Consider the following 121,896-nt stretch of genomic DNA (forward strand, 5'->3'; position numbering starts at 1 on the left):
ATCCTCTTCAGAGTCGGTCTCATCAGGACTGAGGGGTCCTGACACTGTGACTGGTAGCTCAAGGGAAGTGTCTGATGGATATGGGGATGGAGCTAATAAAACCTTGAACTCAGAAAATAATATGCCAACAGGGCTGGTATATTTATTTGCAAATTTGAGGCAGAAAACCCTACAAGTGCCTCCTCTGGCAGTAAAAATACAATAATACATTAATTAACTAATAATTTGCTGACCTTTCATGACAGCAGTCTCACTCTGCCTAATGGCAGGTCCAGTCCTGCTTGCCACCTTGGTTCTAAGTTCCAACTCTGAGATTTTATTCCTTTTGCAGGAAACTCCAAGAAGGAGACTAAAATCCCAAACCTTTGGTCAAACCTCTGAGATCTGAATATAACCTTATCTGGGGTGTCCAGTCCTAGGATGATATAAGGAAAATGGAGGTTCTAGGTCTTTATTTATGAAAGGGAAATTGTCAAAGCATATTATACAGCCACAAGGGTGGCTGTATACTATAGCCAGGGTGGATTTTTCGCATTTTGCAATGTTAAATTGAAAATACCCTCATGCCATTCTGATGCTTCCCATAAGCTCGTTTCAAAACAAAACCTTACAAAACCTATAGTCCTGAACTCAGAAATGCTTACCATATGCTCAGAGGAACATGTTACCAAATTCTTCCAAGCTAGACAGGAAGTGGATTAGACTGTGAAAGACCAACCAAAGTGTTTGCATTTTGACCAATTTGTAGGGCAGTACAATATCCCAGAGAGGAGGTCAGGTCTCCTGCTACCCTGGTGCATTTACTATAGCTGCCCAATTTCCCTGCTTTTTAAAGTTGGATAGAAATATCTGTGGGCTATAGGTATGTTCTTAAAACGCAAGGTTTTTTTGCCTATTGGTGAATCTGTTTCTGTTTGTTCTCACTTCTTGCACACTATTGGATGTCTAATGATAGATTTTAGTTTCATCCAGAAATAGCCAACGTCTAGGATTCATTTGAAAATCCAAGTGAAATCTAAACCAGAGAGATGGGAAAATCACTTCCTATGATGAATCGATAACTCCTAATGCATTTGTCCAGAGGAACTTGTAAAAATTGTGAGCAAAAAGTAAAACTGTGTCATTTTAGAGAAGTGAGTGTTGGTTGTAGTCAATGTCATTATCAGTGACTTAGTGTACATCAAAATTGTCAAGGGCTGCACAGATTGTAAAGTGTAAGTTCAGTATTCACAAGTAGTGAGCTGGGCTGGAAAGATAGCAAGTAAACCAACACAGAAGCATATCAAATGTTACGCATAAGAAAAAAACCCAAACATGCAGCTACAGACAGCGTTTTGGCCTCATAAACTGGCAGGATTTCGGATGTTCTCCTCGATGGCTTCTCTGCCCTTTCCCTAAGTGATATATTTGGCCTGCAAGCCAACAATTAAGGATCCATTGTGTACAGTAGGGGTGAGGAATTAGATGTTGTTGGGCTCTAACCCCCATTGTCCCAGACAGTATGGTCAGGGATGATGACAGCTATAATCCAACATTATCTGGAAGGCCAAAGATTCCCCATCCCTGTAGGGTTGCTACAGCCAATGGGCATCTTCTTAAAAGCTCTGAAACCAAGCTTTTCACACATGACTCTTCTGATGGGAGAAACCACTTATTTAATGTTAAACAAGTTTCTGAAATCTTAAGGGGACAGGTATCTCGTCCTGGATAAGACATGGAGACTTTGGCCTACTACTAGGCCACATCTGCCCCAGACATAAAGCACTATCAGAGCTTGGAAAAGTTACTTTTTTGAACTACAACTCCCATCAGCCCAATCTAGTGGCCATGCTGGCTGGGGCTGATGGGAGTTGTAGTTTAAAAGAGTAACTTTTCCAAGCTCTGACACTATTATACTACTTTAAACAGTCATGGCTTCCACCAAAGAATCCTGGGAATTGTAGTTTATTAAGGTTGCTGAGAGTTGTTAGGAGATCTCTATTCCCCTCACAGAGTACAATTCCCAGTTTAAACATCAATCCCTCTTCCTAGGGAACTCTGAAGGTTTTAGCCAGAGCTTGGAAAAGTTACTTTTTTGAACTATAACTCCCATCAGCCCAATCCAGTGGCCATACTGGTTGGGGCTGATGGGAGTTGTAGTTTTAAAAAAGTAACATTTCCAAGCTCTGGTTATAGCTCTGGGAGTTCCCAGGATTCTTTGGGGGAAGCTATGACTGATGAAGTGGTATGATACTGCTCTAAATGTAAGGTGCAGATGTGGCCTAAGTAAGTGTATGTTTTTATGGTTTAGTTCCACCCTGAGCTGGGCTCCTATTCTCTTAAGCGTTTTAAGGCAGGCAGAACTTCCACTGGCACAGTATTTCCCATGCTGCAGTATACAAAATGAGCCATCTGCCTTCCATTTCTCTGTCATGCAACTATTAAAAGGCACTGGAGTTTAGCAACTGTACTTGGATCAAAATGGGTAAACAACATGCAAAGTTTCTAAACACAGAATTAGCTACGTTAAGTGCTTATATTTATAACATTTTACCCCTCTTGCACAAGAAAAAAGTTTATATATCCATCAAATGCAAGAATACCAGCACCATGTATTCATATCTTTAAATACATCACATTATTGTATTCTAATTTGTGGGTTCAGGTGCATTATCTAAAGGAAGGCTATCCTCACACTAAGGAATTAGGCTGGTGCACAAAACCCTGAAGACAATAAACTAGATTGCTGTATTGGCAACAACAAAACTATGTACCTGGGTGGGAAAGGAGAGAGAGAGATCCAGAGCGATCCAGTCAGGAATAGGGATGGCCAAGACTATCAATTTTAGTTCTCATTTAGTTTCTCATTTTTTGAAACTTAAATTCAGTTCTCCATATTCCTGCAGAAATGTGCAAATAACCAGAGCTTGGAAGATTACTTTTAAAAAGTAATAAATTACAGTTACAGGGCCCAAAAAGTATTAATTACCATTACAATTACAATTGCTCTGAAAGTAACTGATTACTTTACTTTTCCTCCAAAGTAATCGCTACAATTACATTTCAGTTACTTTAAAAAAACACCTACAAGGTGCTGGCCTTGGCTGCTGCACATCTAACTAGCCTTAAAACAACATTAAAAATAAACAAACACATACAGAGGTAGTAGAATAATCATTTTTATTCCTAAGATAGCAATGGTGGTCTCTCTGCTGGTAAGGGTGGTGGGGAGGGAGGCTGAGGCCACTACTCAGATCTTTGCACGTCAAACCAAGTGCAACCCCCCCTCAGCCAGCCAGCATAATCTCTCTCAATTAACCACCTCCTAGACCCTGCCCTGCCACCAACTAAGGGACACTCACTCAAGCAAACATTTTCCCATGAGATGCAAAAATGTTAAAATACTGCAAATGCAGCACAGTAGCCAGAGAGGGTGGTGGAGGCCACTTTGTGTGCCAAGTGCAAACACAGTATTCACACACACACACACACACACACACACACACACATGTCATCTTTCACATCCACAGTTCTTTATCTCCATTCTGCTGTTGCCTCCTCCTCCTTTATCCATGTTCTTGACCTCCGGATCCTTTTCCCCTCCACTCCATTCTTCACCACCACTATCCGTTTTTTTAAATAATTGTTTTCTCCACTCCACCCCATCTCACTCTCCACCTCCTCCCTCGTCGCCTCCTACCCATCCACAGAGCATGAGGAAAGAGAGACTGCACAGAAGCCCAGTTTGAGGCACATGATTTTCATCCACAAATCAGAGGAGCAGAAGACTTCCCCTGCCCCCCCAAGTAATGGCCAAAAGTAATTCTGGAAAAGTTACAATTACTCCACAAAAGTAGTAAAATTACTCCTAGCTCTATTACAATCAAAATGTAAAGGAATTACCCACTCGTTACTGAAAAAAGTAATGAATTACAAGTAATTCGTTACTTGTAACTAGTTACTTCCAAGCTCTGCAAATAACAATAGTAATTTGTCAGCATTTCAGTGTGAATTTCTCCTAATAAACACATTTTTGTATGCAGTTTTGACATATTTACAAGCAATTTCCCCTAATATGTATGGTTGGTTGGAGAACTGTGTCGCGAAATTTGGAGAAGTACCAGTTTTGAAGGATAGCATTTTGGTTTGCATATTGGTTCAAAAAGTGTGAATTAGGTAGTTTCTTATCAAAATACAAACAAAATCAAATTTCTCCCTCATTCCTAGTTGGGATCAGGAAGTGGACTGTTACAATTTTCCCTTAAAGACTGCAATGTGGAACACCACTCAGAAGGGAGGAGCCAAACACAGGAAGAGGAGATTGGATAGGAGTGAGAGGAAGGGGATCCTTAACCTGCTATGAAATTTCATTATATATATACTAAATATAAGTACATAATTTAGGACATAAACAGTGGTCAAGATCTTCTGCGGTACTCATGATAAATAGCTAGGTTTTCACTTGGACAAATATATTTATTTTGCTGTCCCCCAGTCTTGAGCAGTTTATTTCATTGTTCAGTTGCTTCACATCAGCTGTGACTGTTATGTTCACAAATACACTCAGTCTCAATTGCACTTTTACATATTTTAGAAACTGAGACACAAGCAAACTCTTCTCATATCAGCGTGTATTGCTGGTTTTTTTTCACTTCTGAGAAATTTTCTTTTCATGTAGCCTTGGAGGGATACGATTACATTGTAAAATTACCTAATTTATTTAGCTTTGTTTTGTTGTTGTATGCCTTCAAGTCATTACAACTTACGGTGACCCTATGAATCAATGACCTCCAAGAGCATCTGTCATGAAACACCCTGTTCAGATTTTGTAAGTTCAGGTCTGTGGCTTCCTTTATGGAATCAATCCATCTCTTGTTTAGCCTTCCTCTTTTTCTACTCCCTTCTGTTTTTCCCAGCATTATTGTCTTTTCTAGTGAATCATGTCTTCTCATTATGTGTCCAAAGTATGATAACCTCAGTCATCATTTTAGCTTCTAATGACAGTTTTGGTTTAATTTGTTCTAACACCCAATTATTTGTCTTTTTCACAGTCCATGGTATGCGCAAAGCTCTCCTCCAACACCACATTTCAAAGGAGTTGATTTTTCTCTTACCCACTTTTTTCACTGTCCCACTTTCACATCCATACATAGAGATGGGGAATACCATGGTCTGAATTATCTTGACTTTAGTGTGCGGTGATACATCTTTGCATTTGAGTTATTTAGCTTAATATACTTTAAATATCATCTACTGAAGATAATAAAGCTCTTTCAGATATTTCTTGCACAACTGATACCTGAAAGACTGTCTTATCCATTATATACCTAGTCGATCACTGTGCTCTGCAGGTGAAAGCCTCCTGCACATACCATCTTATCAGGAGGTCCATTCTGCACAACATAGGAAATGGACCTTTAGTGTGGCGGCACCTACCCTGTGGAATTCCCTCCCCTTAAATATTAGACAGGCACCATCTCTGTTATCTTTTTGGAGCCTATTGAAGACTTTCCTCTTTCAACAAGCCTTTTAAGTTGAGATCTATCCCAGTCTGCATCTGTGTTGGAATTGCTTTTTAATATGTTCTTAAACTTTCTTTTTTAAAAATGTTTTTAATCTTAGAAGATGTTTTGATAGCTTTTTTAAAAGAAAAGTTCTTGAAGATGTTTTGTTTTAATGTGTTTTAAAGTTTGTTTTTATGATGTTTTAATGTTTTTAGTGCTTTTGTTTTTCCCCTTGGGCTCCTGCTGGGAGGAAGGGCGGGATATAATAATAATAATAATAATAATAATAATAATAATAATAATAATAATAATAATAATAATAATAAAACTATCAAGAACTGTTTGAGTGATCAAACAAAACGTTTTTTATCTAGTAGTTTCTTACCTGAGATAAAGCTCAGAATCCCATCTGTACTGCAAGGGCTATGTCTTTATAAAGCTAATTGTTTTCCTAAATGGGGGAGATCATATTCTAGGCTCATATTTATAGTGATCTCCTGACAATATGGGACTAATAGGCAGAGTGCTGGTACTAGTAGGAATATATATCCAGATAATTCATTCATGTCTTCCTGTCCTAGCGAACAAACAATCTTGAACCAGTCTCTGGATTTCTAGCTTTCTCCATAAAACACTCTATGTAGCAAAGGTAGATTTAAGATTGATAGATAAATTCATTTAATTGTTTTTAGTTTAGGATACTGTGCACTGATTTGAGAGTATTTCTGGAAGAAAACAATGCACGATAATAATAAACCAATAATGAAGGAAACGTAACTGGGACACTTTATTTGTCCTGAAAGACATGCCACTTTTCCAGGTATGATACAGCATATACTTCTAGAGCATATGTGTTATACTACCAAACTCGTACTCAGCATTAAGAACATAAGAAGAGCCTGCTGATCAGGCCAATGGCCCATCTACTCCAGCATCCTGTTCTCACAGTGGCCAATCAGTTGCCTATGGGAAGCCTGAAAGCAGGACTTGAGTGCAAAGAGCAATATCCTCTCCTGTGGTTTCCAGCAACTGGTATTTGGAAGCATACTGCCTCTGACTATGAAAGCAGAGCATAGCCATCATGGCCAGTAGCCACTGATAGCCTTATCCTCCATGAATTTGTCTAATCCTCTTTTAAAGCCATCCACGTTGGTGGCCATCACTGCCTCTTGTTGGAGTGAATTCCATAGTTTAACTATATACTATGCGTGGATTAGGAATTCTAAGAAACTACCAAAAAAAGTAGTGTTAAAATCTGCAGTTTTGAAAGGTTCGATCCACTATCTTGGTTCAAAATGGTATGCAATTGTATCAAACCATAGACGAAAACCTGCTCCTATTGATGCAAAACTTGGTCAAAATTAGTGCAGTTTTGAAAAGCTCAGTCTGCCATCTTGATTCAAAATGGCATCTAAGTATATCCAAACATAAATGAAGTCCTGTTTCTTGATCTCAGAAACTGACATACAAAAGTTGGGTGAAATATCTTAAGAGGTATCCAAATGCATAATGAACAAACAACTTTCTACAATAGATACATAAACCATTTGATAACCTCCACTGTCACAGGTAGTATGTCTCTGAATTCCAGTTGCTGGAAATTACAGGTGAGGAGATTGCTGTTGTGCTTAGGTCCTGCTCCCCATGAGCATCTGGTTGGCCACTGTGAGAACAAGATGCTAAACTAGACGGGCCATTGGCCTGATCCAGCAGAGCCCATTTTATGTTCATGTACTGCTTTTGTGTGCAGAAAATCCAGTGAAACTGTTGTCAATCAAACAGACAGTCCTGGGTTAGGTGGACCAGCGAGCTGGCAGTATAAGTCAGCTTCATAAGAGTCCTATTTGATAACTTTTGCTTGCTTGCTTGCCCTCAAATTAGCTGTGCTCAGGAAAAGCAAAATCTACTTGGGAAAGGGGCATTAAGAAAAGCATATCTGAGAATAAATCTACCAACTAGGGTCCCATAGGTCTGCAGTATGCTTACCTTTAAAAAGATATTTGTCCAAATTTGAATGGAATAGAGGAAATGGCTTTGGTGACTGGTCATCAGAAGCACAATCACACCTCACTGATTTGTTAAACAAATGTGACTGCTGAGAGCACAGGGGGTTATTATGCGGTGGTGTCTGGTAATCACACATTTGAGGTGAGTCGACTGATTTCTGACAGACTCCAGAGCTTGTCAGAATAAGCGGACAGAGTCAGAGATGGCAGGACCAAGGAACCTTCCACAAGGTCATCCAAAAGACAAACATTTCCTCATCCCTTGTACTCAGTTCACGCGCCCCAAGATGCAGAGACATTTATCACTTTGAACAATCAAAAGCAAAAATATATTATGTGTTTATCACAACAATTTATATACTGCTTTTCATTTATTTGGGGCAAGTGGGGGAACCCTGGTTTCCATCACATAAAAACAAAACGAAATCCATTAAAACCGATGAATAAAATAAAACAGCAAGAACTACAGCAACAAAAGCAACCACACAGTAACGTGGACATCAGACGCCTGTACAAACCATCAGGAAATACCTGGGTGGCCAGACAGGTTTTCACTTGCTAGTGCAAACACCCCTCCATTGGAGCATCAGGGAGAGAATTTGACATGATGGGGGCCACAATGGGGAAAGCTTTCCTTTCAACCCTCACTGGATGTATTTCTTTAAAAGCATGGTAAAGTTAGGAGGACCTGATCCATGGACTGCAGCAATCTGGGTGGGTCATTTGGGATCAGGCAGTCTGTTAGATAACCTGGTCTCAAGATGTTTAGGGCTTTGCCAACCAAAAATGAAGGCACCACCTTGGTTTAAAGCTCTGCTGACTCTCAAAGCTCACTGGGTGACCTTGGGCCAGACACTCTTTCTCAGCCCAGCCCTAACTCATAGAGCTGTTGGTAGAATAAAATGGAAGAGCCCCGTTGGAAGCATCCTAATTGGAAAAAAAAAAACCCTAGTTATTACAATTTTGGGGAGAAAGTTGTAACTTAGTGGTAGAGCACATCTTTTGCATACCAAAAGGTTCAATCTCCAAGTAGGGCTGGGAAAGACTCGTTCATGAAATCCTGGACAGCCGCTGCCAGTCAGTGGAGACAATGCTAAGCTAGATGGTCTCATTTGTTCAGAAACTCTTTGAGGCAGGGCAGATGGCAAAAGCATCTTCATCCTCGTCATTGGCTACTTTGAGGACCTGATCAACAAAAACAGAGCATAAATCCACCAAGACCATCAGCGATTTTCAAGTGGTCCGTGGGAAAACCTAAGTTTGGAAACCACTGGCTCAAAGCACTGCCACCACAGCCAGGTAAGCTGTCCGAACCTACTGTCAGAGGAGCCCATCTCCTCCACCACCACCAGAGGACACTTTTGCTCAGGGACCCTTTAGACCTAGACCTGACTCTGATCTTTCAGCATTCAAGGTGCATTTCTCTCCTCTCCTCTCTGGCCCAAGTTCAAAAAAGCATAGTCATCTTTTATGACTAAGTAACTGGAGGAGCAGGCTGGGATCTATGCCAGACACACACACACACATTCCTCCTCCCCACAAGCACTTCCATTCAATTACTGGTGTCTTTTAGTGTAAACATTAGTGAGAACAAAGAGAAGAAATATTAAATACGCATGCAGATATTTTCCAAATATTTGGATTCCTGCATGGCTTTTCTTGTGTGGAACGTATCGCTGTGATTGATCAGTCCTTTCACGATAGCTTGTTAATGAGCTCTTTTTCAATCTTTAAAAGTAGCATCTGACTTGGATGTTATTTCCACTCAGTTCAGATGTCGTTAGATTTATTGTGGTTAATGAGGGTCCATATGGAATGCTTTAAAAGAAATGGGGGTGCCACAGCATCTGATTGTCCTGATGCACAACTTGTACTCTGGACAAGAGGCTACTGTAAGGACAGAATATGGAGAAACCGATTGGTTCCCAATTGGAAAGGGTGTGAGACAAGAAAGTATTTTATCACACTATTTATTTAATCTATACATAGAACATATTATACGGAAAGCGGGATTGGACCAAGATGAAGGAGGTGTGAAAACTGGAGAAATATCAATAATTTAAGATATGCAGACGATACCATACTACTAGCAGAAACCAGTAATGATTTGAAACGAGTCCTGATGAAAGTTAAAGAGGAAACAGGACTACAGCTGAACATCAAAAAAACAGAAGTAATGACAACAGAAGCGGATAAGAGAAAAATCAACTCATTTGAAATGTGGTGTTGAAGGAGAGCTTTGCGGATACCCTGGAATGCGAAAAATATAAATAATTGGGTGTTAGAACAAATTAAATCAGAACTATCATTAGAAGCTAAAATGATGAAACTGAGGTTATCATACTTTGGACTCATCATGAGAAGCCATGATTCACTAGAAAAAACAATAATGCTGGGAAAAACAGAAGGGAGTAGAAAAAGAGGAAGGCCAAACAAGAGATGGATTGATTCCATAAAGGAAGCCACAGACCTGAACTTACAAGATCTGAACAGGGTGGTTCACGACAGATGTTCTTGGAGGTCGCTGATTCATAGGGTTGCCACAAGTCATAGTCGACTTGAAGGCACATAACAACAACAATGAGGATTCAAAGCTGAAATTTGGCTCAGAGTGCGAATCGCCTGACTGTATGAGTAGGGTACAAAGGCAGCCAGTCTAGCTGCAGTAAGGTGGATGCCCCATTTAGCCAGCATTGGGCAAAGACACAAGTAGCTGATCCAAGCAGGGTCGAGTGCACTGGGCCCTGGGAAGTGAATGGAAAGGAATCTGTACATTCTCATGGGCACTCTTTCCTTAACATTATTTGTTGCAGGTCTGGGTCAACTCCCAGCATCAGGGGTAAGTTTTGGTACTGAGGCTACAATATTGTGCACACTCACTTGGAAGTAAGTCTAAGTGAAGGGAATGGGGCTTACTTCCAAATAATTATTTGGAGTTCAGGGTGCAAAGTAGAGAAAGATCTGAAGTCTAATTTATGGACTTCTTTTCTCGGACAGGTGGGGAGATAATGGTTCTAACATGGTGGAGGCCAATCAAATAAGTTTTAATTTCTACAATGTTCATATCACTTTTATTGCCCAGGGCAGCAAACAATAAAAGTGAAAGTAATCACAATCTCAACTGTAGGGGCCTACCTCCCTTTATTGTGTATAAGCCTCTCCCTTTGTATATGTATCAGTAATGCTAATTGTACTGCTGCATGAAGAAAAGATCATTGAAGATAATGTTGTTGTTGTTGTTATGTGCCTTCAAGTCAATTGCAACTTATGGCGACCCTATGAATCAGTGACCTCCAATAGCATCTGTTATAAACCACCCTGTTCAGATCTTGTAAGTTCTGGTCTGTGGCTTCCTTTATGGAATCAATCCATCTCTTGTTTGGCCTTCCTCTTTTTCTACTCCCTTCTGTTTTCCCCAGCATTATTGTCTTTTCTAGTGAATCATGTCTTCTCATTATGTGTCCAACGTATGATAACCTCAGTTTCATCATTTTAGCTTCTAGTAATAGTTCTGGTTTAATTTGTTCTAACACCCAATTATTTGTCTTTTTCGCGGTCCATGGTATCCACAAAGCTCTCCTTCAACACCACATTTCAAATGAGTTGATTTTTCTCTTATCCACTTTTTTCACTGTCCAACTTTCACATCCATACATAGAGATACATATGGGTGCTTTATATATTTGCTGCAAATGGGATGGTCACTTTTGCAATGGGGCAGAGTGGTTAAGAATATTATCCGTACCTATTTTGTTGTATCTTAGTTTCTTTTATATATGTGTAAATATATTATATGCAGTTAGGTAACAAACCAGTCAGTTGTAAATTTACAACAGCATCAGGAGGGTTTTATGTGATGTCAATCTTGTACTACTAATCATTAATCAAACAAATACAGGAGCTATCCAGTGGCAGCTGATGACTCCATGTCAGTGGAGCAATGGAATTCACTCCCACTCCTGGAGCGGATTCCACTGCCCCAGTGACATGGAGCCACCAGCTACCACTGGAGCTCTGGAGGACTTTTCCATAGGAACATAAGAAGTCAGACCATTGGTCTATCTAGCTCAGTATTGTCTACACTGACTGGCAGCAGCTGTCCAGGGTTTCAGGCAGGAATCTCTTTCAGTCCCACCTGGAGATTGAACCTAGGACCTCCTGCCTGCAATGCACTGAGCTATGTCCCTTCCCCATGTAAGGAGACATATTTGGCCTTCAGGTCTAAGTGCCAAGAGTTTTGGAACCATTTGTTAAAAACTGGGAGGCATATGTCTGGGGGTTTGGAGTGGCTTCATTTAGTGTTTATTAACATTTTAGCTGCCAGTGTGGTGTAGTGGTCAGAGTGTGAGTCGACGACCTGGGAGACCAGGGTTCAAATCCCAACTCAGTAATGAAGCACACTGGGTGACCTTGGGCCAGTCACTCTCTCTCAACCTAAGCCACCTCACACAAATGAGGAGGGGGCAACCATGTACACCGCCTTGCACTCCGTGGAGGACAAGTGAGATATGAATGCAATTGGTCAAAACAAGTTCTGCACCAACTCATAAGGCTCCATACAAATCGTGATGTTTGTATTTAGATCAAAGCTCACCAAAATAATTGTCTTCCAAGGCTCAAAAGAATAATTAAGGGGAGGAGCTTGATCACCTTCACACACCACACTTGTATCCTGTCCTTCCTCCAAGCTTCTCAGACAAGCAGTGTGCCCGAGGTTATCCCATTTGATCTTATCAGTAACAACCCAGTAAGGTAGGTTAGGCTGAAAGCGAGCAAGAGTGAGAATCACCTAGGGGCCTGGGGCTCTCTCATAGTTGTGCCAGGTCCCCCTAGTTCACCCCAGGCACCTTTTGGAGGAAAGGCAGGATATAAAATAAATAAACTCCCCATCAACCCCTGCCTGAATGGCCAAAAGTCAGGAAAGATGGGAGGTGCAGTCCAACAAACATCTAGCGGGCCACAGGTTCCCCATCCCTACCCTAGTCTAAAAATCCACCAAAATTAAAATAAAACGCTGCACCTGTTGCATTTCTGTCTGCCACGCATCTGTTTTAAAACACAGAAGGAGCACCTCCAGGGAGCAAGTATAAGAATCAGAGGAGGAGGGACAGGCGAAAGCCGGGGACGGGGAGGAGGAGTCCTGGCGGTTGAGGAGTCAATAGCGCACGAGCCAGAGTGCCGGGGCGGCAGTCCGGGCTGGAAGGCGGCGGAGGCAGGAGCGGCAGCTCCGCGCTGCGATTGGGCAAGGCGAAGGGGGGAACCGCGCTCCGGCTGGGAGGCGACGGCAGGAGCGCCCCACCTGCGCGCCGGGGAAGGAAAGCGGGCCGGAGGAGACGGGCAGCGCCCGCTCGGCGACCTTATGTTTCTGCTGGGGGCTCTCTGCAGCTTCGGAAGCCCGCGGATCCCACCGCGTCCCCCGGTCCCGGAGAGCTGATCCCGCTTCTCCGGCACTTGGCTGGGATGCACTTACCGATCCTTCTCTTCTCGACCTGCTGGTGGACTTTGGGGTTGGTGAGTAATTCTCGGTGGCTTCCCTGGAATCCCCCACCCCTCTCGCCTTAGCCCCGGGACTTACTTTCATTAGCCGGGTTGTGACTGCAGAAAGAGGGGATAGTCTTGGAGCATGTGCAGAGTACCTTTCCTCCAGTTCACCGCTGAGCCATCATAGCCAGCCCCTGTGCCTCAAGCTCAGGACACCTGGACTCCCTTGGCCCCCCACTCTTAAGCGCAGTTGATCATTTCTCTTCTCTCCCTCGCCCCACTTTCATGTGAACCCCTCTCAATCTCTTCCAGGGGAGACCAGTCTTTTTTCGGGATGCAGGGGGTGGCATCTGTTTATCGTTCCACTTGGGTTTGTGAGATCACCTGTAATGTGATAGCCTGACCACTGTTGTCCTTGCACTGGTAACCTCCAGGCTGGATAACTGTAATGTGTTCTATATGGGGCTGCCCTTGAGGTTGGTCTGGAAGCTGCAGCTGGTGCAAAATGCGGCAGCGACACTGCTCACTGGCTGCCCATTTGCTACCGGGCCAAGTTCAAGGTTCAAGTTTTGGTGTACAAAACCCTATACAGCTTCGGACCAGGATACCTAAAAGACCGTCTTACCCCTTATATACCCAGTCGATCACTGCATTCTCTGGGTAAGGGCCTCCTGCAGATACCATCTTAACAGGAGGTCTGTTCTGCACAACATAGGAAATGGACCTTTAGTGTGGCGGCACCTACCCTGTGGGATTCCCTACTCTTGAATATATCGTTTTGAAGACTTTCCTCTTTCAACAAGCCTTTTAGGTTGAGAGCTATCCCAGTCTGCTTCTGTGTTAGAATTGCTTGTTAATATGTTTTTTTAATAATATGTTTTTAACCCTTTTTAAAAAGATGTTTTTAAAGCTTTTTAATAATGTTTTTAACGTTGTTTTGTTTTAATGTATTCTAAGGTCTTTTTATGATGTTTTAAAGTGTTTTTAGCATTCCTGTTTGCCGCCCTGGGCTCCTGCTGGGAAGAAGGGTGGGATATAAACCAAATAATAAATAAATAAATAAAGTTGGGGTAGTCCCCTTCCACACACACCCAATGAGGAGGATAGGGCAAACCCCTTAAAAATGTGGGAGCATAAAGCATGAACATCTTCCTCCCCCCCTGCATTAGCAGGGGACTTCCCCTTGCGACCTTGGCTGGGTGAAGGGTGGATTCAAACCACCCAGCTGCGCAGGCCAAATAACATACACGTACTGGAATCGCTGCTTCACTCATAAGCATGGGTTTCATTCAGCTAAATCCCACTCAGAGTAAACCCATTCAAATTAATGAACCCAAGTTAGTCATTGCTGTATACTTTGGTGGGTCTACTCTGAGTAGGACTGTGATTGAATATCACCCTATATACATAACAATGTTAGAGGGGATAGACCCTCTTTAATCACCCTGATTGTCAACATGAGAGACTGGTTAAAACATTGATTGAGCCCAGTAGTCATTACTCGTAGTGTAGTGGCAACTTCAGAAGTGCAGGGCCCCTTCATGTTAGTCACTGCCATGCCCCCCTTTTTTTTGCTGCTGGGTTGAGAATAAGACCCTCGTTAATGCCTTCTCCCACAACAATAGATATTCCTAGGAGCCAATAAGCATGAAAGGGAAGAGTGTTAGCTGCTGAAAAGAGTCTTCTCAATGGCTGACTCACCTCCTTTCATTCTGATTGGCCAGATAGGCGGCCTAAAAATAAAATTTTATTATTATTATTTTATTATTATTATTATTATTAAGGAAGATTCAGGACAGATGTTGGAAGATTCAGGACAGACAAAAGGAAGTACTTCTTTACTCAGCGCATAGTTAAACTCTGGAATTTGCTCCCACAAGATGCAGTAATGGCCACCAGCTTGGATGGCTTTAAAAGAAGATTAGACAAATTCATGGAGGACAGGGCTATCAATGGCTACTAGCCATGATGGCTGTGCTCTGCCACCCTAGTCAGAGGCAGCATGCTTCTGAAAACCAGTTGCCGGAAGCCTCAGGAGGGGAGAGTGTTCTTGCACTCGGGTCCTGCTTGCGGGCTTCCCCCAGGCACCTGGTTGGCCACTGTGAGAACAGGATGCTGGACTAGATGGGCCACTGGCCTGATCCAGCAGGCTCTTCTTACCTTCTTAGGAAGCACGTTAGAAGAGTCTTCTCAGTGGTGAACACATTCCCTTTTCATGCTGGTTGTCTCATAGGATGCTGAAGACATAGGGACCCTGCTGGGACCCTGCTCCCAAAAAAGTAAAGGGTCTAAGCCCCCCCCAAGACCCTGGATGACTACACCCCTGGTCATTCCTGTAGAACTGCTGTAATACTTCGTGTTGCTTGGTGAATGTGAGGACTGGGGGAGGCATGGTTTGGCGCAATAAATGCTTGAATGCAGATTTGACTGGCGAAGGATGCAAGCAGACTGAAAAGCAGATGCACTCTTCAGTGGTGATCATGTATTCCAGCATGATGGAAAGAGGAGTTAGACACGTTTTTCTCTATGGCAGTTCTGAAGAATTCCTCTGAGGTTTTCTTCACCTCTCTAAACTTCTGGCTCTCGTACTGTAATTCACTGAGGAAGATCAGGACAAAGCAGACAGTATGAATCAATTCTGTGTCCCTGCTATAAAAGGAAGTATTCCTGGTAGCAATGGCTTCAACGCTATTCATACAGTCAAACTAGCCTCTAGGCTGAATATTGCATGCTGCACCTTCAAGATAATTTAATGCAGATTCATTTTTCCCATAACAAATGTTAACACACACCCCCTGCCTTTTCTAGTCAAAACCAAAATTGTTAGAGTGGTGAATATGTGAAGTTTTTCAGTTCTTTCAATGCACACTTATAGTTGGTGGAAATTCTGCCCTGTATTTGTAATTTTGAATATGAAACCAGGATGTAATAATTATTCTAGATCAAGTACTCCAAAGTTACAAAAAATAAAAAGAGCAGTGTTATGGGTCTTAGAGTAACAAATGTATAATGGCATAAACTTTTGTGGACTACAATGACCTGTGTTTTCTCGATGGTGCATGTGGGCATTATTAATAATAATAATAATGTGGGCATTATTATTATTAAATTAGTATTCTGCCCTTCCTCCAAAGGAGCCCATCCATACAAAATGAACCAAAGCATTTGATGTAAGTGTAACTAAAGCCAGATCTGCACATACAGCAGAATGAGGTGGTAGAATTTTGAACTGTAGTATACCACTTCAAGCTCCTTGCGGGGGTGCCAGTTTTGAATCCTCTGTCATGTAGAAAATTCATTGCAAAGAAAAAAAAATCTAACACTTCAGGGGGAAAGGGTCTATTCTTGAAGTGCTAGTTTTCTAACTGCAAGAATATATAAGAATTCAATAGTGGGGTTCCCTTATCTACAATGTCAAGTAGCACAAATGATTTTGCTATGCCATTCCCACCTTATTCTGTTGCTTATGTAGACCAGGACTTACTTAAGAATAAGAGAGAACTACAGTGGCACAGGTGGGTAGGACCATTTTAGCGCAACTTTTAGTATGTTCTGGAGGCATACTACTTTGCTGAAGCTAAGCAGGTCTGGGTCTGGTGGTCAGTGACTGGATGGGTAGCTGCCTGGGAACCACATTTATGCCCCCTTGGGTTTCATTTTGATTCTGTTTGCATTTTTTTGCAGAATTTATCAAATTCGCAATTTCTGAAACAATATGAGAACTGAAACACAGCCATCCTTTGAAATTTGCATTTATTAGAATTTTGGGATTTACAAAAATGCATATGTAAGGGGAAAGTGTGCATAAAAATAAATATATGAGTGAAAATAACATGCAAAAGGCATGAACTTATGAAAAATGGCTTGCAAAAATGTGTACCTTTGTCAAAACTGTCTACAAAAAGTGTTTATTTGGAGAAATTCACACTATAATGGTGGAGAATTTTCATGAGGATTTTTTAAAAAAAATTGCAGATCGCTGTAGAAATGTAGAGAACTAAATTTAACACTGGAAAAATGAGAAACTGAGAGAACCGAAACAGACAGATCTTTCCATCCCTACTTGCTGGACAGGTCAAAAACTCAGTTAAAAACCAAACTGTTCTAATCATTCATATGAGCAAGACGCCAAGGAGTTGGTTTTTGAACAGAAATGTGTGTGTGCAAGCACAGCATGCTGCAGAGGAAGGGCCACAGTTCAGTGGCAGAGCATGTGTTTTACACGCAGAAGGTCCCGGGTTCAGACCCTGGCATCTCCAAACAGGGTGGGAAAGACTCCTGTCTGAATCCCTGAAGGGCCACTGTCAGTCGGTGTGGGCAATACTGAGCTAGACTGACCAGTGGTCTGACTTGGTGTATGGCAGCTTCCTATCATATGTACTTGTCAGAAAGAAGGGAGTGGCTAAAGCTCTTTATTGAACGCACTGTAACAAAATCAGAATTATTTATATGTTTAAAACTGTTCTGAAATTGTGTTCAGGTAAGAAAGTATTAACAGGATGTCAGTAGGGGCAGTTGAGATGTGACTGGCAGGTGGGAGGGGGTGTCTGAGTGAGAACTCTGAGGGGAGTTTTAAAGAGAAAAGCTGTTGGGGTATTACAGTTAGAGGGGGAGATAGGAGTACGGATCAAGAAGAGAACATCTAGTTGGAAGGGCTGTGGTTTTTGGGGAGGATTTCATTGGGATTAGTGGGGTAGGATAGGTAGGTAGGATAAGGACAATAACAACTTATTCATTTACTATCACATTTAACATCTTGTATATAATCATGTTTATTTGTTTGATTCAAAATCCCATGTGTCAGCTTTGCCAAGCATGCTACCAAACTAAGGTCGTATTCTGAACCTGTACCTATACCAATTTTACAGACAGATTATACTAGAAGGGCACCTTCTGGGGAAAAGGTGGTGGGCTGAAGCTTGTGGTTCAGAGGGCATATCTGACCCAGGCTGAGGAGACCTTCTGGGGATTTCCTGATCCAGGCTTTTGGGAATCAGGAGATGGTAATCCCAGAGACACATGAGCATCACCCCACATCCAATAGTAAACCCAGGTGTTTTCCCATATAATGTGTAGAGCAGAAGTGGCCCACAGCCCTTGTTTAAAGTTAGGAATAGCTCTGCATTTTTCATAATTTATTTTCACATGTTTCCTTTTCCTTTCTTTGTTTAATGAACATGTGAAGCTGCTTTCTGTTGAGGCCATTGGTCCATCTAACCTAGCATTGCTTATTCTGATTGAGATTGACCAGGAGTTTGTCCATCACCTGAAAATGCTGGAGATGGAACCTGGGACCTTGTACATTCAAAAAGCATGTGCTATTGAGCTCAGGCCGCTTCCCTGAGAAACAAAACCATCCAATATTCTGCAGTGCTGTTAGGATGTCCCAGTTGCTCCAGAAAGATTGCAAAGACTTAAGAAGCATGCAATTGGCCTAGATAGAAGATTGATTGGTGTAAATGTTTGTGTAATTCATTATGTTGATGAAGGGTGGTCACAGAATAACATGACTTACAGAATTCCTTGCTGTCAGGACCTTTCACAAAAGACACTTGTGAGGGTGTTTCTATTCCTTTTTAACTTTCCTTCCTGAAGAAGTGGGGAATTAGAGTCCAGGGGGAAGCAAATTCTTTGCATAAAGATAATTCCAGGTTCAGACCCCTAGCCAGTGGTGGCTGGTGCTCCTTGAGGCTGGTGGGTCAGAAGGGCAAAGAGGCCAACAATAAATGGAGCCGGAGCCAATGACCGGCAGAGCCAGCATATTCAAGTTTTGCCTCCCCCCTGCTAATGGCAACATTGAATCTGAGGTGGAGGAAGTTGACAGCCAGTGTCACCCCCTGGACTAGATGTTAGCAAGAAGGCAAACAGGTAGGAGCTGGCTGGCCACAGTGCCCCGTTCACCCTAATGGACAAGCCTTTACTGCCCTGAACATATCCAGATCAGAGACAGCAACGATGGGAAACAGTACCCATGCATGGAGGGCAGGGAGTGGGTGGGGATGGTATACTTTACCAGTGCCCAGAGATCCAAGGGGTCTGGTCCAGGCTGCAACCCCATTTCCATTAGGCTTAATTGTAAATGATGCTTGAGAATGTTTCTGGATAGTTTTTCCCCTGGATTGATGTTCATATAGTGCACATTTTGTGAGATTTGCTGGAGCCAATCAGGAGCAGAGCAAGTAACATTCTGAGCGGGGAGCTGCTTGCCTGGGTCCTTCTCTAGAACGGAGGGTGTATGCCTTCCTTTTAGGAGCAAACTTGTGGCTCCTAAACCAAGACCTATAGTTTGAGTCACAGAGAGATTAGTGTTTCCCTATGTGACATCCTCTCTCAAGAACTTCCTGTCCCAGAATTCCTTTGGGGATAGACAGTGGGAGGGAAAGCTGGTGCGAGGAACAAAACTCCATAATAATTGTGGACATTGATCGTATATACACCGGAAGCCAATACTACTAGTAGGATTTTCCAGGCAAAACAAAACAACAAAAAAGAGTTGGATGATACGAAAGCTGTATCTGAACAGGTGATTAAACCAGACAACTGTCCACTGTTACTCCTATTCTGTGATGCTGTGGGCTGATGAATGTCATTCATGTGGACAAGATCACAGCTTAGCCTTGCAAACATAACCCCAAAAGCTACTATTCTACAAGAATTGCCTGTTTGCTTACATATACTTCTAATAAATTACAAAATGATCTGTCGGGGGGGGGAAGAACTAGTTAAAATAAAAAAATACCTTCCTGCCTGGTCACTTGGAAGAGACTTTTATTTGCCATAGGCAACCAGGCAAGAAGCTATTTTTAAACCTCTGTTACAGCCAGAGTGATGTAGTGGTTAGAGTGTTGGACTACAACCTGGGAGACCAGGGTTCGAATCCCCACACAGGCATGAAGCTCACTGGGTGACCTTGGGCCAGTCACTGCCTCTCAGCCTCAGACAGGCAATGGTAAACCCCCTCTGACTACAGCTTACCATGAAAACCCTATTTGTAGGGTTGCCATAAGTCAGGATTGACTTGAAGGCAGTCCATACAAGAGCCATACATACAGGCACACCAGTCTTATAGGTATGAGTAGAATTTGCCAATATAGTTACCTGTGTGAGAAAAGTGGTGTTAGGGGATTATCATACTACTCTGTGGGCCGTCTGAAATCCCATTTAATTGCTTTATTACTTTGTCTTGCTTGGTTCCAAAATTGCTAAAGATACCTTAGAATGCCATATAGGCAAAACATCTCTGTGAGTCTTCGTTGCCTATCAGATCTCTACAAAGTTTTATGCTATGCAACACCTGTGTGTGATCCCCAATCAAAAAAATCAGGTTATTTTGTTACTTTGGCACAGCAGTTGTTGCACATGGCTGATCCTGAATGTTTATTGGCAGCCCAACATACGGATTAGGCATTTTAGGACTTGAAAATAGTTAGAGTGAATTACTGAATTGCTATTTAATTCACACATCAAGAGGAAATGTGTATAAAGATCTCACACCAGGAGGAACCACCTGTTATTAACCAAGCTTAGTAAATAATACCTATTAAAAATGTTGGATTGCTGCCAGATTGCTTCTTTTCCATATCCTTGGAAGCTGGTTTTTAACAATAGTGAACTCTAATGACTGCAATTGAACTTATGCAATGACTTGTGGAGCATCAGATTGTATTCCCTACATAATCAAATGATCTTTTCATAAATTACTCCAAGCATGCAATATGTTGAATTCAGCTCTGGTACGTGGTGACATTACATCACTTGGTGCCTAAAGGCCTTCCATTAAGTTCATGTGAATTAAACTGGCTCATCTGTAAGAAAACGAATGCTTTTACACAAAGTGGCATGCCTGGGATATTGAGAGAGCAACAAAGCTTTGCACATCTTCTACAAATTCCACAGCTGATATATATCTGTCAAACAACACCCCCAGCTCCGCTACTAAATTGCTGTTTAGAGAACATTTAAATCATGTGATCTGAAGATTAAAAAAAATATTTTTAGACATTTGTTTAATCAGGAAATGATAAACATTGAGATCTACAGTTTACTAGTGATACACAAACCTGCATCTATGTTTTGTTTTGGGATTCTCATAAGTAATCAGGAACTGAGGCACACGTTACAAGTTTGTGAGCTGAGAAGCAGACATGGAAAAGGAAGCTGGCATTAGAAAGCCCGATCCCTTCATGGTTGCCATCCTTTTTTCTAGTACTGCACCCGGCCAGAAATTCAGCAAGGCTTATTGGTTGAGAACAGGGGTGGAAAATCTCAGGCCTGAGGGCCATGTGTGGCCCTGCAAGCCTCACTGGCCCTTGGGACTCTCCCAGGCCACCCTGCTCTCCCAGCCATACCTCATATTGGCCCTGTTTTGCACCCCTCTTGAATGTTTGTGCCTGGCTGGAATGTGTCATTGAAGTCGGATCATACCTCTTGCTTCCTTAGATAGAGGATATAGAGGGGTAAGTTGAGGGTGTGTAGAAACTAGGCTAATGTAAAGGTAAAATTAGATATTCTTTGCTTTGGCCCTATCCACCACTTGCCTCGAAGGCTAAAAAAGGTTCACCATCTCTGGTCTAGAATTACATTTTTTGTCTTTGGGGTAAGATATTCCTGGTTCACATACTAGGAACCAGATAAAAGAAAGGATCATAGCTCAGAGGTCCAACACTTGCCTTGCATGCGGATGGCCCCAGTTTTAGACTGCACTTCTATACACACTTACCTGGGAATAAGTTACAGAAAAGTAGGAAAGCTCCTTATACCGAGTCAGATCATTGGTCCATCTAGCTCTCTCTTGTTGATACAGACTGATAGTCACTCCCCAGGATTTCACACACGACCCCTTCCCAGCCTACCTAGGGACACCATGGATTGAACTGGAGACCTTTTGCATGCAAAGGATGTACTCTGCCACTAAGCTATGATATTTCCCCAGCTTAGTGCAACTTGCTTCTGAGCTGACATGCATAGGATTACATTTGCTGTCCCACTGAAATCAATGGGGCTTACTTCTGAGTAGACATAGATAGAATTCATTGTTAAACTCTTACTAGGCTGGCGTTGTGAATCCTATGTTAATGAAATGAGTGCATGCACACACCTCCACTCTGCGTATAATGTAACACAGCCTTCGCCATCCTGGTGCCCTCAGATGGTTTGGACAACAGCTGCCATCAGCTCTAGCCAGCAAATGGGGGCTGGGGGGAGTTGCAGTCCTAAGCACCAGGTTGGAGTAGGTGCATGTAACAATTCACATACGTGTTCTACACTGTGGCCCATAAAGTGTACAGCACTATTTCCCTCCCACACCTTTTTAATTTGGTTGGGGGAACAATTGCGTGAGTACATCTATCAGACATACCAGCAATTGATCACCTCTGCTGCACATTATGCATATGATTTTAAAAAATATATTTCCAGTGCAAGATCCCATTTATATTATCAAGCTGGCATGTTAAGAATGCAGGTTTATTCAAGCTATGCATGCACTAGCCACATGATTTCTGTAAGATGTGCCCAGTTCAAGTCCTATTGACAATGTTGCCACAAATGTGAGTTCAGTTGGACTCTGTAAGCAGTTGCACAATTGCTTCAGTACTTGCCAAAACTTGGAAGGAACTACTTAGTCCCCATGAATAGACATTGTCACCTTGCAGTTTTTAGAAAATGAAAGAAAATGTACTTCTAGGACAAACAGAGTGACTTCTAGGCTGTTATAGAGCCCCAGAGCTCAAATTTCAATTCTTCTTGGATTGTTGTTTAATTAGGAAGCTGCCTTCTGTCAGGTCAGACTTTTTGTTCATCTAGCCTAGAATTGTCTACTCTGACTGGCAGAAGCTTTCCAAGAAGACCCAAGACATTTTGCTGCATGAAGCAAAGGACACAATGGCATCCTACCCACATTACATGTACAGAAGCCAATCAGACTGGCAGTTGAATTTTACTTCAACACTGGTGGCTGGTCAGTGTCTGCCACTGCACCTGAGACTAACTTAAGGGGTGTAGGGCAGGCTGCATGGCATGCCCGGCTGTCCTCCCGACATCACAGTCCAGCATCACCTCCTGAGGTAACTGTCTCACTCTGGCTAATGGTAGGGCTGGCTCCAGAGGCTCAAGCAGAGGTCTTTCACGTCACCTGACATGTGCTCCTTTTATCTGGAGAAGGTGGGTGTTGAACCTGGGACTTCCTGCATTCAAAACTAGCACACTCTGCTATTGAATTATGGCATTTCCTCCAATGTCGTTAGGAGCATTTTCTTCTTTTTCATTAAACCTAAACATTTCATTGATTGATCTGCTGTGGGGAGCCCTGTCTTGGGAGGGCTGGAGGGACCTCTGGTCCTACTCTTTTGTTTTTAATACCTGCCTGATACACATATGTTAAGGATGTGAAGCTTTTTCCGTCACTTTATCCCAATGCTTAGAAAACTTGCATTTTTGCAAGCCAGGAAGCTGTTTAAGATACAAAAGGTTGTCAACCATATCTCCAGGAACAGTGCTGTGAGTGAATGGTTGTACCTGGATATCATAATAAACCATGAATCTAGCCCCCATTCCCACCTCCTGGGATTACATGCTTCTCCCCTCATCTTGCATTGTCATGAGAAGATCAGAAGCTTTTGTTTCCAATTTTGATTAACCACAATTTAGTATTATGGCTGAGCCCTAAACTGTGATTAATCTTAACTTTGGTTGTTGAAATGAGTCTGCACTTAACTGGTTTGAACCTGGTTTGTTTGAAACCATAGTTTTTTGAGTTCATAGTTTTTTTAGTTCAGATGACTTGACAAGCTGAGGCTAATTGAAAATGGAAATGAACAAACTCCTTGTGACTGTGCTGAAGAAGGAGCTAAGAGGAAGAATAAAGGTTAGGATTGTTCTCATCACAATAAACCATGATTTGGCTGCTTATTGTGACATCTGAACACAACCAATGAGGCACCAAGTTAGTGCAGTTCAGAAGGATACCTGACAAAAAGGGCAACAGAACAGCTTGCAAATTACAGTGGACTTTCTATTGTATAGTATTTAAGAAATAAGATCTACATGGAAAGGGAGGAAAAGTAAAATATTGCCACATTAAAGTTTGTGATATTTGGTTCTTCTCACACTGGTCACAATGGTCAGCTCCCCCCCTTGAAATAATTTCTCTCTTTATAACAAAAATGTGCATTACCTTGATTAATTAATCAGCCCCCAGCCAGCATGCTCAGTGGAAAGGGCTGATGGGAGCTGATGGTCCAGCAATATTTGGAGGGCCACAGGTTCCTCGCCCCCACTCTAGAGAGTTGTTATTGCCATTTTCATATCTTTCATTGACAGCTGCAAAATCAGAGTGTTTTAAGACTAGGTCCTCTGTTGATTTAACAGGTAAATGGAATTCATCCAGAATGCAGATTACAGCTGGAGCTTCATGAAGAGGAAAAACGGTGCATGGAACTTCTGAAGAATTCCAAGACAGTGGGTTTTAAAGGTAAGAAGACAACTTGCAATCAGTGTGAAAACAGTGATTCAATCATGCAGCCTTGGGAAAAGCCTGCAAATATTTTCACTAGCCGACCTACTAAGAGGCTAGCAGCCTTCATTTCCATGCTGGCTTCAGAGGAGGGGAAGGCTGCTCCTCGTGGCCAGCATTGAAATGGGACAGGTTGATCTGTCACCCTCTGCCAGCCTGCTGTGTTTCCATCCTGGTTGTGGAGGAAGAGACTTTCCTCCTGCATCTAGGCCAGAAAACAAGAGGCTGGCAGAAGAGGGATGGGGTGTTCGTCGTCACTCCTCTGCCAGCCCCTCACTCGCCTGCATGGAATTCCTGGTCACCTATGGTTACCAGGCTAGCATGTAAATACAAGGCTGCAATAACGGTTTGCATTTGACAACATGACATAAAAATGTGAGTTGTGGCAATCCTCGCCTAGATATTTTACATCCACTGTAAGCTATCTAGTATCAGACAAGGGTAGTTTCATTTTAAATCTGTGGGTCTTAAGTAGAACCAAGCAAGGCTAGTTTACCCTAGCATCTCAGACGTCAGGTTAAAGAAGCCTTGTAAACAAGATTTTAGGCAGTAATTGCTCATTCCCTGCCACACTCGCCAGAAACCTTCTCCAACCCTTTCTGTTGACATCTCCAGTCATTGTGCTCCTTTCCTCCCTTCGGCTACATTCCGTTCCACCTGAGAGGGAGCTATGGGGGGCAGCTCACAGCGCAATATGATGCTAGTAGGTTCCTTGTAGGAATATCAGAAGTTGCCTTGTACTTAACCAGGCCATTTGCCCACCTATCTAGGGCCATCTCTATCATTAGGCAGAATGAGGCAGCCACCTCAGGTGGCAGATACTAGGGGGCAGGCAGCAGCAGCAGCAGCGAGGAGTTGAAGAACAGAGCCATGTGGTACACAGCCTGCAGACAGAAAATTACCTTGGGCTGGCCCTACATGTAGCTCAGTGCTGTCTACGCCAGTTCCAACCTTGGGCCTGCCAGGTGCTGTTGATCTCCCATTATCCCTGACCGTTGGCTAAACTGGCTGAGGATGATGGGAGTTCTAACCCAACAACATCTGGGGGGCCCATGGTGGAAGATCACTGATCTACACCACCTAGCAGGGACTCTGCAGGATTTTCTAGCTCTGCTTGGAGATGCTCAGATTTTAAAAAGTCGGCAGATATGTTATGGGGCACTGACTACATTTTTAAAAAGAGAAGAAAGTGCTTGGAAGGAAGCATCTGATTCCATTCCTTTTCTGCCTCTACTTTAAAAATAATTTTTCACTATAGCTTTAAGTGCAATGAAGCAGATGATTATCAAAAAGCAAATATATAAATGTGATATTTTCCACAAGTAAGGGCCGCAACCAAGGCCATCTGCTCATAGGGTAAATAAATGATCTTTCATTCTTCTCAGTAGGGAGACAATAAATACACCAAGGGGTTTAAAACAGAAAAATAAACACATATCCACAGTAAAAGAAAACAGATCAGTAGCAATGAATTAAATTAGGACGGGTCCTGTGAGTCAGAATGTTAAAAGAGCGCTTTATAGGGGGTTTTTATTGGCAAGAATATATTTATTTGACAAGGATTATAGAGTTGTCAGCCAGTTGGAAGGATGGGTTGGGTCAGTAACGGCTTGTAAGATCCTTGCAATGAGAGAGAAACATGGGAAAGCTAAATGCTATGCTGGTGATTTGATCTATTTTGAAGGCATTTATGATATTTATATCCAACAGCCCCATAAGGTAGGTTAGGGCAAGAGATATAGTGACTGGTTGAAGTGAGAATTTGAACCTTGGTCCCCAGTCCAAGGCCCCATCTGTACTATACATTTAAAACAGTATCATACCACTTTAAGTAGTCATGGCTTCCCCCAAAGAATCCTGGGGACTGTAGTTTGTAAAGGGTGCTGAGAGTTGCTAGGAGACCCCTATTTCCCCACACAGAGCTACAGTTATCAGAATTGTTTAACAGCCAGTCCCTCTTCCCAGAGAACCTTGGGAATTTTATCTCTGTGAGGGGGGAAGAGGGATCTCCTAACAACTCTCAGTACCTTAACAAACTAGAGTTCCGAGGATACTTGGGGGGGGAAACCATGATTGTTTGAAGCAGTATAACAGTGCTTCAAATGTATAATGCAGATGTGGCCTTACTCTGAATGGCTAACAGTGCAAGCCTGTACAAGTCTATCCAGATGAAAGCTCCCCTGGCTTCAATGGGAAGTGTGCATAGGATTGCAGGCTAACGTTTCTGCTCAAAGAACCAGGTTGTAGTGACAGCAAGTTTTTACCAGCATCCTTCTTAAACCCTGAAACCAATGGGCAGTTAACATATCAGTGGGCCTTCTTCTGTGTTGAGCATCCATTTTAAGAAATGGATGAACATCATAGGTTATTAGAAGTTCAGCCCTCAGTACAGCTGCCCATCCTCTGCATAACTGTGGCTGGATGTGAAACCTCATTCCTGCCAAGTTGGGGACCACAGTCTGGGGTTCTGTGTTGCTCAGACAAGGAAACAATTCTGACCCAGAATTGTTTATAGAGATCATGTCAGACCTTATTGTATGACCTGCTCTGCGTATTGCTATTCAAGAGGTGCCTTCTTGTTTTGTTCTCTTTTGGCTGTTTATTGCCATTTTACATGATTTATTCTGCTTTTACTAGTCACTGAAAATGGAAATGGACTGTCTTCAAGTCAATTCCGACTTATGGTGACCCTATGAATAGGGTTTTCATGGTAAGCGGTATTCAGAGGGGGTTTACCATTGCCTTCCTCATTAGAAAAGGAAAAAATTATGCAGAGCACGAAAGGCAATTCCCTGCACACTAACTCTTACTCAGTTCCCCTGGGGCTTCTGAGATTTCAGCAGCTTTGCCCAAGCACTTTCAAGCATATTTTGGAAACATAAGAGCTAGAAACTTCATTTTCTAAACAAAAAATGAACGCCAAAACACATGGTATTCACACTATATGCATTTTCTGTATTCCTGTTGAATCGCAACATTCTGAAACTTAGTTAGATCCTTTTTAGGTGGGGCACATGCTGATCCCTCCCCAATTATATAGATCCTGGTTTCAGGGCTTGCTCCAGGCTGAAATCCTGACACTATTTTTTTAAGGGACCACATTCCCTTGTGGGCAAGCTTCTGGAGGCCACATGCTGGTGGTGGGTGGGGCCAGAGGCAAAGCAGGTAGAGGAATGGAAGGGGCTCTTACCTGTACAGCAGGGTGCATTCCAGCCACACAAAAGTCAGAGGTCTTTTTACATGCACACACCTCCATCCAGGCACGCAAGAAGCATTACTGCAGTTCAACGACACCTTCCAGCCAGACAAAAGCACTTGAGGAAGAACCCATGAGGAGTGTGGCAAGGAGAGAGAGGGCTTGCCTAGGAAGAGTCTTGAGGGCCAGCCAGACAGATTTGGACAGCTGCATTTGGCCCCCAGGCCTGCGATGCCCCTTCCCTGCTCTACCGCCATCCAGCTGTGCCTTTGGCTGTGCCCTTGTAGTAAAATCCCACACCCTACTTTCTCATTGTAATGGGCAGTTGGCATAAAAAAATGTATACGGTGGCATCTTAATCTTGGTTGGAAAATATTATGATCTGCAAAGGGAAGAACTGGGCTTCAAATAATTAAGTGGCAGAGCTCCTGTTTGGCATGGAGAAGGTCCCAGGTTCAGTCTCTGGCATCAGCAGCTCAAAGGATCGACTAGCAGTTGATGGGAAAGACCTTTCTCTGCTTGAGACCCTGGACAGCTGCTGCCAGCTGGAGAACACCATGCTAGGCTAGATAGACACATGCTCTGACCTGGTATTAGGTAGTTTCCTAAGTTTCCATCCAAGGGTTAGCTCTGTGGTTGAATCAAAGGGGAATCCATGACTGGGTAGTAGCTAGAGAATGCAATCTTCTTCCTGGAGGAGAGTCAGATTTGGGTTCATTAAGCAAGCTAATCTGATTGAGCAGGGATTATTGTTGTTATTGTTGTTATTCCACCTTTCCTCCAAGGAGCTCAAGGTGGCATACATGGTTCTCCCCCTCTTCAGTCTAACTTATTTCATAGAAGGTAAAACAAGAGGCAGTGACTGGCCCACGGTCACCTGGTCAGTTCATGGCTGGGAAACAGACTGTGCAATGGCACCAATCCATAATTTGGCATTATGTGAATGAGTAGTGAAGAGCCTCGGGTTTATGTGTCCCCTCTCTCCGCCCTTTGGATTATACAACTCCCTCTTTCCAATCTTGTTTGAGGCAAACCATGGTTTTCCATTTCATCTGAGCCAGTGCAATCCCTGCAAACCAAGATCACAAGTCAGGATTTGATCCTAGTTTTTTGAGGTAAGCAGAGTGTGGATGAAATGGTAAAGTGTCTGAGATTCTTCACTGCTTATTCATGTAATACCAATTCATGAAACACCCCACTGGCAACCATATTGTTGCATATAGTTCTTCATCAGAAACATAAGCCACAACATAGGCCTGCCTTGTGCCCCTTAAGTTAGCCTGCTGTGTGCAGGCACAGTGGAGAATGCTATCCTGTTGCCAGAGTCAAAGTAGGGTTCAGCTGTCAACCTGGCCAGCTTTGTACATGGAATGGAAGGAGGCACCATCTTGTCTTTTACCTCAGGTGATAAAATGTATTGGACCGGCCCTGATGTTTTCCTTCCTAGGCCCAAAATGTTATGCTCCTTCTCTGTTATGCCCAGCTGTATGAGTCTAACAATAGGTTTCCTTAAGCGTTTGTTTTTAAGTAGATAAATCCCTTTAGTCCCAAGGAATGATGTGGAAAGGGTTGGTTTGGAACATAGAGGGAGCGGGAGGAAAGCTGGAATGTCTCTGGGTTTTTTTAAATTGTAATCGAACCAAATTTTCAGGAAATAACCAGAATAAATAAAAGGTTTGATTGGGAAACAGAATGTGGCATCTGCTGGCTTGAAAGCATTTCTGACTACAGCAGAGCAAAAGAACTGCTTCAGTGAGCGTTTTCAGAGGACATGGAAGTGTGAGGAAAGTAGGGGAGGATTGTGACCTTTTGCCCCATCATGTCTTATTTATAGAACATACAAAAACTGCTTTACTTCAGCCACAGGGATCATTGTTTTAAATAAAGATGCAATCACGTTGCGTTTATGAATTGCCACTGGTCCAAAGACTGCACGGATTAGCTCATCTAAGGGTCAGACTTCAGGGTCATGCTTAGCAAACACAAAGCCTGCAGAAAGCTGAATGCCTTTATGCTCTTGAAAGTTTAACTGCAAGAAAGTGCCACTGTACTCAGTGGAACACACTCCCAAGTTAGTGTAATTAAGACTGCAATCGTAGGAGGATTCAAGTTGGGGGATTTAAGTACTGGCTTTCCCACCGGATTTCCCCTTCCCTTTTAACCAAAAGAGAACTTGTGCAAGTGAAATGTTGTTGGAACTCCATGTAGCTTCTAAGAACATTAGAAGAGCCCTGCTGGATCAGACCAGGGGCCTATCTCGCCCAGCAGCCTGTTCACACAATATCCAATCAGATGCCCATGGGAAGCCTGCCAGCAGGACATGAGCACAGTAGCGTTTTCCCACTCATGGTCTCCAGAAAGTGATCTTCATAGACATACTCCCTCTGATACTTGAGATTATATCTAGCCATCATGATTAGTAGCCATTGGTAGACCTATCCTCTATGAATTGGTCTAATCCCCTTTTAAAGCTGTCCAAGTTGGTGGCCATCACTATATCTTGTGGGAGTGAATTCCATAGTTTAATCATGTATTGTGTGAAGAAGATTGCCATGTATTGTGCCCTGACCTCATTTGAGGAAGAGTGGGGTGCAAATATGATAAATTAACTTTGGTTGCATCCACACCATACATTTAAAACATTTGTATACCACTTTAACAGTCATGGCTTCCCCCCCAAAATTCTGGAAATTGTAGTTGGTTAAAGGTGCTGGGAGTTCTTAGGGGACCCTTAATAAACTACAGTCAATTGGTGGGATTGTCTTAAAGTTTTCCCCTCTGCCAACACCCACCAACAACTTTGATCGCTATATAGAATAATTCTGTGCATGTTGACTCAGAAGTAATCCCACTGGGTTCGCTGGGGTATCATCTTGGGTATGTGTGCATAAGTTTGGAGTTTAAAAGTGTAATCCTACAGAGGGGGTGAGGGAAAATCTATAGCAGAGCTACTGCCACTTTCTGTTGCTGCAGCTATTATGGAAAGATATGATTTCCCCTACAGTTTATTTCATTTTACTTTAAAAAAAATGCTATAGGGAGGGAAATTAACTACACCAGGTGTAGTTCTCAGCTCTTATTACAGTAGTGAGGGGCTTTGCATCCAAGGTCGACCCCCCAAGTGTCCTATTTTAGGCACTACCATCAGCAAAATAGATAGGTAGAGTTTTCCACCAGTGTACTGGGGGCTCCTCCATACTGTAGGTGCCTTGTGCCAATGCATCGCCTCTCCACTGCCAGAGTAGCACTTACAGCAGGGATGAGGAACCTATTGAATTAGAGCTGCCATAATTCCTGAGCATCGTCCTCCTGATGGGACGGCTGCAGTTTCCCCATCCCTGACTTATACCATAAGAAGGGAGATGAGAACCCTTGAAATCAGCCATCAATAGTTAGTACCTTGACAAGAGACCAAGGAGGCATATTCGTCACCTAGTCTCAGTCTTGGTGGGCTGGAACTGTTCCTTGTAGTTTAGCTGACAATGCTCAGGCAGGCTGGTACCTAGGTGGCATTCATGAAGCTCAGGCAGCCAAGTCACAGTGGAAAGAGTTGGTGGTGGAGGAGGTAATGTGCCAAAGCCAAACTATTGTGATTCCAGACCCGCACCTTGGAGCCTTACAATAGTCTATGTGGAGAAACTCACTCACTAGCACTAGCAAGGGAATACACATCAATATGTGCACATGAAAAAAAGCAGTTGTCTTATCAACATCTTTCAGACATTTTCCACAAGTGACGGAAATATGGACTTTTGCCCTTCATATTTGGAACAGACCCAAAGACATTGCGCTAGAGCAAAAGAAGTAATTTATTCCTCTGTCCTTTACCACTAGTATGAATTACACATCCATTAGAGCCAAAGATTTTCTCATCTTTCAGTATCTGCATAATTATCAATGTTGCCAGATTTTTTTAAAAAAAGTATTTTAAAAAAAAATGATTTATTTTCTTTTTTTGGATTCTTGTATGTCACGTTGCTAATGCTGCTTTTGGCCTGAGATCAACTGGAAAAAAGAAAGCCTGGCCTGAAGCACTATATGTGGACTGAATCCTCTTTGAGGTGTTAGAGTAGGTGCTGTAAGGCAATCAAATAGGGTTTCTATAGGGTTTAAGCAATCAATGCTTAAAATTGTGAAGTTACTGCAGTGAGTGATTGAATGAATCACCCTGGTTAGGATCATAATTGGACTCAGAAAACTGAACTATTTACCTCCAAAGTTGGAAAAATAGCTCAGTTTAGCACAAGCGTCGCTGGATCCAGTTATGCCCCCAGTCAGTAGTGGCAAATGGGATAGAGCAGTGGCACTTACCTGACCTCCCATCGCCTGTGTCACTGTGATTAACTGAGAGGGGGAGAGGTGAGGCATCAAGGTGATGAGGTCAGTGAGGTGCAAACACACCAGTGGGAGCACTGGATTGGCTCCACCTGTGCATTTGCACCACACTGACTTTGCCACCACCTCTACCCTCTTCCTGTCTCAGTAACCTATTAGAATTCTTTGAGAGTGTCAACAAGCATATAGATAGAGGTGATCCAGTGGACATAGTGTACTTAGACTTTCAAAAAGCGTTTGACAAGGTACCTCACCAAAGACTTCTGAGGAAGCTTAGCAGTCATGGAATAAGAGGAGAGGTCCTCTTGTGGATAAGGAATTGGTTAAGAAGCAGAAAGCAGAGAGTAGGAATAAACGGACAGTTCTCCCAATGGAGGGCTGTAGAAAGTGGAGTCCCTCAAGGATCGGTATTGGGACCTGTACTTTTCAACTTGTTCATTAATGACCTAGAATTAGGAGTGAGCAGTGAAGTGGCCAAGTTTGCTGACGACACTAAATTGTTCAGGGTTGTTAAAACAAAAAGGGATTGCAAAGAGCTCCAAAAAGATCTCTCCAAACTGAGTGAATGGGCGGAAAAATGGCAAATGCAATTCAATATAAACAAGTGTAAAATTATGCATATTGGAGCAAAAAATCTTAATTTCACATATACGCTCATGGGGTCTGAACTGGCGGTGACCGACCAGGAGAGAGACCTTGGGGTTGTAGTGGACAGCACGATGAAAATGTCGACCCAGTGTGCGGCAGCTGTGAAAAAGGCAAATTCCATGCTAGCGATAATTAGGAAAGGTATTGAAAATAAAACAGCCAATATCATAATGCCGTTGTATAAATCTATGGTGTGGCCGCATTTGGAATACTGTGTACAGTTCTGGTCACCTCATCTCAAAAAGGATATTATAGAGTTGGAAAAGGTTCAGAAGAGGGCAACCAGAATGATCAAGGGGATGGAGCGACTCCCTTACGAGGAAAGGTTGCAGCATTTGGGGCTTTTTAGTTTAGAGAAAAGGCGGGTCAGGGGAGACATGATAGAAGTGTATAAAATTATGCATGGCATTGAGAAAGTGGATAGAGAAAAGTTCTTCTCCCTCTCTCATAATACTAGAACTCGTGGACATTCAAAGAAGCTGAATGTTGGAAGATTCAGGACAGACAAAAGAAAGTTTTTGTCCCCCATGCTTTTTAACATCTACATGCAGCCTCTGGGTGCCGTCATCAGGAGTTTTGGAGTGCGTTGCCACCAGTACGCTGATGACACGCAGCTCTATTTCTCCTTTTCATCTTCTACAGGTGAGTCTGTGGATGTGCTGAATCACTGCCTGACCGCGATAATGGACTGGATGAGAGCTAATAAACTGAGACTCAATCCAGACAAGACTGAGACACTGTTGATGAATGCCTTCCCTGCCCAGATGGTGGATGCTTACCCTGTTCTAGATGGGGTTACACTCCCCTTGAAGGAACAGGTTCGTAGTCTTGGGGTTCTTTTCGATCCTTCCTTGTCTCTGGAGGCGCAAGTGGCCACGGTGGCAAGGAATGTGTTCTACCACCTTCGGTTGGTAGCCCAGCTACGCCCCTATCTGGACAGGGATGACCTCGCCTCAGTTGTTCATGCTCTGGTAACTTCTAGGTTGGATTACTGTAATGCGCTCTACGTAGGGCTGCCCTTGAAGACAGTTCGGAAGCTTCAGCTAGTGCAAAACGCAGCAGCCAGACTGCTGACGAGGACCAGCCGGTCAGCGCATATAACACCTGTTCTGGCCCGTTTGCACTGTCTACCTATTTGCTTCTGAGCCAGATTCAAGGTGCTGGTTTTGACCTATAAAGCCTTACACGGCGTGGGACCGCAGTATCTTGTGGAACGCCTCTCCTGCTATGAACCGACCCGGTCACTTCGCTCAGCGTCTAAGGCCCTCCTCCAGGTACCAACCCATCGGGAAGCCCGGAGGACAGTTACTCGATCTAGGGCCTTTTCTGTAGTGGCCCCCGAATTGTGGAATAGCCTCCCCGAAGAAATACGCCTGGCGCCGATGCTTCTATCTTTTCGGGGCCAGGTTAAGACCTGGCTATGCTCCCAGGCATTTTAAAGCGTTTAATGTTACAATTTTAAATCTCTTTGTTTCAGTTTATTTATTGTGATATTTTGTATTTCTGTACTTTTAATCTTTTGTACACCGCCCAGAGAGCTATTCGCTATGGGCGGTTTAAAAATGAAATAAAATAAATAAATAAATAAATAATAAAATAAGTACTTCTTTACTCAGCGCATAGTTAAACTATGGAATTTGCTCCCACAAGATGCAGTAATGGCCACCAGCTTGGATGGCTTTAAAAGAAGATTAGACAAATTCATGGAGGACAGGGCTATCAATGGCTACTAGCCGTGATGGCTGTGCTGTGCCACCCTAGTCAGAGGCAGCATGCTTCTGAAAACCAGTTGCCGGAAGCCTCAGGAGGGGAGAGTGTTCTTGCACTCGGGTCCTGCTTGCGGGCTTCCCCCAGGCACCTGGTTGGCCACTGTGAGAACAGGATGCTGGACTAGATGGGCCACTGGCCTGATCCAGCAGGCTCTTCTTATGTTCTTATGTTCCTCCCTGTGAGCCACAGTGATGCTGATGCTGGGAGGTCAGATAAGTGCAATCTTCCTATTTTGCTCACAACTGGTAGTCCAAACCCTTTTCGTTCTTATTTAATGTTCTAAACTATGGATGGGGCATCTTTGGCCCTCAAAGTTGTTGTTAGACATCAGCTCTCATTGTCCCTGAGCATAGGCCATGGTGGTTGGGATTTACAGAGGTGAAGTCCAACAATATCTGGAAGGCCACATGTTCCCCATCCTTGCTGCAAACCTAGACCTCTATGTTTTTTGTTGTTGCAGAACAGCTGGTATAAGTATTGGGGGGGAATAGTATAATGGGAAAGTTTTTTTATGAGTTAAGTATGATGTCACATATTAGCCATATTACTATGGTTACTTATTATTTATATTCCAAATTAAAAGTGCTAAGTACCTGACAGTTTTTGTTGTCTTAGTTGTTACAATACCTTGTGAGATGTGTTAGAACTGCTGTGTTTTAACCTAAAGACTATGCATATATCTTAAAAAAGACAGTAGCGGAGGAGGATTCTCTCACATTTGATCCCTTTACCCAACTTTCCTCCCCTTCCTGTTGTTCCATTAGGAGGCCGTCTTGTATCAAGTCAGGCCATTGGTGGATCAAGTTCAGTATTGTCTATACTGAATTCCTAGATTTTGAAGAGGAACAGTCTTGCCCAGGCTGATCTGGGGATTGAACCTGGGACCTGCATGCACATCCTTCTTCCACAAGACACTGCAATTTGCATTTTTTTAAAAAAGCCTCATGAAAATTTATCAGCATTATAGTGGAAATTTCTCCAAATAAACCCATGTTTGTATGTAGTTTTGACTAATATACACATTTTTGTAAGCAATTTCTGCTAATATAATGCATTTTGTATGTTATTTTCACTCATATATTCATTTTTATGGATATTTCCCCCTAATATATACATTTTTGTAAACACTGATTTGCTGGAGAACTGCAGTGCAAAATTCAGATAAGCGAGAATTTCAAAGAATAGCTCTGTTTCAGTTCTCATATTTCAAAAAGTGCGAATTTGATAGATTTGGCTTTTAATGTGAACTGAATTGAATTTCTTCCCCATCCCTACATGAGAAGTGCAGCACAGTCCTATGCATGTTTACTCAGAAGTAACTCCAGTGTGTGTATGTGTGTATCATTTAATCTCCTCCTTCCTGGGTAGTGATCTACAAAACTGCAGAACAAAATTTTTACTATTAATATAAGTTGAAAATGATAAATGAGGAGAGGTCTGTGGTAATGATATATGGTTATGGTAATTCAAGAGATCCTGTCCCCACAGCCACTGACACACCCACAAAACTTTTATAAGTTACGTTGGATATTTTCATAATTATAATGAGGTGCGGTGAGTTCGCAATTCAAAAGCGTGCAAGCAATCCTTTTGGTGGAAATGAAGCAGACAAAACCACTGAGAACACTATCAACTGTGACTGCAGAAGGGTACAAAGGCTTCAGTACAAATTTTCCTGCAACTCAGCAATAGGTACTGAATGCATCGAGAAGAACTATATATAGAAGACTCCTTCGAGAACACCTAGAAAGTAACCTACATACATCATATCAACATAGAGAACTTCCACAATCATGTATTAGAAAGAACAATTATGCAATTCAAGAAATACTGACCATTGCTGGTAAAGTAGTAGCCAATCCCTGGGTTGGTGGTGAACGAAGGAGTCTTTCAACAGGTAAATCTGCTACACCTAAGTTAAAGGATGACCTTCTTAATGCAGAGAAAAGGGGAATAGAAGATTTCAATAAATTCGTTCAAGACTGTTGTACATTCAATGCAACTGGGGCTTAAAACATTCAAGGATTTCACAAGGATAATTAAAGCCAATGGAAAAGATAGACTCCTTCCACTGAAGCAAGACTGGGCACTCTTTGCTAGAATGGATGTTTTGGGCCAGGTACCAAAAATTGATTTGAAGTCTGTTTTTTTCATACCCATTGGGACCCCTACCCTGGTCTCTGAGTGATGCATTTTCTAATCCCAAGAAGACAAACAAGGAACAACTCTTCAGCTATGTTGTTAAAGATGTCCTGGCTGAAGACAAATACGCAGTGCTTGCCCTATCAGCATTTGACTTTGGCACAGAAGGTATTCCAGAAGGTCAGATGGGTGCCAAGCAGCACAGTGGATATAATATTCAAGGTATACAACATGTCTTCCATTAAAGACACTGAGAGAAACCACAGGTCAGAGAATGCTGTTCCATTGGGGTAATTTACAGCAGCATTATGGGGTCATATGAAATCAAGGGATGGCAACAGTTCATTTGAGAATCGCAAAACAAAACAGTCAGGTTTCTTGTCAATGAATGGAAAAAAGGCACATTCCAAGACATGCTGGGTGATGAAGAATTCTATGTAACAGTTGATGATGTGCGTTTTGTGAATTTGTGAAGAAGGTGCCACTCATATTCCAGGACTTATTTGTGTACATGAAGAGGCTGATACCAGGATGACAGTACATGTCACATATGCAACCCACAAAAAAATTGTCTTGCACACTGATGACACAGATGTTACAGGAATTTTACTCTGCCACTACCATTCAATAAACAGAAGTGGTTATGTCTACTCCAGAAAGCAGTCAAAAGCCCACATTTTGAGTTATGATCTTGTGATGCAGAAGATTCAACATCTGCTTCCTGATAATATTCCTCTGCATGGTTTCTTAACAGCATTTCCTGGTGTGCATGTTTTGTCCTGATGTGATTCAGTTTCTGCATTTTGTGGTAAAGGAAAACTGAGTATTCTAAAGTTATTGGTGAAATCACCAAAACATGTTAAAGCATGCATACAACGGGGCTTATCTTGGGATATAGAAGAAGAAACATTCGCAGCAATAGAATCACTGGCATGCAAGTTGTATGGCAAGAAGATGTGTGATGTTAATCTATTACATTGTGTAAAAAGTGGTGATACGCAGCCAGAAGCTGTGTCTCCATGGCATACATGCTTTATACCTAATGGGCAAACTATCAGGCTGCAATTTGGAGACATGCTGTAATTCCAAATCCTGAAATACTCTGTCCAAATGGGCGTCATTGATTTATCACTGATGACTACCTGAAAATCAAATGGCTAAGCAGCAAACCTGCACTGGATGAAATTTTAGAGTTTTGGGCATGTAAATGAGGGGTGTCATGTGTCATTGAAAAGTGTTGCTATTTAACAGTAAGATTGACATGCACCGATGTGTGCAAGATAAAGTGTGACAATATGGAAGAAGGACATGATTACACAGCAAGAAATATAATTAACAGACGTAATATCGATGGAAAATTATTTTGATCATTTTTGTTGCAAATAATTTTTCTCTTTGAAATGTATTTGTATTGTATTTTTTATGTGATCGCCTAACTTTCCCAGCATTATGGAGGGGGAGCAGATGTGATCCCCATAGCTTTGTAAATTATTGTGGTGGTGGTGGCCATTTTGGATTATGGAAGCCATCGTAGATTATTCAGGAGTTATTGAGAGCTTAAAATTTAAAGTCCACATCCAACAATACCTATACATAGACACCAAGCACACTTTCCTAGACTTTAAAACAAGAATATTGCAGAATTCTATATGCAAGGTATTTCTTTTTAGGATGGAGGAACATTTATTGTAATTGATGAAGGTATTTTTGTTTTGTTATTTGTGGATACCTTGTTAATATGATATGTGAAATGGATCCTTGAATTTTGCCAATTGTTTATTTTTAGTTATATTTTGAATTATTACATGATGACAGTGTTTTTTGGTATATTTTGTCATTTCTATGGTTGTAAATCACCTTGAGTACAATAATGTAGAAAGGCAATATACAAATTAAAAATGAAATAAAATGAAAAAAATGAAAAATGAATTCTACATTTGGAGGACTCAGTCTTGGATTTTGGCTGCCATATGGAAAAAGCTACCAATTCAGAGTGGGCAACAACCATTTTTGACCATCACTATATGCCTCAAAACTACCTGCAAAGTTTCATGTGCTATCTCTGAAAGAGGATAAACTCCTTAAACTGTCATAGTAGCTGACTGACTAATAGGATTGCAGCCTTGGAGCATCTGTATATTCATTTTCACCCCAAAATGAATAAATGTCAAAGAGCTTTACACATTTGGGGAAAGTGTGCATGAAAATGAATATATGAGTGAAAATGGCATACAAAATGTATTATATATTGAGAAATTGCTTGCAAAAATGTATATATTAGTCAAAACTGTCTACAAATATGTGTTTTATTAGGAGAAATTCACACTAAAATGCTTGAGGATTTTCATGAGGATTTTTTAAAAAAAAATCCACAAATTGCTGCAGAAATGTGGAGAATTGAATTTAAGGTTGGGAAAATGAGAAACCGAGAGAACCGAAATTGATAGAACCTCCTATTCCTAATTTTATGGCAACTGGAATCCTCTCAGAAGGGACTAGATGGAGTTGCCCCCTCCCTCTGACTGTCATCCTTCTTTGCTCCCCCCCCATCACTGGTGTTTTCCTGGTTTTGTGGTAATTTTTTCTGCCTGTCATGGCCTCAGTGAGGTTCAGTGAGGCTTCCTTTCTCATACTTGCTTTTAGAATTGCAGCCCTTAAGCAGCTTTTGCTTTAATTTGGTTTATGATGCAAAGTAAAACTAAACTGGCCAGTATTGTATTACCAATGCTATGTTTTTCACATAAACAACAATCAGGTGTTAACGTAAGTACACTCGTAAGGTTCAGATATGCCCTATAGATGTGAAGGAACCCTGTAATTGCTATTCAGGTCTTGCAGAACCCCTTAGAAGGCAGAGAACTGGCGTTGCCAACAGACCTGGAGAAAATTACCTTGGTCTGCTCTTCCATCTTTAACAGTTTGATGAGCATAAGCCAGGAAGTGAAGCCTTTCACAGGATGTAAAGAAACCCTAACACCTGCAAATGTGTCTCTGTGCCCAGTAGCTGCTACATGCACAGCCAATGTTCACACCAATTTGGCAGCCTTAGAGAGAAGGCACAAAAAAGAACACAGTAAACTACCGTGGTATTATCCAGGAGTTGGAGGACTTGTTGCTGTGTCCTCCCAAAACAAAATCCCATTGATTGAAGCTGTGAAGGATTTAGATTCTCTCATGCTGACAGAAAGGAAATGCCAGCTGGTAAACATCATTAGAATATTGGATCCTGTTCTTCCCATCTTTGAATGGAGCTTTGCACATCTATTAGGATCTACTAATACAGAGGCAACCGGGTGCCCTCTGGATGTTTTGGACTACAACTCCCATCATCCCTGACAGTTGGCCGTGCTTGCTGAGACTGATGGGAGTTGGAGTCCAAAACATCTGGAGGGTTTAGCTCCTAATAAGCTTGAGGAAAGAACTCACTGGGAAGGTAAACCATTGTTTACTTCCACATGAAGACCTTATTTAACAATATTGCATTCCATAGTTAATCAAGCTTCTCCACAAAGTGCTTTCCAACCAGTTAATGTTCAATTCACTGCAAACACTGAAAAGCAAGCTTATGACCAGAAGTCAAATTAATAGCGCCCCAATAAAGGAGATAAGTATTACTGGCTAGTGATCTAGAGAAGTAGCTGGGGAGTTTTGACCTGTTGTGGGGCTTTCTGTTTTGAACTACTCTTAGCTCACGCTGTATGGCAGAAGTAGGGAACCTTTTTGGCTTCACAGGCCAAATCCTTGTCCTGCAGACCAGAGCTTTGTCCTGCCTAATGTCAAAATCCTTTGTGGAGTTCCCAAGTGCACACTGCCACTGAAGAAAGCCCAAGAAGTCTGCATTTTAAAATGCATTTGAAAAGGCCTATTATCATGTGGCCAACCTCTGCACCTCTCTCAAGTGGGGCACACAGAGAAGGGCCTCTGATAAAGACCGCAGGGTCCAGGCTGGTTCATAATTTTAAATCTGTATTAAAATGAATAAATAATAAATTACAAGCAACATCTGCTGGCTATATAGGGCTGGCCAAAAACATTTTGCTGCCTGAGGCAGAGCAGCAAATGGTGTCCTACCCCAAATCAAGGTGTAACAAGTATCCAAGGCCAGCCATGTTATTTGGGCCCCTGAGGCAAAAAACCCACAAGCACCCCTCTCCCTCCATGTCAATAAAAGAAACCCACAATGATAATAAAATAACTATTTGCTGCCTTTTACTAACACCCCAAATCTGCTTCCTGAGGCTGCTGCCTCGCCCTACCTAATGGAAGAGCCGGCCCTGTGGCTATACCTTCATCTAATTACTCCCACCAGCCTTGCATATCCAGTTATGCTTCCCCACTTTGTCCAAGCCATTTGTCCTTTGAACCCAGCCAGACGTGTTTCAGGCCGGCCATGACTCTGCTCAGCAACAAAGAAACAGATTTATCTTGTGTGGCTGAGACAATTCAAGAGCTTCTTAGTAATTTAGCATCTTGTTGGATAATACAGTGTCTACATACTCTATATTTTTAGGAAATAAATGTCCACATAGCCAAGAACATTTTTTTCAGCAGCTCTATGATGGGTAGGGTTGGATTCTTGGAAATGCAGTATACAAAAATTTCAGACAGCACTTTGTCAAGATAGAACAAGAAAAGAAAAGTGCAGATGGACCAACTCTAAATAAATGCCATCCCCTCTTCATCCACAGGGGGCATTCCAATAAGAGGAAGGGTCTTCTGCCAGGGTGGACCAGACTGGTCTCATTGTAGCACTATACACATCTCCCAGTGTTTTCACATTATTGATCCAGAATCATTGGGTCTGAATTGCATGTGATGGCTTGGAATGCAGGCCTGTTCCAATTGCATCTAAAGTGGGATGGGGTGGGAGTATTGTTTAAAGTGCCAAACTAGCACCTAGGTGGGATGCTGATAAGCATCCACCACCACAATCTTTTGGTTTTCTTTTGGCCAGGCATATGGTATAAGAAACAGCAAGAGGGAGTGTCTGAACCCATTTGGTGCTTTCAATCATAACCCCCCCCCCTCTACTTTAGCTGTGTTTTAGGCAGACTCTCATTTGAAGGCATTTGTCTATCACAGTCATTTCTAGCTTGGGACTTGGGCTTCAGAATTTCTCAGTTTTTGTCCGGAACCTTTGTATAGTTGGAAGGGAGTGAAGGGGATGAGCCTGTTGACTGCATTCCCTCCCAAATCTCCCTTTCACCATTCCTGTAGCCTCCCATGTGTTGAGGGCTGACTGCAGCAGGGAGCCTGTTGTACTTGAGTAGGCTCCACATTGTTCAACAGCATGCATGGATTTTACCCAAGCTCCCAATACCTGGGGGTCTGCAGGAACAGTGACAGGAATGTGTGGGAGAGGCAGGGCCAATGGGCTCATGCCTGTGATAGTAAAGGTGGTAGTGGTAGAATAACGGAATAGGGCTTCTAGGTTATATCCAATGCTACGCATGCTCAGAGTAGACTCATTGAAATTAATGAACTTGACTAAGTTTCATTAATTTCAATGGGACTACTCTGAGCAGAACATAGATATAATCCACAGTGCATAAAAACCCATATTTTTCTGCATTTCCTACATCAGATTTGGGGGACCTTTGGTCTTTTAGATGTTGCTGAACTACAACTCCCATCATCCCTGGCCATTGGCCAGGTTTGCTGGGGCTGATGGGAGTTATAGTTAAGCAACATCTGGAGGGCCAAAGATTCCTCATACCTGGCCTACATTTACTTCAGCGTCTCTCATCTCTGTAACAAGGAAGGATAGGCTTACCAGTTTAACATAGGTCAATTTCCTTCACCCTCCCCATCTTTGAACTCTTGTGAAAGTGACAAGGCTTGAAGAAAAGGAAGAGGCAACATGAGTCTCTTTCCTCCCTAGTTAGGGGCAACAACAACAGGAGAGGAGGACCCCTTTCATTTTTGAAACCAAAATAAAGTTACCAAATTTAGTAGAAGATGTGTTTGATTTGCACAACTTGTTCCTATAACTCTCATCACAAAATTTTGGGACTCTTTCACTTGACATTCTAACTCTTCCTGATTATACCTAAATCATTAGAACCAAGGTATTTTTATAGTAAAGTTAAAAAACAAGTCAGTGTTATCACATTTTATTAATGCAATGTTCATAGTGGCATTTTACAGTAAATAATAATATGCCCAAAGCAAGTTCAGTCACCAGAATAATATGCCAGAAGCAATTTGAAGCAGATTTTAGAAGTTATTAACAATAACTAGTGTCTTGGTTTTTATATCCAAATCTATGTATGCATGTATGCCGAATCTATTGAAATCAAATTTTGGCATCTACAAATTAACAGCTATAGGTTTGACTAAGGAGGGGACAGGGTACTATTGATGTTGAGATCAAAATGTGGTTTCCCCCCCCCCCAAACAGGCCTTGGCTAGCTGAATTTTATCATGCCAGGAAGCTTTCTCCTAAATTGAACATTCTACTGAAAGAGAGATTTTGTTAATTTCATCTGAATGCCAGGTCACTGATGCCTAGCAAGAAACACCATTGGCCTGGAAACATCTCTTTCCATTATAATGAAAATGGGAGACCTGATAGAGAAAAACAACCAACCAGAATTATTGCATTTCCAATTTTCTATTTTCTTTCTGTCATTTTTTCCTCTCTCACATTTAACAAGCATAACCCCACTGAACTTCAGTCATTGTACAGTGGATGTATCATAATCCTTACAGATTTCACAAACCCATAGTTAGCTGTTCATTGAAATCAGCCTTTGATGCCCTCTACTAATGGGAACAAACTGACCTTTACTACAACATCCTATTTTATTTATGATATCTTTGGACCAAAGCAGTCACTGAACCTCTTCTCTGGTTCATTTTTGCAGTTTCATTAAATACATCTCTAAAATTGCCTGCTATGACTTCTAAGTCCAAGCTGCAAAATGATTTTTTAAATATTAGTCTGCATAAAATAACGTTGGAAGAATGTTCTGATTCATAAGAATCATTATTTGGGTTGCCATCTTAAACTGTCTCTAGTTCTGTCGATCTAGGATGCTGTTGCTGTAGGAACACAGGAAGTTGCCTTATACCAAGTCAGACTACTGGTCCATTTAGCTCAATATTGTCAGCATGCCACTGACTAGCAGGGGCATTCTGGGGTTTCAGACAGGAGGCTTTTGCAAGCCCTACCTGGAGATGCCCAGGACGGAATCTGAAACCTTCTGTATGTTTTGTTCTGTAGAATCTGATGTACACTTCAGTTCAGTTTAGAATATGTGGGTTCTCACTGGTGTATTCTGCAAATATGTATATACCTGCTCAAACAGCACAAAAAAAATCTTGAACATATTTCTTTTAAAAAATAATGGAATGGAATCAGATAGTGGTGCCATGGCCATATTTTGTGCTGTTCTTGGGAATAAGATCTTAATCCAGCTCCAGTCATGCATAATTAGTCAAGTGCAAAAGAGGGTTGTCCAGATTGGGTGTGTGAATTCCTATTCTTTTTATTGGGAAAATGAAAAGCTGCCTAACACCAGGTTAGACCAATCATTCATTTGGTTCAGTATTGGCTACTAGCGATAGCTCTCCCAAGATACCAGACAGCAGTCTTCTCCAACACTACCTGGTAACACTGAGGGTTGAAGCTCAGACCTTCTGCATATAAACAAGGTGCTCAGCTCCTGAAATACAGCCGTACATCTCTTACATTCCCTTTGAGAATAATTGCTGAATGATTAGTGAAAAGCATTTCCCAAATAAATGCATTCCCCACATCCATAGATACACCAATTGAAAGGCAAATCCAGCCATTTCAAAGGGGCCCAGATGAGCACTGTGATATAGATATAGACCAGAGCTTGGAAGTACTTCATTACAAGTACTTGTAATTCATTACTTTTTTGAGGGACTAGTGGGTAATTCCTTTACATTTTTATTGTAATAGAAGTAGGAGTGATTTTATTACTTTTGTGAAGTAATTGTAATGTTTCCAGCATTACTTTTGGGCATTACTTGGGGGGGGAACAGGGGAAGTCTTCTGCTTCTCTGATTTGTGGATGGAAATAATGTGCCTCAAACTGGGCTTCTGTGCAGCATCGCTCTTCCCTCATGCTCTGTGTGTGGGTAGGAGGCGACGAGGGAGAAGGTGGAGAGTGAGACGGGGTGGAGTGGAGAAAACAATTGTTTTAAAAAATGGGTGGTGGTGGTGAAGAATGGAGTGGAGGGGAAAAGGAGCCGGTGGGCATGAACATGGATAAAGGAGGAGAAGGAGGCAGCAGCAGAATGGAAATAATTGTGGAGGTGAAAGATGAGTGTGTGTGTGTGTGTGTGTGTGTGTGTGTGTGTGTGTGTGTGTGTGTGTGTGAATACTGTGTTTGCACTTGGCACACAAAGTGGCCTCCACCACCCTCTCTGGCTACTGTGCTGCATTTGCAGTATTTTAACTTTTTTGCATCTCAGGGGAAAATGTTTGTTTGGGTGAGTGTCCTTTAGTTGGTGGCAGGGCAGGGTCCGGGAGGTGGTTAAGTGAGAGAGATTATGCTTGCTGGCTGAGGGGGGCGGGTTGCACTTGGTTTGACGTGCAAAGATCTGAGTAGTGGCCTCTGCCTCCCTCCCCACCTCCCTTACCAGTAGAGAGACCACCATTGCTATCTTATGGATAAAAAGAATTAATCTACTACCTCTGTATGTGTGTGTTTATCTTTAATGTTGTTTTAGGCTACTTAGATGTGCAGCAGCCAAGGCCAGCACCTTGTAGGCATTTTTATAAAAGTAACTGAAATGTAATTGTAGTGATTACTTTTGAGAAAAAGTAACCAGTTACTTTCAGAGCAATTGTAATTGTAATGGTAATTACTACTTTTTGGGCCATGTAATTGTAACTGTAATTTATTACTTTTTACAAGTAATCTTCCAAGATTTGATATAGACACACAAATGTATATGTTCATCTGTGCATTGGCTCCATGCACAGAAGCCTGCTTTGCCATGAGGATCTTTCATGCTGGATTGAGAAAGCAGTTCTTTTTTATTTATTTTTTGCCACTTTCGCTGTAAGGCTGCTCCTCTGAAATGGATAGAATCACTCTCCACGATAGCTTTCATGTGTTTTCCATGAAAGGAGGCTTCCAAAAGAAGAACACTAGAGCAGTCCACCTTTTGTTTTCTTGACTGTTGCTTCTGCAGTTCAGTGTTGTTCTTTCAGTCCCGATTGCTGCTTTGAAAAAATCAAACCAGCAGGTGGAGCTACATGCATTCAAAGCCAGAGCAAGGTCACTTCTCTAGTCAAGGGCCAAGAAATCGCAAGCAAGCCAAGTGGGTTTAGAATCTGAGAGAGTCACAGCTGAGTAGAGCAGGGGCAGATAAGATGGAGAAAACAGTTTGAGCATGGCCAGGTAGCTGGAAAAGTAGTCAACAGAGTCCTGATTTGGAAGCAGTCCAGGACTGAGGCTGACCTGACCAGGAAGTAGGAATTGGGGAGAAAGTGGATTTTGTTTGCATTTTAATGAGAAACAGTCCAATTCACACTTTTTGAACCAATATACAAACCAAAACACAATTATCCTTTGAAATTTGCACTTCTCTCAATTTTACAATGCAGTTCTCCAGCCAAATCATGTGTACAAAAATCACATATTAGGAGAAAGTGTGCATAAAAATCCCAGACATACAGAAATGCATCATGTTAGGAAAAGTTGCTTGAAAAAATGTGTGTATTAGTCAGAACTGTATACAAAAATATTTACATGAGGAGACATTCACACTAAAATGTTGGTAATTTTTTTTGACTTAAAAAAAACACAAATTGCTGCCAAATGTGGAAAATTGAATTTAAGATTGGAAAAACTGATAGAAACTGAAACTGACAGATTGGACCATCCCTACCTGGAAGTTTATATAAGTGGTCTGGCCAATCAGAATCCACCATTTTTCAACATTCTGGAGCTCTCTTGTCCATCTATGATAATTCCAGTTTGGTACTTTCTCCTATAGACTATAGACTCACTGATGCTTCTGTAGGTAGAAGTTGGTTTATACTACTCACCCATCAAAACTACATTCTGGGTTATGACAACATGCTTGAAAATGGGCATTTCAGACTCCTCATGTTCTTGTATTTCTGAGTCTAATGGCCTCTTCTTCCAGCTTCTGTCATCACAGAAAGAAGGGACCAAGAAGCAGAAGGACAAGAGTAAGACCATTTTAAAACATGCTCAAAGTGTTCCAACATACATACCATAAGGTCAATTGGGGAGGTATCATTCAGCAGTTTTTCTGCATAATTCATTGGTAACATTTTCCTCTTAGTAAGCCCTTTTTAATAAGATTGCAAAAGATTTCTACGAATATGTATAAATATTTATTTATTTATTTATTTATTATTTCAATTTATATACCGCCCTTAGCGAAATAGCTCTCAACCATGTTGAAATGGTTCATTAAACTTTGCTGCCTTTATTGTATTTTTAAAAATCAACAAACAGATCAAGGCAATTGCATAAATTCCCCACAACGATGTTGCTTGTATGGTAATCTTTGTAAATAAACACATTCTGCAAAGAAAGGAAGATAATTAACCAAGTATCTGGTTAATTAGTGTACTCAGAAAAGGATGAAATCCTGCTTGAGTTGCTGATTCAGAAGTCCTATGAGAGATAATAAACCAATATTTGTTTCTTACTGAGTCTGAAAACCTGCTTTGGATTGCCAGCACCACAGTTTTAGGTACCCAGGAGACAGGGGGATTATTTTTCCATATGAAATATATTATAATTGATCAACTAATTGTAAGCAGGACTGTGCATATTCTGCTCATCCATCATTTTGTGCTGGACTTTGATTATCTGGCAGAGAATTTGGCATTTGGATAGTTTATGCTTTTAAACATTTTCCAGCTCTTGGTGGTTGCAGAGATTCTTGAGAATATGTGGGTGCACCCTGGCTAATTCTCAGAAGCCAAAGGAGAGAGCTGGACTCAGTGGCAGTCCAAGACATTTTGCTGCCTGAGGTGAAGAACAAGATGGCACCCTCCTGTTCCACATGTACAAAACTGGATTGGCAGTTGAATCTTACTTCAACTCTGGCAATGTGGCAGCATCCTCCACTGCACCTACAGCAGCAAGCTGGCTTAGGGGGCACAGGACAGGCAGAATGGCACACACAGCCTCTTGACACCTTGTCACTATTCCCTACCCCACAGCATACACCACTGATGGGAGTCCATTCCTGGCTGGGCATGATTTAGTCCACATCCGCATTATACATTTAAGGCACTATTATATTACTTTAGCTGTTATGGCTTCTCCCGAAGAATCCTGGGAACTTTTGTTTGGGAAAGGTGGTGTAGTTATGAGGCCCCTATTCTCCTCATAGAGCTCCAATTCTCAGAGTTCCCTGAGAAGAGTTAAATCACTCTGGGAACTGTAGATCCATGAGGGGAATAGGGGTTCCTAACAACTCTCAGCACCTATCACAACCCACTGTTCCTAGGATTCTATGGGGAAAGTCATGACTCTTAAAGTGGTATAATAGCACTTTAAATTGTATGCTATAGATGGATGTGGCCTTATTCCTGTTATCTGTGTAACTCCATCAGTGTGTGTAGTGCTTTACAAAGTACAAGAGGACACTTCCTGCCTTAAAGAGCTAGCTGTATCAGATTTGATATAGGCAAGAGAACAGAGGAAGGGGAGGGAAATGGAGTCAAAGTAAAAAGAGGAAGAATAAGCATTTATTTCATTTACAGGTGTAGCCAGGGCTGGTCCCAAAGGGCGGCCAGGTCAGGCCCTGGCCGAGAGCCCCTGGAGCCACAGAGGCCCCTGGAGCCACAGAGGCCCCTGAGGGGCCTCTTGATAGGGTGGGGGAGGAGTAGTGCTCCTTTTCCACAATCTATAGCAGAGTAGCTGCCGCAGATTGCAGTGAGGGAGCTTCTTCTACCCGCCTGTTCACTGGCTCCACCTACCATCTCTCCTATCTTTTGAGGCTGTGCGTGCAGGACTGCCATTAACTAAGATGGCAGCTGAGGTTTCCCTAAGGAAGCCTCCGGTGCCATCTTGGTTGATGGCAGTGATGAGTGCCTGTAGCAGCCCTCGCAGCCACAAGAGACAGGAGAGATGGAGCCAGCAAACGGGCGGGCAGAAGAAGCTTCCTCCCTGTGAGAGACAGGTAGGCATGTGTGTGCGTGCAGGCCTCGGCATGTCTGGCCCCAGCCCTAGTAGCCAACATGGTACCTTCCAGAAGTTGCTGGACTACAATTCCCATCACTGCTGACCACTGGCCATGCTGGCTGGAGCTGATGGGAGTTAGAGTCCTACAGCATCTAGAGGGCATCATGTTGGCTGCCTCTGGGTATGGGGATTGGCTACCTCTGGAGTTGGCTACCTCTGGAGTTGGGTTTTTGTTCCAGAGATTTCCAGGGATTGGGCGTTTATCTGTGTGGAAGAACCATTATACCCTATGCAGTTCTTATCCTTGGCTTCATGGCTACTGCTCCCATGTCCATAAAACCTGCTACTCCCACTCTCCATTCCTATCAGTCTCCTAGTTCCTTGTCAGAAATATCAGCCATTGGAAAACTGGGTTCTTCAAAGCACATAATTACACACAGTAAGAAGGTAACTTTTTGCCAGGCTGAGTAAATGAACTGTGACTTATCATTTCATGTTGTCATTATAGCGTTGTTAGTGGAATGAATTTTTAGGAACAGAGTATTGTGTTGATTATTGAAATTCTTCTGTGATCATTTTACAATTTATTTTTGCAATTATTACATTAACAAGCTGCTTTGAGTGCAGTCATTTGAAAAAAAGGAAAAATCAAAAGGTCACCTATTTTGGCAGACCTTTATGGGAGGTTAACTGCCTTAGCCAATTTTAAATGTTTTTATTGACCTTGCTGTGACCTTACTGCTCCTTTTATTTTATTCTATGATTGTGTTTGGAAGTTCCAGTATTAATTTATATTTGTACCTCTTTGCCCCCTTGGTATCGCTTTCCAATGAAGGACAGTTTAGAACTATATTAATTAATTCACTAATAGTAAAAAAAAAACTTACGGTTTAAGAATGTACCTATAGCCAACAGATATTTCTATCAAACTTTAAAAAGCAGGGAAATTGGGCAACTATAGTGAATGCACCAGGGGAGCAAGAGACCTGATCTCCTCTTTAAAATAAGACCTGACCTCTCTAAAATATTGTACTGCCCTACAAATATGTAAAAATGCAAACATAATTTGGGTTGGTCTTTCACAATCCACTTCCTGTGTAGCTTGGAAGAATTTGGTAATGTGCGAATGAGCATATGATGAGTGGTGGCAACACCTGCCATCTCCACAGATGGAGAATTACATTTTTGTATGTTTGTTGGTGTTCTTACTTTGCTTCTTTCCTGTGTTACTACTGTTTCTACAGAGAATCTAACCTAGAAAATTATATTTCACTCATTATTCATAGTAGAAATCTGTCAAATTTATTTTTATTAATTTCAAAGCCTTTTTATTGGTTGGTCAATGTCATATGATGGCGAAGACAGCCTTTTGTGTTACAAACTGGAGGTTATGTTTTATTTCTATTTTGGGTGCATTAACAGTTGGACCTGAAACTGCAGTTTGATGTAAAATTAGACTGATTACAATATGTTGCTACTTAAGCAATGACTCTAGCTGTTGGAAAAAACAAACTTGGCCTGCCCAACATGCATGTTTTCAGCATGCTATGTTTAAACCACTCCACTTAAGGAAAGGTGGTCATAGTCAATTAAAGACATGGAGCACACCTAGAATTTTGCTAGAACATATTTCACTTCCCACTGTTTTATCTTGTGCAAACTGAGACACTCCTCATGTCCCTTGGAAACTATTCTGCAGAATAGTCAGTGCCATTATTCCACAATTGTTTTTGGATTTCTTTTAGTGTTGCAAAGTGTTGCTGTACTCAGCAGCGTCACTAGCCGGGTGCAGGGAGTGCAGACCGCACCAGGGTGACACCATGAGAGGGGGGTGTCACCCAGAGTAGGGTTGCCATATTGCCCAGTTAGCCGGGTTTTACCCAGATTCTTTGCATGCCACCCAGCGCCCATTTAGCCCCTTAGCTGGCCTGGATTCTCAGCTTTCATTTTAAAAAAAATTAAGTTTCTAGGTGGTCCGGTTCTCGAGATATACATAAAAACATCAGGCCCTCCCATTAAATCTTTTTTTAAACTACTGTATAGCACTTCGTAGCTTTAAACCCGCCCGTTCAGGATTGCAGCCAATCAGTAAAGTGTTTGGTTGACCTGTGGCAGTGTCTAGTAAACCTCACTGCAAGGCCAGAAAATGGTGGTTTCCCCCCGTTTATCTGAAAATCTCATAAATTGGGTAAGTATATACATTTCAGTTTTTTCCCCTCTTGTGTGCAGGAGTCAGATCCTGGGCAGTGTTTTGAAAACCTTCCCAATACTTGCTTTTGTGGGGGTAAAAGCATTGCTAATCCCATATGTCCAGAGTAAATCACATTGAATTCAATAGGATTTACTTTTGAGTAGACATGGTTATGAATGTGCTGAAAATCAATGGGACTTTGGAGTGAATGTAAAAAAGAATTGTGTTTGTGCCCTCCAGTCCTATTTTAAAGCAAGTAGGCAGGGCTTACTTAGGTATTACAGTTTTTATTCTGTAGAAAACTAATACTGATTTTTTTTAAACTAATACTGATTTTTCTGCAATGACCAACTGGTTTGACAATAAACTATTATATGGGCTGTATGTATTTATACATCTGCAGTGTGTGTGTGTAGTCTTTCCAACAACCCTGAAAGGTAGGGTTGGAAACCAAGGCAGCTCACAACAAGAAATAAAGCCATTTAAAATCCAATAACCATAAAAACAAGTATAAACAGTTGCAAAACAGCGTAAAGTGGCATGATTCAGAATTTTGGGTTGTGTGAATGAAGTTGCTTATCACTTGAGGTTGCAGTTCTGACCCTGTTTGTGTAAGTTCCACTGAATACACTGGGACTTGCTTCTGAATAAATAAACCTAGGATTTCACTATAAACATCTTTACAGTTTGTGTAATATATTTGATAGTCATGCTTATATAAATATTTCTTCATTTATCATATTTTTGGTTTTTGGTTAGGAATCCTGACTGGTTGTGAGATGCTTAGTTTTCTACCTTACTCATAGGAATCTTGTTGTGGTTGGTATGGTATTACATTTAGGAAAGTGTTACTGCCTTCTGTGTTTTTTTTTCTATTTGCATTTCACTTATCTTTAACCTCACTCCGTTACAGCCACAGAAGCAACAGCAGCATATGCAAGATAATTAACTCCCATTAGTGATAAGAGCAAGAACTTATAATTATTATTTTAATTAAAACAAGAGGCTTATAAGTACTTTGAAGAGGACCAGATATTTATTTTCTTTCTGAGCCCAGGACTGGGTCTTTCATGATGCCCGGTGTGGGGGGGAGCAGGAGAGTAGTCGATAAGACAGACATCCTGGCATTAGTAATCTAATTAGCAAGGTATGTGTGGGGTTGTTGTACACTTCCAGGCTCAGTTTCATTTTGAGTATGGAGGTGGAACCTGTGTAAATGTGGTTGATCAAAGGGAGAAGAAATTTTGAGTTAAGCAAAGCTCTGCTTTTATAAAACCTAAGAAACATACAGATACTTTGAATGTCTGAGTGCCTGCATCAGTGGAATACTGGAGGAACTTGTAAAACTTGCTGCAACAGTATTTAGAACTGAGCATGTGGCGTGAAAGACTCCTTTTCCTAACATGTTGGCTTGTTTTTCTCCACCCACCACATCTCTGAAATATATTGTATATGTAATGGTTAACCGTACTGCTGCCCTGACTTACTTTATGTTTGTTGCTATTTTGTGTTTTTATTATGTTTTTATATTGATTGTGCATTTTTATTGTTTTTATTATATTTGTAAGGTGTCCTGAGCTCTGTTTTTAACAGCAGAAGGGCAGGATATAAATCCTCTTAATCAATCAATCAACATTCCATAGTGTTGGAAACTAGAGTCTAGGCATTTAAGTCTGAAAATGTTAAGTTTTTTTAAAAAAAAGATTTCTCACATCTTTCCCCAGTTTTTGGTGGTAATTCCTAGGCACAAAAACAAAACAACTGGACAATCCAGATATTAATATGCAAATATTTGCATAATATGCAAATAATATGCAAATATTTTGCATAATATGCCAATTAACCTGCCCGGATTTGTGGAACTGGAATATGGCAACCCTAACCCAGAGCCGCCCCATCCCTAGGCACCCTAGGTCTGGTACAGAAGGAGGTTCATGGGGGGTGACACCATGAGTTACCGCACCAGGTGACACCAACCCTAGTGATGCCACTGGCTGTACTTCACATATTCACAGATACGGAAGCAAAAGAAAATGATTTACTATAGGAAACTATATTAATCAAACATATTTAAAGTGACTATTTAAATTATATCAAATGTCTTAATATTGTTGCTTCCTCCTTGCTACAACAAGATCAGCACAGCACACATCTTGTTTCTGTTATTTGGGCTGATTGCAGGTGTTGCCACCACTCACCATATGTTCAGAGGCATATGTTACCAAATTCTTCCAAGCTACACAGGAAGTGGATTGGACTGTGAAAGACCAACCCAAATTGTGTTGGCATTTTGACAAATTTGTAGAGCAGTACAATATCTCAGAGAGGAGGTCAGGTCTCCTGCTCCCCTGGTGCGTTCACTATAGCTGCCCAATTTCCCTGCTTTTTAAAGTTTGATAGAAATTGTTGTTGTTATGTGCCTCCAAGTCGACTACGACTTATGGCAACCCTATGAATCAGTGACCTCCAAGAGCATCTGTCATGAACCACCCTGTTCAGATCTTGTAAGTTCAGGTCTGTGGCTTCCTTTATGGAATCAATCCATCTCTTGTTTGGCCTTCCTCTTTTTCTACTCCCTTCTGTTTTCCCCAGTATTATTATCTTTTCTAATGAATCATGTCTTCTCATTATGTGTCCAAAGTATGATAACCTGTTGGCTATAGGTACGTTCTCTGCTTTTTAATCCAGGAGGTAAGAAATGGGATCTTGTGCAGGTTTGCTGAGAATAGATGAATCATTTGTATGCTTATTGAGTTCAGTGGGATTTACTCCCCTGCAATCATGCTTAGGATAAGTGAAACTGACCACGGGGATGGACAGGTGAGGGGGAAGAAGGGCAGGGGTAGGGGAGGAGGACGGAGTGGAGGAAGGGCAGAGGGGAGGAGGGGGATAGGAGCAGGCAGGAGGGGGAGGGGGGAGGAGGAGGGCAGGTTTGATCATTTGCATGCTTATTGAATTCAGTGGGATTTACCCCCGTGCAATCATGCTTAGCATATGTAAAATTTACCATGCGGGGGAGGGAGGGAGGGCTGGAGTGGGCAGGGGAGGAGGAAGAAGGAAGAGGGGAGGAATAAGGGACAAGGAAGGGAGAGAAGAGGGGAAGGTGGGTAAAGGCAGGTCTGATTATTTGCAGGCTTATTGAGTTCAATGGGATTTACTCCCGTGCAATCATGGTTAGGATAGGTAAAACTAACCATGGGGGAGTGGGAGGGGGGAGCAGAAGGAGAAGGAGGGGGAAGGAGGAGATTGGAAAGGGAGGGGCAATGGAAGGGGGAGGGAAGGGGCAAAATGAAGGTGATGGGAGGGAGGAGGAGGGGAGGGCAGGTTTGATCATTTGCATGCTTTTTGAGTTCAGTGGGATTTACTCCTGTGCAATCATGCTTAGGATAGGTGGTACTGCCCTGGGGGAGGGGCAGAGAGGTAACGGGAGGGAGGAAGGGGGAGGGGAGGAGATTGTGGGTGGGTGGGCACTTGGCAGAGGTGAAGCCTCTTTCCTTTCCAAAAGGAAAACATTGTGAACAGTATCATGGTTTTTCAGCATTTTCCCCATCTTTTTATTCTACAGCAGGCACATGCAGTCTCCCACCCAAATTTAAACCAAAGCTGTCAGTGGCCACATCCACACCAGACCTTCCTTTCACTTTAGACAGTCATGGATTTCCCCTAAGATTCTGGGAAGTGTAGTTAGTGAAGGGTGCTGACAATTGCTAGGAGACGCCCTGTTCTCCTCAGAGCTTCAATCAGAGCAGCTGTCTGTTAAACCACTCTGGCCACTGGAGCTCTGTCAGGGGAATAGGAGTCTCCTCTCAGCACCCTTCACAAACTACACTTCCCAGGATACTTTGGGGGAAGCCATGACTGTCTAAAGTGAAAGAAAGGTCTGGTGTGGGTGTGGTCCCCCTGATTAGCCAAGGCAAGCAGCTGTGAGTCTGGCTTTTAGAACACTGACAGTTGGTTCTTACTGAGCATGCCCGGGCTTATCATTGACTTTAATGTTACATTTCTTAAATTAATTAAAAATCAGCCATGACTTTTTTAATGTTTAAACTGCAGAAGATGAAGGTCAGAGTATGGGGCAAGGTCAGTAATCTGATTATGGTACTCTGTGAATATGGCTGATTTTAATTAATTGCAACAAATTATGAGAACACTGACAGAAAAAACTCCAACAGGGGTCTGTGTCCCCCCCTCTCTTTTTACACTTTGAACTCTCTATTCTCTCTGTTTTGTGTATCACTATGAAAATTTAGAGGGTTGTTAAGCAAGCATTTCTGAGTTCAGGACTATAAGTTTTGTAAGGTTTTGTTTGAAATGAGCTTATGGGAAGCATCAGAATGGCATGCGGGGTATTTTCAATTTAACATTGCGGAATGTGAAAAATCCACGCTGGCTGTAGTATACAGCCGCTCTTGAGAAGCCTCTTGCAGGATGAATATCTTTTGGCAGCTCTCCTTAGAGGGAAAAGTTCAGTGACCATTTACATTCCTATGAATTGGAATGCACAAATAAAGTGAGATGAAAAATTCTTTATCGTGCACTTTTCTGTAATTGCTGATGGAGGTTGGTTGTTCTTGTTGTTCTCAAGTTATAGACTGGGAACTGAAGTGGAAAAAGAGTGATTTGACCATTGTTTTCCTGTGAATGAGTTCACAAACATAGGAATATAGGAAGTTGCCTTATACCAACTCAGGCCATTGATTCATCTGGCTCAGTATTGTCTGCACTGACTGGCAGCAGCTTTCTAGGGTTTCAGGTAGAGGACAGCCCTGAATACAGGAAGCATTCTTATACTGAGTTGGACCTTTGGTACATGTAGCTCACTATAGTCTACACTGACTGGCAGTGGCTCTCTAGGGTTTCAGAGAGAGGGCAGCCTCACCTAGAGAAACCGGGGATTGAACTTGAGACCTTCTCTGTTGCTCTGCCACTTGGTGGCTTAAACTGGCATTGGAACCTGCCACAGCCTACCCAGGGGGAACATGCCAGCTCTCAACCTTCTTTGTAGGATTTTGTAGGTCTTGGGTTTAGGATCAGACACATCTGTTAAAAATAAGACTGTCACTGGCTACTAGCCGTGATGGCTGAGTAACAGTTGCGATGGAACTACGCGACAGTTGCTGTAGGAGATAACCGTTTCCCTCTGTGGACTTCCCAAGAGGTTTATGGTTGGACAGTGTGAGAAACAAGATGCTGGACTAGATAGGCCTTTGGTTTGGTCCACCAGAGCTCTTCTTGTATAAGGTGTGGGAACCTGCTCTCTCTCCCCCACCCCACCCAGAAGAACCATCACAGATCTCCAGCCCCACTTGCAAAGGTCTTCGGAGGATTGCTATCGCTTACCACCACTTCATATCCTTTGTTCTTTTCTTTCCCAACCTTGGTTGCCCAATTAAGGGATAGCGTTTCAAAGGTGGGTAAGGAAAGATTTGCAACAAAGTTTGGAAGGTGTTGTCTTGGCTATTTTGCAAGATTAAATGAGGAAGAGAAGCCAGTGTATGTAACAATACTCATTTTCAGAACATTTATTGCACATGCTTTTGGAAAATTCATAATAACCAGAAGAATAGGTGCTTCCTGAGAAGAAATCACATGTGACCTAAAAAATGGAAGAGGGGAGAACTTAGCTCCTCCTTAAATGGTACTCCTTCTTGGTCCCAGGGCTGCAGACAGATCGGGTTCTTTTCTGGGGGGAAAGATTTCACTCAAGGGGCTTCAAGTTGGATGCTTTCTGCTTGTTTTCCCAGGATGTGTTGGGATCTGGGACAACATTACTTGCTGGCACCCTGCAGAAATTGGAGAAACTGTCACAATCCCTTGTCCAAAGGTCTTCAGCCATTTTTTCAGCAAACCAGGTATTTCAAATTCCCTTATATAATGGAAGTTGTGTTTTTTGTTTGAAAGGATTCTCATGCACTGGTAACAGCAAGGTTTTAAGTAATTGTTTTAATTATGAAGATCGAGAGCCAGTGTAGTGTACTGGTTAAGGTGTTGGACTATGACCTGGGAGACCAGGGTTCGAATCCCCACACACCCATGAAGCTCACTGGATGACCTTGGGCCAGTCACTTCCTCTCAGCCTCAGAGGAAGGCAATGGTAAACCCCCTCTGAATACCGCTTAGCATGAAAACCCTATTAGTAGGGTCGCCATAAGTCGGAATCAACTTGAAGGCAGTCCATTTCATTTTTCATTTTGGATTTGGTTATGTGCAGAGTACACACTGAAAGGAGAATACATATGAAAGTTTATATTATTTTAATACCTGTGTCTCAAGATGTGTACAACTGTCGCTTAAGTCTTGCCTGTATGTCTATTTTCCTGCATACATGCAACTGACTTGATTTAGTTTTGCATCTAGGACATAGCCCTGAACAATTACTATGAATGTATCGACATAGCCCTGAACAATTACTATGAATGTATCTTTTTTATATCAGGTTTGTAGAATGGGTCATACACCAAACCAAACACAGTCCACCAGCCATATGTGGTAGCCCACGAAACTCTGGGTTTTGTTGCCTGTCCAGAACAGGACATAAGGTTGGGGTTTGATTAAGCATCTGGTAGGCCACACAACAGATGACTGGTGGGGCCAGCTCTGCTATTGAATGGAGTGAGGCAGCTGCCTCAGGCAGCAGATGCTGAGGGGTGGAGGGGACAGAGCTGTGAGTGCCGTGTGGTCTGTCCTGAACCCCCTAAGCTAACCTGCTGACTTCAGGTGCAGTGAAGGATGCCACCCCTTAGCCAGTGACAAAGAAAGATTCAGCTGCAAGTCTAGAACAGAGCTTGGAAAAATTACTTTTTTTGAACTACAACTCCCATCAGCCCAATCCAGTGGCCATGCTGGCTGGGGCTGATGGGAGTTGTAGTTTAAAAAAGTAACTTTTCCAAGCTCTGGTAGAATGCATGTAGATGTGTACATAGAATGTTTAGAGGCACCATTTTGCCCAGCAAAATGTCTTCAGACCAGCCCTAGGTTCAGACTGCATTTGGCTTGGTTAGTCACAAGTTACAAAGAGCCTGCCTTTATGTGAGTTGTGGGTCAGATTGGACAATACCCATCCCTGGATCCATCCCATATACATGGCAAGGAGCAACCGTGCCTTAGCATCCCCCTGCCCCAGCTGCGGCACACTTGTCCCATCTCCAACTTCACTGGACACCTATGCAAGGGCATAACATTTGTATAGGACCTCAATATGTAAAATCAAACCTATGCAGACCCATTTCATACAACTGATATTTTAGATAAGATCTGGAAATCAGCTATGCAATCTAGGATTACACATCTTATTTGAGAGTTGCAACCCCATGTGGACATTCAGAATCATCAGAGGTAGAGAAGGACCATAGCACAGTGGGAGACTGTCTGCTTTGCATGCAGAAGGTCCAAGGCTCAATCCTGGTTTGGGGTAGGGCTGTGACTGTTCCCCATCTGAAAGCCTTGAGGGCTTCTGCCACTCAGTGCAGCTGTGCATTTAGTGTTGTGGGCCTAAGCCTGGGGAACTCCCTCCCACCTGAGATTAGACACGCACCCTCCTTACTGAACTTCAGAGCCATGACTAAAACTTTCTTGTTCCAGAAGGCATTTTAAGGTATGTTCAGTTTTAATGTTTGGTTTTATAATAACAATTTTCTGGCTTTACTACTTCATTTGCCTTTTTTGTGTGTGTGTGTATACCATTTGTGAATACTGTAATTAAGTGGTGTATAAATATCTTAGAGAGCCAGTGTGGTGTAGTGGTTCAGGTGTTGGACTTCGACCTGGGAGACTAGGGTTCGAATCCCCACACAGCCATGAAACTCACTAGGTGACCTTGGGCCAGTCACCGCCTCTCAGCCTCAGAGGAAGGCAATGGTACACTGCTTACCATGAAAACCCTGTTCATACAGTCACCATAAATCGGAATCGACTTGAAGGCAGTTCATTTACATTTATAAATGTCTTAAATAAAAAAAAATGACAATATTGAGCTAGATGGACCAATGGTCTGACTCCGTATAAGGGAGCTTCCTGTGTTCCCACCATGTTTACAGGATGGATCCAAGGGCAGGTATTTCCAATCCAAACTGCTGGTCAGATTATTTCAGGGTAATGGCTCCAGGCTTATGATGGCTATGTAGACTTATTTAAGCATTGCATACTTGGCAGATGCATCTTTATGAATATTAAATAATTTCCTTGTATGTTCTGGGACAATAGGAAAACCTTCCAATTTGCTCTTCCTTCTAGAACTTTCCCTCATCTCTGCTCCTCTTCCCATAATTGGATAAGGCTTTTAGAAATGCATTACAAGCAAAATTGGAATTTGTTGTATGTCAGAAGTACATTTATCTCTCTGGCTAGTTATTCATCATTACAGGATCTGAAGGCTTTAATAACCCTGCCATAGATCATTCAATATCACCTTAAATAATAGTGTAGAGTAATGAGAGGCTTTTACGGAGACAATTTTATTCAAATTACTTCTCCATCTAACACATTTATAACCACAAATTAATCTTCTCAAAAGTTGGAAGCTAATAGAACATCTGCCAAGTGATTTTTAAACGTTGCAGAGATACTTCTGGTCTGTTGCTGATCAGTACACTGTTACCTGTAATAAATATTTGATAATTTTCTATGTATGACAATACCACAGATAGATTTAGGAATTATTTTGGTGTGGTGAGACACAATTTAGATTATCTGATGTAGAAGTTGCGTCTTTGGCAAATGTAGACATGTGGGTTCTGTTGGCCTTGGTAGCAAGACTCTCAGGGCGATCCTAACCCCTGGCAGGGAACATCAGGGCCATGCAGAGAGGCAGGGCCACCACTGCATCCAAAGCCCTGCTGCTTTCACTGATCCAGGCAGAAGGTGGTGGCAACATTTCACTCTTCTTTTTTGCTATACTAGTTTCAGGCCAGTATCGCATCAGGCCTAATGACTGGGCTCCTTAGGGGGATACATAGTGCTTTAGATTAACCAGACCCAATGCTGCTGGTGCCAAGCCCCCAAATGGCCCATTTCAGGGCTTTCAGCTGGTTACCAATGGTTGGAGAACTGCTAGCATTAGCTTCCCACGTACAAGGGTGATGCTAGGCCTCCACTGTGGCAGACCCCCCACCACCGACCATCACCACCACCACTGCTGCTGCTCTCTGCTGGCAGAGGCTAATGAAGCGAAACCTATGCACCATCCTGACCCCACACCAGTCAGGAGCGGTGGGTGGGATGGGGTAGGATTGCACTCTTTGTTGAGGAAGATTGCTAGATGTTTATGGATTGCATTCTCAGCAGGGATGGAATTCAGGGCAGCCATGGCCTACCTAGATATTATTATCTTGAGGACTCAGTATTTAACCTTTTCCTAGTGTTAGGTTAATAGAAAACTGTAGAAATATTTGTGTGGCTCTTCCTCATTCTGTACCTATTAAATCACTTATTTGCATATTAAAATGACTTCTGGCTGCATTGTTGTTACAGGAATGTTACGGCTGACCACTAGTGTTTCTGGAAAGGGACAGCAAAATTAGTAGGCAAGACCTCAGTTAAAATGTTACGGCAACAAACTGAAAAATTTGAGCAGATTCAGTAGACCCTCACTATCCTGCTTAATTCATTGACCAAATGCATGTGTGAAGTTGACCTGCATCTTGCAGCTTCTTGGTTCACTTTTCTTGTCTAGCCTACTTTGCATGTGTTTTGTTGTACACCGCCCTGAGAGCCTGTTGCTAAAGGGCGGTTTAAAAGTGCAATAAATAAAATAAATAAATAAATAAATAAATAATTTTGTCTCAGTTCTCTGTCCACAGTTGTGTACTTCATCTGTAAAACAGGTAAATTTTGTGTGGACTGTCTAGCTAGGAAATTTTTACAAATGCTTCATTCCTTGATAATATGCTACATATATGCATGTTATGTTTTATGGCTTGATATGTAGTCTGTGGATGAATTCATGTACTTGAATTGCTGGTTCTCTAACACATATCTCATTCATGTTTTGTGGCTTGTGGCACATTGTTTACACTAGTGTTATGGGACCTTTAGTGTTGTGTCACCAACACTTCGGAATTTCCTACACTTAAATATTAGTCAGGCACCATCTCTGTTGTCTTTTCAGCACCTATTGAAGGCCTTCCTATCTCAACAAGCCTTTTTAAGTCCACATCTGTGTTGGAACTGTTTTTAAAGATGTTTTTAAAAAGATGTTTTTAAGATGTTTTATAGACGTTTTTAGTGTTCTATCACCTGTTTGCCACCCTGGGCTACCTTTTGGGAAGAAGGGCAGGATATACATTTAATTTTACTTGTTAGTTAATTAATTAATTAATTAAGGAAGGAAGGAAGGTATGGGTTAGGGTGGATTTGTTAGCTGTGGCAATCATGTTGTTTGTGTGGGGGTGCCTTTTTCTTGAATTAGAACTCCACCCCTGATTGCTACACTTCCCCCCCTCTTTTTCAGGAAATATCAGCAAAAATTGTACAAGCAATGGTTGGACAGATATATTTCCAGATTTCTTCTTTGCCTGTGGATATAAAGACGGTGACGAGGATAGTATGGTAAGACAAAGAGTTCTATTACTCAGAATCAAAAATATTGAAGAACTATCTTCCCTGTTACATGTAGCATAGTTAAGGATCATGTGTGAAAATCACACATTACAATACTAGATTTATTTAATTATTTTCTGTTCCTAGTCCACACATCTCCCTCGAAGCTTGATTCTGATGACATGTATCCATTTTTTTAAAAAATCAGATTTGTTCTATTTGTGCTGGAACCCCATCCACACCAGCTTTATCACAGTTGTTGGAAGCCAACATAAATGCTGCTTCTGGAAGACTTCCTTGGCCCATCTTAATTGTTCATAAGGGCAAAGGCAATCTCTTAATGTCTTGGCCCACATCACTGGACCTTTATGGGTCAAAAACAGCAGGTTGATTTAATGGGGTGGTATGGAGCCAGTGGAGATGCTGGAACATTGGTAGAAAGTTTTAGAAATTATAGTTCTGTGTACTGTAAAATAGTACATGCTGAAGCAATTGTGCTTAATCATCAAATAAGTCTCATGTTTTCAGAATCAGCAGACATTTTTGCTGTGACATTGCTGACTAACTGCACAAAGCTTTTAAAACATGGTAAAATTCACCAGACACACCATCTCCTTCTGTATTTGCTCAATCCACATTTAGGCCATTTCCAGGGCCAAATTAGGCATCATGTGAGAGATCATCCACGCTTTTAAAAAAAGGTTAATGCCAGAGTTAGAAACGAACCATGATGCTGTGGAGGCGAGGTTAAATCTTTCACCTTGCACTCTTTTCCCCATCAAAATCCCTCCCTCCCTGTAATTGCCATTTGTCCCCACAGGGCAAAACATGTAGGTACCTGCTTATATGATATGATGCCTGTTTGTTTTGCCCTGTGGGGCATATAGCAATTTGGGGGCTTGGTTGGTTGGTTTTAATTGGGAAAATGGCAGGGGGGAAAGGGCTAAACAACCCCTCCCCCATTGCCACAGTGCCTTATACATCTCTAGAGGCAGCCCCTGGAATGAGGGGATATAGGGAGAGGCTGACTGTGAAGCCCAGATTATTCTGGAAGCTTGAAGGCCTGTGTGTCTGTGCAAGGAGGTTGCCTGAAGACAAGGTCTGTGATAAATATTACACAGAAGTCACCTTCATGCAAGTCCACATGATGACTAGGGAACATGCACTGTGACATGTCTACCTGAGCACTGTGCGGCCAGGCTGGTTATATCCATCCCCCCCCCAATGTTTGCGCATTGAACATGCACCTCTGAAGATGAGTGAGTAGCTGATCCCTTCTAAGGTCTCCCTATGATGAGGATGCCCACACAATCAGCAGTAGGTGGACCCATGGCATGTGTAATATGCAAAGGGGGGGCAGAGAATGGCCTGATATCTTTATATTCCTGCTTGAGAAATAAAAATTTATCTTGTTCTTAAACTGGATCACTGTCATCTCTACCTGGCTGAGCTGCTGAAGTGGGCCACAGAGGTCTGCAACACAAGCATTCTCCCCCACCTATATTTGCATCTGTATACCCATATAAGGGCATTGCATAGATATGATTACTGTCATTACTGTTATGACTATATTGCATTGAGTAAAAATATTGCAATAGAAATTTAAATTCAAGTAATTCATGTTCATATTTGCATGGCACTTTAGTTATTTTCTAAAGAGGAGTGTGTGGGTGAAATCCATCAGGCCTACTTACAAGAAAGCATGCTGAGGACTGAGGTGCCAGTGAACCTAGGGAAGATGGCAATAGTTGTCCTCCTTGGCCTTAGGACATAGGTGGTAGTGGTGGTCACTGTGTGTGTTTTGTGCCTTCAAGTCGGTTATGACTTATGGCGACCCTATGAATCAGCGACCTCCAACAGCATCTGTCATAAACCACCCTGTTCAGATCTTGTAAGTTCAGGTCTGTGGCTTCCTTTATGGAATCAATCCATCTCTTGTTTGGTCTTCCTCTTTTTCTACTCCCTTCTGTTTTCCCCAGCATTATTGTCTTTTCTAGTGAGTCATGCTGGCTGGGGCTGATGGGAGTTGTAGTTTTAAAAAGTAACTTTTCCAAGCTCTGCTTTGGACACATAGTTGTAGTTTTAAAAAGTAACTTTTCCAAGCTCTGCTTTGGACACATACTATTCTTAGTATGTGTCCAAAGCAGAGCTTGGAAAAGTTACTTTTTAAAACTACAACTCCCATCAGCCCCAGCCAGCATGGCCACTGGATTGGGCTGACAGGAGTTATAGTTCAAAAAAGTAACTTTTCCAAGCTCTGGTCCAAAGTATGATAACCCCCAGTTTCATCATTTTAGCTTCTACTGATAGTTCTGGTTTAATTTGTTCTAACACCCAATTATTCATCTTTTTCGCAGTCCATGGTATCTGCAAAGCTCTCCTCCAACACCACATTTCAAATGAGTTGATTTTTCTCTTATCCGCTTTTTTCACTATCCAACTTTCACATCCATACATAGAGATCGGAAACACCATGGTCTGAATGATCCTGACTTTAGTGTTCAGTGATACATCTTTGCATTTGAGGACCTTTTCTAGTTCTCTCATAGCTGCCCTCCCCAGTCCTAGCCTTCTTCTGATTTCTTGACTATTGCCTCATTTTGGTTACTGACTGTGCCAAGGTATTGATAATCCTTGACAAGTCCTCATTGTCGACTTTAAAGTTACATAAATCTTCTGTTATTACTTTAGTCTTCTTGACATTCAGCTGTAATCCTGCTTTTGTGCTTTCCTCTTTAACTTTCATCAGCATTCGTTTCAAATCATTACTGGTTTCTGCTGGTAGTATGGTATTGTCTGCATATCTTAAATTATTGATATTTCTCCCTCCAATTTTCACACCTCCTTCAATCCTGATTTCCATATGATACGTTCTGCATATAGATTAAACAGTAGGGTGATAAAATAAATCCCTGTCTCATACCCTTTCCCATTGGGAACCAATCGGTTTCTCCATATTCTGTCCTTACAGTAGCTTCTTGTCCAGAGCATAGGTTGCGCATCAGAATAATCAGAAGCTGTGGCACCCCCATTTCTTTTAAAGCATTCCATAGTTTTTCGTAATCTACATAATCAAAGGCTTTGCTGTAATCTATAAAGCACAGGGTGATTTTCTTCTGAAATTCCATGATCCTTTCCATTATCCAACGTATGTTTGCAGTGGTGGTCACTGAATAAGCCAATTCAGCTCATTAGCTGAAAGTAGTGATTTCAGTAGCACATGCCCCCTCACAGAGCTGAATTCTGTTTCTAATGCAACATCCTGCGTGGTCTTGCAGATCCCATTTACAGTGAGATCCACGTGCATGGTCTGTGAAACCTATGGGTCTCACTATGATAAAATGGGTGGATTTCAGCTTAGGCATTAGATTAGAAAATAGGATTCCAAAATAATTCATGCTTCTGAATGTCCATGTCAGACAGAAGGAAGTGATAGAATTTGAAGCTATGCCATTTCAGACCCCAGGAAGAGGATGTCATTTTTGTAATGGTCTCTCACATAAAAATGAGAACACCTACAAATTAGAGTGAAATATTTAACATAACCCTCTCAATGAAGCACTAGGTTTTTTCATGCATAACCCTTTTTTAAAAAGTGGGGTAGCATTCAGAAATACTTCTGCCCCTTTAATCTGTGACCTCATTTTGTGAGATGTGCAGAATGGTTCCAAGAAAGCTTCAGAAGTCGAATCTAGAAGTTTGTGATCTATGAATATGTCGTATTATGCGTATGTTTGTTCTTGTGACTCTTTGCATAATATATCTCGTGGGTTTTGACATCTATAATTAGCTCACTTCTGGTCTTTTTCATTTTAATCTGTCAGGGCCATGCATGTACACACAAAATATTTACACATCTTGTATATGTGGATGGCAGCTGCCTATAGACCTATTAAAACTTCTTTCCCCATTTTAAACAACAGCTCCTTTTTCATTATATAATTAAATGTGTGAAAAAATCCATATCTATGGATTTTAATAATTAAGGGATGTTAGAAGGCTGAACAATGTAAATTTCACAAGGAAGCAGAATGGAAACATTTTCCAGTTGGTAGGCAGATATAATGGACTCCTTTGGAGGAAGGTGCAAGATAAACATCTAATAAATAAAAGTAACATTTTCCTGAGTGATGCATGTCAGATTGTAATGTGCATGTTTATAACGTCTTGCAGCCTTATCAAACAATCCTGTGGCCCCTGGAAGGGCATCCCTTGGCAATAGTGCATTGGAAAATGAAGCATTGGATTTCTCCCTCTGGGGCAGAGAGAGCTCCAATGTTAGATTTCCCCTCCTGGCCACTGCAGAGCCTACCGCAGCCCTCTGACATGGGTAAAACCCAAAAGGAGGGTTGGGTGATTTGGGGGCATGGATCCTCCTCCCAAACTAGGGAATTAAGCTTGCCAGACCAGGAGCTGGCACACTTTCTTCCTGTTTATTTCCTTTCCATGGTTTTCAGTGAGAGGGAGATTGCTTTTTTTAAAAAAATGGAAAAGGACTGAGGAACACAAGAATTTTTGTTGTTGCTGCTGTGTTTTACTGGTTTTATTATCTGCCCTTCACCATAAAGTCCCAGGGCAAGTTACATCAATACAAAGAAGGCAAGATTGGTTGCCAGCTCAGTTCCAGGCCCAATTCAAGATGCTCACATTAGTGTGGAAAAATTTGCAGGCTTAAATGCTTCACGTTTTCCCAGACTGGGATTAAAATGGAAAATCAGTGCAGGGGCAAGACGTTTTTTAAAATCCCTCCTCACCCTCATGGCTTCAATCCAATAACACCCCCCCTATGGAGGGGGAAATGTCCTTTCCCATCATGGCTCAATGCTCAAGGGAAGCTGGCTATAGCAGAGGCCCTTGCTGGTAGGGCCTGGTTCACAACAGGACCTTGGACAGAGCACTGTGGAAACCACTGGCTAGAGTATTCCTACTCACATTAGGAAAGCTGGTTCCTCAGGCAAGTGCAGAGGTCTTCTCAAGGTTGGCTGGTCTAGTCCTGCTATTGGCCCTGCCCTCCCTGACAATCTGGCTTGGCTCTTCAAGAGCCATTGTCGGATCTGCAGCAATTGGCTCCTATCACAAGGATGGGAAACCTGTGGCTTTCCAGATGTCATTAGGCTCCATAGCTCCCAGACAGCATGGCCAAGGGTCAGGAATGCTGGGAGTTGTGGTTCAACAGTGTCTGGAGGGCAACAGGTTCCCCATCCCTGTCCTATGGTATGGAGGCAGTGGGGACTGCACTGGGAGTGTGTCCTCTGAGTTCAAGGTAAAACCATGTCTTTTGGCCGGGAAAAGTCCTGGAGAGGGGAAGAACAACTTCCCAAGTGCTATGTCCTCTTCTTCCATGTCTTCATCGGAGCTTGAGGGGGAGATTTAACCTGGAGAAGATAACAATATGTCTAGAGCTCCACACGTCACATATAGTTGGCTGATAACACAGAAGAGGGCTATAGCACCGTGGTAGAGCATATGGATTACTTGCAGAAGTGCCCAGGTTCAATCCCTGGAATCTCCAGGTAGGGCTGGGGTTCCTCCATCTGAAATCCTGGAGAGCTGCTGCCAGTCAGTGTTGACAATACTGAGCCAGATGGAACAGTGATCTGACTTGGTATAAGGCAGCTTCCTCAGAAGCATTGTGACCTCAATTCAAGCTCTTGGCAATCAATCTGTTTCTCCCACAGACAAATGCATGGCAACATAGACCTGCATAGAACTCCTTTGCCTCTTTTTTTGCTTTCATTGATGCATTGGCACATTTCCCCCAGTCTGTGCTGCATTTGACATCTTTGCAAACTGTCATCCTCTGAAATTAGGCAGGTTGGAAGGTCAAATTCCATGTAGACAAGCACAGAAGCAACTCTGAAAAGTATAATTTACACACAGAGAACACTGTGAATTATCCAGGACTTGCCTTAAAGACTATATTTGTGCATCATTCCAGAATATGAACGTGATAAATAAAAATGTGTATAGATTTTTCAGCCAATTCCTTTTAAGGCCCTAGGCACAACAACGTTTTAAGTCTCAAGTGCAACAGCAATTTGCTTCTTCTATAATACGTTTTCATAACACTTTAACACATATGTTTGTGGCTGACATGGGCCGATTAAATTGTAACATTCCTTATCTTTCATATAAGTTTCCAACTCAGTTTTAAAATGGATGAAGTTGTGATCCCATAGAATGATTCAAGCGTTTTAGTCCTCTAGCAATTACAAAATAAAACTGCTTTTATACTTGCACTTGTTCTTAACCAGTTGTGCATCTTTAACCTAGATATGTGCATTTATTTAATTTATTTAAATATTTAAATTTATTTAAATATAAATAAATATTGTATGTATGTATTTAAACACCTTTAAGATATTTCCTCATACAGTCCAAGACAGATTGCAAAAAAGGCCACATCTGCACCATACATTTAAAGCCCTATTATACCACTTCAAACAGTCATGGCTTCCCCCAAACACTCCTATAATTCCCAGAGTTCCCAGGGAAGAAGGGTTGATTGCAAATTTCTGTTGGAACTGAGGGAGAGTGACTTGCTTGAGGCAACAAAATGATTCTTCAGCACAGCTAGGACCAGGACAAATTGATTTAATTGGACTTTCCTGGTTTTTTTATTCATATAATTCCTAAGCAAGCAAGTCTATCAACAGGTCGCTAGGACAATGAAAGTATATCAGTTTGCCATGATTAAGACTTCCCTTTGACCCCCTCGGGTGTGAAGATCAGCGGAGGGGGCCCCTTGAAAGTTCCACGGCCCTCAGGAGTTTGGAAGGGGATGGCCTGGGAGAGGGCATTCTCTGGGGCAGCCCCTAAGCTGTGGAAGTCCTTCCCCACAGAGGTGCATCTGGCACTTTCATTGTAGAGCTTTCCTTGTATGCTGAAGACAAACCTCTTCACCTTGACCTTTGACACGAGAGAAATATATTTTAGGACCCACCCAGTTCTCCTGATTGCCATTCGTTTTAACTGATTTTAATACTGCATTCTTAAATTGTCGTGGGGTTCCAGCCCCCCCACCTCTGGAATGCTCCTCTGCCAGGTCTCCTCTCAGCACCCTTAACAAACTCGGGTTCCCAGATTCTTGGGGGAAAGCCATGACTTTTTAAAGTGGCATAATACTGCCTTAAAAATCTGGTGCAGATGTGGCCAAATGGAAAAATACAACATGATAAAACCAGCAATATTTAAAGGAACAAACAAACAATAAAAACTAGCAATAAAAAGTTTTAAAGCACCTCTGGTAAAGAAGCATCATAAAAGATAATAAAAAGCCAGAGTGAAAAAAGTGTTTAAAAAATGATTGCATGTAATTATCCTGAACTGGAAGATCTTGATGTTGCTGGAGAATGCTACATATGCTCATTCTACGCTTGTAAGCAATCAGTCAACCTTGCAGAGTGGCAGCCAGCACCTACACTCTGGAACTCCCTGCACATTGGCATTAGACAGGTGTCTTCGCTGTACTATCTTTTGTGTGTCCTAAAACAAAATTTGTTTAGGCAAACCTACATGGATTTAGCTGACATGTATTTTAATATGTAATTTTATGTTACAATGTATATTTTTAATACGTTAAATTAAAAATATAAAAATAAACAAGGAAGGGAAGACAAACTTCTCTGCAAAATCTGGGTATGGCAAAAGGGAGGAGCCCTCTCCCTTATCACAACTAGATGTGGCTTTGGAATGGACACGTAGGCTGCCACTGATGGTCTCAATAAGGGGGCAGGGTCATATGGGAGAATGTGATCCATCAGATACCCCAGTTCTTAACAGTGTAGGGCTTTAAAGGTCACAGCCAGCACTTTGAATTGGGCTTGGAAACAAATATGGAGCCAGTGCGGTCATTTTGGCAATGGCAAAGCATGCTTCTTAAGCTCAGCTCTTTAATGACCTGTCTGTAGGATTGTGAACAATTCTGGGCACTTTTGAAGGCAGCCCCACATGAAACATATTACAATACTTCTGTCGTGATGTACGTAAGACATGTGTCATCTACCTACGCCAGAAATGTGCAGTTCTACTGACCAGGAGGACCCCTGTTTTGCCTGATTACGTTTCCATCTGATTAAGTCCTCATCAAGCTCATTGCCGACTCCATATCCCGGTCCAGAACTTCCTCAGCTTCTCAACGTGATGGAAAGGAAAGATAGAGTTGAGTGTCGTCTGTCTATTAGTGGTACCAGACTCCAAATCCGCTACTCAGTTCTTTGGGCCTGTCTTTTACATGCTTTCATGTTGCCTTTGGCAGTTAGAAAATATTCTCCTGACAAGAGAATGCATTTCTTTTAGATTCTTTTAAGAGGCAGTCACCGTAACAGGAGAAACATACTGGAAGAGCAAAGGTGAATAGGTAAAGCAGAGCCAAAGAATCAAACGTTAGGCGTGAACAGTATCAAAAAGTCTTCGCCCACTACCATGCTGCTGCCATTGGGTAAGACCACTCACAAGCAAGTGTGAGTGCAACATTGGCAGCAGCACCGCTACCAGGAGTCCAAAGTGGTGGCAGGTGGTGGTGTCAGCACAGGAGGGGCCCACTGAGGGCAGCCAGCCAAGCCCCCCCTCCCCCCAAAATCTGGAAGCAGTCCTGAGTGTTATGCTACACAAAAGTGAGTGCTGCTTAAATTGCTATAGCAGACACAGGCAATGTGAACCACCATTTCTGCAGAATTATGTCATAGGAACATAGGAATCTGACTACGTTCATCTAGGTCAGTACTACCCACACTGACTGGCAGTGGCCCTCCAGGGTTTCAGGTAAGGATCTCCCCCAGACCTACCTGGAGATGCCAGGGCTTGAACCTGAGACTTTCTGCATGCAGAGCAGATGCTCTGCCACTGAGCTACAGCCCTTCTATCTTACCTGACGCCATAACTTTTATTATACTTGATATTCTAATTTACTAGGAGAGGGTGAAACAGAGTATTTGAGCACATGCTCTTGCTTTCAAAAACAAAGTGCAGGAGAATGAAACTGCTAATGAAGCATCAATGCTTGGAATGAATTTTTGCAAGCTATCTCTAAAACAAAGTAGTAAGATCATTTTTATTCTTTTTAAAAATGTTCTTGCATTGCATTATGCAAACAAGTCTTCTAAAACAGCACAGTACAGAACTGAGGGAAGATATTTATTATGATTCTTTCTTTTGTCTAACAGAGAGGGTCTATAGTATCTGGTCTACAAAAGGCCATTTCCTAGTGTGACATATTTTAATTAATTGAAATGATGCCACTATATTCAATTTTTTTGCTGAAGAACCAGGCAGGGCATTTGCCTCTCCTCCCTGCTTCTTCCTCACATACATCTCTTGAATAGCCCCACATGAAACATCACAAGTCTGAAATCTGTCCTGTATCTTTACCTAGTGCATCAGCGTACATGGCAGTCATGGCTCGCTCCCTCCTCTTCCTCCTGTAATGAACGGAACTCCACAGGTATCCTACAACAAGTGGAAGAAGGTGTGGGTGACAAGTCCAGGGAAGGGGAAGGGGTAGGAGCAGCTACACCGTTTGTTGATGGATGGATTAAATTTACAACCTCCTCTTCCTCCCAAAAAAAGAGCAGGGTAGCAAAAAAACAAGCAATAAAACAATAAAAACAGATGTACTTAAAAAAAACTTGAAATGCTAGTCATAGATGTCTGGGTTTTGCCATTTAATATGCTCATTTACTCCAGTAATCAGGGTATGGTTTGCATTTTTGCCATTTGCTTTCCTTATTCATTCAATTTGCCCTCCACCTCAACCACTGTGTATAAATACTAACAATAATATTTGTCTGCTTTATATATGCTGCTGCATACTTCAATAGACTTGTCAGGGATCTTCCCACACACAGTATTTTATGGGTGATAGGCACTCCACAGCAGAGCACCTAGGTGTCAGGAGCTGCTGGGGCTTGAACTGGGAACTGTTGGGATTTTGTGTAGATGCCCCATGTGGTGAGTCACTCACACAGCATGCTGCAACCTGGGTATTGGATAGGGTCTGGTTTTGGTGGCAGTGAGGGAGCAGTGTGACGGACGGCCAGAACATCAGCCAGGTGGTGGTGGGAGAGCGCCTAGCCTGCTCCCCCTGCCTGTGGTGTGGAGGGCTGTAGAGAGTAACGGCCTGGCGGTGGTGAGAGCGCCGCAGAAAACAGCCGGGCCCTGGACTCGGTGTGAGGCGCCAGGAGAACGGTCGGGGTGGCAGCGTAGAAGAGCCGTGGAGGACATCGGCCCGGCAGCGGTGGGAGCGCCGCAGAGGGCAGCCAGGCTCTGGGTGCAGCCCAGCAACCGAAGGAAGATTGTCATCTTTATTATTGCCACCACTGCCAAGACTAGGACTACTTGTGTTGATTTTGGGCTGATTTTGACTGTGGGGATGTATGGATGTGTGGTTGTGGGGGAATTGTAATGATTTTTAATTTTAATTTAAATTTAATTTAGCAGTATCAGAGTGTTAGAGGCGGGTCTCCGGCTCATTATTGTTTTAGGGTGGGTGGCCTGTCTGATTGGCGAACAGGGACAGGGGCATGTGCAAGTCAGGGGGGGATGTGACAGGGAGGGTGAGGGGCCAAACTATAGAAAGAGTGGGCGGCAGACGCTGGAATGGTACTGTTGGCAGACCATGCCAGATGAGGGGAACACGGGATAGATGTGTAATACCCATCCCATGTTCCGGGTCTGTTCAGAACCAGACGACAACTGGGGGATGCAGGATTCCTACCGACCTTCGATTGTTGTTGTGTAATGCCAGGTCTGTAGTACAAAAAACATCACATATCCATGATATAATCTTGGATGGGCAAGCAGACCTGGCATGTATTACGGAGACCTGGCTGGATGAGGCCTCAGCTCCCATTCTTGAGGCCATGTGTCCGCCGGGTTTCCGTTATGCACAACAACCGAGGGTGGGAAGGCGGGGAGGGGGTGTGGCAGTCATCTATCAGGAGTCTCTAGTTTTTACCAGACCTCCTCTTCATAGGACTAAGTTTGTTGACTGCATGTACTGGAGGTTGGGCCTGAAGGGCAGTTTGGGGATCCTGCTTGTGTACTGCCCACCCCGCTGCACAGCAGACTCCCTGGCCGAGGTGCTAGAGATGGTCTCGGCTGTACGTGCGTTGTCCCCAGAGCTGTTAATTCTTGGGGACTTCAATGTACATGCTGAGGCCACTCTCGTAGGAGCCCCTCGGGATTTCCTGGAAACCATGGCTTCCTGGGAACTGCACCTTAGTAATATTGGGCCCACCCATGTAGCCGGTCATGCTCTCGACCTTATATTTGTCCTGGGAGGGGAGGGAAGTGTTCTGAAGTTGGGGGTGGCTTCTTCCACCCGTGTCATGGTCAGACCACTATCTGGTAAATATTGACTTCTCGATACCACACACCCTCCGTAGGGGAAAAGGACCTATTAGAATGGTCCGCCCCAGACGCCTACTGGAGCCAGAAGGATTCCTGACTGCGCTTGGGGAATTGGAACCTGCTGAAGGCCACACGGTCGATACCCTGGTGATGGAGTGGAATGAGGGGATCACCAGGGCTCTGGACCGCGTGGCGCCGAAACGTCCTCTCCCCCTGAACAGAACTCAGTTAGCACCTTGGTATACTCCACGGTTGCGAAATCTGAGACAGGAGGTGAGACGACTAGAACGCCGGTGGCGGAAATCCCGTTCTGAAGATGTCCGGACACAGGTTAGAGCAGCAGTAACTGCCTACCAAGTGGCAATAAAGGCAGAAAAGAAGAGGTTCTTTGCTGCCTCTATTGCGTCCGCAGAGTGCTGTCCCAGAAGGTTGTTCCAAGTGGTCCGAAGCCTGGTCGGTCCAGTTGCTCAGGAACCCTTGGAACAGTCTAAGGCCTCCTGTGACAAATTAGCAAAGCACTTTGCCGACAAAATCGAACATTTACGGAGCTCAATTCCGTACGCCGTGGACACAGTAAATGAAACAGAGTTGGCCAGTTGCAATCCGGTCAAATGGGATCGGTTTCGACCTCTTCCTTCTGAGGATGTGGACAAGGTGCTCTCGACTGTGAAGCCTACCACCTGTCTAACTGATCCTTGCCCATTGTGGCTCCTTGTGAGCTGCAAAGAGAAATTGGGCGAGGGGATTAAGGCGGTGGTCAATGCATCCTTGGAGGAGGGTGTAATGCCATTAGCACTCAAGGAGGCAATTGTAAAGCCCATCTTAAAGAAGTCCTCCTTGGATCCCCAAGTTTTGAATAACTTTCGCCCAATTTCGAATCTACCATTCCTGGGCAAGATCATTGAGCGAGTGGTGGCCAACCAGTTGTCAGCACACTTGGATGAAACGGATTATTTGGATCCATACCAATCGGGTTTCAGGACTGGACATGGAACTGAAACAGCATTGGTCGCTCTGGTTGATGATATGAGGAGGGCATTAGATAGGGGAGAATTCACCTTTCTTGTCCTCCTCGATCTCTCAGCGGCTTTTGATACTGTCGACCACAGTATCCTTTTACATCGCCTGGAGGAATCGGGAATAGGAGGCACTGTACTACGGTGGTTCCATTCCTTTCTTTCCGACAGGCATCAACAGGTAGCATTGGGGGAGGAGGTTTCAGACCCTTGGCCTCTCAATTGTGGTGTGCCACAGGGCTCTATCCTCTCTCCCATGCTATTTAATATCTATATGAAGCCGCTGCTGGAGATTTGGGCTGCAGTGTCACCAATATGCGGATGACACTCAGCTCTATCTCTCGTTTAAATCTTCACCAGAGTCTGCTGTGGAGACCATGTCCAAGTGCCTGGAATCCGTGAGTGGATGGATGGGAAGGAACAGGCTGAAGTTGAATCCTGATAAGACTGAGGTGCTACTCGTGGGAGACAAGGGAAGGTTGGGAGATGTTGACCTGGTGTTCGACAGGGTGAAATTGCCCCTGAAGGACCAGGTCCGCAGCCTTGGGGTTGTTCTTGATTCCAAGCTGTCCATGGAGGCTCAGATTTCGGCAGTGAGCCGGGCAGCTTGGTATCAATTGCACCTCATTCGTAGACTGCAGCCCTACCTTCCTGCTCATCAGCTCCCACTGGTGGTACATGCCCTGGTCACCTCTCGGTTGGATTACTGTAATGCGCTCTACGTGGGGTTACCCTTGAAAATGGTCCGGAAATTACAACTTATACAGAATACTGTGGCTCGACTGCTTACAAACTGTCGCCGCCGGGAACACATCACCCCAGTGTTGTTCGACCTACACTGGCTTCCAGTTATTTTCCGGGCCCAATTCAAGGTGTTGGTATTAACCTTTAAATCCCTATACGGTCTCAGCCCAGTTTATCTGATGGAGCGCCTCCAGCGCCACCAACCATGCCGCCCAACAAGATCAGCCACACAGGACCTTCTCTCAATCCCGCCAACTAAAACAGCTAGGTTGGCGGGGACAAGAGAGAGGGCATTTTCAGTGGCGGCCCCCACTCTCTGGAACTCCCTCCCGTATGACCTTCCGACATGCCCCTTCCCTGAATGTATTCCGCCAAGCTTTGAAGACCTGGCTGTTCAGACAGGCCTTTGGGACTTACGGGGAGGGTTAAATTTTTACGACGAATAGCCTACTACTCTGTACTGGAACTGTTTTATTGTTTTATTGTTATATTGTATTTTATGATGTATTTTATTATGATGTAATGTATTGTTGTTAAATTGTACGTCGCCTAGAGTGGCCATTGGCCAGATAGGCGAGCCACAAATTAAATTATTATTATTATTATTATTTAGAATCTTCAGGCCTTTGACTGGCCATGCTGATCCAGGCAGACCATTGGATCATCCTGAACAGGAAGGAGTATAAGAGAGCTTCCTGCTGTGTGAGCAACAAGGTTTTCTTAGTTAAGGAAAAAGGCCTTGCTTAAGCAATAAGGTTTAGGGCAAAGGGCTGTAGCTTAGTGGTAGAACGTTTTGCATGCAGAAGGTCCAAGATTCAATCCCTGGCATCTCCAGGTAAGGCTGGAAGAAACCCTTGCCAGAAATCTTGGAGAGCAGCTGCCAGTCAGTGGACAATACTGTGCTGGGTAGACCAGAGGTCTGACTCAGCATAAAGTGGCTTCCTAGATTTCTGGGTTCTGGCAAGTTCTTGTTCTCCGTTGATCCAGTATTCCGTCCCATGTCCACAAATCTCTTTTATAAAGCCAAAATAGCTTCCATAGACATGTCCAGATGGCACCTAATTGCACTTTCAAATTCCCATTTATGTATTTAGTCAGAAGCTGGAAAGTCGGCAAAAGCACGCGCCTGCAAAGTGCAGCAGGCATGATTCACTCTGACCCTGGGTGCAGCATAGTCCATGGTGAAACCTGGCACAGCTTCTGCAAACTCAGGAGGAAGAGAAGCATAAGCTGCATGTTCTATGCAGTGGTTAAAAGGGGAGGGCAAATGTCCATCCATAGCACAAGTTGTCAGGGTAAAGAATTAGACCACTTTGCCTTCCCAAGTCCTCAACAACTACTCTTCCTACTCCTACTCTACTCCTACTCCTACTAATAATAGAATTTATATCTTGCCTTCCTCAGAAAGGAGCCCAGAGTAGCAAGATAAAGATATGTCAGATGATTACAGTCCATCATACTCTCATTCAGTGTATTAAGAACTTGGGAGTCAGCCAATGAAATTGATTGGCAGTAGGTTTTGGGGAGACAAAAGAAAGTACTTTTTAACTGACTTCCACAAGACGTGGTGATGCCTACCACTGAGGCTGTGTTAAAAGGGGATTAGACAAATTAATAAAGGATAGGTCTACCAATGTCTATTAGCCTTGACAATACAAGGCACTGGTACACCAGTGAGTATCAGCTGCTTGGAGGATCCAGTGAAGCCGCATGTTGAAAGATTCAGGATAGACAAAGGGAAGCACTTCTTCACACGCATAATTAAACAGTGGAATTCATTCCCACCAGATGGGATGTTTGTCAGCTTGGATGGCTTGAAAAAAAGGTTAAGACATATTTGTGGAGGGTAAAGCTATCAGTGGCTACTAGCCATGAAGGCTATGTTCTGTCTCCAATATCAGAGGCAGTATATCCCTGAATATCAATTGCTGAGGAACACAAGTAGGAAGAGTGCATTTGGGGCCTTTGGCGTGATCTAGCTGAGCTCATCTTATTGCCTTAAGTCCTGCTTGTGGACTTCCCACAGTTGCTAACTAAATGCCTCCTCTGGGAAGCAGGACATGGGGCTAGATGGATCTTTCTTCTGATCCAACAGGCCTCTTCTTGCATTCTTAAGCTGTAGATTAATGTTAGTCACTGTTAAATATGCAAATGTCAAAGGTGCAAATGTAGCACAAATGTCAAATGCAGCACAACTCACTCCAGGGAGTTGAATGTTATTTTTTTTTTTATGTATTTATTGCATTTGTGTACCACCCCATACCCGAAGCTCTCTGGGTGGTTTACAACAATTAAAAACATTAAAAACAAATATACAAATTTAAAAACACATTTTTAAAAAGCAATTTAAAAACACATGCTAAAATCCTGGGAGAAGAGGGAAGTCTTGACCTGGTGCCGAAAAGCTAAGTGTTGGCACCAGGCGCACCTCCTCAACAAGATAATTCCATAATTTGGGGGGCGGAGAAAAGATGGCCGACAGAGGAGGAACGTCTCATCTTTTATCCTGGTATAGTTTTTAAATTTTATGGCAAGCTGGTCCTCTCCAGCTCGATATTGAAGTTTGTTAGGAACCTTAAGCAGTTAGTAAGATCACAGGAAGTCGTTATTTCCTGAAGCTCATATTTAGCCCTATCTTATCTGTGAAACCTTGAATTCGTTCTGAGAGCATTCCAATGAAAGTGTAAAAGGCAAGCAATTAACCTCGCCGGCTTATTGTGCAGGTTTGAAAGGATAAAGCATATATTGCATAAGTATATTTCGCTAAACTGGTCGTAAGTACAATTCCTGAGCCGATATCTTTAAGAGGACGAGTCAGCCATTTTCCTCCCACGTTTAAAGCAATTTACCAAGTAAGATCAAGGAATCACTATTGAGAAGCAGCCCGTTGTGAACCCAGGAAACTTAGAGCAATTAAAAATGACAGACTTCCTCCCCGCTCTGAAAGACCAAAAAGCAGATACTGAATTTTCAACTTTAATGGATAAGGGGCCACGTTTTAAAGAACCACCCATGGGAGTTTCTCTGTCACCCATTTCTGAGCCTGCGGCCATTATGGACTGGTCCATTGACATGAAGGGAGTTTTGGCGTCTAGTTTGGCTACAACCTGGTCCCCCTCACAAAACCTGGCCGTGGAATTAAAGGAGTTGGAAACTCTAGTGAATCAACCCTCGCGCCTCTCGCCTGAAATATCAGATATCAATAGATTTATCAATGAGACTCTGTACTTCTCATCAAATCCTGTGCTGCGGAAATCGCTGGAGTCTGTAGCGGGAGATGCAAATAAACAAAGCACTATCTTTCAGGGTGAACTGCTCCCGTTGGAATTTAACTACCAGTTGGCAATAATCTCAAGGGAAATTTCTTGTGTCAAAAATTTTATAATGGAAGCCAACAGCTTATTAACAACACTCACAGAAGAATTTACAAAGCTGAATGGCTCCCATATATTGACAATCAGCGCATATGAACACAAGATGAATTGATCATCCAGAATCAGGCATAGACAGGACAGAAAGGATAAAGCAACTCTGGGAATGAAACAGCACCATAAACTCAAGAAGAACTTCAATGGAAAAAAATAAAAAAACATAAAGAACTATAAGGCTCACAGGCCCAGAAAAATGAACTATAACAAGCTTTTCAAACTGCTGGATGCGCTGCCAAAAGCAGGTCGCTCCCAGCCCAATATTTCTCACATTCAAGGAAAACACCCACTGTCTAACTCCCATATTGAGACATCTTCGAATTTGTCTACACCGACTTTAGAGTCAGCAAACTCACCTCCGTCTGCTCCAGTCCCAATTTCTATGAACTTTTGTATAAAGCCACAGGCTTATAAGGCAGTGACTGGGCAAGGATTAAAGCTGCACACCTACAAGAACAGAGAGAAGTCTTGGAATTTGAAATACAGCTTGAATAAAATAGTACTGCTCAATTTCCCTGCGGTAAATCGGCAAGTTTCACAACTTATGCAGAAATTACATATCATTGACCTTTTAAAATCATTGGCTTTGATACAGATAAAGACATCAGATATTGTAAAAGTGGAATATCTGTATAGCAACTCCTTAAAAACTTAGGTGTTGCTTACTTTCAGAAGTCCGGATACAACAATTCTGTTGCAAGCAAATAAACAGCTCCTGGCCAAGCACGGAATAATCACCCAGAGACATTTTCAGAACATGGCTTATCCCCATCTGTTACTGTCAGATGCCAATTTAGCACTCCGAACACGAGTAGTTTCTAATACTTCTGTGGATGTTTCTATCTTGGATGCGACACGAATAGTTACTACTACCAACGCTCTAAAACAGACAAATTCCATAGTTGAGCGTGATAAGAATCCATGTTCTAAGGCTTCTTTATTTAATCACGTAACTACTCTTTCCCAATAACCTGACACAGACTCTGGAAATAAGGAAGCACCATATAGTTTTTTTGTTGAAGAAGAAGAATCCCTTGTTGTAAATTTTATGGCCTTGTCAGCTTATGCGCAGCAGGACATCATTTCCAGGCTTCATAAACTCTCCACTCTACTGCAATCTTTGATGTCCCAAAATGATTTGTCCACTCATGACAAGTTACAAACACAATTCACTCAAAACATGAAGGATTCTTCCTTTGTTGCTCATGATGCTCAGAGTGAGACACATATGGCAAATTATACTCCCTTTTACCAACAATGCCCAACAAAGACTTCTCACCCTACCTGTACTTTGCCTTCAGAAAAAGCTTGTAGGGTCATTTTAAATTCTGACTCTACTCCCTCGTGGATGGACGTAAGATACTTGGAAAATGCGGAAAAGGGCTCCCCGTCCAAATGCCCCACAATGCCATCACTTCCGCCGAGAACTTTTCTTTCCAATGTTAGCAGGCCGGCGATCCTATGTGAGGCAATAACATACCTAGAGGAACCCCAAAATCTGGTCCCCAGCTTGGATAACTCGAAGGATGCCTCTGCTGTCTGACTGATGTCTCGATCTGATAATTTTAAGTCCTCTGTTAAGGTGATTTCTTGGAATATTGCAGGTTGGTTGCCTAAATTAGCTGATAGTGGTTTTAAAGATTTTTGTTTGCAATTTCAATTTTTTTGCATACAGGAAACTTGGGTTACTTCATCTTCATTTCCTTCTCTCCCAGGATACGCAGCCTTTTCTATCCCCGCCGTCAAATCTGCCTACGGCGGTAGACCGAGTGGCGGTTTAGCCTCATTAATCTCTGTAGATCTTAATCTGACCATTACGCAACCCGTGGGGTTGTCCTCGAATAATATCTTGGTTACTCAAATTGTATGGCCTCGGAATTTAACAATCTCTTTGATAAATGTTTATGTTCCTCCTCTGAAATCCAAACATACAGCTTCTGCCATTTGGTCAGAGATAGATCAGGTCATGTCCCTGCTCTACCAAACATCTCAAGATCCTTTAATTATTTTAACTGGCGATTTCAATGCCAGACTGGGGTCCAACAACTATGTAATAGGTAATAAACTGGGACTACTCCCAGAGGATCTTTTGTACCTTGATGTAAGAAGTTCCAGGGACCTAGTTGTAAATGTCATGGGTCTCTCTCTATTTTCTCTTATATATAAATATCAATTGAAGATATGTAATGGCCTCCCTGGAAACCCAACATCGGACTCATATTCGTATATAGGCCCCAGAGGTAAAAGTGTCATAGATTTTACGATGCTTGCCTCTTCGCTAGCCTTATATTTTGAGTCATTTGGTGTACTGGATAGGCTAGAGAGTGACCACATGCCAATCTGCTCTCTCCTTTTGATCTCAAAATGTCCCACTTCTAGTGTTTTTACTCCATCTGAAAACATTACCTCCGAGAATGGAAGAAGGATTTGTTGGAATGGGAAGATACAGGGGGCAATAAGCTTGTATCTAAATTCACCCAAGGCATTAATTTTACGAGAGCAACTTTTACTTTCATTAGATCCTTTTGATTATTTTAATTCTATAACCTTGGATTTAAAGCCATTGCCGACCCGTTCTTAGCCTCCGCTTGTGAGGAATTCTGGTTGGTTCAATAATGAATGTGTGGGAGCTAAGCGAAATTTACTACGAGCTATAAGAAAACTTAGAAAGGTTGACTCTCTAGAAAATTTTAATGTTTACTTACAGTTGCGAAGGACTTGCAAGAATCTATTGCGTCAAAAAAAGGTTAGCTACTATTGTTTAAAATGGAAGGAGTTGGGGACTGCTTCTTTGGAACGCAATGCATCCAAATTCTGGGAACTAGTTACAATGGGTATGAAGGGTGAACGTACTTTTACGGATAATGAGATAACGTCAGCCAAATGGCATGCCCCTTTCTCCGCACTTTTTAACGCAGATTCATCCCCTATAGCCACAGACATATATCTGAAAGTAGAACATTTATTATCTCTCTCCAGTCCGGAGTGGGACCAAGTCACCCCTCAAGAAATATTGACCCTGATTAAATCTCTTCCGAATAAGAAAGCCCCCGGAGAGGATATGTTGCCATCCGAAGTGTTTAAGGCCAACCCGGACTGGTGGGCCCCGGTGTTGGCCAAAATGTTTACCTTTATCAACTGTTATGGTAAAATTCCCAAGGGTTGGGGTGTCAGCATAGTCGTTCCTCTTCATAAAAGAGGCTCCAAAGCAGACCCAAGAAATTTCAGACCAATTAGTCTGCTCGATGTAGCAGCTAAAATCTATGCTAGATATCTCCTAGCTAAACTGGAATCCTGGGCTGCCAGTAATACGGTCTTTGCAGAGGAGCAGGCAGGTTTTGTCAAAGGAAAGTCCACTATGGACCAATGCTTTGTACTTTCCCATTTAATCCAGAAGTATTCATGTCATATGAGGAAAGAACTATTTGTAACTTTTGTTGACTTTACATCAGCATTTGACCTCATTGACAGAGACCGCCTTTGGCAAAAGTTACTTAATGCAAATATAGATAGACGCTTGGTCTATTTGATCCAGACCCTGCACTCGAATACCATTCTCAAGGTAAGACTTGGAGCAAACGGACTTCTCTCTGAAGACATATCAACTAATAGAGGAGTGAGCCAGGGCTGCCTTTTGACACCCTTCCTCTTTAATTTCTATATTAACAACATAGTACAGGAACTCTCTGGGCCATCCTTCTTTCCCCCTTCGATCTTGAATGTTAAGCTCTCGGTGCTGCTATATGCCGACGATCTAGCTCTAATCTCGGTCACTCAAATCAGCATGAGAAGATTGTTAAATAACCTGGGAGCATTTTGTGATAGGGAACATATGTTGGTTAACTACGCCAAGACAAATGTTGTGGTGTTTGGGAAAAAGAAAAAAACACATGTCTGGAAGTTAAATAACAAACTGATTAAACAGAGCCATAATTTTAGATATTTGGGTCTCAATTTTAGTTCTAATTTTACCTGGAGACTTCATTTCGAAGCATCTAAGCTGAAAATCTCCCACTCCATTCATGTGTTTCTCTGTTTTTTCAAACTTAAAGGAGGAAGCTTGTTCGTAGGAAAATAATTCCTATGATCCTTTACGGTGCAGAGATCTGGGGGCATGTAAACATCACCTCATTACAGAAGATTCGAAATGCCTTTATCCGTTCTATTCTGGCAATTCCAAAGGGCATTCCCATCTCCTTTTTGAGGATGGAGACTGGTCTATACTCAGTAGAGTCCCTGGCCCATGCAGCCTTAGCCAATTATTGGCTAAGACTTGCCTGTATGAGCGACTCCCGCTTACCAAAAATATGCCTCATAGAACAGCTCCGGAATGTCAATCACGACAACTGGCTTAGTCGTTCCAAACAAAAGCTGGCCGCATATGGGATAAGTATAGATTCCTTACCCATCATTCCCTCTAAGAGAGCGAAACAGATTTTGAAAGAAAGAATTCTTCTGTATACCAAATGATGGAACCTCCATGCCTCCACTCAATCAGCCTTCTCATTGTGGTACCCCTTATTTAAAACCTCCTTTGCCACAGAGCAATAATTCAATTTTTTAAAGTCCCGCTATTGCGAAAATCTTTCACGGCTCTCCGCTTCCAGTCGATGCCCTCGACTTTGGTTGATGGAAGATATTCTAAGACTCCATTTCACCTCTGATTATGTACCTCCGATGGCAATGCACTCCAAAGCTCTGAATGACCGCACCCTATGGTTTCACGTAGATGTTGAACAGCATGGGGGACAGAACTGACCCCTGCGGAACACCATACTGGAGAGTCCAGGGTGCCGAGCAATGTTCCCCAAGCACCACCTTCTGGAGCCGACCCGCCAAGTAGGAGCGGAACCACCATGCAGTCCCTCCCACTCCCAATTCAGCTAGTCTTCACAGAAGGATACCATGGTTGATGGTATCAAAAGCCGCTGAGAGATCAACAGAGTCACACTCCCCCGTCTCTCTCCCGACAAAGCTCATCATACAGGGCAACCAAGGCTTTTTCCGAGCCAAAACCAGGCCTGAAACCCGACTGAAATTGATAATCGGTCTCATCCAAGAGTGTCTGGAGCTGGCCCACAACCACTCATTCAAGGACCTTGCCCAGGAATGGAACATTTGCTACCAGCCTATAGTTATTAAGATTTTCTGGGTCCAGGGAGGGTCTCTTCAGGAGTGGTCTCTTTCTACCGCCTCTTTCAGGCAGCCAGGGACCACCCCCTCTCGCAGAGAGGCATTAATCACCTCCCTGGCCCAGCCAGCTGTTCCATCCCTGCTAGCTTTTATTACCCAAGAAGGGCAAGGATCCAGCACAGAAGTGGTTGCATGAACCTGTCCAAGCACCTTGTCAACATCCTCAAGCTGTACCAACTGAAAGTCATTCAAGAAATTGGGACAAGACTGTGCTCTGGATACCCCACTTGATTCACCTGCTATAAAACTGGAGTCTAAGTCCTGGCAGATGCTAAAGATTTTATCCTGGAAGTGCCTATTACAGCGGGTCTCAGATGGTTCTACCATGTCCTTGGGGCCAAAGTGTAATAGCCCCCAGACAGTTCCAAAGAGCTCCGCTGGGCAGCAGATTGATGATTTGATAGTGGTGGCAAAATATAGTTTTTTTGCTGCCCTTACTGCCCCTAAATACAGCTTACCATAGGCACTTACCAGTGTGTAATTGCATCCACCAGGAGTTCGTCTCCATCTGCACTCAAGCCGTCTCCGATATTGTTTCATTGCTCTCAGCTCTGGGGTATACCATGGAGCTGTATGAGCTCTACACAGGAGAGGGCGCTCAGGAGCAATCATGTCAACAGCCCGGGTCATTTCTGTATTCCACAGTTCAACCAGGGTTTCGTCAGGAGCGCCAGTCCTGTCAGCCAGAAAACTCCCCAGAGCCCTTTGGAAACCATCCGGATCCATTAGTCTGTCATGGCCCCGTCAGAGGACTCATCAGACGAAGATGACTCGGGAGTAACAGCAGCAGACCCAGAAGCAGCAGACCCAGAAGGAGAAATGGAGGAAACTCCTGAGAACCCAGCTCCTTCTCCCCCTCAGCTGCAGAGCACCCCAGACACAGCTGAAGCCCTTCAGCCAGACGCAGACAGTGAACAGGATACTCCCCCCTCACCTGCAGAACGTAGACAACAGAAAGTCAGGCAGAAGAGGGGCAGGCCTGTCCACTTAAGGCCAAAATGCTGATGGCTCACACCTGCTGACAAACCTGCTCCTTAAAAGTCAAACCTTGGCTTCAGCTTGTTGTTGACTACAGCGTCAGGCACTGTGTGTCTTCCTATCCCCTGAACCTTGACTTGGACTGATCTCTTGGCAAACTAGACCCGGACCTTCACTGACGTCTCTTCTGGATTTCTGGCTTGGCACGTAAGCTTTGAACGGCCTCTGCCCTTATCTTGCTTCCTCCTTGCTAGCCTGGCAGATTTATAGCCAAGCTGCCGGCTGAGGACTTATGGCCTGGCAATTACCAAGGAATCTCCAGCCCTGCCTGCACCCCCACCAACACTGCTGTCTCAGTGAAGAGCTGACATAGTCTCCGGGGGTGGACCATCTTAATAGGTCCCCCACCCTTGCAGAGGGGAAAAGCTGCTGTAAGTCTAAACTTCAGCAAGCAGTGATCTGTCCATGACAGAGGGACAGATGTAAGGCCCCCCACATTCAGATCATCATCTCCATGTCCAGTTGCAAAAACTAAGTCTAGAGTATGCCCTGCTACATGTGTTGGGCCAATGGCATATTGGGACAGTCCCATGGTTGTCATGGAGACCATGAAATCCTGAGCCGCCCTGGATAAGGTGGCCTTGGCATGGATGTTGACATCCCCCAGAACCAACAATCTGGGGGATCTCAACAGTACACCCGAGACCACCTCCGTCAGCTCAGCTAGGCAGTCTGTTGGGCAGCGGGGTGGGCGGTACACCAACAGAATCCCCAGTCTGTCCCACTGACCCAACACAAGGTGCAAACACTCCAGACCAGTAGTGACATGGACAGGGTGCTTACAGAGGGAGATGGAGCTCCTATAGCAAACCCCCCTCCCCAACCCTCAGGTCTACTCTGATGCTGAACCAGGAACCCTGGCGGACATAGCTGGGAGAGACTGACTCCTCCCTGCTCATCCACCCAGGTCTCGGTTATACATGCCAGATCAGCAGTCTCATCCACAATTAAATCATGAATGAGGGAGATCTCATTATGCACCGATCTGGTGTTTAGAAGCAGCATCCGGAGGCCTGAGAGCTGGCTGATAGGGCAACCAACAAACCTGCAGGTGAGGGGAGGACCAGAACAAGGAACAGCCTTTAACTGTCTGGGCTGCGTTCCCCTTACCTGGTAAGTCCTCCTCACAACGCCATATCTCCCTCTGCCCGTCACTATACTAATTGGGGTCCCCTCAAGTCTCCCTACTTGGCTCCAAGTCCTCTCTCCCAGGCACATGACTCAAGACCTGTAAAAAGCCAGGCAATCTGCAAAGCAGGAGCCACCTCAGCCAGCTGGCTTATGTATCCCCTCCAGGGAAGGGACAGGTGGATGATATCAGCAACAGCTGGCTGAGTACCTGGGGGCCTGGTCCTGCAAAGCATGACACCTGCAGAGCAGAAGTCCAACAGGGAGAGGGCGGTGGTGGTAGCCAAGCAGCAGCAGTAGCAACCAAGCAGGCAGGCAGACAGACAGCAGCAGCAAATGGCTCTCCTTCTTCCCTGGGCAATGGTGGTCCCCTTCCTTCTGCAGGCACTGGCTCTGTTGAATTCTGGTAGATTCCAAAAGTATGTGTAGAGCCCACAACAACAAACTGACCTTTCTGCTAAGAACTTCTTTTCATTTCAAGTGAGAAATATGCTGTGAAGTGGAAAGAACGCCCTGTCAAACAACACTCAAGCAAACTAACTTTAGCATATTATAGCCAGCAAGCATAATAATAGAAAGCTACATAGATTCTTTTCTGCATAGCTGGATATTTTTAAATAAAAGGTTCTTTGATTGAAAGAAATGTACTTTGGGCCGCAGACGCAATGAACTCTCTCATAGTTGGGAATGGCTTCTAGATCAATAGGCACCTATTCTGTAAAATATCCATAGGTTTATACACTCACTTGGTTATTACTGACATCATTTTACAACATTGGCATAAAGTTGGAGAACGCTTTTCAGGCCAAGGGCCACATTCCCTTCCGGCAACCTTCTGAGGGCCACAAGCTAGTAGTGGTTGGGGCAAGTGGCAAAAGTAGGAGGAGCAATGAATGCAGATTTTACCTTTGTACAAAACTATATCCACAGTCACACACCCCTCTCTGTTCTCCATCTAGAAAAGCAAGCGCCATAATTAGAGTTCAGTGATCCATCCCTGCCAAGCAAAAGCACTAAAGAGCTATGCAAAGCAGAGCCAATGAGAGGTGTAGTTTTGGGAGAAGGTATGGGGAGACTCCCAAGAGGCAAACAGAGAGGCTTGGAGGGCTTCATTTTAGCCCTACGCCACCCGGCCTGAGGATCTTCACCATTGGCACAAAGGTATACTTTTCAAGGAACCACACTGTGATATTCACCTCAACCCTAGTAACCATTCTTCATTAGCCCATTGTCAAAACTTCATGTATCTTGAGCTGGTATGGCAGGAGTCGCCATTGTGGTGCCCTGAAGCTATTTTAGACTACAAGTCCCATCAGTCTCAGCCAGCATAGTCAGTGGTAAGGGACGGTGGGAGTTGTAGCCCATAACATCTGGAAGGCACCATGTTGGCTACCCGTGTGGTAGCATATTGCTTCACTTGCAAGGCAACCAAGTGAAGGAACAAGATGGGAACAAAAGAACACAAACCCCCACCTTACGGTGGTAACGGATAAGTGGCCTTATGCGCACATCTTCAGCCAGCAACTTTTTACAAGGCTTTCTACCATTTTCCTTGAAATCACTTGGGATCTTCCTTTTGTGCCATACGTGGCACCTCAGAGTAACAAATGATAGATCCCTGCACGAAGGAGCTTACAAGCTGAGCATGGAACAACAAATTCCCAACAGTATATGGCAAACTTATCCCAAGCCATTCCATAATCACATTTTGCATTTCCTCTCCTCCACGGGTAGAAGTCAATGATGCAGGGTGCCAAAATGCACGTGATGACATCACAATATGGGGTTATGCTGCATCATTATGAGTGGGGAAATGGTGGCCCATGCAGTGTGCAACGCATAGTCTGGTTCTAAGTTTTGGTAGTGGAGGAGAGTCAACAGAAGAAGAGAGAAGCAATATTAACCCAACATTAGAGAGAGGGGAAGAGGAATAGGAGGTCACTTGCTTCCATTTGTTTTCACTTTCACAGCCTGATCCAAACACTTTATGCTTAAAATGAAGTACGCTGCTGACCACTGTACCAGTGCAGTATCACAAAACCACAAACACCAGTTTAGTGAGGGCAGGGCATTTATGCCTGCATTGCTGGCAGATATCTTGGGACAAAAGTCTTAGACTTAGTAGTTATTCTGACTACTTTGTGCTATTTTCTTTTTTTTCAAGCTCAGAAACCGGTTTCAGTTCTCTGTATAAACAGCAATAGATAACTGTGTTTCATCATCGCTTATCCAATAGCAATTACTGCTATTACTATCATGTTAATTATCTTATCGTTACTATAAAGATTTTAAATATTATCATCTCCATTCTCTCTTCATTGTTGTTATAAACCAAACCTCATAATGAATTTGAGTATATATATTCTGTCTCATGTGTGTCTTATTTGCTTCTTCTATTCCTCTCCTCTTCACGTTGTTCTTTCTTACCTCATCTCTATATACTATATAATTACAGCATTTCCTACTCTTGGGGGGGGGAGAGAGAGAGAGAAGGGAAAAAAGCTGCTGTTTAACTGGAAATTCAAACAAATAGAAAATTAGAAAAAAAATATTAAACCAGTTAAAATGTGTTTCAAGAAGTGATTTATAATTCTGTAAATGAGTTGTAGGGGAAAATGCTATTTTCAAGAGCCTTTTTCTCTATTTAAATTGCAAACCACTGAACGGTATTCTATTCATCATGGTATTGGGCGAGTTCACAGAATCACGTTCACCACTCAGTGACTGCAGTATCAAGGGATGACTAACATGTGAAATAGCTTCCTTTTCAGTTCGTATTACTGCAGACACTTCCATCCACTGCAACTTGCAAAACAGGAGCACAGCCCACCAATCCCTCTGCCAGCCATGAATATTGTTGGGTGCATTGCCACGTGCCTGGTCACTGCTTTTAAAGAGACTGTTGCCTGTGCATCCTATATAGATCAGATGCTCAGGCCCCGGAGAGGAGAGGTGCCGCTGGGTCTACATATGAGAGGTGCAAATATTATTCTGTGCGTAATTCCTTTGCCCTACTTTAAGTAACACCATGTTGCTGAGAGTTTTATTTATGCCTGCTTATGGTCACTGACAAATGTAAATTGTTTCTTTGTAGATTTTCTATGTTTTGGTGAAAGCAATTTACACCCTCGGACACAGTGCATCTCTCATTGCTCTGACTACAGGAAGTATAATTCTTTGCCTTTTTAGGTAAGTATGCCTAGAAATTGGAAGGGGCAAATGCCTCTCACTAAAAAAATGCACTTCTGTAAAACATTATGTTTATGTACTGCATGAATATACCACCTTTCTGCCAAGGTACCCAAGGCGGTTTTACAGTTTAGAAATAAAATGGTATAAAATAATAGAACTGCAGAGTTAGGGTGACTGATGATTCCTCCAGGAGCTAACAGAAAAACCTGCCTGGACTTCTGCCTTTCTTGAAGACACTCAGCACAGAATCTGAAGTAGGGAAGGGTGAGGAGGGGCTGCCCCCAACAGTGCTCAATAGCTGTCTTGACAGCCTTTTAGACCTTGTTAGATCCCCTACCAAGCTACAAGAATTTCTCAGATCCCCTGAAACGCTGGCTCATAGCATGAACACTTTAACTGGGTGCACACAAATATGTCTGTTAATTAGCTACTACATTTCAATCAGTGGATCCAATCACAGCCCATGCATAACATGCCAAATTCTGGCCTATTCATCAACCTTCACTGGGTTCTTCTTTTCGTAATTAAATTAACAGTGTCCATTGCTAGTTACTGTAGTCACCAGTGATGTGCTTGCAAGTAGTAATGAAGTATGTATATTGTTGAGTCCTTAAAAACCCAACAAGGAACTATGGTGAGGAAGACTGCTGTAAAATAGAAAACAGGGCTCACTCCATGCTCAAAGTCCTGAGAACCTGCCTTATCAACCAAACTGTAAGGCAACCATATGGGGCTGGCCAACAGCATTTTTCTGCCTGAGGCAGAATAATAATAATAAATAACTTAAAATTTGCTGCCCTTTATGACACCAAAAACCATCTGCTTCACTCTGCCTAATAGCATGCTAGCTAATCAAACACTGGTTCAGTCCAGTCAGTTTGGCCCCTCACTGCCTGTTCACTCATTTACTACTGCCTTGTCCTTGCTCTTCATTCTGTGCAGAAAGCTTGTACGGTATCCCATAGCCAAGTGCCAGACTTGCAGCTGCAGAGGGGAGGTAACTTTCCCCAACTGGAAGCAGCAAGGGAAGAAAGGCAGGGCCTGAGCGGAGAGTGCAAGGTGGTCAGCGCCAAACAGCATCCAGTTCATTGATATGAAAGACCATCTCCTTTCCAACAGACACTTTGGGGTGTTGAGATCAGGGGCCCTTTTGGTAGTTCCACAGCCCTCAGTAGCTCAGCAGGGGGGTGGCGGCCCCTAAGTTGTGGAACTCCCTCCCCACCAAGGTGCATCTGGCAAATTCACTGTAGTTTTAGGCAAATGCTGAAGACACACCTCTTTACCCTGGCCTTTGACACCTGAGAAATATATTTTTAGGACCCACTCTATTTTGTAACTTTAGGTTGTTTTTAATTGTATTTAATGCTGAATTTTAAAATTGGGACCTTTGGGTGAAGGGCGAGTAATCATCATCATAATCTCACCTGTCAGTTCCAATCGGAAGGTAAGTTTGCCCCACAGTTGAAAAATGCATGGTGAATTTTCTTCATATAATAGTCTTTTCAATACGGTAGTTTTCAATGGAGTCAGTTCGCACATTCAGCCGCAACAGGAAACCAAGTGATAATGATGAATGTCTGAACCCCACAGTGAGCAAAGCATGCTGAGTCTGATAGTATTCCCAAGCAGATGTTTTGTTCCTTGTTTATTTATTTATTTAATCAACAGCATTTCTAAACTACTTAATGCTCAAAATCTCTTAAGTAGTGTATAAAAATACAAACAAAAGTAGTAAAACGGTATCATCAAAACAGAGGTAAAAACAAAAATCTAGTAATGACAAGGCCCAGTTTTACGGGTCAGGAAAAGCCTAGGCAAAAAGATATATCTTCACAAGATGTCTGAAGCAGCTGAAGGATGACGCTTCACATGTGGCAGAGCAGAGCGAAGGGCATTCCAGAGTACAGCAGAAGTATTGGGAAATGCCCGTGTTGGGGTCACCACCCTGTGATGACCTGTTTATTGGGCATTCTTCCTAGTCTGTTTACAGGGAGATAAGAAAATGTTGGCTATTTAATGAGCATTCATTCTGATTTGTTTGTGGGAAGGTTAGATGCTGCTGCATCTAAGCAAGTGTCATTCCACACTTTCCAGTGCATTTTCCCATCATTCTCCTTACTAGACAAAGTTTGATCTTTTGGGAAAATGGATTTGTTAATCAAAACCTTCCAACTGCACAACCTGAATTTGCTCGTATGTGCTTGGATCCCACCTGAAAAAAGCAACAGTCTGGAAGTGCTCTAAGCATCTGGGAGAATGGTTCCAGCCTAGCTCTTCTTTCTGATATACGTGTTTTCTAAATGAATCACCAGATTGACAATATACTAACTGACTTGTTACGAGTTCTCTGTCCTTTAATATTTTGTTATTGCATCTTCATACGTATCTCAGTTTTTGCAGGAAGGAGGAAGCATACAGACTTTGCAAAAGTGTCTGAGGGTGACACAGGTTGTCCACTGAGAAGGATGTGCATGTCTTGGCTTTATTTACCATAACTGCCTGAAAAGTAAGAATAAGGATGGTCGGCTGCTCTTCCATTTCAAAACCTATAATGTATTTCCTCCCCATATGTAGGAAACTTCACTGCACTCGGAACTACATACATTTGAATTTGTTCCTGTCTTTCATTCTAAAAGCAGTCTCTGTCTTGGTCAAAGATGATATCCTCTATTCCAGTACCAACACAGATCACTGTCCAGAGGATCAACCATCCTGGGTAAGTAAATAAATTGCTATTAAATGAAATGTTCTTATTTTTCCAATGTTGGTTTTTTGTGTGTGTGTAGGAGAATTCTGTATTGGTAGTAGACAGGTTGCCTAAAGACCAATGGGGCTCTGGGATGGTTAGGATCTTGTGGGAAACATGTAGCCCTCCAGATAATGTTGGAATCCAACTCACATTAGCCTCAGCCAGCATGGGATGAGGGGAGTTGTTGTCCAACAACATCTGGGGTGGGTGGGTCACAAGGTCCCTTTCTTTGGTCTAGGTGAATAAATGATGGTAAGATAATAGTGGCGAGTTGGTAAAAGAAGGCAAGTGGCCAAAGAACAGAACCAACCAGAATTCAGAGCACATAAATTTAAGCCTAGAGATATGAATGCTCTGAAAAAACCTAGAAAAAAATGAGGAAAAAAACATTTCCAAACTTTTCCAGTTTTTTTTCTGGGCCTTCACATCTCTGCTTAGGCCACATCTGCACTGTACATATAATGCACTATGATAAGATAAAGACTCCAATCCTAAGCACACTTACCTGGGAGTAAGCTCTACTGAGCACATAGGGACTCACTCCTGAGTATACATGTATAGAAATAGATTTTAATGATAGCTTTGTATTGTTTTTATGTTGTTGTACACCACCCTGATGTTTTGTGAGAGGGTGATATATATATATGATAGCTGCCCCATTCTGCAAAAGACATCCCATGTAACATTATAGGGAAAGATTGGTGGAGAACTGTTGCCAATCACAGCAGGAAATTCTGGGCTAAATGGACCAGCGATCTAACAGCGTAATCTGTGTGTGTAATATCTCATCTTCGGTGCAAAGCTTCTATCAAAGGTCTCCTTGCTTGGAGTATTTTCCTTCTTCTTACAATAATGTTTCCACTCCGTTCAACTTAGACAATGAAAACCAGTTCAGTCCTTTGCATGAAACTTGCCAAAGTTTTTTCTTCTTCTTAATATGATGAGCTGATAAACCTCTCAGAGCTACTCTGTGACAAAGATGTCAACATCACTTGCCACTTTACAGGTCCAAAATCATGTATTTAGAAGGGAGAGACAGGTTAGGTTTTTTCATTTTTTAAAAATTACTATTATTTCTGGCTAAACTGGGAAGGAATGTTATGCTTTTTCTGATGTATACCTGATGTCAAATGTACTTAACCAGTGGAAATCAATCTGCTGCAGTGTCGTCTGGGTGATGTAATATCTGCAGCAAAGAGCTACTTCTGCTGACCCCAGTTTAGTTACATAAGAGTTACGAAGAGCTTTCAGTCTCTCCTAGTTATGCATTCCACTGAGCTATTTTTGCTTCTGGCACTTCTGCTCTAGAATAAACTAGCTTTAAAAAGTGATGGGAGCCTGTTCCCTAAACCAAATTACTTCTGGTTAACTGGTGGTCCTGAATATCATCTCCCTGCTCCAAATTAACCTCAACAGTGGAGGTGGCATTTTTCCCCCTGGAATGTCTTGCCCTGAAATGAAAAAGGTGATATTTGGTAGGAAGGCAAAACACAAGGTTTAAATATATATGTATTTGTATGATGGCTTTAGGACATCAAACATACACGGAATGCTTCATTTTTGAAGCGGGCTTTGAGAAACATTTGGCATTTGTTTTCATTCACTTCTAAAAGTTATAATTTGAACCAAATCCAAACAATAGAAAGAGGCCCTTTCAGGCGACCAAGTAGGCAAGTTCACAGAAAGGGAAGCCTCTCATATCAAAGCTTATATCTATCAAAAAAAGATTTTCAACAAAGGAAGCCATTTACTGTGTCCAGCAATTTCTCTGCCCAAACGTTTCATCCTTGGTTTGTAACTTTCCAGGTCGGCTGCAAGGCTAGCTTGGTATTTTTCCAGTACTGTGTAATGGCCAACTTTTACTGGCTCTTAGTTGAAGGGCTTTGTCTCCACATCCTCCTCATGGTCATGTTCTCTCCTAACAGACACTTCATCATATATCTCCTTATTGGATGGGGTAAGATTATTACATACAGCCTTCTTTTTTTCCTCTTTGTCCTTACTGTATTAAATGGGACCCTTGTATCTTAGCTCCCAGGTCTGGCCTCTACAACTTGAGATCCAGCAACATGGACACACATGGCATGGGCTGGGGCCACCACGTTTTCTGCACTTCCATGCAGGCAGTGATAAATGAGGATGTACTGTACCAAGCCCCTGCTGGTAGAGGATAGGATGTGTCTGGCTGGGGTGGGGTTATCAGTTGTGCAGGCCTGACCTAGGAACTCAAACTGTTGGTTTGGCAGACCCAGAACTCCAGGGGTGTGTGTGTGTTGTAACATTCCTGGGAGAGCCCAGGACCCCTGGAAGAGAAGTGCAGCATTCCTGGGAGGGAGAGAATCAAGAGCCAAGTTTATTCCTTCAGTCATTCATGTGTTCATTCATTCATTCACTGAATTTGTATAGCCATCCCATAATGTGAGTTCTCCAGGCAACTCAATACCACAGTTGAAATACAGTATAAAACAGTAAATAGTGCTAAATAAAAGCACAATTACACAAACTGAGTCATTATTCACAGTGAATTGCTATTCTGGAGCCAGATAGTGTGGGGGGGAGAGCCATAGCTATGTGTTGGGACTTTCTGCATGCAAAATATTTGTTCTAAGTTCAATTCCTGGCAGTTAAAGTGGTTTAGGTAGCAAGGCTGAACCAGGCCCCAGCCTGACATTACTTTTGATTGTTTTGACACAACTAATGTGGTGGTCTCTCCTCCTCCTCCTCTTTGTCAGATGTTTAGCAACTGTAAGCCTTTAACTCAATTTAGGCGAGAAAAGTGACAGCAGTATTATACAGCCACGAGAGTGGCTGTATTTACTCTCTTGGGCCACCTTCTCTAGAATGCCTTGATCTAAGGAAGGCCCCATTTCCTTAGAGCAAAGGATAGAGCTAGCACTCTGGAGAGCTCTGCAAGATGTGGGTGGGTGGGGAGGTGGGTGGGGAGCAGCAACTGAGTGGGTATGCTTTAAGTTGGACTCCTGCATCAAGCAGGGGGTTGGACTCAATGGCCTTATAGGCCCTTTCCAACTCTACTATTCTGTGAGTGGGCATGTGGGCTGGCTGGTGATACAAGTGAGCAGGGGTCTAAGGAGTGCTAGTTCATCATCTCCACTACCACCTGAGGCAATTGCCTCCGTTTGCATAACAGAAGCACTGTTTCTGACTTGCCTCCCCAGCTGTCTTTCTCCCAGCTACACCTGAGAATCCTGGTTGAGAAAACAACATTCTACTAAGCATTTAGCTTGACTTTGAGCAATCCTGTTAGTGTTCCTTGCAGTTAGTTCTCACACTGTGGGATATGCCATGAACCACTGCTGCCAATTTAGTCCCAGGACTCAGTTCCCACACCCAGGGCAATTGATCCTGGCAAGGCACAACCCATACCTCCCTTACTAGGGAGGAGTAAACCAACACCAGCCCTGCAAGGTAGGTAGACTGCCCCATCCCTTAATCATGGGCACCCACTGTGGGCAAGGGGAAACCCAAAGTGCTAGAAATAGACCTGCCAAGGATTCCAAAGACAAGAGACAAAAAGATACACTCCTTGTCCTGGAGTCTTTAGGCAAAGTATCCAAATACATGGTAGCCTGTGGGTAATTGGCAAAGGAGCTAGACTCAGAATCAAATCTCCCCTGCAATGAACACATACTGGTAAATAAGAAGTAGGTTTATTAAATAAAATAGAAGTGCACAAGTATAGCAGCAAAATAGTTCCTTAAAACCCACATCCTTGAGGGCCAGGTAAAATACAGAGTTTTGCAGTCACAGACAAAAATAACAAAACTGTCTAGCTTACTCTATACTTACAATAGAGGTAAACAGCAAACAACTTCATGGTTTCACATCTCCCCAGAGATACATAGCCTGGATAGCAGATGGTAGATAGAACCCCCACATAGTTAGCATCAACAACCATAGGGGAACAAAGGCTAAAATCTGGATCCTATTCTTATGGGAAAATGCCCAGCAACAATCAGGAATGAATTAGCCAATCAGGGAGCTTTCTGATGATGAAGCCTTCTAGAGTTTTTGTGCCTAATGGTCATGCACTCAGCAACCTTCCCAGGCCAAATGGTCTTAAAGTACCAGTCTCCGCTGATAAGCAGGTGTTCTTGCTTGTAGCCTAATTAACTAGCTTCAGCTGTGAGAACTGCAATCTCATGGCCTTCTCAGAGGACCATTTCAGGCAAGATGTTTCCCCCCATAATTCCTTGCCTCAGAACCATTTTAGAAACCAGCCATTCTTGACAGGATGTATTTTGCATGTGATGCATTTTAATGCAATGCATTATGCAAGTGATTTCCCAAGTCATATAGTTGATACATTCTCCTTTTTGCCACCTCTTTCTTCACTCTGTCTCTTCACCCCCCCCCAGGAATCCCTACAGTGTTCATCATCATGTGGATAGTGTCTAGAATCTATTTAGAGGACACTGGGTAAGTTTCAAAGCAAACACCATGCTTCCATGTTTTGTTTCAACAGGTTCTTTTGTGATTGTTCTATGCCCAAGGTCACCAAAACCTAGAATGTTTGTTAATGTGAAATGAAACGTTAGTTATTTTGCTTATGGTTGTTTATTTACCACCAGAGATGAGGAAGAGGCTCGGGGGGGGAGGTTTCTGCCTTGGGGACCAATATAAATTGTCTAACCTTGGGTACTTAGCACCTTGACTTGCAGAGGGGAGGGACATGTGTGGTAATGCCTCAGGCAGCATACTTTTCTGCCTCAGGCAGCAACAGCTCCGACCATGGTCCTCTGAGGCAAGGAGGTGGGACTGAGTAGCTGGATCTTGCTCAGCCTGTGATGGAAATAAGCCTTCCTTGCTTGCAGTTGCCAGGCAGCAGGTCATTGGAGGTAGGACCAGCCCTATCATCAGGCAGAATGAGGCAATTGTCTTGGGCAACAGATGCTGGGAGGGCAGCAGTGCCCCAGCCATTCCCCTTGGGGGATTCCACTACCAGCCCAGTTGGCTTCTATATGTTGAATATGTATGGGTGTGCCATCTTGTCCTTCACCTTGGACAGCAAAATTTGCTGCCCTAGGCTCCTACTGGGAGGAAGGGTGGGATACAAATTTAATGAATGAGTGAATGAATAAATAAATAATAAAATGTCTTGGTCTGACCCTGCTCTGAAGCAAGGGAGTAGTCCCAAACAGTTGGACCATGCTCAGCCCATGATGTGAACAGATGACTGATGTTGCCAGCTGGATTTACGTTAAGGTCTTTTGTTTGATGTAGTTACAGTTGGAGGGGCTGAAAGAGGCAGCCATCTGGCAACTCCAAACTGCCAGCAAGACCCCTAGACCCTATAAAAGCGGTAGACTCATCTGAGTTTGTACAGCTGCCTCACTTCTGCCAATCTCTTCTTGACCCCTGCACTGACTTTGCAAGAGAAAATGCAAAAATAGTGCCTGTTTTTTGTCTAGGGATTACATTTTAGGGTTTTCCCCCTTTCCAAATTTGCTTGGCATTTTCAATAGGGTTGATACAGCTTCTCAAAGTTTGGCATATTTATTTATTGTGTAGCCTTGCCTGATGGAATTGATAAAATACTTTATTTCCCCCTTCCTCCACTTTTTCCTAATAGTTGCTGGGATATGAATGATCAGAGTGGTCCTTGGTGGATTATAAGATTACCAATCCTAATTTCAATTTTAGTAAGTAAATTCCACCTTGAAAACAAATTACATGTTAATGCTGCAATTTTGCACAGTAATTTTCAACTGTAATTTCATGCCCATGGGTTGATCTAGGCAAAGTGCGCTATCATTCATTATTTATTAACTTTATTTATAGCCTACTTTTCAGCTCAAGGACGATAGGATCCCCTAAGGCAGCTAATAACTTTGTCAGTTTAAAAAGAACAGTGTTAGCACAATGAAATAGTTTTATTAAATGCCTAAAAACAGCAGCAAGAAAAGCAAGTGCACCATTCCCACTACATACGGTCCTCAGATGGTAGCACAATGAAACCACCATTGTCTGCTTTCTAGAAGTTAAAATAGATGTAGCTAAATGGGCATCCTTTTACAAAATCACTTTTCATAGGGCTAACTAGCCCAAACAAAAGCAGATGCTGTACCACTGAGCTACAGCCCTTCCCCTGTTAGGACTATCCAGTTAAGAAATTACATGTTTTTTTAAAAAAAGAAATTGCAGTAATGTTTATGAGATTTGATGATTAATTAAGATAACTACTGGAGGAAAGTGATTTTATAATATGATTTAAGAGACAGGATTGTTATATATTGTAGACCTATAACTGATTTGATATGTGACAAATGGGAAGTCAACATTTTATTTTTTTTTGTTTAATCATTTTTGTTTTGTTTTGTTTTTTGTCTTTGAATGTTTTATGATTTTGTTTTCTATGTTTTATGAAAATTTGAATAAAAATTATTGTAAAAAAAATAAAAAAATAAAAAAATAAAAAAAGAAATTGCACGTTTAAAAGTTTATATATATATGCACACACACACATATTACAATTTAAAATATATGTGTATAAACATCCTCTAATGGTATGCTAAACAATTTAAATAGTTGCAAAGAGTTGTAAAATAAATATTAAAAATTAAAAATAGAAGTGCTAGAAATCCAGGCTGCCCACAAACCATATGTGCTGACCCTGTAAACCCTGCATGCTAATCACAGTTTTTTTTTGTTTATTCACTAATTAGGTCTTGGTGAACCCTAAACTCAAATTAGCCTTGGTGATAAATGATGGGCAATAGGCACATTCATTGTAAATAAGTTATGGATGCATTACACTCAAGCCCAACTGTGGCAGTTCTCCTCTTGTTTCAATGGTGCAATGAGAAAGATGATGAAGATGCACAATCTAAATGTGGAGTAGGGCAGAGGGTGGGCAGACTTTAGACTTCTTGGATCTAGTTTGTTTTTTAGTAGAACTCCTAAGATCTACCAACCAGAGCCAGGTACAAAAGGCATGTGGTTATAATTAAAGAACTGGCTGCCACTTAAGCACATTCTGAGCTTAGGGATTTATTTTCACCACAAAGACTGGACTGAGCTTGCAGTCCTTCCACACAACAAAAGCAAACATTTCTAATTTCTCCACTTCACCAGCCTAATTTAGGTGGGAAAAGCCAATTTCTGGCTTCTGTTGTTAAACAATTCTCAGAAAAGCCCTGGAGGATCTGCTGCAAATCACCCCAAGATCTACCTTGCAGTAGGGTCCTGAGGTCTCAAATTGATGTGCATTTTATGGTGTAGGTGGGCAGCACACAGCACAGGTTTGAAGTGGCACAGGCAGTGGGGCTTTGCGGCGTGCCTCAGCAGAAGCAGAAAGCTCCCATGCTTGGCTCTGAGTCAGGCACACACTGTTGCCTGGCTCCTCACACCATTGCCTGCTCCAGGACTTAGCAGACTAGACTCTAAACTGCACCAAGGCAGCAGGGGCTGCATCTATATCACAGCGCACCCAGGAGTACACTAATGCAGCCCTAATTCTCACAATCAGCAAATGGTGCAGAAAAGGATGGCAGCTCAATAGTATCTCATCTGCCTTGCTTGCAGAAGCTCCCAGGCCCGTTGCTGCATTTTGATATTACTCTCACCTCACAGTAAAATGGGCTATTCTCAGTCTTCAATATTGTGCTGGGTTGAAATGATATCTCTCTCCCCCCCCCACCCCATTCACAATTTTATTTGAAAATTGTGAAGCTGCGGAACATTTTGGCGATTTGTGGGAGATGGGGTGAATTTTGGGAGAAGGGCAACACTCACTGACAATCCTCTGGTCTCCATTAAGTTGGCACTGCCCCCCTTGTTTTGACCAGAATGCCCAGGAATGTTTCATCCTGATGTAGTAGTATTCCAGGGCATTTAATGTGAACCCCTTGAAATTCTCCAAACCCCAAACAAATGCAGACGAGGGTTGACAGTTGTGGCCTCTGACCACCACCACCCTCCCTGCATTCTGCTGAAGTTTGACCTCCATCTATTTGTGAGACAAAAATACCTCCCTTCCAGCCTAACATATAGAGGAGTACAAGTAAGCATTTTCATTGGATGGCGAATGATGTCATGTTGTGTGAAGTCATATTTAAATGGCTGTATGTTGTCCTTTGGTAATAGTGTCAAACTGACCTGTTTACTTCTGGTGTTGTGAATGGCTCTCATCATCAGTTCAGCATGTTAGAAACTTTTCCCAGTAACATTTTGGCCTCGGAAAAATCCTTCTTGGCAAGCTTTGGGTATTCCGTGCTGTGTGCCTCCTCTGATCTTTTAAATTAGAGATGTCCTGTACCAGACTGTTCCCTTGGAATGCTCAGCACTTGGCACAGTGAAATTCTAACAGAATCCTCTCCTCTCTTTCCTTATGCCAGCCTTCCCTAACCTGGTGCCCTCCAAAAGTTTTCGACTACAGCTCCCGTCATCCCCCGCTTGCACAGCCAATGGTCAGGGATGATGGGATTTATAGTCCAAAACATCTAACGGGCACCAAGTTAGGGAAGGCTACCTTATACCTGTGAAAGTGATGTTTTATGCTTGGAAAAAACAACTGAAAATCACGAATGGCTTTTGCAACCCTGCAGTTACTAACCATCAATCAACCAATCATAGTCCTACTCTGCATTTCAGCAACAGCCCCCTAGCGTGGCTTATGATAAGACCATGCAGTGATCAGATCGTCTGACAGACTGGAGAGATTCAAATCCTTGCTCAGACACAAAGCTTTCCTATCTGACCTTGGGCTGGAAATTTTAATCAGGGCCAGCCCTACCATTAGGCAGAGTGACGGAGCTGCCTCACATATCTGAAAGCACAATAAACGATTAGTTATTCAGTTTACTTTTACTGCCAAGGAGAGGTGCTTTGGATTTTTTTTCTGCTTCAGATGCCAGAATAACGTGGGTGGCCTTGTGCACAATGAACATGGGGAATGAGGCACCATTTGCTGCTCACTTTAGGTTGCAAAATGACTTGTGCAGGTCCTGGATAACCTACCTCACAGGGTTATTATGAATATAAAAATATGATGATAATATATACCACCTTGAGCGGGTATAAACATGTAATAATAAACAAATAGGAAGTCAATATAAAAAGCCTACTTAAGTTTTGCTACTAGATTAATCCTGTAAAAAAAACACATGCCCATGGTTTTAATGAACAGCAGTTGTGAGTTTTTGAGGCCATTTCCTTTTTTATTATATTGTTTTGTCAATGTTGTCTTATCCTACTGTTTTGCCGCTGTTTTATTGGAAAGGCTATTATGCCTTCTTCCAATTAATTTATCACTGTTATTAAATGTTTTATTTTAAGCCCCCTTGAAAATGTTTTTATATAAAGGCAGAATATAAATGCTTAAACTATATATAGAAATACAGTTTAATCAATCATCATCCCTAAAAGTCAATTCATAAACAAAAGCAGATTCAGGAGCATGGGAAAGGCCACCCAGTATCTCATCCTTCCCTTCAAAGGCTAAGCAGAATAAAAATGTTTTAGTGAGCTTCCTAAAAACTATCAAGAAAGGGCCCCTGCACTGGGGAGGTCCAGAGAGAAAGTGTCACAGTCAAAAAGGCCTTGCGCATAAGTGGCTGTAGTCTCACTAACACTGTGATGCCTTTCTACATGAAGAATTATAGCACTGAACTCATTGGCACTAAGTCATGCGTAACATGAATTATTCAGCTGCAGCTCCATGCCCATGAACCCTAAAGCAAGCCCTGTTAAACACAATAGGGCTTGCATCCAATTAAACAGGTACAGGATTGCACTTGTAGGCCACAAGTCTGTGCATACTTACTTAGGAGTAAGCCCCATTGAACACAGTGAAAGTTACTTCTGGGGGCCATAGCTCAGAGTCTGGGCATCGGATTTGCAAGCAGAAGGTCCCAGGTTCAATTCCTGGTGTCCCCAGGTAGGGCTGGAAGAGCCTCTTACTTGAAATCTTGCAGAGCTGCTGCTCAATGAGTACGGCGTTGGACTTGATGGTCTTATAGGCACCTTCCACCTCTGTGATTCTATGAACCAATGGTCTGACTCACAATAATGCAGCTCCCTATGTTTCTTCCTATGAATGAACATGTGTAGAATTCTCTGTAAGGAGTTTTCTATTCAGTTCTTCACCAGAACATATGGCAACTGATTAATGCATGGTTTGGATAACAGAAAATAGTGTGCGAATTTACTAGTGCACTCGCTTGTTCTTTTCTAGGTGAATTTTATACTTTTCATTAGCATTATAAGAATTTTACTACAAAAGTTGAGATCACCAGATGTTGGAGGCAATGACCAGTCCCAGTACAAGTAAGTGAAACTTCCCAGGGGTCTCCCTATGTCTTTTTTGAGCTGGGTGTGTGTGTGGCTGTTGGCAAAACAGAAATTGTGGGATGGGGGTCCATTAAGCTCTGATTCACCCTGACTTTTTTTGGTGTTGTGTGTGTGTGTATTGTTTTTTAGGAGACTTGCAAAGTCAACACTGCTGCTTATACCACTCTTTGGCGTTCACTACATGGTGTTTGCTGTCTTTCCTATTCGCATTTCTGAAAACTATCAGATAATTTTTGAGTTATGTCTGGGATCTTTTCAGGTAATTTCTTTCCCAGTTTTTTTTTTTTTACAGTTATCCTTTATTATTAGGCATTAACTCATTAATATTTCCCATTTACAGGGCCTGGTTGTTGCAGTCTTGTATTGCTTTCTGAACAGTGAAGTAAGTTTTTATTTAATCTCTTGTGATAATAAATAATGGCATCAGGATGGGCTGTCGCTCACTGGTAGAGCACATGCTGTTGCATTTTCTTGGGCTTTCGAGGCTGATGTTTTGTGAGGCAACCAGCCTCATTGGGCATCTCTCAGCACCTCAGTGTGGCCCACTGCTGTGCTGACATTGGTCCACCCCCACGTCTGCATATCACCTGCCATTTTAATTACCCACAGTGCCCACAACGCAGGGGGAGGTGCTGTTTTAATACCCTACAATGCCCTGGACTAATATTTCATTGGGGCATTTGGGATGATTAATATGATGAGTGGTTCGCAGCCACCCTGCACTGATTTCTGTGCTGCTGCTGCCTACCATAACTGGCAGGTAAGCCCCCCAAGCAGTGCACTGATATAGTAGAGGGCCCTGGAGAACATTTTGCTGGGGTGGGGGGGACAAATTTGGATTATGCCCCAGTGGACTGAATTAGAGGACCAGGAATTCTTGGCAGCTCTGTAGTTTAGCGGCTACTGTTTCTGTGCCAGTTCAGAGGCTTCCACTGTTAGTGTTATATATCTAAAATCTCTTCCTCTAAAGCAGCCTTCCCAACCTTTGGGTCCCCAGATATTGCTCGACTACATTTCCCATAATTCCTGACCATTGGCCATGGTGGCTGGGGCTGATGGGAGTTGTAATCCAGCAATATCTGGGGGCCCAAAGAGTTGGGAAAGGCTGCCCTAGGCCAAGTGTGAGGAACCTTTGTCCCTCTAAATGTTGCTGAATGACAACTCCCATCATCCCCAGACAGGATGATCAATGGTCAGGGATGATGGAAGTTGTAGTCCATCAACATCTGGGGACCCAAGGTTGAAGAGCACTGCCCTAAATGAATGATTATCCAACCTCGCTGCATGTTAAAGCATTGTGTAAAAAGAAAAAGTATTGTTGACATTTCTGAGCTTTGCACAGTGGTTTGCTTTGTTTACATGTAGGTACAAAGTGAACTAAAAAGAAAATGGCGGAGTTGGTGTTTGAACCAAAGAATGGGCAGAGATTACAGACTTCACAGCTATTCTATTTCTCGAAATGGCTCAGAAAGCATCTCCCAATTGCATCGTAATTCAGCAACTCAGTTTTCTCTCCAGACTGAAACTGCAGTGATATAAGCCATGTGGGTGCCTGCAAAAGACTATAGGGCAGATCGCTGTATAGCTCAGTCAGCATGATTGATTTTATAACTTCTGTAGAGTTTTTACTCTGTTTTTCTCTACATGTCAACCTGGGGGGTGGTCTAGCAGTATGAGGATGTCCTTTGAGCTTAGCCTTAGAACTTGTTTTCAGTCCTGGGATTCATATATCCTCGGAGCATATGAAGTGGTGTATTTTAATGCATTTTTATTAGCTGCACCTCTTTTAGAGATGTGACCCCTCTCAATTCCAGTCTGAAAATAGTTGGGATTTACTGGATAAGAAACAAGAAGAGAGGCCTGCTGTATCAGACCAGTGTCCATCTAGTTCAGCATTCTGTTTCCAACAATGGTCAGCCAGGTACCTCCAGAAGGTCACAGCAAGACATGGAGGCAAGGGCTCTCTCCCATTGTTGCCATCCAAAGCCAGAGATATACTGCCCCTGAACCTGGAGTATGTATAGAAACTGTCGTGAGAAGCAGCCATTGGATAGCCTAATCCTGCAGCAAATATTTCCCTACCTGGGACCTAGTCTGTTCTGTTGATGCAGGTTATGATATAAACCCACAAGGTTATGCTAGGCCTTGGCCTGGTTGCTACTGCTAGTCCCAAAGGACTTGGTCCAAGTGTGGGGAACCTCCACCTCATTAGTTGTTCCAGGACACTCCATTTGGCCTACCAGGCCATTTTGATCAAGCCACACCACATTAAGTGTGGGGTAGGTAAAGACACAGCTGGGCCAAAGGAGTTTGCAGGCACTGCCAATCAGATGATTGGCAGCACCTGCAAAGCCCTTAGTATAGTACTTTGCAAGTGCCAACAATCAGCTGGTCCAAACCTGACAAAGCCCATTAAGGTAATCTTCAAAGCATGATGGTACTTTCAAATCTGGCAAACTCTAAGAAGCCTATGAGTGGGCTTGGATAGGACTTCACTGCTCAGAAGGCAGGTCCTTGCTATGACTAGTAGAAGCAAAAGATGATGAATTTATATGACAATTATTATTTGTCTGCAATATCTGTGTATGGTAGTGTCATGTAAATACTTAATTTTTTCCTTCTGCTACCCAGGCAAAGAATGCGGATGGATTTTTTTGTTCAGAATGGAACATTTTTGTTCATACCATTCACTGGCCTGTTTTTCTCTATGCCTATAGTTTGGCTGTACCCCTATCACAGATTGTTACGTTGCACTTTTAATTTGTATATGATTTTGCCATCATTGCTTCATTTGCCCTCTCAAGATGACATTGATGTAGGTCCGCTATTATTGAAAAATGAGATGGACTGCCTTCAAGTCGATTCCAACTTATGGCGACCCTATGGATAGGGTTTTTATGGTAAGCAGTATTCAGAGGGGGTTTACCATTGCCTTCCTCTGAGGCTGAGAGGCAGTGACTGGCCCAAGGTCACCCAGTGAGTTTCATGGGTGTGTGGGGATTCGAACCCTGGTCTCCCAGGTCATAGCCCAGCATCTTAACCACTGCACCACACTGGCTCTCCTACTATTATTACTGGTTTACAAATTGGAAACTGTGGCTGGGAGCCATTGATTTGGCTCAAGGTTGCCCAATGAGTCTGAGACCAGAGACTGGCCTTGACAAACAAGCCAAAGTGGGAAAGGGGAACGACACTCGGGCAAAAATACTAGAGAGGTATGTCAACCAAAACAAAATAAACACACTTCCATACACAAAAGGTATAGCACCCCTGCCTCTTTTTATCTTCCCTAATCTTTAGAGTAATCGATTTCCACACTGCAAAGACTTAGTTGAAAATAACCAGTTTATACTGGTCTCTAGGAGGACAGGGTTCATTTTACCAGCCTTCCTACATCAGTTGTGGAACATAGAAATGAACATAGGAAGCTGCCTTATACTGAGTCAGACCATTGGTCCATCTAGCTCATTACTGTCTACACTGATTGGCCAAGGCTCACCAGAGTTTCAGGCAGGAGTCTGTCCCAGCCCTAGTGAAATTGGACCCAACCTCAGTCAATTATATCTTTAGTCACATTCAATAAGGGCTGCAATCCTACACCCAATTACGTGGGAGTAAGCCCTAGTGAACACTGTAAATAATAGGACTTTCTTCTAAGTAGCTATGGACTAAATAGAGGATTGCTCTACATCATGCTGCAGTTTGGAAACCAGCAGGATCAAAATGCAGCTAAGTTGTTAACTGGACTTTTGCAGGTCAGAGCATACAACTCTGTTATTTTGTCATCTTCATTGGTTGCCAGCGTGTTTCCAGGCTTCGCTTCAAGTGCTGGTCTTGAACTTTTAAGTCCTAAATTGCATATGCTCAGGATACCTTATAAACTAAGGGTAGGGGACCTTCTTTCAGCCAAAGGGCCACATTTCCTTCCAGGCAACCTTTCGGTGGTCACATGCCAGTGGTGGGTGGGGCCAGAAGAAAAGTGGGTGGGACCTGTTTCTACACACACTCATACATCCTTCTCTGGCCAGCAAGAAGTGTTATCAGAGTTCAAGGACACATTCTAGCCACTCAAAAACACACAAGGAACCCTGAGGGATGTGGCCTGGGCGCAGGGGGTATGGCCCGAGTAGAGCTCTGAGGGGCAGAAAGAGAGGCCTTAAGGGCTGCATTCAGTCTCTGGCCTGAGGTTCCCCATCCCTATTATAAACAATTCATTTCCATATGAACCTTCCTGACCACTGAGGTCAACCTCAACGGCCCTATTACATATTCCTCATCCTTTGGAGCTGTTGTGGGTGGGCATGAACTGAGGGGCAGGACCTTCTCTATTGTTGGTACAAAGGTTACAGAATGGCCTCCCCAGGAAAATCTACCTGGTTCCATCTCTGCTTACTTTTGGGCAGGCAGTAAAAACATCAGTCCAGCATTCTTGGGATTTTTGGTACCTTGTTTGATAGGTACTAGGCTGCGTACACACCATGCATTATTTCCCCCAAAGAATCCTGGGAACTGAAGTTTGTTAAGGGTGGTGGAACTGCAGCTCTGTGAGGGATAAACTACAGTTCCCAGGATTCTTTACAGGTGAAATGTGCTTTAAATGTATGGGGTGTGTGCAGCCACTGTGTTCCTAACAATATGTTGAGGCTGTTTTAGTTTTTAATGTTTGCAATGTGGTCATTTTTGTATGCTGCATTTTTTAAAACAAGAAGAACAAATGTTGAGGTGGCTTAATAACTCACCACATTTTAAAGGCGTAAGCTTGTTTTAGCTGCAAGAGACTTACATAGCTACCCCTGGGGAGATTTGCTGCTGTTGTTTTAATGTTATTTTGATATGAGTTTTTCTGTTAGCTGCTTTGAGTTACTTACAGTAAAAGAAAAAAAGGAGATTAATGCTTTCAGATAAACAAACTTGCATCTCCTCTTACAGCCTCAGTCAGTATGCAAAATGCAGCCTTGAGAGAAGGTTCTCCTGCTCCGGAACACTACATACTGTGTTTTTAAGAAAGTGACTCTTTTTTAAAAAAAACTCTGCCTTTTGGGAAATAGTTATATGAATTAAGAAGACCCCAAAGGTTGCTATGACTTACAAAGAGGTTTACCTGAGTATGTTTCCAATTAACTCTTAAAGCAATCTTCACTGACCTGTCACTTTCCAGATGTGGCTGGGGCTGATGGGAGTTTGTAGTCCAAGCTTTTTGGAGAACACCAGGTTGGTCCTGCCTGTCTTAAAGAGTTATGTGTTTAGATGTTTCATCTTCTACAACCTCCTTCAGACATTCATCCTCAAATTAATGTTTGTGTGAAGAGGAGAGCAGGGTCATATTGGGGGCTTGGGGGGTAAAAGTCTATAAAGGGGGCCTCATTCATGCATGTAGACTCCCCACATTTTAGAACTCTGATCATGCAGGATTCTAAATCATAGGGGGAGCCTGTCTCTCTGTGTGGGTGCAGGCTCCCCTTGCCACTCACCCCCCTTGCTGCATGGATGCAATGACAGGGGTGGGGCTACTGGGCTCAGCCTCACTCTTCCCATCATGTGATTGTTAGGAGTGGATGCGGGAAGTTTGTTTTGGATGTAAAACAGAATCTCCATGTGGGGAAATATGGTCTGAAATTGACTAGTGGACCAACCTTTCATTGGGAAAGTTATTGGACTGTATCTTGATCACATGATTAACTCTATGAATGAATGAATGAATGAATTTGCATTTGGAATGAATGACTGTATATACATCATGCAGGGGTGGGGGACCTGTGGCCCTGCAGATGATGCTGGACTGCAGCTCCTGTCATTTCTCATCAGCCCTGACCATTGGCTCTGCTGGCTGGGGCTGATGGGAGCTGGAGTCCAGCAACACTGGGAGAGCTCCAGGTTTCCCCCATCCCTGTTATAATATTTCAGTGATCTTCTAAATTTCTCATTTTATGACTTATGCATTTTCACATATGCTGTCTTGATACTAATTTACTGTATTCATTTTTTATGTCACTGCATCATATATGTCTATTATATTTTGTGTCTTTTTAAGTCTTCCTTTTTTGTCAGCTTGTTATTCCCATATTTAGTTTTAGTCGACTTAGGCCTTTATGGAGAGGGAGATTGTGAACATTGCACCTTTGTGGAAAGGGAGATGACGACGACAACGAATTGTAGCTTTTATATAGTGCTCTGGAATATTTATAGCACACCACCTACATTATTTCATTAATCTTTACAACAACTCTGTGCTGTAGGTCAGTATTAGTGTTCTCATACTACTGGTGGAAGGCTAAAGCTGAGAGATGGTGATTTGCCTAAGGCCACCTAATGAGTTTGTGGCAGGGATAAATGTTAAAATCAGGACATCCATTGATTCACAGCTCAGTTTCTTACAGTGCAATCCCATGCATGTTTATTTGGATGAAAGCCTCACTGAGTTCACTCCCATTGTGTGTGTGTATAAATAGCACTGCACCCTTAGCCTTTACACTAGCTCTGTATGTTCAGAGTGACTTTCTCTTAATAAGTAGCTGTGACCTGAACTTCCAGACATCTTGGAATAAAAAGCATGGTTTCTGGATCAAAGAATGTGGCTAGCACAAGTCTTTTTGTGCAATTAAAGCTCACAGTGCTTTTTGTGACATCCCCCCCACTTGATGCAACACCACTTCTAATGTACTTTTAGTATCATTCCTTATATAGAGATTTCTTTTCCAGTGTTTGTTGCATCTACTGAGCTCTTTTCCATTTACGCTGAAGTCCATTTTTGTAAAAAGTGGAATAAGAGAGAAAGAGAAAGAGAAAAACTATCACAACTATTGTTTAGAACCCACCCTTAGGACGTAACCCTTAGGACGTAATAATGGAGACTGAAAAATAAAGCTGAAATAGCAGGGGCCAGGCTGCTGACTTGTCCAGTGTCTGAGAAAGGCACTATTTGGCAAGAGGAGCAGGCAGGCATTTGGACAACTGTGTCCTTCCAGCAGGGAAGGAAAAATTAACCAACCTTGAATCATTCCTAGCCTTGGAATACTTACTGCTTTAAGCCCTCCACAATAAACAACAACAATAATAAAATATTTTTATAAAAAAAACAATTATAAAAAAAAGAGAATTAAAATCTTTGCCTTGAACATCTAGGAAAATCTTTACCTGATTCCATCAGTCAACCAAAATAAAAAGTCCTTGATCAGCCACCTAAAAGGATATACGCCCAGTTTCTATATCCATTGTGGGATCGTGTGCTAAAGCTTTTCCTGGACTGCAAGGTGTTCCATTAATGTTTGCCAGCTTGCCACCCAAACACAGTGGACTACAAGCATAACTGAGGTTCAAAGGTCACATGGTTCAATCAGTTCAGCCCCCATGCTCTTTCTGTGGTTCAAGAGCTCGCAGGTGCAGTCCTGCAGGCCTCTGTTTCGTGCTCTGTGTCCTGGCTGGCTAGCCACAATGCAGCTTTTCCAGCAGAGCCTTTTATTTTTTTCACCTTCCTTTTCCCACCAAATTGGCATTTTAAAGTAATGGGGCAAAAGGGACATTGATAGGCCATAACATTTTGCAAGGCATCAAATAACCTCTTCCTGAATTATTAATTCAAATAGGTGTTGTGCAATATGCTGTTATTAGATTTGGTCATCCCAAACTCATGTCAAAAATTTCTTTTTGTATAGCTTTCCCGCCAAAATATATTTCATAATTTCATGTTTGGAACGTAATGTTTAGTATATCAAGTTATAAATATTGCTGGAACTTAATGGGCTATGTAAATACTCTTACTGTAATACCACTTTATATCTGTGTTCTGCTGACGACGACTTCAGACCTAGAAAGGCCTTTTTTTAAAAAATAAAGTCCAACAGGATCCCTTTATAATCACCATAAAAGGCATAAACTGAAAGGGGCTTTTTTTTAACCTCCTGTCCTTATGCAGTCATTGTAAAAGGCAAGATATGAAGCTGACAGGTTCTTATAAATATAAGTGTGCCATGTCTACACTCTTAAAAGAAAGGAGTGTGGCTGTGTTTATTTCTGTTGTCGCCTATGACCACATCTTTTCTAAATAATAAATGCAAATACTGCTGTGCTCTCTACAAGGACTTTTTTAAACCTCATACAAGGACTTTTTATCTTATAAACTGAAGTATTAGCAGAATACCACAGACAGCAAACAGCATGTAGATTTCTAGAAAAGTGATTCACAGTTCAGCGTTGAACAGTGAGATTAAAGACCTCTCCAAGTGTTTCAAACAGAGCAGGTTCTTATAAGGCCTATTTAGCATTACCCTGTGGGTGTAAGACAAATTTGCACACATTCCATGGGCTGAACTTCACCAATGCAAGCATTTGTGCACGAACAAGGGTCACATGTCCCACAGGTGAGGTGATCCAATTTAAAGTACTAGCCTCACAGAATGCCACATGGGTGATTTTTTTCTTTCATGCCAAGTGTCACATTTAATTGAGCCATTGTGACCCTCCCTCAAGTGCAATCAAAACAGTTCAAGCTTCCCCAGCTATACAGCCGATTCATACTCTGGATGGTATTCAATGGCATACTTGCACTACTACAAAGATTAGCACTAGCGCAGTGGGTTGGACCCCTCCTCTCATAAACGCCCCACACCATCCCCAAATCTGCTCCAAGGTTTGGGGGAATCTACAGAACAGATTTAGGGCCCATGCAAGGGAAGAACATTCTGTTGTGCACAGAGAAATCCTTGCACTGACAGGATGTTCACCTCAGCACTACACTGAATACAAACCTACATGGTTTACTATATGCTGTATAGATATAGTATATGCTGTATACTGCAGTGTGTCCTCATCCCAAAGTTGCTGAAATTCTCACAGTTCCCACTGCAATCATGTCTCTCTTCTCCCACCCAAAAGGTTCCTACTATTTAACACATTTTTGGCTGTTTTTTCACACTTCTTTTTCTCCCTTTCCCCTGCTGTGTGAAAAAAAGACTTGCCATTTCCTGTTTTCTAAAGCTGCTTCTGCTCTTGCTTTGCTGTCCTCTCCATCCAGGAGGGAAATGGTTTTGAAAAGTGTTTTGCAAGAAACAGGAAATTATTTAACTTTTTTCATATGCCAGAGAAAAGAGAAAGAAGGCCCTCCAAAAGTCCAGCAGACACATCCTTCAGTAATTGCTTCCCTGTCTGCTCCCTAACTTCAGGGCTGCCCAATCCTGAGCAAATGTCTTTGGGAGTATGCTCCATTTACTGCAAATGTGTTTGGTTGGGCATAAGGCTCTTTTCCCATTGTACAATCTTCACCAAAGGCACCTAAATTGCTCCATGGCTCAGCAAGTATTTGAGCCAGCGTTTCTCACACCTAAACCCTTTGGGCTGAGTCTGAACTAAGCTAGTTGCACTTAGTTCTAATTGAAATCAATGTGAAAAGTTAATAACTAAGTTCAGTTCCATTGACTTCAATGGGACCTAAGTGCTACTGACTCTGGCTGCAAACCTGACCCCTGTTCCCACCCACCACCTCCCTTCGGGGCTTCATGGAGTGGTGGAGTTGATACTTTTACTACCTATCATTGCTCATATGGCATACATTCTAGCACTGGTTGTCACTGGGCACTTCCAGAGGAGATGTTTATTTGTCAGAGCTTCAGTTGCTGCCCTATACTTCCTTGTGCAATTATCCCATCCTTTTATGACTGCAGAAGGACTAATAAGAAAAGTGACAACCACTAGCTGGCAATATCATATGACCTTCATGTGACTATATCAGATTGAATGCCCACTAAACAGGCAATGTCAAATAACCTCCACACAGGTTTTGTGCATACATATTAAACTGAATGTTCAATAGACAGCTGGCCAGAAAGGTCTCACTGGCTCTACTTTTTGCATTTCATTTCCCCCTGATCTCACCACCTACAATTCCAATCCTATGTGTGTGTGTGTGTCTGTCTAGATAAATAGACACATCTTGTCTTTGGAGCATGTAAAGATAAACACATGCAGTACACAGCCTGCCATTTCACACATAGCAGGAGCTGAGGTATGCTTGTATGTCCATAATATATTGTAGTATATCTTAAATGCAAAGAACAAATACCTACTGGCTCTTAAATCAAGGAGGACAGGCTGTTGCAGAGTAAATTAATTAATACTACATGTAACAGCTTGAGTCATGCTTTCAGCAATGTGCTATATGGGGGGAGGGGGTTGCCTATTATCTTTTGTTTTTAGAATTGGGGTATTGCAATCCCATCCCATTTTCACTGATGACATGTTGGAGGGTATGTTATTGTGGGAAGCTTTATTATCTGCTTTTTCAAACAGTGACTCCTATTGGATCAGAAGGACTTAGATTCCCTCCTACAGACCTGGGACCAGTTGGCCAGTCCTGAGTCTGACTCATCTTAGAACAGGGCTTTTAAAAGCTCAGGGTACCTTCCATGAGGCATCAGGAGATTGGATGACAGTTGAGGCTTAAACATGGTATAGTGCAAATGCAATTAAATTGTGTTGTTTTTGTTATGTAAATAGCACCCCTGAATCCACGGGGAGTGGAGTAAGGAGCAGAAGTTTAACTTTTTCTCTCCTTGCCATGGTTTCCACAAACATCTCCATCTCAGAAGCCGCTGTTTGCGTTAGGAGGCAATCCCTTGCTAACGCCAATGGAGGCTTCCCTTGAAATGCAACTAGCAGCTTCAGAGAGACCATTTATGGTTGGGAATGTAGCAAGGAAAAAGGTAAACTTTCATCTCCTTATGCCCCCTCCCATACTCTTGAGGCTGATCAAACTTCCCAAAGTCTGCTATTTACATAAGTTAAAAATGCAGATAAATCACATTCATAATCACAGCTCAGCTCACCGCTCACTTGATTGTTTCTGCCCGAGGATTTGTCTACTGTTGAACATGCACCACTGATTACATATTGAGATCAATAAGTCCTGGTTACTTACAGACATAGCATGCAGATTTCCTAAAAGTGTTTGGGAAAGAGCCATAACTCAGTAGTACAGCATCGCATACAGAAAATCATAGGTTCAATCCCCAACATCAGGAAGGGCTGGGAAGGAGGCCTGTCTGAAATCCTGGGGAGCCATGACCAGTCTCTGTAGACAATAATCAGCTAGATGGACCAATGGTGCTGCTCGGTATAAGGCAGCTTCCTCTTGCTAGTTTAATAGCAGCCAGCCAGGACCCAATCTAGACTGGGACCATTGTTATGAGGGAACAGGTAAGGGTTAACCTTTTTTCCATAAGCCAGATTCTCAACAAAAATCATCTGTTGTAATACAACTTTCAAGGGGGAAATGTTAAAAAAGAAAACAGCATGGAAGAAAGGGTTAAGCTGTGCCATCACCACCCAAAGATGTGGTCCTGTGCGAAACCCTCCCACCTGCATTTTTTTTTTTGCACACACAAGAGATCCTGTTCACTCAAAGCATTAAGCCTAGTTCTGCCCTAGTATGTAACCTTGAATGACACAAAAGAATATACAATAAGACATAGTGCATTATTCCTGCAAAGGGCATTTATGTCATTGTGTTTGAATTAGCACACACAGGCATTTCACTAATATATCTCAGGTTGCAAGCACAGCAACGGGGCAGGGTGGTGGCTGATCATTAACTAGCAAAGGATGCTTTACCTACTGCAGTCATTTAAAACCATCAATCTAAACTCAAGGTTGAAGCCAGGGATGGGGAATATTTTTCAACCCAACAGCTGCAGTCCCTTCAGCACAACCTTCTGAAGGCCACATCTAATTTAGGCAAAGGTGGGAAGAACAAAATGTTACCATTGTACAGTAGGATAGTTTCTACACAACTCACACACATCACTCCCTATCCTACATCTAGACAAGCCGGGGCATTATCAGAGTTCAGGAACACAGTCCAGCCAAGCAAAAACGCTTGGAGTGAGAATCAGGGCCAGTGATAGGGAAAGGGAATGTTGCATGGGGAGAGTTACAAGTGCCACATAGAGAGGCCTGGAGGGCCACAGCTGGCTCCAAGGCCTGATGGTCCTCACTCTGATTTAGGGTCCCACGTGGCAGCCATAGTGTGAGATTTTATCTAGGTCACATTCTTCTGACCATAGGCATCTTTGACAAACAACTGTGCAGCCAGTCTCTTTTCATCACCTAATACTTAATTCATATGCCAGTGGCAAAGATTATTACAATATGTAGTTGAAACTGTGCCACTTGCCTTGCCAATATATACAAAGGCTTATTCTTTAAAATTAGGCATTCTGGTAAATGGCTAAAATGCTTTTTAAAATAATGAGGAGGGTAATGATTCATATGGAATGGCTTTACCTCTGTGTGTTTTGACTGAATTTAATATTTCCTGCCAGGTTTTTATCAGCATAGCCTCATAAGAAACTGTCATTATGATGTTTTGTTGGATTTGTCTATCTGCCCCCCCTTAACCTGTCAAGTACAGTAAACCATGATGTAAATGAAGGTGACTTATTTTTATTCATATTTTTGTACTTATGATTTATATATAGATAAATGGGTATAAATAGACTAGCTTTTCATATTTGTAAAACCGCATTTGTATCTCCTATTTCCGTTGTTTAATCTATAAACTATTCTACAAAATATAGAACAGTCATTGTGTATTGCTCCCTACGAAGACAGAAAAGCAGAGCTTAATATAAAAAATGATGCCCTTATAAACCCTGAACCCGTGCGGAGATGGTGGAAACCCCATGCAATCTTCCACGTGGGTATCTCTAGCTAAATGAGGAATCCTGTGCACAAAGCTGATTCTTTCCCAATCCACCTGGCATTCGGTGTGCACAGCCCCCATTAGAAAACAGGTGATAGATAGCACCTATCAACAGCTCAAGTGGGAGGAGCATCAATTTAGTTCTCTACTCCCTTCTTCCTGATAAACAACTGATCAGCATGATTGGTATTATCTGTCAGGAGTCAGGACTGCACATGCACAAGTTGCCAGGTGGAGAAAGTCGCAGACCTGAATGGAGACACACATTTGTCTGTATCAAGAGACACATCCAGAGAGGTCAATGGAGCCCCAATGAGCATGGGAGTGTTGATACAAATGCAGACCTAGCTGGGAATCTCCCTCTGGAACACAGGGAGCTCCTTTATATCATCATCACACCATGGGCAATCCAACTCAGCATTGTCTGCACTGAATGGAAGTGGCTCTACAGAGGTTCAGGGAAGAGAAGGTCTTTTGTAGCCATAGTTTACGTAGTTTAGGGATACGTAGTTTACAGATTAATCCCAGGACCTCCTGCATGCAAAACATGGGTGCTACCACTGAGCTGCAACTTTCCCCTACATCAGCTGTTTTTACACAAAGCCTGTCTCCTGCAGATCTCCCCATGCTAGTTTGATTGAGGCAACTGTTGCATTTACAGTGGAGTTGTTACAAATTAAAAACTGATTATGGCATACTGCTTAATGTACCAAACGATAGCAGTGTCTTGACATAACACATGAACAGATTTGTTAAAAGTTACTAGTTACTACTTCACTAATATGTCAGTTACTAGTTCAGTTTTAAAACTTCCACAGGGAGACTGACCCTTGCATTTGCAGAGGGGCTTCAACTGCCTATACCTGCACCCCACTGAATCCCCACTGATTGCCCACTCCCCTGACAAAAATCCCCATTCCCAGAGAGTTAAGGGATCTGTGCTTTTTAACTTGTTCATAAATGACCTGGAATTAATAGTGACCAGCAGGTGGCCAAGTTTGCTGATGTCACTAAATTGTTCAGGGTAGTAAGAACAAAAAGGGATTGCAAGGAGCTCCTAAAGGATCTCTTCAAACTATGGGAACAAGCATTAAAATGGCAAATGCAATTCAATGTTGAAATGGAAATGCACTGCCTTCAAGTCGATCCCAACTTATGGCTCCCCTATGAATAGGCTTTTCATGGTAAGTGGTATTCAGAGGGGGTTTAACCACTGCCTGTTGACGTGTGTGCGTTGTTGCATGAAACAGCATACATTACGCTGGAGTTAAGTTGAGCAAGAAACTTCTTCAGAGTATTAGATCATGTTAAGAGTCTTTATTAAGACATTACGGCCAAAGGCTTAAGAGTAAATACATATAGAGTTTCTTCAGTCACCCCCCTTCTGGTACATCTCTCTCCAAAGGTAAACACAGAAGACACCCTCTCAGTTCAGAGGCAATACACAGAAGACTCAGCTTAACACAGATAGCTGCTAGAACTTTTCCCAGTCTATCGCGATGGTTACCATAGCAACGGCCTTGGCAGTCCGTTCCCAGACTGGGCAAAGACATAACTCCCCCTAGTTACAGTTTTTCAGACTTGATGGAAAACAGACTCAGTGACAGTGCGGTTCAATGGTCAACAATCTCCCCTTTTTCCCATCATGTCTGTAACTCATTACAACAATAACAACAATACATTTCTCCAATACATCTTGCAATACAGCTTACATTTCAGTACAGTTCAAAACATCTCTGTACATTTAGCTAACACTTTATTCAATCAAACTTTGGCTGTACACATGTCAAATACAAAGTGTCAGAATCCATTTCCACCAGTTTATGCATTCCAGGACTGGATACCAACCCCACTGTGAATTTTTCAGGTGGTTTCCCTATGTTTGATCTTGTAGAACGTCTTAAAGGTACCAGAGCTTCTGCTCTCTCAGCCCCCCCATCTGTGCTTGTGCTTGACACAGCCTGCGCAGGAGATTCCATTTCCTCAGCCTTACGTTTCTTTGATCTGCGTTTTGCACAAATGAGCTCATTCAAAGCATCTCTGAGAGGTATTTGCGTGCCTTCCACTTTAATGTCAAGATCTGGCTTAAATGATTGTTCTTGTGTGTCATCTGACCCTGTAAGAACAACTGTTTCCCTTTGATCCCAAGGTTTTTCTGATACTTTAATGCTTCTGCTCAGAATTAACTGCTGTGTTTCTGGACACCAAACTCTGAAATATGCATTCTGAAATCCCAAAACAAAACCTTGCTGTGCCCTCGGCGCAAGCTTGCCCCTCCTTTTTCCCTGTGGAATGTGGATCCAGCACCTTGCCCCGAATTTTTGAATGTGTTGTATTTTTGGTTTTCTGCCAGTGATTTTCTCATAAGGAGACATTCCAAGTGCACTGTGTAACACCCTGTTGTGAATATAATTCGCATAAAGAATTGCTTCTGCCCAGAAAGAATTCCCTAAACTGCAATCCATCAGCATGGCTCTCATTGCTTCCTGAAGCACCCTATTTTTTCTCTCAGCGGATCCATTGGAAAATGGGCTAAAAGGAGCTGTGAAAGTCTGGCGTATTCCCTTACTCTCAAGGAAGTCACTTAACGCTTTGCTTGTGAATTCCCCCCCCTGATCTGAGTGAATCGCTTTCACAGTGACGTCATGTTGAGTTTCGATTCTCTTAATGAACAGTTTCAGCTTCTGCTCAGCTTCACTTTTCTGCTTAAGCAAATAAACATGAGTGTATTTCGTAAAATCATCAACCAGTACCATAAAGAATTTCGCACCTCCTCGTGAAGCATTTATTGGCCCTGATAAATCAACATGAACTAGCTGGTAGGGAGCTGTTGTGGTTCTTTCAGCCTCCCGGTTAATTGGTGCAATAGTCATTTTAGCTTTATGACAAGAATCACAATCCATTAACTGTCCACAATCCTTCAACTTCATGTTTTCACGATGCATTGGGGTTTTCTTAATCGTGTCAAGGTTTGCATGCCCCAGCCTTTGATGCCATTCATGAACGCAGCCCTGATGTACCTGTGTCTTAGCGTTTAACACAGCACACCCTGCTTGACTGCTCTTTATTACAAACTGTGAATCATTAAGGCTTCCCTGCAAACACACTTGATCTCCCCTCATTACATAACATTGGTCTTTGGGGAACAATACAGAAAAATCACAACTCACCAGTTTTCTGACTGACAGTATGTTATGAGCCAATTCCGGAACAAACAAACATTCTGACATTATCCCAAGTTTATTAAATCTCACCAGTCCTCGGGCTTCCACCCTTTTCTGTGATCCATCCTCAAGTTGCACAAAATCCTGCACTTCTTCTGAAGCATAAAACAAACTTCTGTCTTTAATTAATATATGGCTCGCCCCGCTGTCGACAATCCAGTTAACAGGTCCTAAATCTTGAGACTTCTGTTTACAAACAAAGTTCACACTTCCCTGCTTCAAGCCTCCGTCCCTGGAGTTGTGCTTGACTGCACAGTCTTTTCGGAGATGCCCACGAGCCCCACAGGCATAACAAGACTTCAGCCTTTGATGCTCTTGCTTGTTTTCCTGTCTGCAGCTGCTTTCTTCTTTCAGCTTGGCTCTTTGCTTTTCCTCAGCACTTTTCGCCTCTTGTCTCCGCTGCCATTCCTAGGCCAGTTTTTCCTCAATAAACGCAACGTTCAAACCTCCGTCAGGCATGGCTTCGAAAGCCATGACCATATTATTCCAAGTCCCATCGAGCGAAGCCAGGATCAAATAGGTCTTCTGAAGTTCAGAGTGTTCGACGCCTCAGTCCGTCAGCTCAGCAAACAGGCGTCTGAATTCCGTGAGATGCTCACACATGTCGCACTCACCCGTGAAGCGCATTTGATAAAGCTTCCGTGCCAAACACAATCTAGATCCCGCAGTCTGTTGCACATGAAGAGCCTCCAACACGTCCCACATCTGTTTGGCGTTTGTAACATCTCTCACGTGTAGCAGTTGAGAGTCAGATAGAGCCAGAAGTATAAAAGCCTGCGCCTTCTGATCTCTACGCGTCCAGGCCGCAGTCAGTACCGCCGGAGTGGGTCCATCTATTGTGTCCCATAAATCCTCTTTTATCAGCAAAGCCCGCATCCTCGGCTTCCAGCTGCCATAATTCTTTTCTGTCAATCTTTCCATTGGCAAGCCTCCCCCAGACAGGTTTACAGCCATGTTGCTCACCTCTGTCTGGTACAATCAATCAAGCTGCCCTCTGGCACTCCGTCTGCCGTTCAGACCAGCAACTTACTCCCGTGTAATGCGCTGTGGATCTGGGCCCATAACCCTGTTGATGTGTGTGCGTTGTTGCGTGAAACAGCATACATTACGTTGGAGTTAAGTTGAGCAAGAAACTTCTTCAGAGCATTAGATCATGTTAAGAGTCTTTATTAAGACATTACGGCCAAAGGCTTAAGAGTAAATACATGTAGAGTTTCTTCAGTCACCCCCCTTCTGGTACATCTCTCTCCAAAGGTAAACACAGAAGACAACCTCTCAGTTCAGAGGCAATACACAGAAGACTCAGCTTAACACAGATAGCTGCTAGAACTTTTCCCAGTCTATCGCGATGGTTACTATAGCAACAGCCTTGGCAGTCCGTTCCCAGACTGGGCAAAGACATAACTCCCCCTAGTTACAGTTTTTCAGACTTGATGGAAAACAGACTCAGTGACAGTGCGGTTCAATGGTCAACACTGCCTTTATCTGAAGCTAGTCCTCCCCAGCTGGCTAGGGCCTGCTCAGCTTGCCACAGCTGCACAAGCCGGCCCCTTGTCCGCAACTGCCAGCTGGGGGTCAACTGGGCTCCTTGGGACTATGCAGCTTGACCACGGCTGCACAGGTGGCAGGGCACGTAACCCCTGAGCCACTCACTATGGGGGTGATCTTTAGCTGGCCCTTGACACCCAGGAGATACAAGCAGGGATTTGAACTCACAGACTCTGGACTCCCAGCCAGGCTCTCCTCCCCACTGTGCAATACCAGCTGTAATTCAGTGTTAGCCAGTGTAAAGGTATACACATTGGGTCAAATGTATATACACATATGCTTCACATACACTTTTCTGGGGTCTAAAATGGCAGCCACTGTCTAGGGAAGATCTTGGGGTCATGATGGATAGCTTGATGAAAATGTCAACCGAGCATGCAGCAGCTGTGAAAAAGGTAGATCTTATGTTAGGGATCATTAGGAAAGAGACCGAATATAAAACTGACACTATTATAATGCCGTTATACTAATCTATGGTGCTACTGTACTTGGAATACTGTGTATCATTCTGGTTACCTAACCTCAGAAAGGGTATTGTTGAGTTGAAAAAGATTATGAAACGGGCAACCAAAATAATGGATCTTTCTATGAAGAAAGATTACAACATTTGCTGCTTTTTAGTTTAGAAATATGGTGAGTAACTGGGGAAAATGATACAGGACAGGCAAAAGAAAGTACTTCCACACACAGCGCATAGTTAAATTATGCAATTTGTTGTCACAAGATATAGCGATGGCCACCCACAGGGATGCCTTTAAAAGGGGATTAGATAAAACATGCCTCCAGACTGTCACTGTATTTTGGGAGGGATTTTCAAGCACATACTGGAATTTTAGATTTGCACAGTTAAGTAGATTAAAGGACTCTGTTGCTCTAGCACAACAACTCCACTATTAAAAAAGAACTGGCCTTTTTGCAGTTTGGAAAGCATTGAGGAAATGTATTGAAAAGTACGGAATTAATGATGAAGGCCCCATCTGCACTATATATTTAAAGCAGTATTATGCCACTTAAAACAGCTATAAGAACATAAGAAGATAAGAAGAGTCTGCAGGATTAGGCCAATGGTCCATCTAGTCCAGTATCCTGTTCACAGTGCAGTGGCCAACCAGATGCCTATGGGAAGCCTGCAAGCAGGACTTCAGCACAAGAGTGATTTCCAGTAACTGGTATTTAGAACCATACTGCCTCCAACCATGGAGGTAGTAATGGCTTCCCCCAAAGAATGTGGGGAACCGTAATTTGTTAAAGGTGCTGAGAATTGTAGTTCTGTAAGGGTTCTTCTAACACCTCTCAGCACACTTAACAAACAACAGTTCCCAGGATTCTAGTATGGAGAACCTATTCCTTGACCAATAACCAAAGACAAAGGAGCACATAAAGTCAAGATCTAATAAAACATGATGTATTCTGAAAAATATGCAGGAATAAATAGTGGAAAATATCATCTATGACTGATAGCCAAAGGAATGCACAATAATGACCCATTTCTAGGTGAGTACTATCACCAGAAAAAGCCCTGGGTATAAAAGAAGAGTCATGACCATAAATTGGTATTTATGCACTGGGGGTGCTTCCATGTGGGGGTTTAATATTACAAATCAGTCACTGAGATAGTGCAACAGGTTTTTCAATATCTATCTATCTATCTATCTATCTATCTATCTATCTATCTATCTATCTATCTATCTATCTATCTATCTATCTATCTATCTATCTATCTATCTATCTATCTATCTATCAGATTTTCCCCAGATTAAAGGGGAATATGGGCTGGTATTTTGATGACAATGACATCATGTGGATGCCACAATACACATCCACCTGGAAGCACCCTAAAAACATTATGAAATAAGTTTTGCAGTTGTTGTTTTAATCTATCCCATTTTGGTACAGGGTATTTTTCCACTCTGTGTTACAGACAATTCCATTATTTGCGATTTTCCAAATGCAGTTTAAGCTTCCCCCCACATACACAGAGAAACAATATGGATCCCTCTTCCTGCCACATTAAATTACAGTAACAGAGCTTGAAAGAGGCATTTAAATATGAATGCCACCCACCAGCATGGAATCCAAATGGGGGAAAACTGAGTTATTGAGATGAAAAGATGCAGTTGAACAAAACTCAGCAAGTTCTCTGCAACCAATGTCCAGAATAGAAACTGAAGGACAAGAAAATCTGGGGTCACTTCAGGGGGGAGTTCAAACTATTTCTCAGCAACAATAACTTTAAAGAGCTGTGTCCTGTCTTATTCACATCACGGTACAGCAATGCTGTTTATAGAGACTTTAACCTAATCCCCCAGTCCTTGCTTTCAATGCCCGGGCAACAGGAAATCCTCAACTTTGTATCCTATAAAGAACTCAGCTGTGGACTGACCTCCTATAACCTGTTACTGTTTCTTACTGTGGGTTTCCACACCCACCAAATATGCTTGTGTTTAAGCTTTTCACTGCTTGGTACCTTTTTTACAACTTAGCCAAGAAGCAGATGTGTGCACAAATAAAAATAATTTGTTCAAAGAACAGAAGTCATTAAAATATATAAACAAGTTTACTCAGAGTGTTCTTTCTTCAAAAGCTAATGGTGTCAGTGAAGTTCTTAAATACTTCATATGTGTTACTCAACAAATTCTCCTCAGAAAATCACACTTCAAACCTGCCTACTCTACCCCATTCTAACAACTTTCTCACTCTCAAATCTATCACCTCCCTTCCCCAATCTATCTATCCCCAAAATAATCTCAGCTCCTGTCCCCACTCTATCTAAAACTGTTCAGCTGTCAAAAATGCTTGCACTTTCCCCTAAACACATCATCTCCCATTCACTCAT

The 121,896-nt window shown here is 42.7% G+C and overlaps 1 protein-coding gene across 1 annotated transcript; it reads left to right on the plus strand.

Moving 5' to 3' along the window:
* The first annotated feature begins 23,774 nt into the window (after positions 1-23,774).
* On the plus strand, positions 23,775-104,227 carry VIPR2 (vasoactive intestinal peptide receptor 2). Its single transcript, XM_061585691.1, has 13 exons — positions 23,775-23,834; positions 24,338-24,440; positions 56,661-56,768; positions 61,364-61,461; positions 88,443-88,537; positions 91,115-91,256; positions 93,096-93,246; positions 95,666-95,726; positions 96,880-96,949; positions 101,482-101,573; positions 101,727-101,856; positions 101,938-101,979; positions 102,963-104,227. Exons 1-13 carry the CDS (start codon positions 23,775-23,777, stop codon positions 103,134-103,136), a joined length of 1,326 nt encoding a protein of 441 aa, XP_061441675.1. The 3' UTR covers positions 103,137-104,227.
* Positions 104,228-121,896: the final 17,669 nt, after the last annotated feature.

This window comes from Rhineura floridana, chromosome 10, assembly GCF_030035675.1.
Source record: "Rhineura floridana isolate rRhiFlo1 chromosome 10, rRhiFlo1.hap2, whole genome shotgun sequence".
Classification (NCBI taxonomy): domain Eukaryota; kingdom Metazoa; phylum Chordata; class Lepidosauria; order Squamata; family Rhineuridae; genus Rhineura; species Rhineura floridana.

Excerpts from the sequence above, each read along its gene's own strand:
- VIPR2 (XM_061585691.1), top strand. The coding sequence starts at position 23,775 with ATGGAAATGAACAAACTCCTTGTGACTGTGCTGAAGAAGGAGCTAAGA. Across the intron at positions 91,257-93,095 it reads CAGAGGATCAACCATCCTGG|GTCGGCTGCAAGGCTAGCTT; the intron begins GTAAGTAAATAA and ends GTAACTTTCCAG. Across the intron at positions 101,574-101,726 it reads AATGACCAGTCCCAGTACAA|GAGACTTGCAAAGTCAACAC; the intron begins GTAAGTGAAACT and ends ATTGTTTTTTAG.